General features: G+C 41.9%; 12 protein-coding genes and 2 non-coding genes across 17 annotated transcripts in view; 9 read left to right on the top strand and 5 right to left on the bottom strand.

The window, feature by feature from the left end:
* The window catches only part of LOC139298886 (CUGBP Elav-like family member 3), an 18,084-nt gene extending 3,465 nt beyond the window's left edge, over positions 1 to 14,619 (bottom strand). For 2 of the 3 annotated variants that reach the window (XM_070921697.1, XM_070921699.1), the window contains exons 1-6: positions 14,537 to 14,619; positions 4,935 to 4,983; positions 3,333 to 3,461; positions 2,106 to 2,185; positions 1,389 to 1,532; positions 145 to 289 (exon numbers count right to left, since the gene is read on the bottom strand). In XM_070921697.1, the coding sequence (XP_070777798.1) occupies positions 145 to 289; positions 1,389 to 1,532; positions 2,106 to 2,185; positions 3,333 to 3,461; positions 4,935 to 4,983 (547 nt within the window). In that variant the 5' untranslated portion in view covers positions 14,537 to 14,619. Of the gene's footprint in view, positions 1 to 144; positions 290 to 1,388; positions 1,533 to 2,105; positions 2,186 to 3,332; positions 3,462 to 4,934; positions 4,984 to 14,536 lie in introns of those variants that run through there. The other variant, XM_070921698.1, reaches the window with a different exon arrangement.
* Positions 14,620 to 23,273: 8,654 nt separating this feature from the next.
* On the bottom strand, positions 23,274 to 34,525 carry rprd2a (regulation of nuclear pre-mRNA domain containing 2a). Its single transcript, XM_070922163.1, has 10 exons — positions 34,418 to 34,525; positions 30,252 to 30,381; positions 29,828 to 29,979; positions 29,508 to 29,560; positions 29,219 to 29,345; positions 28,902 to 29,077; positions 27,934 to 28,276; positions 26,820 to 27,020; positions 26,186 to 26,371; positions 23,274 to 26,036 (listed from the first exon to the last, which is right to left on the bottom strand). Exons 1-10 carry the CDS (start codon positions 34,509 to 34,511, stop codon positions 24,307 to 24,309), a joined length of 3,192 nt encoding a protein of 1,063 aa, XP_070778264.1. The 5' UTR covers positions 34,512 to 34,525; the 3' UTR covers positions 23,274 to 24,306.
* A 1,452-nt stretch (positions 34,526 to 35,977) lies between these two features.
* ciarta (circadian associated repressor of transcription a) lies at positions 35,978 to 41,146 on the bottom strand. The gene is made up of 7 exons (XM_070921684.1): positions 41,114 to 41,146; positions 40,959 to 40,991; positions 39,324 to 39,674; positions 39,162 to 39,237; positions 38,962 to 39,040; positions 38,693 to 38,846; positions 35,978 to 38,305 (listed from the first exon to the last, which is right to left on the bottom strand). The coding sequence occupies exons 3-7, from the start codon at positions 39,672 to 39,674 to the stop codon at positions 37,928 to 37,930; spliced, it is 1,038 nt and encodes a 345-aa protein (XP_070777785.1). The 5' UTR covers positions 40,959 to 40,991; positions 41,114 to 41,146; the 3' UTR covers positions 35,978 to 37,927.
* A 3,223-nt stretch (positions 41,147 to 44,369) lies between these two features.
* On the bottom strand, positions 44,370 to 45,614 carry mrps21 (mitochondrial ribosomal protein S21). Its single transcript, XM_070921951.1, has 2 exons — positions 45,507 to 45,614; positions 44,370 to 44,857 (listed from the first exon to the last, which is right to left on the bottom strand). Exons 1-2 carry the CDS (start codon positions 45,587 to 45,589, stop codon positions 44,677 to 44,679), a joined length of 264 nt encoding a protein of 87 aa, XP_070778052.1. The 5' UTR covers positions 45,590 to 45,614; the 3' UTR covers positions 44,370 to 44,676.
* Positions 45,615 to 48,197: 2,583 nt separating this feature from the next.
* On the top strand, positions 48,198 to 50,948 carry crabp2b (cellular retinoic acid binding protein 2, b). Its single transcript, XM_070921763.1, has 4 exons — positions 48,198 to 48,279; positions 49,914 to 50,092; positions 50,456 to 50,572; positions 50,736 to 50,948. The coding sequence occupies exons 1-4, from the start codon at positions 48,198 to 48,200 to the stop codon at positions 50,784 to 50,786; spliced, it is 429 nt and encodes a 142-aa protein (XP_070777864.1). The 3' UTR covers positions 50,787 to 50,948.
* Positions 50,949 to 56,319: 5,371 nt separating this feature from the next.
* scamp3 (secretory carrier membrane protein 3) lies at positions 56,320 to 64,322 on the top strand. Of its 2 annotated transcripts, none has more exons than XM_070921446.1 (9): positions 56,320 to 56,763; positions 57,073 to 57,153; positions 58,307 to 58,420; positions 58,990 to 59,110; positions 59,197 to 59,325; positions 60,492 to 60,651; positions 61,105 to 61,206; positions 61,874 to 61,991; positions 63,373 to 64,322. In XM_070921446.1, exons 1-9 carry the CDS (start codon positions 56,710 to 56,712, stop codon positions 63,532 to 63,534), a joined length of 1,041 nt encoding a protein of 346 aa, XP_070777547.1. In that variant the 5' UTR covers positions 56,320 to 56,709; the 3' UTR covers positions 63,535 to 64,322. The 2 variants fall into 2 exon arrangements, with proteins under 2 accessions (XP_070777547.1, XP_070777546.1); XM_070921445.1 differs by having other exon boundaries at positions 57,073 to 57,177.
* Positions 64,323 to 64,896: 574 nt separating this feature from the next.
* rnf115b (ring finger protein 115b) lies at positions 64,897 to 69,933 on the top strand. Its single transcript, XM_070922013.1, has 9 exons — positions 64,897 to 65,019; positions 66,332 to 66,390; positions 66,587 to 66,644; positions 66,735 to 66,952; positions 67,490 to 67,558; positions 67,690 to 67,768; positions 68,087 to 68,180; positions 68,995 to 69,110; positions 69,322 to 69,933. The coding sequence occupies exons 1-9, from the start codon at positions 64,942 to 64,944 to the stop codon at positions 69,442 to 69,444; spliced, it is 894 nt and encodes a 297-aa protein (XP_070778114.1). The 5' UTR covers positions 64,897 to 64,941; the 3' UTR covers positions 69,445 to 69,933.
* Positions 69,934 to 75,507: 5,574 nt separating this feature from the next.
* On the top strand, positions 75,508 to 99,324 carry ash1l (ash1 (absent, small, or homeotic)-like (Drosophila)). The gene is made up of 25 exons (XM_070921311.1): positions 75,508 to 76,116; positions 76,920 to 81,333; positions 83,577 to 84,243; positions 84,428 to 84,601; positions 84,751 to 84,845; positions 85,314 to 85,387; positions 85,545 to 85,590; positions 85,763 to 85,871; positions 86,095 to 86,301; positions 86,452 to 86,598; positions 89,695 to 89,803; positions 89,963 to 90,112; positions 90,714 to 90,781; positions 91,248 to 91,414; positions 91,668 to 91,820; positions 92,042 to 92,096; positions 92,531 to 92,663; positions 93,891 to 94,154; positions 94,532 to 94,618; positions 94,759 to 94,849; positions 95,087 to 95,225; positions 95,385 to 95,557; positions 95,881 to 96,047; positions 96,620 to 97,076; positions 98,414 to 99,324. Exons 1-25 carry the CDS (start codon positions 75,508 to 75,510, stop codon positions 98,503 to 98,505), a joined length of 8,847 nt encoding a protein of 2,948 aa, XP_070777412.1. The 3' UTR covers positions 98,506 to 99,324.
* A 2,594-nt stretch (positions 99,325 to 101,918) lies between these two features.
* lrrc71 (leucine rich repeat containing 71) lies at positions 101,919 to 106,437 on the top strand. The gene is made up of 17 exons (XM_070922161.1): positions 101,919 to 101,994; positions 102,521 to 102,559; positions 102,637 to 102,771; positions 103,026 to 103,133; positions 103,313 to 103,388; positions 103,485 to 103,559; positions 103,778 to 103,846; positions 103,969 to 104,128; positions 104,208 to 104,291; positions 104,419 to 104,493; positions 104,702 to 104,797; positions 104,919 to 104,982; positions 105,080 to 105,153; positions 105,248 to 105,274; positions 105,373 to 105,481; positions 105,942 to 106,033; positions 106,327 to 106,437. The coding sequence occupies exons 1-17, from the start codon at positions 101,919 to 101,921 to the stop codon at positions 106,435 to 106,437; spliced, it is 1,470 nt and encodes a 489-aa protein (XP_070778262.1).
* An 814-nt stretch (positions 106,438 to 107,251) lies between these two features.
* rps27.1 (ribosomal protein S27, isoform 1) lies at positions 107,252 to 110,317 on the top strand. The gene is made up of 4 exons (XM_070921246.1): positions 107,252 to 107,285; positions 107,966 to 108,074; positions 108,712 to 108,822; positions 110,067 to 110,317. Exons 1-4 carry the CDS (start codon positions 107,280 to 107,282, stop codon positions 110,093 to 110,095), a joined length of 255 nt encoding a protein of 84 aa, XP_070777347.1. The 5' UTR covers positions 107,252 to 107,279; the 3' UTR covers positions 110,096 to 110,317.
* Positions 108,363 to 108,492, top strand: LOC139299497 (small nucleolar RNA SNORA35). Its single transcript, XR_011598785.1, has one exon. It is a non-coding gene; the product is annotated as a small nucleolar RNA SNORA35 (small nucleolar RNA).
* Positions 109,604 to 109,733, top strand: LOC139299498 (small nucleolar RNA SNORA35). Its single transcript, XR_011598786.1, has one exon. It is a non-coding gene; the product is annotated as a small nucleolar RNA SNORA35 (small nucleolar RNA).
* Positions 110,318 to 111,176: 859 nt separating the features above from the next.
* LOC139298504 (small conductance calcium-activated potassium channel protein 1-like) lies at positions 111,177 to 117,700 on the bottom strand. The gene is made up of 9 exons (XM_070921143.1): positions 116,870 to 117,700; positions 116,245 to 116,340; positions 114,828 to 115,127; positions 114,037 to 114,158; positions 113,493 to 113,634; positions 113,284 to 113,394; positions 112,908 to 113,035; positions 111,540 to 111,618; positions 111,177 to 111,404 (listed from the first exon to the last, which is right to left on the bottom strand). Exons 1-9 carry the CDS (start codon positions 117,698 to 117,700, stop codon positions 111,177 to 111,179), a joined length of 2,037 nt encoding a protein of 678 aa, XP_070777244.1.
* A 5,796-nt stretch (positions 117,701 to 123,496) lies between these two features.
* chrna11 (cholinergic receptor, nicotinic, alpha 11) lies at positions 123,497 to 135,283 on the top strand. Its single transcript, XM_070921144.1, has 10 exons — positions 123,497 to 123,548; positions 125,560 to 125,699; positions 126,103 to 126,147; positions 126,417 to 126,526; positions 126,620 to 126,699; positions 128,902 to 129,069; positions 129,163 to 129,357; positions 131,321 to 131,407; positions 132,895 to 133,004; positions 134,555 to 135,283. Exons 1-10 carry the CDS (start codon positions 123,497 to 123,499, stop codon positions 135,281 to 135,283), a joined length of 1,716 nt encoding a protein of 571 aa, XP_070777245.1.
* Positions 135,284 to 140,367: the final 5,084 nt, after the last annotated feature.

The raw sequence follows: 140,367 nt of genomic DNA, 5'->3' as shown, positions 1-140,367 counted from the left end.
CAGACTGAAGAAGAAGAAAACTGGAAAATATATGTTTGTTATTTTGTCGTCTTAGGTCCAACTCTCCTTGTCTATCTGTCCTCATATTTCAAGCAGAAATCTAATCAAGGCCGGCCGGGGCCAGACATCTCTGCCTCTCATTACCTGAGGAGGGGGTGATGGATGCGATTGGCGTGGCAATGATGCTGCTGGGGTTGAGGGCGGCGAGCTGCTGCATCTGAACCGCCGCCACCGTGGCAACAGGAGAGAGGTAGGCCGACTGCGCCACCAGGGCCTGCTGCTGCATCAACTGGAGGACGGAGAGAGAGAGAGAGAGGGGTTGTGATTGAGAGGAGGGGAGTCAGGAGTATGGAGTATGTTTCTGTGTGCAGAGTGTGTAATCTCAAGCTTGTAAAGTAGAGAAGACTTTAAAGATACAAACAAATAGTGAAAAGGGTCAACATCAGACATTTAGTGAGCCTGGTTCAGATTTCCATTATTAACTAGCTCAAATAACAGGATCCAGTCATAAAAATCGAGCATGTTTAATATCATTGCAATGGCTCCAGTCTGACCCTCAATCAGGAGTCAATATATTTGAAGGCCATATGTCTGCACGCTGCAACATAAACAGACCAGCTGTCCTTGGTGACTGGCTCTGTTTTTGCGGACCTGTCCAGACGCTTCATGATCTTCATAATCAGTCATTTTTGGCCTAATCAGTTTATAATTGGTCCTAACATCATGTCGTGTGCTCTGTGTCTGAGCTGTAAGGGCGAAGTGATGATATCAAATCCTGCTTTTGAGTAGTTTTAAATCCATCTGCACTTTTTGAAAATTCCCCTTTGAGTAAGAAGGTTTTAGTTTAACTTTTTACTGAAGCATAGAGCGCCGCTATAAATCAACACATCCATTACGAGCAAAAACCCTGTCAGGCCTCCTTAAGCATCACAAATTGAACAACTGTAAATGAGCCAAATCTGAAACCATTTGCAGTAAACGGTCAATTAGCAATGACGAGAGACGCTTTGCTCTACATTGTAAACTGCAATTTTTCCAGTTAAAATCATCTAGTATGACATTAAAACTCTTCTATTGCAATCGCATCACATTGAATAAGGTTTACTTAGCATAAAGTTAATTCTGTATTTTGTCTTTATATTTTGACTCAAATATTTTTTACTGCAGCACTTTTACTTCAGCTTAAGGAAAGTGTCAGTTAATTCAGGGCTATGTCGGACCAACCTCCAATCGTGTGATTTGTCTCCACAGTCCATCAGCAGGCAGACACGTGACCTTATTTGCTCTGTATTTCGTTGTGGATATTTACTAAATTAGAAAAATAGATATAAACCCTACAGTGTATGTTTGTTAAGATATGTGTGTGTGTGTGTGGGGGGGGTCCTCACGGCCTGCGTGTAGGCGTTGTAAGCCCCGAGGTGCAGGGTCATGGGACTGATGACACCCAGCTGAGAGGCCACCTGCTGCATCCGCCGGAGCCCTCGCTCCTTCTCCGAATCAGCAAACTTCACCACCAGGCTGGACGAGGCGCCCTGTGGAGGAAATGGGAAAAATCATAACTCATAACTCCATCCTCTGACACTTTACGTTACCAGACCAAAAAGTCATAATTTGATAAAATTCAAATATATATGTATATATTTATATAAAGTGTCCCAAAAACTGAATTAAATATGTTTAAAAAAAGTTAGTTGTTCTTTTAATTTAGTCAACCTGCACCAAACAGTACAAATCACCTACAGTAGAAAAGATGAGCACATTTTACAAAAACACTGTCCTTTATTGTGTGTGTGTTTGCGTGTGTGTGTGTGTGTGTGTGTGTTTGCGTGTGTGTGTGTGTGTGTGCGTGTGTGCGTGTGTGCGTGCGTGTGTGTGTGTGTGCGTGCGTGCGTGCGTGCGTGTGCGTGTGTGTGGAGGAGGGGGACAGAAAAGAGAAGTGGTGACTATTAACTGAGTCACCATGTTGAGTGTCTAAATGACTGGATTTGGAGGATCTAAATGCGTGTATATTTGAGTATGTGTGTGACCATGTGTTTCTCTGCATGTTTGTTTGATTGTGTGTGTGTGTGTGTGTGTGTGTGTGTGTGTGTGTAAGGGGGACTCACTGGTAAGGTACGACTCCCATGCAGCGCGTTGATGGCGGCCTGGGCCTCTGCGTTGCTCTGGTACTTTACAAATGCACACCCTACATGAAATGACACACCATTAAACATGGCCTCTCTCACACACACACACACTCTCACACACACAGTATACAGAAATTACTTCCCTTTAAAAATACATTAGCAGCCGTCTTAAATCTAGTGCTTCATCAGTTACCGTGGCATCATTAAACATGGTCCACAAGACATTCATTGCTTCATCAATCACAGTCCGTAAACCACCAAACGCATCATTAGCCATGACCCATAAAACCTATTGCACCATTAGTCATGCCTCATGCAACAAACGCAGAAAAATCTAGCATCTGTGTTTGAACTGTCGCCGGACTTTGATTTACATGGCAAATATCATTAGCATTGTTGTTAGTGACAACAGCAATTTACATTCACGTGACGGTTAATGTGCTGGAGGCTTAATTCTCAGGGCTGGCTAAAAATACAAACAGTTAAACAAAGTCAATGTCACTTTTACGGTCATCATCTGGACACAACAAGTTCATGCTACAGTGCTTTAAAAAGCTAAAGGAAACCTGAGTCAAGGCTGTTGCAGATAACGGAGGATAAAGCCATTTAAATCTTATTGCATCCATTTCAGCGTAGGACATTTTAAATCACTAAACGTTGTGTAAAAGGGTTCAGTATTTAGCAGCAAGTCCTGTGCATAAATGCATAAATGTCCAGGCACCAGACTATTTACAGGTGTTTGAAGTCACTACAGGCCAGCATGGGTATAATAATAAGCATAGTCAGAATTCATAGATCAGGCTCTTTTGGATCTAAATCCTTTTAAACGTGTGGGCCTAAAATTCAGTACAGCCTCCCAGATGATGCACTCAGAATATATTACAGCTTATAAAAACAGGTGTTTTTATTCAAGGAAATGGAAAGAGGGGAGATGGCTGAATGTACTTAGTATTTTAGCAAAAATCTAAAATTTGCATAATGAGTAATATTGTATCTACTATGATTAAATCTGCATGCAGGTCTGTAATGTAACAGAGGCACAGCAGTCTTTGCGGTTATCATGACTTTGGTGCAGGCCAGGACCACTTTAAATAAATGATTTTAACTTTTAGTGTCATGCTTCAATTATACACGTAAGGATGTCTTTTCTGCATGTCCATGTTCCATGTTGGATTGAACCCATTTTGTTGTTTGATTTGACCTTACCTTTGCTGGTGCCGTCGGGCCCACGGAGCACCGTGCACTCCTCTATGCTGCCGAACGGCTCAAACATCTTTCTCACATCAGTGTCCGTCTGCTGTTTCCCCAGCATACCCACAAACAGCTTCCTGTCTTCTAAGGGGAAGGAGAACGGCAAGATGGGAGAAAGAAAACAGGATAATGCGTGGGTAATGTGAGTGAGATTACAGAGGAGAAATAGTGGGAGTAAATGTTTTAAGGGGGGAGGTGATACAAGGCAGTGAAAAGAGGGGGGGGGGGCAAAGGGGAGAAGTGCCATGTCACCGTACATGCATGAATACCAGAGAACAACAACAGTGTGATAATGGATAACAAATCATGGACATCAGCCTGCAATGCTTCAGAGCGCCAGCAGAGTGCAGTAATGTGAACATCACAACAAACAAACAGCATCTGGCGGTGACTCAAATGTTTGTCACCCTCTGTGTTGTCAGAGAAGCTGCTCCGTCTGTCCCCGTCTGTGAAGGATCAGACCAGCGTTTCTGCATGTTTTAGCCCATTCACTACAAATCACATGCACGTTGCACTCCTGCACGCTGTTCTCCAAAAGCATACAGCAGATTGTTACCTGTATTTTTCCTCACATTAGGGCTTCCATTTCTTTCCCATTCATTTTAGTATGGTATGAAAATCAACTGCCAAGAGACTTAAAGCTTGAGATACAGAATAAATCACAGTGAACGTGTCATTGTCTTTTTTCTTTTTTGTTTTGTTCCATTCATGCAATTGTTCGATGATATTGCGGTTGAAAATGTGGTTTGATTAGAAAAGTCTGCCTGTTTGGTGTGTTAATGTGTTGGATTTGAGAGCTGGCTGCCGAATAGCATTGAATTCACAAGCTGTGGTTTCAAAAAATCAAAGAGGACCTATTAATAAAAACTAATAAAAACCTCTCGAGCAAGTTTTCAAATTGATTGTTATACCTTACTGGAACCAACATTTGCTGTAAAACTAGGGTACGCTTTGGGAAATGGGCAACAATAAAGTATAGTCTATATGAATTTTAGTAAATGAGCAAAAACATACAAAAACATGACGCTTGAAGTCGTTCGAAACAGCTTACATTTACAATTGTGTGCTCACAGACGTTGAGAAGTGGGTGAAAATGAACTGATTAGGTGACTGATTAGATGTTCGGGCAGAAGGCCCTTCAGTGCAAATCCAGCAGTGAAGCACACTTGTGGTAGTTGAAGCATGCAGCTTTGAAGCTGTTGAGGCTGTGAACAGTGTGTGACAGGTAATTGAATCTAATACTGGATCTTGAATTGTAGTTTTGTTAAAACAAGAATCTGCTGGAGGGATTCTAAAAATCTTGCAGATTTTCTGTGCAAAATGTTGCAGTTGATTGTTTGTAGAAATGTCTTTAATCAGCACCTGATATTGTCTTGATTCTGGTGCTTTCATGTCAAAAACTTAAAAATGTCACTTGTTGCAAGGAAAAAAACACGTGTTTCAGTGTGGATGCAAGACTAAACGACTTGTTAAGATGGACATTTTGGGTCGTGTACACTGTGAAGGTGTTGTTTGAACAGGTGCTGTGGTTCTTGGGTGGGGACAGGTGTCTCTTACCCCCTCTGCTCTCGCTGTCCGCCGGCTTCACCTGGATTGGACGGTTCATCTGGAAAGACAAGAGGCCACGTGATGAGTCACAGAGGACAGGGGTGGTGATCATTAACACAAGAAAAACAGCAAAAATGAATCATAATGTTGCCACCGCTGTCTTATAAATTGCATGTATGGATGTTAGTGAATTTGGCCTGTGCTCCAGCCTCCTACGATCCTCCTCTAATTTCTCTCCTTTCTGTTTATTTGCCAACTCTACTCCAGCAGACCACGGCTGACACCGATATGTGTGATATTACATTCGCAGTCGTACAGTCTCTCTCTCTCTCTCTCCGAGTCTCTCTCAGAATCTGCTCTAATCCTGCCGTCTATCGTTCCTTCTCCCCCTATCACACAAAACCAGGAAAAGCACACACCCACGCGGGATTGGGGAAGTGATAAGATTAAGCACACTCGCCGGCTAATCTGGATTACAGGAGCACGCAGCATCAGAAAAGCGAGATATTCTGAGCCTGACAGAGAGACAGAGACGGGGGTATACAGGGTTAGACAGGAAGGAATAATATCTGGAAAAAACAAAGAATAAAAGAATGACAAAGAGAAAGGAGAGCACACACGACACAGAAAAGGATTAGGTGACCTTTTCATAATTCATCAAAAGACAAGCTGCTGAAATGCCTTCTTTTTTTTTCCTTTCTTCTCCACAATCCTCCCCACTATTTAACAAAACCCCCATATGAAACCGTGCATACGTCAGTGCCTCAGTGCCTCGTCTTTCAAATGTATAGAGCACGAAAACGGTGAAAAGAGGCATTGAATGAAATAAAGAAAAGAACAAACAAGAGAGGGCAAATGGGAGAAGGGTGGGATTGAGAGGGATTGAGGGGAAGGAAAGGAGCATATGGAGGAAAGGATGGAGGTGGGGGATGTGTATGTGTGAAGGGGAGGAGGAGGAGGAGGGGGGGGTGATGTTGGTGAGGAGTCGAGGTGAGAGCAACAGAGTGACACTCTGTTAACTGTGGCTTAATGAAGGTCTTAATTATGGAGCTGGTGACATTTCAGCCAGTCACTGATCCTGTGTCACTGATTGATCCGCTGTGATCGGTCACCAGGAGACACTATTGATCGGTGCCGCGGTCGCGGTCCGCCGCCAGGACCCGCATACACAAACGTGGCCGCCTCCACGCACCTGAACCACCAGCTGAAATACCACCAACACCTGCTGCAGAGGGCCCCTGTGTCTCCTCATCCAGAGCGTCCAATTGATTGCGCCAATTAATAGGATGATAGAGTAGATGGAAGGGCAAAGTCTCAAAACCATCTTCCAATCAGTCAAGCAAATGTGGGCGTCTGCTCCTGCAGTCAGTGAATAGTAATTATTGTTTAAACTGTAGTTACGGGTTTTGCATAAAATTAGATTGCAGTGAAGACAACATCGTCCTGACTGGGCCCCACATGTTAAAACTCGTACTCGAGATAAAAGCACTCGACAAATATCACTTCATGTTATTATAGAAGGGTCCATTCATTGTCTCTTGTCCACTGTTTGCCACTATACCAATCACTTCTTCTGCTATTTGCACTTGTGCACCTACAGTACCGAGTGCAACGACTATAATGTGGCAACCTGTGCAGAATGCAATATTATTTATTTACTCTATACCTTATATATTCTGCACAATCTACTGCTGCCCACATTTGTACTCCTATTCTGTAGACTTACTGCAAATGAAGTGTTTTAAATATCAAACTACACTTTGCTTTTATCTAATTGTGTCGGTCCGTAGACAGGATTTTAGAAACACTGAGTCCCCCATTCTGTCTTTATGCTTTTTTAAGTTGGTTTTCATTGAAAAAGAATGAACTAGTAGACCTGTGCTTGCTGTCTTTTAACTCATTTGTCTCTCTTTGTCACATTTATATAAAATCAAAATGCTCACCAGCTTTTTTTGTTCACTTGATTTGAAGATTCATTTCATATTTTATGAAGAAAAAAAAAAGGGTTGAGCTGAAAGTATTTTGGAGAATATAAATGCTTCAAAAATGTGTGTACACCGAGGCAAATAGGGCAGTTCTAAACAGATAAAATCACAGCTGATGGATACATGATTATTTTTCTTTTACTGATCAGATGTGGCGATTGGGACAGTTTTTTTTAACCACACCGAAAAATACATCAGAATAAGAAGCTTCCTCTGAGGTTGCTACGGCCCTGTGTACATGCTATACACTGAGAGCAATATATAAAGACAAATTATTTCTGAAATAATACTGACCATGTACAATAAATCCAGACTCACCAGCTACTATAGATACTACAGAAACAAGATCATTCCAAGTGAAATATCTTCACTAATCTTAAGAGCTGAGTCAAGGGATCAAAGCTGATGCTACAACCTCACGGCAGTAGATTAATGTGACATCTTGGATTGTTAACATGTTTAAATGATGCCTGTAAAAAATCCCATGGCCCATATTTCAGTGCAGGAAGACAAACAGCGAAGGCCGTGGTGGTGGTGACAAGGAGAAGCGCAGCAGATGGCTCAGGAGATTGGAATTAGAACATACAAGAGGGAAAACAGTGAGAAGTGGAGGCCATCAAGGCTGTGCCACTTCATATCGGCACGGCAACCGGCCCCGCCGCTCTGACGGAGACCGCGCTTCGCATTGCCATCGTCATGGCAACCCCGGTGATGAGAGCCCCTCATCAGGTAAACAAGGTTGCCCTGAACGACGTGCGGAAGAGACGGGTGAAAAACAAATGAGGAGGACAAAGGGTGCTTCTAGGTCGAGAGATAGAGGGATTAGATGCGTGAGGGAGGAGGGGGGAGACGGAGAAGGAGAAGGAGAGGAAAATTGAAAGACACCGAACAAAAAAAAAAAAAAGGGGATGATGGAGGGAGCGTTCGTGCCTGTTGAATGTTGGCGCTGCCTCGAGAGCAGATGCAGAAGCAGGGAGAAAAATATCTCCCTCTAAGCCTAAACCACTAACGTACACACTTTACAGTAATTTGCTCTCTCCCCTCCTCCTCCTGTTGCTCCCCTCCCCTCCCCTTTCTCTCTTAGGCTTGTTTACAAAAACAGCCCCATACTGTGCACAGACAACACACAGGCAGAACCTGCCCGATCAACAGCCCATTTCACCAGTGTGTTTTAGCTATTTCATTTTTTTTTGTCTCCCCTTGCGCTCCATCTACAAACACACAGCGCAGATATTACATACAATCATCCTCCGACTAAACACACATTCATTGTTCCCACACACACACACACACACACACACGCGCGCTGTCTGCCCCTGTCGGTCACAGCAACATGAGCACACATACTTAATCTTTTCGCTCTGTGATGCTGCGGGGGATTTCGCTGGGATTATGAGATATTAAATCCATAGATTATCCAATCAAATCACAGCTCGACCCCTTTTGCCATAATACATGACCCCCCGTAAACATCAACGCCCCTACGCACCGAGGAGTGGCACTCGCTCCCATGTAAATGCATTTTCATCTACAACAGCAAGTGTGTTAGACAGAGGATGGTTTACAGTCAGAGGGAGTAAAGCATATCGATGATGATATATTTCTCTCCTTTCTATTACGACCCGCAGAGCAGATGATAATCTCTATACTGTCCGCAGTGTTGTTAAGTCTATATAGCAGCCTGCTGCTGTGTGAGGGTGACACATTTCTGTCGCCTGTTTTCTCTCCAATTTCAATCCATTCGGCTCGTCTGCCCTGAAAAGCAGCCACTCTGAATGGTAAATATATCAGCAGAGACCATCTCCCCTGCTCTTTCAAGAACATTTACAGCAGGGAGGCAGAGTTGTGTGTGTGTGTGTGGGGGGGGGGGGGGGGGGGGGGGGGGGGGGGGGGTAGGTGGGTGGGGCGGGAGGGGGTGCACAAAGACAATTTTCCGTCTTCGCCTCCCCTCCGCTCCATCACACAGCGCTGGTCATTGCATCTTGCCGGTCGCCTAGCAACCTGGCATCCCTGGTCCCCGCCGTCTCCAGGCAACGAGACCTGCGACCGTAATCAACCTGCCACCTCCCTCCTCCCCCTCCCCTCCCTGTTCTGTTCTGTTCTGTTCTGTTCCTCTCCCGTCTCTGCTGCTTTTGCTCCCTCGCTTCTCCATCCACCTCCTCGTCGGGAATGCACGAACGCTGAGACGCACTTGTGAATTCACCCGGGGGAAAAGAACAAGCACAGGTGGAAATTGGTATATTCACAGGCGTAAAAAAAAAAAGAAAAAGAAAAAAAAGAAAAGAAAAGGAGATTAATAGACGCAGATGATTGTGAGCTCGCACAAAGAGTTGGAACAAAGCGACTGAGGCAGGGACAAAACAGCAGAGATGCAGAAGTACGGTCAATGTTAATGTTTCCACACGTGGATGCACACACAGATGCGCACACACATGGGCGGGCAGGCACACAAAGCAGAGAGAAAGTCTACCTTCTCCTGAATTCATCCAATCCCTAAATCAATCACACACAAAGAGACTGACAGCACAACGCGCGTACAGTTCAATAATATTTAATCAATGATCCAGTCCTCAGTGTCAAAACTGCTTCCCAGTGTTGTCTCCCACTTCTACAGGGTTCACTAGTCTGTCCGGTATCAACACGAAACTGACAGCTCTCGAAGCTGACATTCAGCCTTTTTGTCAGACAGCCAACGAAAATCCTTCAAAGTGGAGAAACTGAATATCAAAGAGTAAATTTCTAACAACACTCAAGTTGACTCTCAATTGTTTTGTCTCTTCTGTTAAATATTCATGTCAAGTGTTGTTTGACTCGACTCAGTGGAGCAGAAGGGGGAAAGAACTGAATCATGGACAGATTTCTGTATGTGTGTGTGTGTGCGTGTGTCAGTGTGTACAGATAGGGTCCATGTCCTACTTTACTTTTTTTGTAGTTTTTTTTAATTCGGGCATGGTTTACACGCTTTAACTCCACCGTAGTCCAATGTACAGCACATGTAGTTCAAAGAGCCTAATGAGTTTTGTGACAACAGCCTCTTCCCACTTTTGTGTGTGTTTGCCTACCACATACACACACACACACTCCCCTACCCCCCAAAACACACTATTTCTCAGTAACAGATGTCTGTATTTAAGCTGATAAACACACTGCCTCAATGCACCTCCAACCCCCTCCACCCTTACTGCCACCCACTGTTCATTATGTCAAACTTTCATTCATCTCTTCTCCCCTTCCCCCACCCTCCCTTATTGCCCCCCCCCCTTCCTTAATTTATCCAATTTCTCTCTAGTTCACACCCATTTACCACCTCTATAAATCCAATCTGCATTCATCATCACAGTCGCCCCAGAGTGACGTACAGAGGACGGGTCCTTTCTGTTGTCAGTCAGTGCCGCCTGTCCTGCATCGTCCCTGTCGCTTTATTGATATGCATGCATATGTAAATGAATGGACGCATGAATGCACACTTAGCTCCGCGTAGATTCATCAAGTGAACATATTCGCTCTGAGGCTCGCTAATTGCTATCATCATCATCATCCGCACAACTCACTGACATCAAGACATGGCCACATATGGAGGTACTGCTTTATCTGCTTATTGTCAGATACATTAAATAACATGTTGAGCAGGTTACATGCTCATGTTCAACATGTTTTAGAGCCTCAGTGAACCAAATCTGAGCATCCACTTTGTGTTTTTGTCATATTTCATGCCTTGTTGCACATTAAATGTCGGTTTCTACCTTTTTTTCTGTGTTTACTATAAAAAACAGACTAAAATGCAAAGATTGAATAAGCCTACAGTGCTAACAGGTATATAAGAGACTGTTAACATCACCCTGCAACTGTTTATGGTCCATCTGTTTCTACAGCAGAACGTTTGCTCAGACATTAAGGGCACAACATTGTGGCACTACAACTTCCTATCTCATATCCTGCGTAAAAAGCCTGGGCTATATTTAGCATATGCATTTATTTCAGACTATTGATAAAACCCCCCTGTCTGCTCCCTCTGAGTCCTTATGGCTGAGTAAATGTCAGGCTTAGTCAGATGTTCCACTCAAAGAGGGCTCTTTCCTCTCGTATGGGCAGCTTAAACACAGAAGGCCTCGCAGCTCAGATCTTACTCTCACACACACGGCAGATAGTGAATGAAGAAACCTGAGAGGAGCCTACAATAAACCCGACAACTTCCATCCATCCATCCACCCATCCATATCTTTGGATGTGTACTCTCCACGGAAACACATGCACACAAAAGCAAACAAGACATTTCACACACTGCCGTGCGCACACGCACACAAAAGCACACACACACACCCTTCATTAAACGGTGTTAGTGCGAACACCTGCCCTCACTTCCCCCACTGCACATGCAAATATACACCAAACACACAGCTACTTTCTCACTTGGGCACGGTCGCAATATTAAATACTTATTGCATTTAAAATTACCGGTGAGACATCGTTGCAAATATTAATTCAGGTAAGCGAGTGTTGATGAGGGGCGACATATTGTGTTTATACTGAAGCAGATATGAGTTTTAGGGCTGAAACTTACAATTTTCTTCCTTCTCGATCCAAAGAAAAGTTCGACATTTTGGGAAATACGCTCATGTGCTTTCTTTCCGAGAGTTACATGAGGAGATTGATACCGCTCTCATGTTTGTACGCTAATGATACAGTATATAATGTCTGTTAGCTTAGCTTAGATTTTGTTACTGCTGGACAGAACCAGACTAGCTGTTTCCATCTGTTTCCAGTCTTTATGCTACGCTAAGTTAGCCGGCTGCAGCTTCATATTTAGCGTACTAACATGAGAGTGGTGTTGATCTTTCCATCTAACTCTCGGCAGGAAAGCAAATTTCACAAAAGGCCAAACATTTCCTTTAACCTACGGATTATTTTCTCAATTAATCGATTGATCGCTTGGCCTCTAGAATGCCAGAGAAATGCAGACCACGTCTTAAAATGTCCAACAGTCCAAAACCCAAATGTGTTCAGTGTACTATCATGGAAGACTAAGAAAACATTTAGTTCTAAAAAACTGAAACCAGGGAATTTGTGCCATTTTTTTCTTGAACGCTTAATGGCTTATGAAAATAGTTGCTGATACATTTTTGGTCGATTATGTCAAATAATTTCAGCTTTAATGACCTTTAATGGCAAATAACAACATGATTTGATCATTCTGCTGTTATTTATTTTATGTCATTGAAATATAGATTTGGTTTTGGAGGTTGCTGTGTAAAATGTTTTCCTTTAATGTGGCATAACTGGATGTGATTGCCTCTATGAGCCTAACAACAGCTGACTTGGCCAGACACACTGGCCTCAGACAGTGCAGAGATAAAGCGATAAGAACAGAGGGGTCAAGAGTACAAGATGTCCAAGCAGGATTGAATGCGAGTGCAGCTCAGGAGTGAATCTTTCCTCTTCCCAACCTCCATTTCCACACTTTCTCTCACAGTGAATCTGGTTTATTGCTCCTGCCTTTTTTTCCCCTCTCCTCTTCCTAACGCCACAATTCACTCACTTTCTTTCCTCGCTTTCAGCTGAATGTGCTTTTGACACTCTTCCTCCCCCTCTCACTTAGAGACGGACTCTCTCACCTGAAATGAAACACAAGGCCAGGTGCCACTCTGAAACAACCATCTGTTCGCCCCTGCCTGACTTCTTTCTTTCTTTCTTCTTTTCTATTGTTAGCAGAGAGAAAAAAAATCTGTAAAATAGCAAGGAGAAAAAAAAAAAGACAGACTCTTTGCAGAGGGGAGAAACGCTAAAAAAAAAAAAAAAGCAGCACTAGGTGTTAATGACATCCTTCAGCTTTTTCTACATTCAGGTGTGCCTTCATTCAAGCTCTCTCCCCTCAGTCCTATAATTGCTTTCATGTTATTTCTTTTGTATCGCCCCAACCATGAGATGCCAAAGTTAATTATTCTTTGGCAGTGCAGGTGCAATTAGATGACAATTACACCACAGCTGGTAGCAGGGGTGGGAAGCAGTTCTTGTCCGTGTGGGCGTGTATGGAGCTAATAAGATGGTTTTCGTCTTTTTTTTTCTTTTGGCAAGGGAAGGGGGGGGGGGCAGGGGAGGATTGCGGGAACACAGGAGGGTTTAGCTTGTTCCACTCGGCTTAGAGGTAAGAGGTTGTGAGGAGGAGAGCCGCTGGAGTAGAAACACAGGGGGGAGAGGGCTTTAGCCATGGGGCATTGGGCCCTGCTGATCCCCTACGAGAGGTCAGGAAGGTCACGCTACTGTCATGCTAACAATGGGATTTCTTTTGTTGCCACCCTAATACCAGCCTGCTCCTACAAACTGTCTCTATGTCCCCCAATAACCCCCTGCCTGCCATTACAACAATGTTCTACAGCTGAAACAATCAATACGTCAATCTCCAACTATATTCAAATAATTGCTGGCTCAAACTAACGATTATTTTCATTAATCGACTCATTGTGTTGTCTGTCAAATGTGTGAAAATAGTGAAAAATGCCCATCATGAGTCCAAGGTGACGTCATCAAATGTCTTTTTTGTCCTGCCAACAGCCTAAAAACTCAAAGATATTCAGTTTATTATCACACAAGACAAAGAAAAGCAGCAAATCCTCACATTTGAAAAGCTGGAACCAGAGAATGTTTTTAATGTTTGCTTTTCCAGTGTGAATATTAGCTGGTTTTCTTTGTCTTCTATGATATTAAATTGAATATCTTTGGGTTTGGGACTGTTTGTAGTGGGTGTTGAGAACTTGTTTTGTGCCTTTGTTTTGCTATTGTCAGACTAAACAGTTAAAAAGATTGACAGATACATCGATACTGAAAATAATCATTAGGTGCAGCCCTACACTGTCCACGTGCCTCTTCACTCTTCCCTCAAAAACTATGGTCATGAGCTGCCATTCAGCAGGGGGGAAAAAAAGAAGTGAATGATGTAGATTTCAACAAAAATAACCAAAAGGAAACAGGGGTGAAGCCTTGTTAGTAAAAGAGGAAGCAGCAGCAAGTCTGGGAGCACACTCTGTCTCAGTAATTCCTTGCCTTGTCGCCTTGTCTCTCATATAGTCGGTTATTATAGAGACGCGGCTGTCATGTCATATTTAGCTCTGGAAATGTCATTTGGCAGCACACCTGCTGCCTGGCTATGCTAATAAAGCTAGGTTTAACTTTGATTAGAATTCAGAGGGAGAGATGGATAGAAAGAGAGGAGGGGAGGGGAGGGAGAGAGAGAGAGAAAGACGGAGACACAGAAAGGAAGAGAAACATCAGAGAGAATAAGAACTGGCAAAGTCACTCCAGCAGCGAGCCTCATAGCTGTCTCTTTCGACCCGTGACATGTTGCGAGATGACTCATGCCTTGACTGGATGGATATGTCTGGATGCATCACATATGAAACATAAGAGGGAGAGCAGCCTCTGACCTTTATTGGAACATATCAGCTAAAGGGGGAAGTCAGGCCTGCACGTCAAACTCATTTAATTTTCCTGTGTCACTGTGTGTCCACGTGTCTGCGTGGTGCGTTCAGATAGCCTAGCATGCCAGTTATTCTGCTCCATCTATATTTATATATATATATATATATATATACATGTTAGCTGTTGAGGATCTCCAAAAGACGACACACTCACCCCTGGTAGTGTCTTCTGCTCGTGCAATGCATTCTGGGCTTTGAGGGCGGACTCACGTGCACAATATGTCAGGAAGGCACATCCTGGAGACAAAGACAAGCGGTGGAAGATCAGCGAACCATAAGTATTTTTCAGATTCATATGCTATATATAATGCCAGAGTTGGCAGTGCCATGTTATTGTAACTTAATCTTAATTGGCCATTTGCCCTGAAGGCCTGCAGGCAGAAACATGCTGATGGAGATGATTGTCCTATTATGAATATGCCATTTGATGTATGTGCTTTGGTGTTATTCATCAACAGTTCTGGGTCAGCATGTGTTTAAAATTTCTATAAATGCCTCCTGCCTTTAATCAGGCCACCACCATTATTAATATGTATATAAAGCTGCCTGAAACAGAGACAAAAAAAAATAAAATACAAACTGTGAACAACTGTAATTTTGTTGAGTAGCTCTCCCAGTAGCACTGGAGATGTATGGGATTATTAAATCATAATACCTGGAGACTATTCAGACACAAGCAGTCTGAATGGGTATTTAATACCACGCTGGTCAAGCTAAATGTATGCAGTCCCACATAATAGAGAAAGGCCTTCATTAACCTTTAGGGCTCCCACAAATCATGAATATGTAAATGTATGCAGAATAGGTGTTATAGGTGTTAGAGGACTGATGGCACCTGGCCTATACGTCTCCCAAATGACTGATGGTTTATGGGGATTTACAAAAGCCTTTGTTTTCCTGCGCTCAGATTTGCATTAGAAATGACAGTCTGGATCGTTGTTTAGCTTAGATCACTTTAACCAGCTTTAGTCCGTCCGTCAAACAGGATTTCGAATGTGTCGAGACTTTACTTTCAAAATGTGAGAAGGCCTGTTCACCATTTGACGTACAGTAGTAGTCGTGGGTGACACTTACACTCTTACAAATTGACTGATATCGCCACATGAAACCAATTATGGGCTGACAAAATACTGTTTTTGTGAGATTGATCTTAGACAACTACCTTTCTGGTGATGACAATGCGATGAGTTTGTGATTCTAGGTGTACTAATTCATTTAATTCCAACAATTTAAAATGACTAATTTCTTCTTGAAGTCGGCAATTGTAGCATCCAGAGGTGGGCGTGAAGGGAAACTTCCCAGCATGCACCAGGGGGTCTCTGGAACATGATTGTCATGTTTCATTTGTGTTTTACAACAACAACGTTTTTACTGTTTCCACATTTCAGTTGTTGTTATAGTGTTAGTTAGTTAGTAATCTAAGAGGTGGTGGCAGAAAACTGTGGCTCCTCTCTGTGTCCTCAGTCGGGACACTGAACTTCAAATTGCCCTTGACGAGCTTGCAAAGCATGGCAGTCTGAAAATACAATACTGCACTCTTACATGAGGTCATATCTACAATAAAAAAGGAAATTATCACTACAATTTAAATGAATAGTTTACCCAATTCAGCCTCGACTTAAAAACTTCAGTTTCAGTGAGGTGAATGGGATTATGTGAATCATTAGCTCATTAAAAAAAAAAAATTGAGTCAAGGTTGATTCAGAACGTGAGGATACAACTTTTCACCAACTGCGAGTCAGATTGCGTTTTTTTACATCAATGGTGCTAAACATGAGGTTTTGGGCCTCACATGGCTCCTTAAAGAGGCTCCAGAGGGACAACAGCTAAAATGAGAATGAAATCCTAACTGGAGGACATAGAAGAGCAACTATTGTAATGACCACCACTATCTTCCCACATAATGAATACTAAATTAACAATATTTTCCCCCATATGAACTCCCTGAGACTAAATCTTATCAAACAGGAGTTCTTGGTCCTTTATCCCGACGCCTGCCTTACCTTTGTGCATCCCTGTGTATTTGTCCTTTATCACTGTCAACTCATAGATCTTGCCAAACTGCTCGAAGATGGGCTTCAGGTCCTTCTCCTCCAGGTTTCGGGGTATCTGCCCGATGAAGAGCTTGATTGCGTCAGGCTCCTTCATTGAGAAGTCTGGGGAGGAATAATAACGCACACACACACAGAGAGTGGAGGAGGCGGTCAGGAGGAGCAGACAGGAGCCTGCGGGCTTAAATTCACACTGCACAGGAGGTGCAAACAGGAGGCCAGGGATGGAGGTGCAGATGGGAGCGTTCAGTGAGAATGGGAGGCTGAAATAATAGTTTCTACAGCCTTGGAGACATGGTAGACCTAATCTGGTGGTAGATTTTAGGAGTTTTAAACACAGATATCACAATAAAACACATAAATAACACTTAGATTTCAATATATATTAATGTACTAATATATTAGTGGGTATAAATTCTTACTAAGTAACCTGAGGCCAGTATAAGCTACAGATACATCGTAAAAGCTATAAATACTAGAAAATCTATAGGAATAGTGATGTAATTAGTATTTTAGAGGGGATTGTATATAATAACACATATTTTATTTTACATAATTTCCACAGTTGAAACCACTATTTTGTGTTTTACTTGCATAAAACACAAAATAAAATCATATTAATTACAAAAAATGAAATTACAATCACATAACTTTCATATTCTTGACAGTACATGACCATTAGGGATCAATAATCATGATACATAGGTACAGAGCTAAGAGATATTCTCTTTGCCTGACATAAAAACATGATTTAAAACATACATGTGATGTTGTAGTAAATAATAGTACACACAATCCTCCCATGCACTGGACTCGGTCTAGGCCGCCTATATATTCAAGCCCCTACAGAAACATGACAGTGTGTCTGTCAACACAGCTGGAGACCTGCGCTCTCTTTGTCAAGACACGGGTGTCAACAACAATGACCTGAGCATGATTTTACACATTTGACCAAAAGCACAAAACAACAAAGAGTTCTCAAAAAAAATCATACCTGTGGTGCTGTTCGTGGCAAAGAATCGGCGTAATCAGTGGATGATCTTCTTCCCCCCGCTGTTTTTTTAGTTATTGAATCTCAATTATTCAGTTCATTTGTCTGTAACAGCGTCTCTGAATCCTGTAACAAGTTAGGCCTGTACCCCCCCTATAACAACACAAGTAACATCCAGCGACGGTCCTTTATTCGGCATGAGCGTGTTTTTCTAGATCTGCTTGTTGTTTTTTCCCCCCTCCTCTTTCCTGACAGATGCTCCGTAAATTTTTTCTCTCTTAAAATAAATGTGATATAAAAATAAACAAATCTCCCTCTAGCTTTGCTGAATGGAGAGTGTTGTGATAGCTGAATTTAGGCTTCCTTCGGGAGACCGTGGGGAATTGGCAGTCTGGTTGGTTGTCCTCTCCTCTCCCTCTCCCTGTGTGTGTGTGTCTGTACTCCTTTGACGTCGTAAGCCGGTGTCTCCCTCCCTGTCCATCTCAGCTCCATCCCTCCTCCCCTGGGCTGTACGAGCCGTGATGTCTGCCGCCGGGGACCGTCGCTAAACTACCAGCTCTGTGACAGCCGGGCAGGAGGAGGAGGAAATGAAAAGACATGAACATAAAACACACAGTCATGGCTGCAAAATGTGATGCGTTTTTAACTTTTCTTATCTGTCTTCGAAATGTGTGTCTATCTTTTGATGCCTCAATATCCAGAACAAATGTACTTGCAGGGCCAATCATTTTTATATTATCTTGCAATTCTACCCTGTTGCATGACATGTGTATTACATACATGGCTAATCGCAGCATCCATTTCATTTGGATTAATCGATTAATTGCATATGAAATGTCAGAAAATAGAGAAAATTGACAATCTGATCTCATTTTCCACAGCCAAGGTTGTTCAACTGATGGGCCAAAACACAAAGATATTCTATTGAATATGATAGAAGACATAAAAAACTAGCAAATATTCACATTTGAGGAGCTTTTTCCATTCTTTCATAAAAAAAAAATCAACGATAAACAACTAATCATCTATTAAAATAGTTGCAGATACTAATCGCTTCAGTTTATCAGACTTGGGGATTATGCACCGTTTCTCTATCTTTTCATACAGCGATACCAAAGACAAACTTTTATTTCATCATTCATTCGTTTTTCCCACTTCTACTCCATCAATGTATGTTTTTGTAACTTTAAACACAGTTGACATCAACATAAAATCTCATTCACAGTTCACCTTTCCTCCAGTTGTCAGGTCATCAGTCTATCCACATAATGTACATTTTCTATAGTCAGACAACCATTTACACGCAAAGTCACCCCTAAAGGCAATGTAGGGTCACCAATTCATCTGAGAATGGATCCACTGCTAGGGTTTTTACATATCTATCAACTGCCAACACACAAACACACACACTAAAATCATGCTGAAATGCACTTTGGATGAAGCCGTACCGCATGTTAGGTAATGTTAGACATGAATCAAATGTTAAAGGGGCCTATTTCCTCAACAGCAAAAGACAGAGACAAGATATGGCTGTAAAGAGGGCAAGAGGCGTTTGCTCGGAGGCTTTTATCATATTTTTCGTTTTTCATGTGGACGGTTACACAGCAGACGGTCCCTGACATCAAGCGATGCAAATCCGCCTTTTGTTCTCACCGTGGAGCTGGCCATGGTGCTGAAACATTATCATGGCTACAATCTCCCCTCTCCGAGTGCAAAAAAACCCCCACATTATTTGTAAGTGTGTTCGTCAATTTAGGCACCGTAATTTCTCTCACACACACACACACGCCCTCTCTGAAATCTCGACAGCATGTAAACAATGAGCCCACATGACAGCAGGCTGCACACACCCGACCTGCGCACACGGAGACACTTCAAAGGAGTCACGATGTGGACCTGCTCGGCTTCAACAACTCCAGCAGCATTATAGTGTTTATTCAAGAACACACAGCAAACCTCTGGGCACAGATCTCTCTGCGGCTCCACCGTTAATTCCTTTATTTCCAACAGCAGAACATCTCCTCGGCTTGTGTCTAATGTTAAGACTGCCATCTGCCACCAGCCACTAAATCCTATCCGCCTTCCGCCCTTCAACCCCGGTATAAGCCCACAGTGCAGGCGAGGCAAAGACTCAAGAGTTCATCTGGCTGTGGTCAGGTAGAAAATGAAAGATACGTGAGCTTCGGAAACGTGATTTGTGTCACTTTCATAATGGATGGCATTTTATTCTTTTTTATATTTCAGACAGTAACCAACGACGACATCTGGTGACGAGCTGCAAATACAAACGATGCCAGTGGTGGTGGCCATGTTGCTGCTGTGCTTCACGTATATGACTTTATCTGGGGACTTTAAACGGTGGTGGAAGAAGTATTCAGATCATTTACTTAAGTAGAAGTAATAATACAACGATGTATACATACTCCATTACAAGTAAAGTCCTGCAGTAAAAAACTTACTTACGCAAAGAAGCATTTTCAGCAACATTTTGTATCAAAAGTATCACAATTATCGAAAGTAGATGTACTGTAGTGTTATGTAAAGATTATTATCATTGATGTATTTGTAGCATTTCACTGTTGTAGCTGGTTGAGGTGCAGCTGTACTTTATACAGGCTACTGCTCAATCTCTACCAGTGCATTTCTGGCTTTAATTGGGTTATAAAAACTGGATTTTCTATAGTATTTCAACCTGTATCTTGAAACAATAAAGTATAAGGCGCATCACTGTAGTAGAATTATGAAAAATGAAACTTGATTTTGGAAAATATTTTGAAAAAACTACATTTATTTGCACTGGTAGACTATCTAATGCTAAAAACAGTTCTGGTCTAACATGGCTTCACTATAAGGAATGTGTGCATCACAATTTAAAAGGCGGTCATATGTTTCTTAATTAGTGAAGTACCAAGTAACTACAGCTGTTAAATAACTGTAGTGGAGTAAAAAAGTGCAACATTTCCCTCAGAAATGTAGTGGAGTAGAATTAAAAAGTAAAGTAGCATACGTAGTGGTATGGAAATACTCAAGTAAAGTACCTCAAAACTGTGCTTAAGTACAGTACTTGAGTAAATGTAGTCCACCACTGGCTTTAAATTAAAGACAGAGAGTTTGCTGGAGCAGAGAAATACTCCACAAACAGTCAGACTCATAACTCAGAAAGAGGTCAGGACGGGTCTTCGATTCATCTTCTGCAGTGAAAACAATGATATGATCTCCAAATTTAGTGAGCTAAATTACAGCTAACATTTTGGAAATACATGGTTTTGACAGTTGATGCACGTGACTAGCTGTACGATAAATAAACACACAACACAACCTTGTTTTATTTTGATATGACCAATAATTCTTTATTTCAGAAAAAGTGCACTTAATGGATATGTTTTACACAGTGGAGGTGTGTGTATATACCTGGGTTTGTTGAAAGCTATGTGAGGTAATTGTGTGTATGAGTGAGAGAATATAATATTTAAAAAGTATTTAATAATCCTGGCTGTACTTACTCACATGGGCCTCTCTGTCCAGCCTCCCTGCTCTCCTGTGAACACAGAGAAAGGGAGAGAAACAATTTCATCATTTTTATTTTCTCCCACCCTGTATCGATTGTTTTGATTTCCTGCTGGTGCCACTAAGATTCTGATGTATTAAACTGGAGGCTTACTCAGCTGCTGTGGTGCACAGCATTCACGTCAGACCATGAAGAGCCATCACTGGGAGCCACGCAGGATTCAAAGAGGAGAACCACCGCAGCATCAAAAAACCCCCTTTGCCATCAGTTAACATGTGGAAAAGGTTCCCATCACATCAGACACATCAAAGTGTGGCTCCGGGTCCCTGAGGAGGAAAACAGCAGGAGGGAGGGGATGAAACAGGAAATAGGTTAAAAATCAAGGGAAAGTAGGTTGGTGCAACATTATTTCTCAGGCAGGATGAATGACAAAAATATTGATTCTTATGGCGCAATTCAGTACTTTTAGCGCAATAAACGACATCAAGAGCAACCCTGACAAAACGTCCAGACCCTGAAGGTGGACTATGGCTGCTCCTCGTCTCACAAAGCAGACTAATAAAGTGAAAGTGATCCTGGAAAGATCTACTGACATCTGGCGACGGCTGGCTCACCGGAGCTCACTGCACTATTTATTTCAGGAACGTTTATTATCCGTCTGATGCCTCCTGCCTCGTAATAATAAATTCCGCCCTAATTTGTTTCGCATAAAAACGTCGAGTAAAATAAAGATGTATTGGATCAACGTTTAGCTTCACTTTTTCTTCTTGCAAAGATTTTGCAAAGTCGCACGAGGGTTGCCTTGTTAAAATCGATACACATTTCCCTCAACAAAGGCTGTGATGAATCGGCCTTAATTATGGCCAATCTCACCCGAAGGATGAATCAGTTAGAATCTGATCCAGATGCAGATTTCTTCTACAGCAATCAAAGCTGAAATGTGGATGGAAAACATCCATTTCTGCGTCTGGTTTAAGGCTACTAGAGGGTTTACTATTTGCTTCTTCACTACTGTAACAAAATACAGATCAATTAAAGGTTCACTTAGTATAACTGCGTTAATGTGATTCTTTAATTAGACTTATAATCCAACAAAGTAGCAAACAGTCCAAAGGTCTAATTAACGACATATGATTTTTTACAAATATATTAAGTAGGGCTTTTAATACTTGCTTTATAACTGCATAATCAATCTTACTGATTAGCACTTCGTCTGCAAGTGTCCCTCATATTCCCCTCTTCCATTAAAGAGGCAGGGATATTTGAGGAGAGCTTTCTACTGTGCCATGAGGGAAACAAACATCTGTTTTCCAAAGGGAAACAATTAACCCTCAACTGGAAATGTGTTCATCACACCAGCAGCACAGCAGAAAACAGTGAAGTGGATGTGGGGAGGGACTTTAAATGGAACCAAAGGGACAGCTTTAACGCTCAGCATTTACAGAGGCAGTAAAGTCTCATGTACATACATTTGGTAGACTTTTAAATGCTTCAGTAACGTGTTGTAATCAGTGGAGAATAAGTTACATTACAGTTAACATAATGGACTCCACTGAAAAAAGAGTCAATCGCATGTACACATTCATTCTTGTTTCCAGGCCAATTTGAAACCTATGTCCAACTGTTAGATTGTGCTACTAACAGCAAACCAAACAGAAGAAATACTAAGATTACGAAACGAGTCCATTGTCTTCTATAGTTGACTACAATAAGTAACCTATACAGACATTTAGGGTCAGTTCAGTTAACTGAACACAGATATTAAACAACAGGAACGTCCACACAGGTTGAAGGATGCAACCTTGGGCTATAGTTTAAATTACCAAAAAAATTGACTATTTATCTAGAGCAGACAATTTCTTTTTTATGTGACCTGTCAAAACAGATACTTTTCTTTACAAATGGCTGCATCTTCTTTGCAGTAACAGCAAGTACCTACATGGTACAAAAACATAATGCATTTTATTCTACTAATTAATATTTAAATACAGTAAAGGTACCTAAGTCAGGCCTATTTTTATTCTTGGAGAGCAACATTATTTTTACCTCTCTGAAATAATGTTACATGGAAACAGCAATCTATTTTAGACCTAACAGGAAACTGACACTTTGGTGGATCAAACCCTTCCCTGTTACTTTTTGAGTATTAAAATAGTGATTAAATATTGCCCTCAAATAGCAAAGCACAATGTAACCTGTATTCACTTACATGAACTTCATAGAGACGTAGGTATGCTAATTTCTCTGCTAATGCTTTAGTTCAGGAACACTCAAATGTCGTGTATAGATAATAGTTTAGGGCAGTGGTGCAACAGTCAGAGGAAAGAAAAATAACAACACATTTTTTCAAACTCATATTTTTATTGGTCAGTACAAGTAAAACGAAACTGAAGACGAGTATCTTCATCCTCTCCAAAAATGCACTTCTTCTGCGTCGGTGTTGGAGGCTGAAAAAAATTACTCTCACACCTCTTTCTCCCTTTAAATAGACTTGTGCCGCTCTCCTTCAGGGAACTTAACGAGACGTAAAACTATCGCCGAGGGGATATCACGCACTAGTGGAGAAAGCATCGCTTCACAAATATAACATTCGGAGTTGGAACAATGAAAAATCATTTCCCCAAATATGCTAACGAGATTTGTAGAAGGAACATAAATTCTATAACATACACTCTTCTTGTTTTTCATACCCAAAGTGAAATTTAAATTGATGTTTTTACCAAAAGCTACTGGGATACTGCTGATATGGAAGAGAAGAAGGCAAAACTGCTCAATGAAAAACTGAATAACAGCAGAAACATTGCATCAACTACATTCTTTTGTTTCTCTCTTAGCAAAAATAACTATCTTCAACTTCTGTGACTAGTTGACTTACACTTGACCGCATGCACACACACATACCATGCACACACTCTGACCTATATCAAACTGATGCTAAATTACATATCTAATGCAATGCTTCATACTGGAGCAAATAACACAAAAAGTGAATTGTATATATCCACCTCTTATTTTCTTTCATCTTCTGTCTTCATTCTTCAGCCCAGCAGCCCTCTCAGAGCCTCCGATTTCTTTTACATCTCCTGGTGTTGTCTCTTGTTCTCCTCAACCTTCTGAACATCCTTTATTCTTTCGCCATTTACATTTTTCTTCTGGTAGCTTGCTGAATTAATTCGTCTCCAGTATAACCTTGTCTCCTGATGCCCACCCTCAGTGTCTGTACTTTTATCCTTCCACATTTTCCATTTCAGATTTTCAGAGGCTTCTTGTGGCACAGTGTGGACCTCTACAAGTTACTGAACAGTCTTAAAAGTCCTGCCTCTGCCTTCATGACATCCACAGTGATTTAAAGAGCTCAAAAGCTACATGTCCAGTCAGTACCGAGGGGGTGGGAAAGGTCTTTTCGGGGGGAACATTGGACCAGCATTTCCCCCTCCTCTTGGACCTGGACGTTTGCCTCTTAACCTTGGGTCAGGGCCGTGAAACCGAGGAAATGGTACACGTGGGGGTCCTCTGGGGCGTGGGTGGTGTGCTGGGTGTGGAGGCCGATGTGGAGGCTGTAGACCAGGATGACGGATTTCAAGATGAGGTGGTGGTCTCCTTGGAGTGTAGTGCAGAGGATGGGGGCTGTGCCACTGGTAGTCGTGGGCGTAGAAAGGGTCCTCTGAGGGTGAGAGAGGGGGAGTAAGGCGCCCTCGAACTCTGGGGTAGTGGTGTGGAGGGCTGCCTGGCCTGTAATATGGATCATCTGGGTGGCGGTAAGGGTCTTCTTGAAAGAAAAGGGCATCACGATGGCGGAGCTCATCGTGGTAATGCTCGGGGTCCTCATGGTAACGCAGGTCGTCTGGGTGAGGGTGTAAATCCTCAGGGTGAGAGGGGCGAGTTCGATCAAGGTCATACAGCGGATCATCTGGATGAAACATGGATTTGTGTTGATGGTCGTGGACCACCATCCCACTGATGACACTGTCGACTCTGGGCCCAATCGCCTCCCCTCTGTCTGCATGGTGGACTGGCTGATGCTCTGGAGGAATCATCGTACTGCTGGTCACGGAAGGAGGTGCGTCAAAGCTACGAGGAGGGGGAGGGAACTCTGGGATGGGGGGGAGGTGGCTTCTGAAGAAACCAGGGGATGTGGTGGCGCCCTGCTCAGAGGCCAACTCCTGAGGTTTCTGAGTTTGCTCTGCTTGGTATGGATAAAGTCCTGACATATTGTTTTCTCCAGCCCCTCCAGGCGCTGTCACATTGTAGCCTCTGGGTTGCTGAGAGTTCCCCTCTGGGTAAGTGACACCATACCAACCCCTTTCATTCACCCCCTGAAAGCTGTCTACTGTCTGTGTGCTACTGGCACTGCCTGGGGCTCTTTCTCCAGACACTGGCCCTCCTGTTGGTGCAGAAATCTGCTGGTAATGGGCAACAGGTGCAGTAATCCCATGCTCTGACATCTCGTGTTTGCCATATGGGTACGGCTGGTAGACCTTCCCATTCTGAGCCACACCTGGCTGCAGGTGAGGTTGCTGTTGGGGATTGTTGAGGTTCTGCTGACTCCTGTTCTGGTATGCAATAGGAATCGTTTCTTCAATAGATGACTGATTTGTGTTGGAAGTGAACGAAGCCACAACAGGCTTGTCCATGATCTCATCTTGAGTTGGGGTGCCTCCGCCCTCATCCCGCACTGGAGTCCCACCCTGGTTGTCCGTTCCAGCTACTGGACTGAGGTTATCCCCTCCCAGCACTGGGTTTCTGGAAAAGCCCAGGTCAAATGAACTGAAAGCAGAGTTCCCCTGCAGGAAGCGGTGGATTTTAGACTCTAAACTCTTAGAAGACATGGACGGTTCTGGCTCTGTTATCAAATCCATGTCTCTATGGAGAGCCTGGACCAGGGCAGAGGCTGGGTTGGTAGTCTGAGGAGGGGCTTGGGAGCTTGTGCTCTGCATTACAGTGGAGCTGGGTGAAGAAGGCACAGGGGCAACAGAGGAGAGAGACAGGCTCTGAGAGGGTACTGCTGATGCAGATGTGGATGAGGGAGAGGGAGGAATCTTGCCTGTACTGGAAGAGTCTGAGGAGACATTTGCAGCTGGATTTCCCAGAAGAGAAGTAATGCCTAAGTGAAGAAAGAAAGAATAAAGAAATCATATTATAAAATATTGTATTTTAAGCAAGCTTGCTGCTTTTAATGTACGGTATAAAATAGACGCATGATATAAAACAAAGTTTTTATCTTCAACTACGCAAAGGACTCCTTATTCTCACCCTCAAGGCTTCCTTGGCCATGGACTTTGGAGAGAGCACCAAGGAGGTCTTCAGGACTCATGTCCACTTTGGAAAGGAGATTTACCAGTGAACTGGCATCCTGAGAGGCCACAGGGGCGGCGGCGGGTGTGGTCTTCAAACGGGAGCCAGCAGGGGCAGCTGCAGAAGGACTCTCCACTAATGGTCCTGTGAGACAGAGAGGGACACTCATTTTAATTGTAAATTATCATAACCTATCATTTAAATTACAGGAGAATGCTAGGAATTAAATCATATTTATAGTCAAGAAAAATAATTTTTTATGTGGGATAACAAACATTTGAATTCAGACTTATTCAGTTCTGTGTTGCAGAGATATTAGGGTTCCAACCACACATTACATTTGCAAAGTTAGTTCTTTCACAGCAAAGATCAAGAGACACCATTCAATCATCAACGCTGAGATTTATCTTTTTCTTGGAACATGGCACAATAAATACTCTCCATTATATTCTTACACCTTTTTACAATTTATTTTATTTTGAAAGAGACTGACATAAGAAGTCCATCATAGAGGCACTGTGTGTATAGGATGTCAGGGATGGCTGTGAGGTACATGAGAACCGTTCAGTTTCATTTTGCCACTAGCACTCACCTGTGTTCTTTATGACTGAGCTTAAACTGTTGAGGATGGAGCCAATTTTACCCAGGTCAACGCTTTCCACAGCTGTTGCAGGAGCAGCTACAGGGGGTGTGACCTGTGTGACAGGCTGCTGTGTTGCCACTGATGGCTTCATTTTTGCGGGGACTGGAGTGGACACCTCTGGGTGGGTGGGGCGTTCAATCTGCTCCTCAACTGAGAGGAAAAATATGGCCGTGAGAGAGAGTTTGCATGCTACCACATATGCACTCAATTTGTTAATAGGTAACACAATTCATTTAATCATTTTAATAAATAAATGAATGGAGGCGAATATGCTGGCAAAAACACTGAAAATTTGTCTCCAGCTTTCTGTGAAAAACTAAATCATAACACAAAGGTCAGCCATCTTTTTTTATTGCAACCTTTAAAAGACAAGTTTAAATACAAAATGCTGACATTATAATGACAAATAATCTTATAATGGCTATAAAATATTGTGCTTGATGTTGACATAATGTAATCTCTATAATGTTAACAGTATGAGCAGAGCATCGGAAGCTAAACAACTTGTCTCTTGGTAAATCATGCACAAAAAACAGTATAACAATATAAATCATCTTTACATATGGCTAATGGCTAAACAAATTAAACTGCATGTAAATGCTGGTAAAAGGTCACAGTTTAACCCATCAGAGTGTGGTAGTTAACACAGATCATATAAGGCAAGTTGCAGGTGTTGTAGCCAGTAAGAAAATCAAATGGACATGAAAGTAAGCAGATAGATGGCTGTCTGTAGTTAAATATATTTAGTTTTAATTAATTGGCTCTATGAGTGGGGAAAAGTGTTCCTGTGAAATTGGCTGGAACACAGATCGGAAGAAATGCTTGGATGGTCTTTGTTGACATGTGACGGCTGTGATAGGAGTTTTGTGTGATTTTCTGTATGAGTCAGTGACTTCACTTGACTATTTTCGGTGGTGCTTCTCATTTTTATTATTTTAACACATTTTCTGCATAATGCTGCCACAGTAGGAATACTCACAAACAGCGTTTATAAATATTGCATTTAAAAAGCCCTCACTGTGCTGTCAGTCATTAAGTCCCTAATCACCAGCCCACTCCTCACCTATAATGCCACCGCTGTCCATTTCTTCCTCCGAGAGCTCCATGTCTTCCACTTCACGATTGTCATTCTCCCCGAGAGTCTCTGCGTTTTTAGGGGATCTTCCAGGTGAGGACAGAGGGCTCGGGGCCGGTGGCTCTGCCTCATCATCCATAGCAGATCCATCAAGATCTGGATCGGGGTGGGCCAATTCCAGACCATGAAAAGGAGACTCTGAGCCCGTCGGAGATGGTGCGTCTGCAGAGGGTGAGGGAATGGGTGATTCGTCCAGATCCGGCAAGGTGGCCTTAAGGGTGTCCAGCTTACGCTTCAGGTGGGACACCCGGTTAGCAAACGTCTGGTAGGCCTTGAGAGGAGAGGTAATGGAGTATCAGTAAATGAAAAATAAAACAAAACACAGTCTACCAACAGCTTTTATAGCCAGCTTACAATTCAACCCACAACACATTTTCATTTTTTCTGTGTGTTTCTTCTTTTCTGTGTACTTTCCTGTCATTTCACAGTTAATAAGAAGTTTAATCTATTGTACGCATTGTGTGTCTACTGTATGTATATGATAGCCTTTATGCATTAACATATGTGCCTTCCATGTTATCTTAAATTAAATGTATGCTCATACTGCCATAAAACAGAAGGAATTATGTTGAACACACATCATTTTGTTCTTCATATACACTGATCTAACGTGGTTCTCTACATGTAATGGGCGAGCAAAGAGACTAACAAATTAAGAGCCTCAACAGAATAACTCCTGGTCGGGCTAACAAACAAAGTTTACTTGAATCCATGTTCATAAATTACGAGGATGTAACATTGTCGACAAACTTATAGTTGCAAAAGTGTGAAGCGAGGGCTGTGAGGATGTGATCCTGTATTCATAGTGGAGCTGCAAAAACCTACAGATAACTTCTTATGATTGAGAATTAAAACATAGACAATACAACAAATATATGAAGACATCCGTCACTCACATTAGCAACAATCTTGACCTCATTGTATTGCGTCTCATAGAAGATATCTGCGTTGTTGAGGGCCTCCATGACAGGAGGCCCTGTTTTGCTTTGTTTGTCAAGGAATTTGACAAACTCCTGTAGTTGCGCACTTCCTTCCTCAAAGTCCTTGGAGAACTTCTTTCCCCCGGCTTTATCTGTAAGAATCAAGCATGTAAGCGTGATTTTTGAGGCAATGTAAGAAAGAGAAAAAGCATTGCTGGTCTTCAAGCCGAGACCCTTCTGTCTGTTGCAGTAGGACAGACGGTGCAACAGTAGAAGACGACTAAAGCAGGCACCTTTGAGTTTCTTGAGGGCTTCGGAACTGCAGATGTCAACCCTCATAGCTGCCAGCTGCTTTTCTCTCAGGTCAACCTCCTCCACAGATCTCTTGTACTTCATCAGTTCGTCTATTAGTGCCTGGGGCTAAAGCAGAGGGAGCAGTCAGCCTCAATGTCAGACCAACACAATATTTTAGTAAAGGAGAAAAAGAGGACAACGACAAGCATAATTACTTTTATTAGCTTAGTTTGTAAAATAACAATGCCGCAGTTTAGTTGAGCTTAAAACTTTTAATTTCATGCTTACCACAAATTCAGCAACAACCTTGGACCGTATATCTGCTTTAGACTCAACTGGAGCTTTAAGTAAATATGAATAAAAGTTAGAGATCACATCAAACAGATGATCCTAACCCCAACCCGCACAGGTATGCAACATTCAGTATTTGGAGATCAAAATACAATAAAATAGGGTTACATAGAATAAAGCTATTGAAGCTAATAGAACAAGAACAGAAGTTGTTCAAACTTAAAGTAAAATCAAAACTCTGCAAGGTTGGCGTAAAGATGATGTATTAATAACAACATCAAAAGAAAGGGAGAAAAAAAATAAGCCAACACACTTACTTTTTTGCTCGACGGGCGTCTCAGGGGGGGACTCCTCTTTGACTAAGCTACTCCTCAGCTCAGTAATGAGTGTCCCTGAATACACACCCCTGTCCTCCCAGATGGACAGTATCCTCTCCACCGATTTAATTACCTTAGGGTCGCCTTCAAAGCTGGAGAAAGGAGAGGGGATGACAGAATAACAACAAGGGAGACAAGAGATTAATGGTTTTTGACATCAGTTTTATTTATGTGTGAGGAATTTCTTGGAATGAATAAAACAAAGGCTAGGACAGAGGAGACAGAGAAAGTGAGAAGCAAAAGACAAAGGCTGAGGTCGAAAGAAAGGAGAGGAAAAATAGGGCCCAACACAAATAACACAAACATTACCACTACATCTAATATACTGTACATTATACTATCAAACTAACTATTAACTACTTACTTGACCAGCAAGAGGGCGTCACGAAGCACCTCAGCGAACGCCGTACGGTAAACAATAGCATTTTTCCTTTTACAGTTCTGAATGACATCGTTGGCCAGGTAAAAAAGGTTGAGCCTCTGTGGGGCATCAGCTGTTGGAGGAAAGAGAGACGCTAACGTTAGTTTGACTGGGAAGGCAGATGATCTGCTGAGGGAACAGATGACTCCAAATAACCTGAAAAGCGGCTTATGTCTTTCGTTCAAATATTTGTAGGCATCAGTAGTCCTGCAATGTATTGATTATTTTTACAACTAACCGATTAATTATCTACTCTGTAAACTGTCAAAATAACAAGCACCCATCACTTATACAGGTACTTTGCTTGAGTATTTCCAACTAATAAATGATGATGTATTATTATGAATCAAGCTACCCGGCAGTATATAAAGTAGTTGAAATTAGCCCCACCTTTGCCTGCAACAGTAAAGTGATGTGCACATTAATGCATCAATTATTAGAATTCAATAATATAATAAACATTATCCTGAAATGAGCCATTCTGCATGAAGAGCACTTTTACTTTTGGTACTTTAAGTATACTTTGATGCTAATATTTCTGCACTTTTACCTAATATTTTGAATGCAGGACTCTTACTTTACACTGTAGAGTGTACTTATATTTCTACTTTTACTTAAATAAAACATTTGAGTACTTCTTCCACCACTACACATTAAAAATTAGTCTGACCAGCAGCAAAACACAAAAACATGTTAATTTACATTTACATTAAATGAGAAAAGCAAACAAATCTTAGTATTTGTTGAGCTGTAAATCTAAAATGTGTGGTATTTTTACTTAATAAATGACAATAGCAATTAGTGAATCATTCTGATTAACTTAAAGACAGATACATACATGACAATATGTTTTATTAGAGATCAAAGATGAAGGCCAAGAGAGAGCCTGTAGTTTTTGTAATGACGAGCGAGAGCTTTCAAGAGAGTGAAATAACAGCCTACTGAGTTTTCACACGCGTAGGACTGAATAAAATGTGACATTCATTAATAAGGGTGTCAACATGATACCCAAGTTCTGGTCCTGACACCAAATCAGCACTTTGATTTTAACTTTTCAGACCGGGTACACCTTTTCCCATTAAATCCTTTCTTTAATTCACAAAAATAACCATAATAATATTGTTATAATATAATATAATGGTGCAATTATCTCATCAGAGAATATGTGAGCAAAACTAAGAATCAGACTCACCAAGCATCCTATGCCAAGTTATGTGACTTTACTCATATCTTCAATAACAACTGGATTCAACTCACAGCCAATACATTTACACTAAAAGGCAAACCGCTGCAAAATTTCCATTGACTTGCTTAAATCCTCCAGGTGATAGAAAAAGCCACATTTCTTACTGAAAGCAGAAGCTTCAGGACAAACATGAAGCTGCCATTTTACCATTTTTAAACAACAATCTCGACTGGATCAGCCATTAGTTCACTTTCAAGCTATTGCAAAGACAAACTGAGTTAGATTTATGTAGATAGTTAAAAAGTGGTGCTCTATCCAGCAGAACAATAACAATAAAAATTGTAACCCATACAAAGACTTACATTAAACTGTTGAAATGCAATTTACAACAAACAGCAAGCTAAGAGAAAGACATACAATAGTGCGCCAAGGCCACCTCTTCAACACACTTCTCCACTTTTATGGAGTATGAGAGTAAAACCAAAGTCTGCCAGCCAAAGTTGACATACAAGTCCATAAGTCCAAAGTTCTCCAGCCATGGCGGATGTGAAAAACACAGAAATGTTTTTTGGAAAATCAAAAACAACAAAATCAGTTTAACATACAAAAGAAATTCCTGCAATAATTGCAATAAATGCAAGTGTTCAGAATGTAAAGGCAGAAATGTAATTACTCTAATAATGAGTTAATCAGTTATTTTCTTTCATTTAAAACCAACACCTGTTTCTATAACAGAAACCAGACAAAACTCCATTATTCAAAAACAAGGACCTCTTCAGGTTAACAGAAAGGCACACGTGACAACCCTTCCTAAACAAAACTGAATGCAGCTACAGGTTAAATAAAAAAAGATCACTACTGGGACCATGAGCTGACAGTCTTTTCCCTGTTGATTCATCCATATGAACTTTCCATCAAATGGCAGACAGGAAATGAAACAACAGCATAGAAAATTGTTAAAGCTGAAGGTTATCACCAAAATGTTATCGAACCCTAAAATGATTCTTGTGGTTATATTGTATACTCAGATGCAACTAACGATTATGTTCCTTATCGATTTATCTGTCAATTGTTTAGTTTAAAAATATCAAAATATTGTGCAAAATGGCTGTCACAATTTCCCAGAGACAAAGGTGATGTTTTTAAACGTGTTTTGGCTGATCAACCCAACGATACAAAACAAGAGAGAAAAGCAGCATTGCCTCATATTTTGAGCAGCAGGAAACAACAAATACAGCATTTTCCCTTAATAAGTAATCTAAACAATGAATCACCAGCTATGAAATATGAATATTCATCATATTTTTTGTTTTGTCTACTTTTGTTCTTAAAATAAAAACTGAGGTTAAACACCATTGTAATGGACTTTATAACACAGAAAACTTAGGTTTACATGTCACATATTGTCAGATCTTGTAGCAAAGGTTCATGCAATACATTTTTTGAATAAAGAAATGTACTTAGTGAGAGAACAGGCCTTGCTGTCCCGCTCTACAAAAGACCAGAGACAAACTTTATGATCAGTCTTTAGGATCGTCTCTTGCTCTTTGCTCACACTAAGACGCACACAAAGCTGCAGTTACACAAAGCCAAACCTAAAAACAGAAGCAGAGACGAAGATGATAATTGCTTTCAAGACCTCAACTCAAACAGAGACAGCAACGTGTCACACAAGGTACCTGGGAACAGCAGTATTTTGGTACTCTGTTATGAAACATACGTGGGATTCAGGTTGTAATGGCTCTCTATAGCATAAGTGTTGTCATTTGTTGCTGTTAAATGATTAATTACAGCATGTTTTTTGTACAATTTTACAAACTTATTAGAAAAAACAGCATTTGGTAGGTAACCTGTGAATTTAAACTGGCAACTTCGGCTGCTCAAGTGATACTGCAAATTCCTACATTTACATACTGAAAATATTAAAAAGCAATGCTCTAGTTTACATCACAGATATACCATCATTCTTACACACCTGTAAAAGAAACTTGCAAATATTTATAACTTTGCAACTAACTTTTTGATGAATTTATCAGTCCATAATAGACTACAAAGCAAACACTTTTTCAAAAGATTATTTTTAAAACATGACAGCCATTTTTATGAGTAGGCTGAAAACACTAAAGCACCGAATAGAGTAGCATCATGGCTGGATCAACCTGAGGGTTTGAGGGCTCTGGGAAACAAATGTGTGGTTGCCTCCAAGTTTCCATCAAGTACAGTGCACAGATCACACTACAGATGGCAGCTTATTTTGCACAGAGACCCAGAACCCAACTAGTATTGTTATACCGCGTGGCCTCAGGTTTTCCATATGTCAGTGAGTTTGCAGTTGTTTGATGAAACATGACTTTATAAATCAAAATGCACCATGGATGCAGAATCTAACCTACAATAATGAAGGTGTTAATTAGATTTGGACACACAAGATATTGCCACAAGATAATTTAATAATGCAGTTGATGCTCAAATTACCTGGACTACCTGGGACTATTTGGGCCGCTGGACGTTTTTTCCAGCTATGAACAGCACTTAACAACTGCAGTAAACACCACGCAAAATTAAACTTCCCCCTTAACGAGAACATTTTAGTAGCTGCCGTAAGTTTGTCTTGTCAGCAAATTAGGCAGTATTAGTTAGCATTAAACAATGTAATAATAATCCTACTTGAAAGCAAGCAACTGACAGCATGTCGCAACTTAGTGACGCTTCTCGACTAACAACCCAGTGTGCTGGCTGGCTAAATTAAGAGGAGCGCACGTTTTAAACTCGAACTAGGACGAAGCTGTTGGTTAGTGAGTCAAAAACAGCAAAAATATAGTTACTTTAGACATTAGGAGGACTGCGATCGATGTGCCCAAAGGAGGTCGCCCCAACAGCTGAAGCAGCAACTGTCAGTTTAACAGGTAGTAAAGCTACTTACATTTCTTCAAACACTTTATCCAGTGTCGCACAATCAGGCTGTGGTACTTCTTGTTCTCGATGCACCACGTTGACAGTCCTTGAATTGAATCCATCGTGTTTGTGACACTTTGAAACTTCCTGTCTAAAGTAGACTCTAGAGAGCCACCAGAAGCGGTCCCTGTTCCCGCTGCCATGTCCGGGGGAGCTCGCGCTGCGCTTTACCATTCCAAAAACCAACTGAAGTTAGCCGTGGCTAGCACTTAGCTTAGCATGCTAGCGTAACGTAGCACAGACATAATCGCATTCAGCAGCCTCCCAGCTTAAATGTTCGGTATGCTGTTTCCAATCACTTTCTGCGTCTAGAAATTATCCACCGTGAGTTTCTGTATCACAGCTAATAGTTTATATCATTTAATATTTAAGGCTAAAACTTAGCGCCTTGCGACATCCAGGAGGTCTGTTTACTGGTTGCTGGCGGAGTGATGATGAAGGACACTTCCGCAAACACGACGTGATTATGGCGCCACCAAGTGCCACGGAAGCTAATATTTGTTAGCGCCTCCTGCTGCGTGTTATTGGTAACGTAGGAAAGCTATTTATTGTGTAGCACACACAGTAAGTGGAACAGTGGCGGAAGAAGTATTCAGATCTCAAGAGTAAAAGTAGCAGAACAACAGTGTTAAAATACTCAAACGCAAATAAAGATGTTGCTTTACCCAGGTAAAAGCACAGCAAAAAATCCATAAATTATCAAAAGTAAAAGTACTTATCATGCAGTAAGTGTTATATATCATTATACATCAGTACCTTTTGTTTATCAATACTGATGCATGAATGTGGAGCCAATTTTAACTATTTAAATACTATAGAGTAGTATTGCATCATAATTTATGAGACAATAATTAGTTTTGTATGTGAAATCTTTATTTGCAAACTAGTAACTATATAAGTCAAATAAATGTAGAGTAAAACGTATAATATTTCCCTCTGGCATGTGATGGAGTGGAAGTAGAAAGTAGCATAAAATGGATAGTCTACATTTTTCAAAACTTACTTATCTTTACTTATCTGTCTTATGCAGCCTTGAGTGTTACACTTAAGTACTTTTAATGGTTGATTATAATAAATCAATTAACTGATACAATTTAGAAAAAAGCTACTATAAAGTGATTGATTAAATTTGCATTTAAATAATGCATTATAAAAAATATATGATAATTAAAAATCTAACTCCTGCCAACGCATGACAGCTTGCCAATAAGAGCTCCGGCTGCTGCTCTGTGGGTGGGATTTCATTGAATTTTCTTATGTGGTAAACCAACACATCTATGAATGAAAGAAAATGAAAAATGGAAACTTCAAATGTTAAAGCAGACCAACTTCAGACTAGCTTGGACTTTGTGTTTCATTCCACAAACCAACAAACATACTGCATGATTTGATGAACCACGTCAATCATTTAATATATAAAAATATGTGCATTTATCAATCACCAATAATGACAGTTTCATTATAAGAATCAAAGAAATAGCCTAAAACAAAGAAAACTAAAAATAAGAAAAAATTAAAGACATACAACTGGAAAATAAGGATTTTTACTCCACTTTCAGTTTTTCTGTCACAAATGAAAGATGTGTAACCCAGCACAGGAAAACCTGCACGGTAGGATGCTATATTTTATATACCAAAACAACACTACACTACACTACACTATTGTTCTCCACCACATCGTTACAGTTTACATTTTAAATAACAGAACTCAGGGCCAATGAAAATTACTAATACTGAAGCCTGAGGAACATCTACACAACAGCACATTTGGTTTGCAATGACATATGTGGTGAGATGATGATTTTACCATCGTTGGTTAAATATTACACCTTTTGTATGATTTATGATGTCATTTCAGGCTACCATATATGTAAGGCTGACTGGTGACAAACCACCAGAGATGAAACACCATTCAACGTGAATGATATCTGATTTTTTTTTAAAATGGTGGTACAATGTGCAAATGCCATCAAAAACAACTGATGTCTCCAGGAATGGAAATTGTTTAGTTTCTCATATCTCCATGATATTCCTTATTACATAATCAATAGTAAAGCACTTTGAGTGATTCAAATTTTTTATCAGTAAGTCAGTGATACAAATCCATTTGAAATGGGACACAAAAGCTGTTCTTTGCCCTCACAATGAAACGTTGTATTTTGTGTGAACAATAAGCCTAGCTAAGCTAAATGTACTTTTTATGCCTTCCAACTACATCCACCCACAGTGCCAAAATTATAAGATTTCAAATAAATCACAATGATACCTAAAGTACCTAAAGCGCCCATATTGGCTCCACCAGTCTGTCGACGGAATCAGGGTTTTCAAGTACTGATCCTCTTAAACACATCTTTAATAAATAATATCACAACTCTTTAATGTTAACGAGTGTGTAACATTTCCTCATTGTCATCCAAAGTACAGTCACATCTGTTCCAATGTCACAGAATCAAATATATTATGCATTCAACAACGTATAAAAAAAAAAAAAAACTTATCTGTGTAATAAAACGTTTTTTTAAACTCTTTCTACAAAAAACAAGTTCACTCATTGGCAAGCTAAAGGAGTAACTGAAATATTAGCATCCAGCCAAGCATCTCATATGCTCTCAACTACCTCAATAATGATTGATCAGTCAGGTTGTGGTATTTCCTGTGCAGCATTTTGTTCCTTTAACATAAGTGCAACTACATCTATTCTGATTTACATAGAAACAAAGGTGTTGCGTGTGTGTTAAATGCTAATAAATTAAGAAGTTGAGACTGTGATGTAAGATGCATATATGACAACACATTGTTTTTGTTTGGCATGTTGGCAGCGGCTATGCGCTTTCGGTCAACCATGTTACAATCAATCATCTGCCAAAGTACAATTTAAACCTTCCAAAATGCTATTTTTAATAATCTGAGATATTTTTTGTAACTGTACCAGGACTGCAACTAACAAATTATTCTCACTACAAATGAAGCTGCCAATAATTTTCCCAATTCATTGTTTAATTGTTTGGTCTATAAAATGTAAGAAAATTGTGAAAAATGTCTGTTGTTTATGTTTTTCACCAATGGCATGAAATCCTATACTGTTATTGTTAAGCTGCATTCCATGATATGAAAAATACAAAACAGAGCACAGACTGCTTTAACACATAACACATGTAAATTATTTCCAACATCTTTTAACTTAGTAAAAGTCAATGTATACAAAAGTGAGACTCTTACAGAGAAATAATATCAGTCTTGGTAATATAGTGCAACTCTGGTGTAATCAAAAACCACACTAGATACTTAGGGGTTAATGAGTGTCTCCCTGCATTTCTCCTCCTCCTCCTCCTCCTCTTCTGGTTTTACATGCCTTGCAGTCATAACAGACAGGCTCTGTGCCTAACTTTATGCTTATGTAATCAGGTCCGCCCTCTGCCTTCACTCTGGCTGGCATGCTGTGGCACCTCCATGTGGTAGCAAGGTCAGCTAAGGCCAGCTAAGGTGAGTCAGTTGTAGTAATGGTATCACTTGAGGACACAGAGCTGTCCTGTGCAGCTGGGCTGCCACAAGAGGAGGGCAGAGACATCTCAGGCTGCTTCCGATTCTCATTTTCTCTCTTGCTACATAAATATGACGGCCTGCTTAAAGTGCCAGTGCTGTCTGTAAAGTCGTGTCCAGCTGTACACCTGCCCTGAGCTGGTTCACCTGCTACTTCCTCAGTTTTCTGTTTTTTAGGTGATCCAGGTAGACGTGTGGAAACGGTGTCAAGTGAAGCCGCAGCCTGGCAGCTCCCATGTTTTCCATGTTGATGGTGCTTATACTTGGGTGGGACTTTGCCAGAGTGGTCAGTGTCTGACCAGCTCAATTTTCTCTTCTGGAATGGGAAAGAAAAAACAAAAATAACAACCATGACCATAAAGGAAAAGTACAGTTCATTACAACTTGAGTTGAGTTGAGTTGAGTTGAGCATCTTATCAGCTATCAAAGACAAGCCTACACAGAGAGTATCATCTACTGAATTATATCTTTAAATCTATTACAAAGATTATATAGTTCATCCGAATCTTTACTTTATGTCTTTCCTTTCTCTTTTCATCTTTTTATCTTGTTGTGCTTTCTGTACTGTCTGTAACTGTATTAATATATTAGTCGTTAGAAAAAGATGGTGTTTTAATTTGTCTTGTTATTTTAACATCTCTGGGTCACGAGGCCCACGATTTGATTATTTGGTAACACAGGTAACATCCAGTGTGAAGCTCACCTTAACTGGCATGTGGAGCTGATTTTGGCGCCAGTGTGGTGGGAGTCTGGGAGTGGTGGTCTGACTTGGTGCATCTGTGGACTTAAATGCCACCTGAGGGAACCACATTTTGAGCAACATCTCTATCTGCAGCAGGTTATGGAGGTACTTCTCACTGCAGAAAAAAATAGTTAAGGAACAAGCATTAATGACAAAGCTGGGTGTGGATGACAATATCCCAATTTTCACTACTGTCATAATATTAGGCTTGCTACTTGTGATGGTCTTACCCCATTTCAGGCCTTTGTAGTATTCCAAGAATCCTATGCAATCTGTCTATGGCAACACTCTGCTGGAAGCTGGATAAACCTGCCACAAGTAAAATATAACATCCAAATGTCAGGGTAAATTGACACTTTTAATTACAGGACAGGATGCACTAAAACTTAGAAGAGATGATAATCATGTTTAATATTGCTCAAACACATACCTTTGTCAAATCGCCCAGTCTTAAGTCCCTGAAGAAGCTCAAGCAAAGGACGGATAAACCTGCACAAATCTGTACACTGAGAAAATAAGGAGAAAGATTAGTTTTACTACTACGATTGATTTGCTATTTGGCTGACAAAGGAATCAGTTCAAGGGTGCTCACTTTCTGAGCGAAGGCTAGGTCCCCTGGTGTCGCTGAAGAGGAGTTTAATGTGGCAGCTCCAGGAGAAGAGGCTGAGTCAGGATACTTAGTTTCACCAGGGCAGTGTTCACGCTGGTCTCTCTTAGACCTCAAGTGCAGCTGATCTGAATGAGCTGGGAAATCAAGGTAATTTCTAGAAGGTGTGATTCCTTCATCAACTGAGAGGGGATTTCTTGTTCCACTGTCCCCCTCTCCCTCTGAGAAGATGTCTGCTTCATCCTCCGTCTGCTCACTCTCACTGAGGAGAAAGCTCGAGGTGGAGGGTAGTGAGTCATAAGATGGCCATTTGGAAGAACTGCCCAATGAATTCATCTGTGGAGACAGGGAGATAATAATGTCCAAACAGAACTTAAATGAGTACAACTTTTGACACACGGAAAAATCAAACAGGTAGGGTTGCAGTATTCAAAGAGTTGCACATACAGCACATTATCAGTATGCTGCATACTAAAGGAAATCTTTTGGAGTCTTCCAATGGCACATATAAAAGCATTTATATGTAATTCCCTCCCCAAGGTGACTTTTTCTATAAAACATTTAGTACATTTAAGACCATGTGATACTGGCTAAATGAAAGGTCACAATAATTATGAGCAAATATTTCAGTATAGGTGCTTTTTAGAAGATATTGACACATAAAAAAAAATAGTAAAAATCATTAGTAATATTGATATGAAACAAGTAGAGACACTAATTTTTCATGTTACTCAGTGTTACTCAAGTGTCTATTAAATTGTGTAATGCATCACTACAAAAACACCTATTTTATCAATTCCCATACACTATCACAATATTTGCATTACATCAATATGTCAATCAACCCACACTACACAGTAAAGGGTGTATATGAAAAGAAGTTATTCACATAACAAGCACAATATTCAGCAAAGGAACGCAAACACAATCCTTTGGTCAGTATCATGCAATACAAATTAGAAGTGTACTTGTTGCCAAGAGCTGTGACTAATGTATTCACCAAGTCTCAGCAAGTACAATATAATCGAAAGAGGACGAGGCAAACGATCAACGTTGATACATTATCACATAGCAAGATAGCACACATAGGACATGCTCTTCCTTGATGACTATACAAGCCAACTCAAGCAGTGCCAGAAAGTACGTGTGTGTGTGTGTGTGTGTGTGTGTGTGTACGTGCGCTGTGCTCCAGTAAAAACTAGTCTGAGGACAGATGTGTGCATCCACTGTTGACTATTGCCTTGTGTAACTTCAACATCAATAATAAACCTTCAACCTGCTATATGAATCGAGTTTAAGTCTTGTTTTCAGCTTCAGCGTGTCATAACTGCTGCAATTTCTACAGCCACGGCTACATTTTAAACATGTATTAAGGGAAGATAACATTAACCTGCTAGTTAAATATTTTGTGAAAAACAAACATCCACAACAACAGTATGGATTGCGGTTAATTCTGTAGTGATACCTGAATCGACTAGTCAGAAAATTAATATTAGAAGTTATAACCAAACATGGCTACGTATTCTATTTAACGTAAAACAATTTATATTTACAAGTCGAGTCCCAAAAACAGCCGACTTTCCCTGAAAAACAAAAAAAGTCAGAGAAGAGAGCTCTTACCTTCTAGTCGGAGCAGAATTGGATTCACAAAAACTGTAAAACAAAACAACAACGCTTGACAAGGCACGTTACGCTACTTTACACACGTTGAACAATTTCAAATCGTAACTTCGACAAACATAACTATATCTATCTTTGTCGGCACAGATGCGTACACATCGCGGTTACGCTTGTTATCCAGTTCACGCTCAGTCCCACCCTGCCTCTTCAATCCCTGCTCGTGTTTCGTTTACTTGGTCTGACGTACAACCTGTTCAAAAAGTACCCACAGAGCGCAACGGACGCTACACGTGCAGGACAGGTTCGGAGCCGCGATTGGCTGAAGAGATATTCGATGTTTTCTCATTGGCTCAGAGGCTTGGCCAATCAGCAGCATTCGCAGCGCCGGTTGGCTGGTAAATGCGTAGATCCCACCTAACCTGCCACGGCAGCACGTGCTGGTGGTGTGGCTGGAGAACGAGAAGAACAGCACGCGGCAGTTTGCATGTGCCTAAAATGTTGGTATGCAAATTAGGTTACATTGCTTTAATAGACAATACCTTTGAGGGAAATAACAGCGTAATAACAGGTCAGACTGCGGGTATTTCGTTTCCCAATCCTATTTTTCTGTGTAGTTATGTTTTCCTGGCTTCCTTGTTTATGTTTACCTTTATATAACGTTGTCCTCTAGTTCTCTGAAAAGACACACAGGGAGAGACAGACTAGATATCTGACAGATACATGTGCATAAAAGATTAACGGGAACCAGATTTAGGTTTTACAGTTGTTGTGGTATAAAATATCACACGTTTATCTGTACCATTTATCAATACTTAAAGATGTATAGCAAACCACCATTTATAGCAAGTACAATTTCCCCCCGGGGATCAATAAAGTATTTCTGATTTAACATACAGCCATCCTTCTATTCCACATTCTCCCAAATGATCATAAAAGTCATGTTATTTTGATAAAGTTCTATGCTTAAATGCCATAGGCCCAGCAGAAAATCAAGGCATGAAATAGGCTGCACTTTTATGGAATAGTGTGCACCTTCAGCCAATTGAGCTAAATGGGACTTTGGTTTTTGTTTAAGCTCAAGAAGCTCCAGGTTCTCCATTGTTCATGTTGAAGTGAATGCAGATACGACAGACAAGATTATGAGATAGGGCATCATAGGCCTATTAGAGCAGAGAGACAGAGAGCTTTGAACACAGTCTTACATACCAGCAGTTACATAATAAGATTGCTATATGCTGAGTAGTGAATCACTGCTTTTGTTGCATGCAAAAATAGGATGCTGTCAGATGCAGAAGGATGTGGCAACTACTTGATTAGCTGAAAAGGCTGCTTACAACCAAAAAGCAGATGTTTATGATGATTATCATAATGATAATTATTGGTTAATTTAGGGAACAAGTAAGGTCTTGGAGGTTTGGCAGAATGAATAGAAAAGAGGATGTGTTAATGAATGAACAACTTAGGTGCTGGAGGAGAGAGTCAGTTTCAGTCTGACTCTCAGCCAGGTGGTTAAATATCTTTGGAGACAGGTATGAAACTTAATTATAGTTCAAACAATAGAGATGAATTGCCATTGTCACAAAATGACTTAATTAAGTTAAGAGCTCCCAAGGGCCTGTTGAGTAGCCAGGCAGTCTGTACTGGGTCCCCATGCAAATCAGCAGATCAGAAATGTTCTTTTCATGGAAGATTGTTTATGCCATTCTTGTCAGAGGCTCCATAGTACTTATGAAAAGAGGCTTGATGTGTACTCCTGAAGTCTGCATAGCGACATTTGGTTCCAGATTTTTTGATTGCAACATAGATACCATCACCATGCAAACAACATCGGCCAATACTGTCAGCTGACAGAGAAACCATGCAAACCTGAGTGGCCAATACCAATACCTCTGTATGTAAAACTGTGAACACAGACACAGCTGAAGGCCAGTTCTACCATGCAATTAAAAAGATGCAGATGCTCAACCTGCATGTGTCGTCTACTGTGAAATAGCTTTTGTAGTGGGATAATATTTCTAAGAAAATAAACAGGATTCTAAGCTAATTATTGAGCCCTGGAGAGTTCGGTGTATATATCCATTTACTTTTTGCAGTGATCAAAGTAAAATGTTTAGGGAAAAAAGAAAAACCTAAAAGTATACTGAAATATGGAGTCTAAATTTGCCCTTTGCACATTCTGAGCATAAGTAAGGCACATTTTTAGAGTGTAAATTGTTGCTATCATCCAAATTAGAAGTCATGATGTGACAATACAGCATACAGTATAGGCTGCTGCAGATGTTATACTGTTTCAGGAGTTAAAGCTGATGGATATGTATAGGGAGTTTGTTAGAGGAACCAGGTGTGACCAGGTTTTTGATACTACAGGTTGCCCAATAAATTAATATCTAAGCAGTGACATATTTGTAATTTTGCGCATCCTGTGGTTGATATTTGTCAGTGATAAGGAAGCAGCAGTGGAGCCACAAAAACATTTGCACATTTTACAATCATGTTATTGCACACTGACGCTGACTGCACAACCTATTTTGTCTCTGCCACCACAAAAGGTGAAGGCAGGAAAATTCAGTTGGGGCGCTCACAGCATGGAAGAATTACATCTCTGTTACGTTGAATAATTCACAAAACAGTCAACAGTTTTCATGGGGACTATTTCTTCATCAAAAAGTAGTTCCAATGAAAACTGCTCACAGTGAGGTCTGTGGATTATAACAGTAACAAACACACTTTTTCTGGAGAGACACATTACTGTTGAAGTTTTTAAAGGTAATTCTTCAATGCTGTCAGCATGAATGACGTACTATCCATCCATCTATTGTATTTGGGGTGTAGGCAGAAAACTCAGAGAAGTTTGAAACAAAGAAAACCAAAAATGTTAGCCTTTCAGTGTAAAATATAGGTAATCTATCTGCTCCCTTCAGTCCTTACTATCCCACCCACTGACTGAAGCAACAGGACAGGGTATCAACGTGACCTGGTAACCTCTCAGACAAGTGAGCCTGGTGCCAATGTTTAATTTTCCCTGTGTGAGGGGGGCGAGGGCGAGTGCACACTTTAAAGCCCCCTGTGGCGAAAGCCTGGGGTCTGACAGATGTGCATGGCTGAAGTGTCTCGCTTTTGCGGGAGGTAGTCGACATCATCAGTGGACATTAACATCACACTGTGAAGTAGTGACCTTGAATTAATTAACAGTCAGCTGCTGCTGAGCTGAAACCCCATTTCCACAAAAACATCCCCTGCGTTGTCTGAATTTCCACCAGAAAATGAGGTCACATCCAACTACTTCCGAAGCTTTTATGTGGGCAAAATATCACTTTATGCCGTACACTATACACGTCTGTGTGTACAGTAGATACCAGTCTGTCTTTGTTGAAATAGAAGTATAAATATGATAAATACGTGTTCACCAACTTAAGATTTCCAGAAAATGGCACACATTTATTAGGTTTTCATTAGCAAGACTGTGTGGGAAGATTCAAAACACAAAATGTCATCAACCATTAACCTGAACCTGACCGGAGTACAAAATATTTTCATGCCAAATTTTGTGGAGAAAATGGAAAAAATGTGACAACATGAAAGCCACTTTTCTCAGTATTTTTTCAGTCCATTTAGATGTGACAGTGACATTGTGTTGTTCTTGATTGCTTCTTCCACTTTGCTGGCCCCGCCTCAACCAGTCCATTCACAACGTCCTGTTTAATCACACTCGATTTCACTAGCAGCCAATCCAGGGGTCCTCTCTGTTTGTCCTGGAGATGAATGCAATTTTTCTAGCCATTTCCGTGTGGTAGATCCGCCTGCAGTTCTCAAAGTTCTTCCGTTGTCGCTCTCGGCAGGGCTTCTCGAAGTAGCGCTTGCGCTTCACTGTTTCAATAATCCCATCCTGAGTCAGGAGGCTGGAGTATGTAGAGAAAACGTGTGAATAGCTAGGACTTGGGTTGCATACAAGACACTTCTTCACTTTGATGCTGATATGCTCACAAGCTGGCCTAGCTAAGTAGCATGAGCAGCCTTGTTAAGCGAAGTCTTAAAAGCTAAACAGGTTAGGTGACCGTGTCTGTGTTTATTTACAGCAGCAGTGTCTAGTTGGTTAATTCACAATAACATTGACATTGTTGTTGCTGTAGCTAACAGAGGTATGTGATTGGCTGAAAGGTGAGAAGGCGGTGACAACACCAAACGTGATATTATGAAATAAAATGCATTTTGTTTATGATTATTTATTACATAATGTCTTTTTTGTTAATTTAACATTGACTATTTTGGGGTTCCATACACATTAGGCTGCATTACAAACAGTGCTCGTTGTAGACGTTATTTTATCTACCTCTGTACGTAGCTATCAAACGGAATCCCTAAAACCATCGACACATCAAAATTAACGTTAGCTCCCAGCTAGCTCATATATACAAGCAGTGACGCCACTGCGCAGCCGCAGCTCTGTGACATTGAGCGGAAGGCAAACGTTACGTTAGCTAACGTTTATTATCTACTGGAAAACAACAAATTGTGTCTAATATTCGATCTTAAATACACAAGTTTGACCTGTTTAAAGTCGTGTGCGCTGCGTCAACGTTGCCGCCTTTAACCATCACTGTCCGCGCGATGAAGCGAAGGTGCCTCGACATGATGAGACCGGTGTTTGCTCAACCGTCAACCGGCTGGAAACACCTAACTATAAAAGGTTCCGGATACAAGAAAAACTATAAATCAACGCTAGGTGACGCTTTCACTCAACCATTCTCGTGAATGACTGTTCACATTTGTTGGAGTTGGCCCTACGTTGTTTGAAGATGTCTCCAGATGTATTCGTTGTAACATATATGTTCATTTTTCAGTACCACTTAAAAATGTGGTGTTTTTTAAACATCAACATTTTAGCAATCTTGGCAACATTTGATATTTCTCACTGTCAGTACAGGCCTACATAAAAGTTGATTTTATGACAGAAAATATACATTCATTTTTTTTAGATTGATTATAAAATTGCATTCAAACCATTTAGCACTCCAGAAACTTTGAAAACTCTTAACACAAGTACATTATAACGTACTTTCTAATCTTGAATGGGAGCACCGGTACTGTACAATTTCCCCCCGGGGATCAATAGAGAATTTCTGATTCTGATTCTGATTCTGATGCAATCCTCTGAACCTTTTTGTTTCGTGTTATTTATTTATTCTTATTTTTCTGCTGCTCCTATGTGTTATTGATATATCCTCTGCATAGGCTATTAGGCCTATCATATAACAATTTTTATTTTGTTAAATCAGGGGTGGACATGAAGTAAATTATGGACCTCAAACATTGTGAACTCTCTTTTCTACATGCTTGATGTGGCCTGTACCTATTGGCCCCTAAATGAATGAATGTATGAATATGTGAATAAACAGGAAGACAAACAAACATCCAAATCTCCACAGCACAGGGAACCAAACAGCAATTATTATAGTATATATAAAGGGAAATAGCTTTCAGGGCAACCACAGATGTATGAAACTACATATGTTGTCATAGCAACAAGGACAGCAGTGTCCAGTGTTATCCTTTCATCAGGGCCATTCTCCTCTTCTTTTCATCCCGAGCTGCTGTTCTCCTCTGTGTGTCTCAGTCTGAGGTCAGCCAGCGGTGACTGCTGGCCTGGATGGTATGTAGAATTTGCAATCAAAAGTGCTTTTAAAGTTGCTTTCTCTGTTTAAAGTACCCAATGAGGTTAATTCCCATGTTTCTGTAACTCTATGGGGTACAGTAGCTGCACGGTGCCACGGGGTGGAATGCTGAGACAACCTGCACAGATAACATCATGACTCCTTTTGTTGGGTGAATGCACTGCATCATGTTTCCAGAGGCATCCCTTCTGATCAAGACCTGATGAAATATTCTTGGCAGTGTTTGAGCGTGTGTGTGAGAGAGAAAGAGTGGGAGAAACGAAGAACAGAAGGATAGTCTATAACCTAAAGAAAACTAAGTTTGCACTGAGAGACTCTGCCAATAAGTTTTATTCCACTTGGGGTGCTTATCAAATACATCCCCCTGGCAGTACTTAGGGGGAATTTTTAAAAAATGTATTATTGTAATGTATTATGCTAACCTTTTTTTTTTATTTCAAATCTATTTATTTAGATTCTCTCTTTCAGACTAGCTGATTTGACAGCTATGCTATATGCTATATTTTCTGTTTTCTTGTTTCTTTTAATTCATTTAACATATGTCCTGAATGTCCACCCTGCTTTGACATTTACAATGTCAGACCAATTTGTATTAAATTCAACCAAATTCAGATTGACTTTGTATAGTAACAGTGCAAAAACATGTTGGTCATTTCTTACATGTAAAGCAATTGTAAAATCTTTTTTTGTAATCACATTACTGGTGCTACAGTATATACCACAATATAAATTCAGGCATGTCAGAATTGAAGGAGTGTCTTATGTCTCTGTTTATAAAAAATAACATGTCTCTAAAGCCATGTAACCTGCCACTGTCCAAATCAGATAAAGACAGGATGAAATGGCACCATGAGTCGATGTTGGCTAAATGAAACTGATACTACAGTATATGTACTATTCAATCATAATGAATAAATTAGACTATGTGTCTCCTCTCTCTTAAATGTATAAATTGTAGAGTGAAAATGCTGATGGCACTTGCCTCCAGCTGTATCTGTAGCCCTTTCATTACCAGCTTTACAACCCCCACACTGTGGAGATGATCACATTAACTCTGATATCTGATTTCACATTTCACATCTTGGTAAACGTAACACGTTTCTTCAGGTTTGATAAAAAGTTTCATCCATTTTTAATTCCATTGCTTATTTATGTACCTATCACTTATTTTGTGGGCTTCTTGTCACATAATTGGGACCAACATGACACCAACCTAATAAAACAATTAACACTTTTACTTAAAATCCGGCTGCTCGTCAACATCAAAGGACTTACTGGAAGTGCATTTTCCAGCTCGTATCCAAATCTTTCACCATGCTGACAGAGGTGGAGGGCACAGTTAGAATCAGGGGGGAAAGTCCCTCCCTGCCATCAGCCTCTGTATTGGCTGGACCAGCATCAAATCCAAGCGAGCTGTCAGCCAATCAATGCAGGCGCAGATGCAAGCCGAGGAGACGGCTTTACATACCGGTTAACGGAGGGGAGCAGACAGACAGGAACCGGAGAGTCGGCAGTCTGAATCGGCTTCTAATCTGCAAAAATCAGCTCTGCAACTGCTTGCATCAAAATGGAGAAGAAAATCACAGATTTCTCAGGAAAATGGACAATGAAGTCTTCGGAAAATTTCGAGGAACTTTTGAAAGCGCTGGGTGAGTAATGCACTTAGAGCATTTAATGTACAAGCATAGATTATCTATTATTTATTTGCTTACTGAAAAGTGCTCAGATAAAGCTGTTTGTCTGTGCCAAAAAGTTTTCCAACACAAGACAGACCTCCCGTTTTTTTTCAAGCTTTACAACAAAATGCTTTAAATGCAAAAACGATTCAAACTTTGATGCCAGTTTAGAGTCTAGCAGCATATTGTTATCTAGTTTATCATCAACCATTCACCTCTTTTGTTAAAATGCAAAAAAGAAGAAAGGAAGGGAAAGGGAAGCATCTTCTGCACAAAGACCAGTCAATCACGTTGTCAGTGGCATTATCAACTGGAAATCCACTTGGCTTAGAGGTCAACTGGAGAACCAAAGTGGTTTGAAGTGGCTCACTGTGGTTAAATTGGTTTGCCCCAGCCCCGCTTACCCATGTTCCTGGGAATATTGGTCTTGTTAAACTATATGAGGCTATATGGACTCCAGATATAAGAGAGAGCAGGAGACGGAGAGACAGAGGTAAGGCGAGGGTCAGCCAGTGGCATCCATTAAAAATCTGAAGACAAATAGCCTGTGGAGGAATGTTAGATTAGACTCATCTGAAGCAGGGTTCTCCTCATGCGGTTGTAATTAGAGCCAGTGTAAACGGAACTAAGCCTTGACATGGGCCCCAGCAGCCAGTCCGCTCTGAGACTGACTTTCCTTCACTTCCCTGGGCCTCTCTGACCCAATCTAGGACTCTGTGTGTGTGTGTGTGTGTGTGTGTGTGTGTGTGTGTGTGTGTGTGTGTGTATACGTGTGTTTTACCTCCGTTTGTACTACTCCATGAGCAAATATGGTCTGAAGTGAATCGGATTTGTGGGGTAGTCTTGATCTTTCTGAAGTCAGTCCAGCTCACTTGACTAATGGCAAAAGCTAAAGGGTCAACAGGCAGTTTACATTTGTTCTTTATTAAACATCACATCACATCTCTACTGACCCAGCACATAGATGTTGATATAAGCTGTGTATTCTGAATTTCAACCTACAGTTGTACTTCATGAACAAGGCATAAATCCATGGATGAATTATAGAATGGGCCAACCAGGCACAGGTACATGGGCCCAAGGGTTCAGGGGGCCCCAGGGCCAATCAAACACAGACAAAATGATGCAAAACAACTACAAAGAGACACAAAACAACCACAAAGAGATGCAAAGAGACATAAAGCTACTAAAAAGAAATTCAAAACTAATATAAAGAGAGACAAATCCACCACAAAGAGATGTAAAACTCAAAGAGACACAAAACAACTACAAAGAGACAGACACACAAATCACAAAACCATTGCAAAGAGACATAACAAATCACAAAGACGCAAAACTCAAAACAACTTCAATGAGACGCAAAACAACACATCGACATAATCCATCCATGCATAGTTTCACAAACACAATATCTCTGCACACTGATTTTCATGCTGTACAGAATTAACCCAAACCAACGAGTAAAAATGTTAAATATGCTCTAAATAAAGTTTGGGTATTTGGGCTATAAACATCCAAAACCACCGGTATGCTCCTTTAGTTGCAACTGTGATTATATTCTTTCCACCCATCACAAACCAACACTAGTTGTGTTTGTGTGTCGACAGGTGTGAACATGTTCCTGAGGAAAATCGCTGTGGCGGCAGCCTCCAGCCCAGCAGTGGAAATCACCCAGCAAGGAGAGAGTCTGTCCATCAAGACATCCACCAGCGTCCGCACCACCCATGTCTCCTTCACTGTGGGTCAGTCCTTCAATGAGACCACAGTGGATGGACGTCCCTGCACGGTACACATCCCTTAACTTCCCATCTAACATTCCTGTATAATATCAATACATGCATATCAGCATTTGGCCAAGGACAGTAGAACTAGCCAGAGTTCTGCACAGAAGAAACATATGGAAATAATTTCAGTGCAACTCCAGAGTCAGTCCTGGAGATAATACATGGATCTGTTCTTCATTTCTTCACACTGAGTGAGCGGTGATGGACATAGTTCCTGACAGGCTATAAAAATGTTCTGACATGCAGTGCTTGACACACTGAGCTCCAGTTATGACCAAACCCAAACTTTGTTGAAACTTCACAGTGTCCAAAGCACTTAAATTATGTCAGTTATTAATATTATGTAATCATATGAATCCCTGCAGAGCGTTCCTAAGTGGGAAACAGACAGCAAGATCAGCTGTGAACAGACTTTACAGAAAGGCGATGGGCCCAAGACAGCGTGGACCCGAGAGCTGACCAACGATGGAGAACTGATACTGGTAATTACTTTGTGTGCAGCACCAATACACAAATGTATAAAGCACAAGTAAATTATTTCATAAATGGCAATAAAGACATTAGTTACAACGTATAAACCCTTTTAATGGGTGCCCTATTAGGAAGTGGTTTAAACTCTGTCCTTTTGTTGCTGTTTTCTTTCAGACAATGACTGCCGGGGATGTTGTCTGCACCAGGGTTTATGAGAGAGAATGAGGATTTATTTTTTCAGGACTGACATACAATACTCCTGTTTTGTGCCTCATGCATGGTTTACATTTACTCGCCTCGTTTTCTTCTTCGTCCTCCTCCCAGCCAGTCAGATGTTGCTCAGACAGTGCACTGTGTAGAAAAGGCTTCTGTTTACATGAATGTATGTTGGCACCATATTGCTTTTATAACACAAAAGCTGAACTTACTCTTTACGTATCATATATAAATGTCACACAATCCTTTTTCAAAATGTTAATAAACTGTTTTATATGAATTTACTGTTTGATGGTTCCTTTTCAGTCTTTACGTTGCCTCCGTCCTGCACCTCCCATTCCCTTGTCGTCCGTCTGCATATCACTTTACATCACTGTCTGCCATTCATACTCTCCTGATTATTCCACACCCTTTCCCCCTCCATCTTTCCATTTTGCGGTCCAGTACCCTGTCCTCTGTGTGCTCTTTGTCAGCATAGCTCACTACAATATGTAGTCAATTAGTTTAAAAACTCCCAAAGACAATTCCTATTTTCTAAACTCCCCTTTGAGAGACATTTGGCAAAGACAAGAGGGAGTGGAGAGAAAAATGAGTGAGGGGAATTATTTCATAGCATCAGGAGAGGTTACACCTCATATGCTCCCCTTTCCAGCTGTACCTACTTACAGAATGAGCTCAATAAAAATTCCCCCACCCCTTTTGCTCTGGCTTTGCACTCAGGTACAAAGTGTTTCGTGGCTTCCTCTTAGACTGTGCAGGGAGATTTCCAGCTGTTGCCTCTCAAAACCCACTTTTCAACATAATGGATGCAAAACAAAATATACAAACAGACTTGAAATATGAAGATCGAGTACCATTAGCTGTAAATGATAGATTCAACAGTATATTCAGAGTCCCTAAAGTCTATCTTTGACTCCACTGAAACTCAACTGCGTGGTTCAGTCCGAGGCGGACTTCACCTTGCTGTGAAAAATGGAGCTTCAGGGTCTCTCAGGCACTTCCTGAGACGACCACTGCTACGGTTCACAGGCAGTGATGGTTTTTCCAGGTTTTCAAACAGTGTGCAGACAAGCGCCCCTCTGAAGTGCTTCCCAGTTTATACACACAGTGCTGAGCAAGCAGAGGGAGGACTGGGCCTCCAGGATGAATTTTCTCAGTGGGTAAGTGTGTGTGTGTGTGTGTGTGTGTGTGTGTGTGTGTGTGTGTGTGTGTGTGTGTGTGTGTGTGTGTGTGTAAAAGTACCAATACCACAATCCTGCATTCAACATTTTACCTAAGTAAAGGTACAGAAGTATTATCAGCTAAATGCATGTGTGTCTAGAAGTCTAGAAACACTTGTTCTGACTGGCTGGTTTAAACCACTTTACATACTGTATTTAATCCAGTGATTCCCAACCTAGGGGTCGGGCCCCCCTATAGGATCACAGGATAAATCTGAGGGGTCATGAGATGATTGATGAAGGCAGGAAAGAGGGAAAAAAAGTTCTGCTACACAAAATTGTTTGAATATTTTGGACTTTTCTCTATTATTTGCTGTTTTGTGAAATATTGGGTGATTTGAACAGTTATTTAAATGAAAGCATGTAAAAAAGTTTAGTGGGGAAATGTCTCTTTGGCGGAACTGCAACAAGAACTCATAAACTAAAAAATAAAATAAAATCTAAATGTGACAATGAGCCCGAACCAGACTTTTGTGGGAGAGGTCACAAGCCAAAAAGGTTTAACTGTTAACATACGCTCATTGTATGTTTTTTTAATGTAAAATCTTAATCTGTAAAGTAACTAGTAACAACGGCTGTCAAATAACTGTAATGCAGTGAAAAGTAATCTGCCTCTGACATTTTGTGGAATAGAAGTATAAAGAAGCATTACCTCAAGACAAAGTATAGTATTTAGTTAAATGTATCTATGACTTTCCACTGCTGAGTAAAAAGATCATGTGGGACCAAGTATGCATGGTTTACACAACTTCACTCATTATGTGTGTGCTTTTATGGCCCACAGACAGAAGGTATGTTTTCAATGGCCTCAGTGAAACCCATGTTATTGTGTAAGCACTCAACAAAACCGCAGCGCTTTAACTGCACTCAGTAGGGGATGGAAAGCTCCCTGCTATTTGCTCAATAAGAAAATTGGCATTGCACACACACACATCCAAATACATGGGATGCCTGATTCTGTCTAAATGACCCCTTTGACTGATGGTTGTTAGCCTCATAGGAGCAGCCTAAACCAAACCCAGTCCCTCCTTGTTAGCCGGGTCACTTTCCACACACAACTGTTATGCCAGTTCATTCCTCAGGCAGTGATGTCATGGAGCATTGCATTGCTCCATTGGCTGAGGAATGCTGTGGTTTTAGGACCGGGAAGCACCCAAGTCCAGCGTTTGAATCAGGGCCATCTGGAGCAATCATGACGGGGCAATTGGAGGAAATGATGAGTCGCAGGAGTCAGCTGACAAACACAGATGCTGCGGGAAGAGGGCGTCAAGACAAACAAAGTGATGCCTGTGAGCAGCTTGAGGCAGACAACACAAGAGGTGATACACGCTCGTTCAGTTACAGTTAACAGCTAAAGAATCTTTCATCACTAATCTATATAGGCTATAAAAATGGCCGCTCATTCTTTCACATCCATTTCCACTCGAGAATCTACACATGAGCTCTGTTTCTCCATCATATTACATTAATCTCAATGGTTGCATTGATCTATAAATTACACTTCAGTGGCAGTAATATGAAACAGTCTTAACTCCAAAACAGAAGTTCCACTTTGACCTCCAATTACCAATCAGGCCTGGTTTATGGACATTAACTAGGGCTGAGACTTTGTTTCACTTTGTGTCACTTGGTGACGTCTTCAGACTGCTTGTTTTGTGTGACCAACAGTCCAAAACCACAACATTTTCAATTTACAATAGTATAAATCAGAGAAAAGCAGAAAAGAGTTTGGAATGGCATTGAGGAATGACTCAAACGATTTATCAATTATCAAGATAATTGCAGATTAATTTTCTGTCAATATACTTTTTGTTTTCCCATACCCCCCATAGAAAAACCAAAAAAAACAACTCACATATATGAGTGGTTCTCAACCTTTTTGACTTGTGATCTTAAAAACAAACCTTCATCATCTTTGGAGTTTAACACAAAAGAAGATGTTTCCTTTTTAGATTATTTCAGATGCCTGAAAATGTAGTTGACGTTAATTTTATGTAGCATAAACATATTGAATCATTTAGTGTCACTGTCCCACTTGCAGACAGTCAGTACAAACTCATGCTCTGCAGTCAAACACTGCTCAAACTCACAGAGCTCTATTTTAAATTCTAGAGGAGAGGGATTTCCAGAGATACCAAATATATCAGGCTGGATTTTGGAGAAATGCATTTAAAAGTATGCAGAAGACATCTAAAACATTTCCACTTGATGAAATGGTGCAGCCATAAAAGAAAAACATGGAGCCCTGGGTTTGAATATTTCATTCAGTGTAAACATCATACAGCTTTAATGAAGAGCTGGAACAAGCTGAACATAAATGTGATGCTGTCAGACAGTATGGAGATAATTATTCCAGCTACTTAAAGGGGAATTTAAAGAACACCTGGTGCTAAGCTGTTATCTTGTGACCCCTAACTGATATACAGACATCTTACAGTTGACCGTTGATATGTGTGAAGATCTGTTCATAAATAACAAGGGGGTCCAGTAACAGGGAATGTACAGTATGTGTATGAACAGGACTGTGTGTGCACTGTATGTGTGCGTGAGAGACAGTCTGACCTATGTGTTTGTGATGAAGTCATATGACTGCCCTCACCCATGTGACCCCATGTGACTTGTAGGGAGAAGATAATGAAAAGAGGCCATGCTGGGTTCTAAAAGGGCCATGAAATGTGCATAAACTAAAGGTGTAATCCTTCTTGCGGCTGCACGGTCATGTATGAGAAGTGGAAGGAAAAAGCATGCAGCCAGGACCAAACAGACAGATAAGAGCAGTGCTCATCACCGTGCCACAATATTAACTCACATCTAACAACTCTTATGGGTTAATTTTGTGTATCCAGTGTTATGAAGTGTTTCTTTTGCATTACCTGAGTTGCAGCACCGTAACAGTTACCTGAGGTTCAAATGCCACATTCATCCTGAGAATCACACTCAGCTGAAACCAGAGAAGTGTGTTGGTGGGGGGGGATTATTCCTTCAAGGCACAAGAGTGACATCTACTGGAAGACGAGGAAAGTATCTTTAAACAGCAGAAAACAGATGAAAATTAACCAACAGGTACATAAACACCAGGCACAGACTGAGATCAGAATTGCTTTGGTTTTGTTTTCTTTGACAATTTAGAATTAGGTACCCAAATTAGGATTTAAAGTATTAAACTAAATTAGGTTTATTATTCACAGAGCATGTATTTAGTTGCCATTGCATGCTTAAAACAAACAATTTCCCCAAGAGTCAATGACAAGTCTGTGCACATCTTGTAAATTAATCAAATTCAAGATATATATCTAATATAAACTAATACTTTTTAATTTAGCAATACAATGCAATGGGTAACGTAAGGGTCCACTTGCTATGTGTTTAACGGAAAAAAATCTAAATAGATTTTACAAGATATATCCAGCACAATATCTAGTCTATCTGAACATGAGTCACAGATTCTGTTTTGTGGACCATATCTCTGATCACCTCTAAGCTAAAATAAAGTCCCTGTGTTACATCTCATTTGTGTTCGGGAAAGAATTACTAAGTAATAATGATTATAACCTGGATTAACCTCATTGATGTGGGTCTTCTTGAAACCTGAAAAAAATTAAAATAGGAGCCAAAATGTACTTTCTGTTCTTTTCATTGGTCCATTGATAAACTGCGATTATGTTGGCTAATGATTAAATCTTTATTATCAGTCCTGACTACTGATTGGTTGAGACAGAGGGCAGTTAAATGTCTACTAAAGACACACCTGCTACCACCTGTCAAGTAATCCTTTACAAAGCATGCTTATTTATTCATTTATTCAAATCTATGTTTACCATATATAATTAGCCAATAATTAACAAGTTGCAAAGCAATTATTAGCCAGAATCACACTTGTAACAAACATTTGCATTCTTTTTCTTTCTTTTCTTGGTATTAAGCAACTTGAGCATGTCAAGCTTTCCATCTGGAACAGTGTGAACAGTATTGTCTAAACTCTTTGTTTTTTATGATGTCTGAAGTGCAGAATAGAAACAGCATTATAACATAAATCTTTGTTGTCATGTTAGCAAAATTTCACATCCACAAAAGTAAATTTTGTAACAGAAAACCTCTATTTAAACATATAATATTAATAAATATGCTATATACTATTAGTATTTTCTTATGCTTTTATTTTTTATTATTATTAGATAATTATATTATTATTACTATTAATTATAAATATTATGTTATTTTTACACATGTTCGGCCACGCCCCCTCGTCTTCTCACGTGCTTCTCTGCCGCAGCAGCAGTCACATGACCGAGTCTTCGGCTGGTTACTTCCTGTACCACGGTTGTTTTTCCTGCGGGAGAAAATAACGGATCCGCTTTGCTTCTCCGGCGACACAGCGCAGCTGTAATTCAGATCTTGACAGTCAGGACTGGAGGGGGAGAACACCGGGGAACACGACCATCGACCCGTGCGAAACGGTACATCGTGTTCACCTGTTAGCTATCTAAACTGCGGAGGGATGATCATCGGAGGGGCGGGTAGCTAGTGGACTGGATAAACCGACTACACCGCCCGCCCTTTCGATTTAGAAAATAAAACAAACGCAGCATTTTATCTGCGAGAAGAAGGCCTGCTGCTGCTTTTTTCTCCCCGTGACTAACGCTAACAGCAGCAGCAAGTGGTGGCTACTTGACGTTAGCTAGCTCTCTTTTCCCAAACAACCAGCCATCGATATGTCAAAATACACGAGCTTCCCAGAGCCGATGGACGACCACAACCCTTTCCAGGTGTGTGATATGAAATATTAGGCTAATATTAGCCTGTGCCAGTGCAGTCTGTCGGGGTGTGTTTGATGGATGAAAGTCATTGATGTTGGCTCTGTGTAATAGCAGGCGTGTTGTTCCTCATGTGACGTGTGTGGCCTCTTCTGGGTCAGTCTAGCCCCCCCCCCCCACTGTTAGCCCACTTGTAGCTCTTATCAACAATAAATACATTAATAAAGCCACTAATTTCTGTTAGATGATCATTAATGTTCCAGCAGACAAAGTCAAACATATTACTGTGCTACATAAATGACCCTTTGTTTTGTCTGCTAGGACCCTGCAGTGACTCAACACAGCAGCAACACAGGATATGCCACACTGGACCTTTACAACCCATTTGATAACACGACGGGGGTGAGCAATATTTCTTCCTTACCTGTGAGATAATAGGGGACATATTGACGACAATGCGCTGTACAGATAATGTAAAACACAAAGTGTCATGCTTTCTTTTGCAAGAGACAGAGTAGGGGCCCCTGGGGTAAAAATCTGCTGCATTGCCAATATTAACCATCCGTTCCCCTCACTGTGTATTTTGTACATTTCTTCTAAGACGCCATAGCACCTTGCTTGGTTTATTGTGTGGTAATAACTAAAATGATTGAATTAATACACATTAATTTAAAATTATTCAACATGTAAGCACAAGGCAGAATGGTAGCCAGATAATCAGACTGAATTGCCGTTTAGTTGAATGTTTAATCCAATAGGTTTGGAGCTTTTCTGTTCTATTCAGCTGTCTAATGTGTCTATCATTGTGCTTGCTTTCAGAAATGGCTGCAAGCTAAGGGAGATTATCTGTTGTAGAAAACTGATAAATAAACACATGCCTTTTAAAAGTGGTTTAAAACATTTAAAACAAATGATGTTATAAAAAGTGAAATAGAAATAAACTAGAGATTGGTGTGTTTAGTTGTAGTTTTTCAGATAATGGAAGCATTTAACTTTTTCGTCTGCTATTTTGCCATATCAAAAGAGCTGAAATATACACATTGATATTGATATACACCTTATATGTATGTTATTGAGTTTTTTGTTGCTAGGAAACGGCTTGGGTCTAAGTTATGGATCGTCTCATTGGAGTTTTGTTGCTAGGAAACAGCTAGGCGCCATGTGTACTTCCTGTCAGCTGTTGATATTGGCAAATACTGCAGCAACAGGAACTAAACTTGGGGTTGTTTTAGGGTGTTTGAAACTGAACAAGTCTCTGTAGATCTCTGTCGTTGTGAAACTGAGTGCATGAGCATACACCTCAAGCCCACTCCCACAATGATTTACAGTTAATTGTGGGACACGCCTGTGTGTAACCCTATTTTGACGTAAAGCAGACTCACTCTGGTCTTGGTCTGGCACTGTCCTTTAATAGCTACAGTATCATGCTTTTCATGTGAACATACTTATACTGTCAAAGGATTTAAAAAGATGAAAACCAGTTTCAGTGTGGAAAGTGGTGCCTTATGAGGTCAAACTGATATATGATGTCTGTTTTTTACTAAATATGTTCCAGCCTCCACCACCGTATGAAGCCACCTCTCCCTCCGCTCCATCTGTACCTGCTCAGACCCCACCCAGCAGGACAACACCCACTGAGCCTCGCAACTATGGCTCCTATAACTCCCAGGTACACATGCTGCAATGTAATGACACTTTTTGCTGCACTTGTCACTAGACTTGGGCTCACCATCTGATCTTAATATTAGCACATTCGGTTGAAGTTGGATGCACAATAATGGGTTTGTACTCATGCTGTTATTGGATCTTGACAATTTGAAACGTGTGCAGAGCTTACAAATTATTTCCTCCAGTGTCATGGAAAGTGTTTTTATGGATATTAGAACAAATCAACCCACTCAGTTTCACTGTGTATAGCCGGGTGCTGAATCTTCAAAAACAAATCACCAACAAGACAGCATGCCATTTGAATGATATATTAATGCAAGCACTCAGACTTAACTCACTCAAACCAAACCTAAACTTAACCATTGTTCCTACATTCTGACCTATATCTACTATAGAAAGCAGTTGATATTTGTACACTTGTCAATGCTGACACATAAATTCTCACCTTGAAAGCATCTCCTCTGTGAATCTCGTATGATACCAGGTCTTTTACATAATCCTTTTCATTATTTATGACACAAACACAACCGATCTCTGATGCATCATTTAACGTGCGTCTTACTGTGTTAGACTGCAGTGAATGCTACCACAGCCGAGCTCCTGAAGAAGCAGGAGGAGCTGGAGAAGAAAGCCCGGGAGTTGGAGAGGAGAGAGAGGGAGCTGGAGTCACATGGCCTGGGACCTGGAGCTTGTAAGAGAGGGAGGATTAGAGGGGAGGGAGGAAGTAGATACCTAAATCTATTATTTATTTAATGTTACTGACATTTTCCCACTCAGCCCGTCAGAATAACTGGCCTCCGCTGCCTTCGTTCTGCCCTGTGGGCCCCTGCTTCTACCAGGACATCAATGTGGAGATCACTCAGCGCTTCCAGCGCACCGTCACCATCATGTACTACTTCTGGATGTGTGAGTTCCTGTAACTCTTACTACTGTAGGTGCTGTTGTGTGAATTCCCAGCAACATCTGTGTCATACTGTAGCATAATTAATAAAGGGGTTTGGCTGGTGTGGTGGCAGAGGGCGATGATACTGTGATTGGAGTGAAACTACACTGACTCGAAAATCTCCACCTGTTGAGATTTAAGATTTATCAGTGGAAGGCAGCGGTATTGTAACTTAGAGAATCACTTAAGAAATTGAACCTCAAGCCTGTGTGACTTCTGCTGTGCTGTCTGGAGGACGAGCTGCAGTGTTTGTACAGAGTCTCTGACACTTTGCTGCTAGATGGAGAACTTTGGCAGGAAGGAACCAACAGAAACTAGTTGAAGGTTCAACTGTCTCCACCTGGGGCGTATACACAAGAGCCAATTCAAATTGTTGAAAATATACAAGTTGTTCTTATAGGTCCACCGAAAGTACGCACACTGGAAAAAAAAAGTTAAAGAGAATCACAAATGTGTTTGTTTTCATGTTCAGGTGCATGTTCATAGATGTAAGTTTGAGCTCTGTTATGATTTAAAGTGAGAGAGATGGGAAGAGAAAGAGAAAGTGAGGCGGAGAGAAATAAGAGAAGAGAGGGCGCGCATAATAGATGAAACTAAACAGAAATCAAAACACAATTTTCTTTGCTCTGTATTTTACTTTATATTGTATTTTTATTTCTGAATGCTTGAAGACAGAGATGATGGACGGGTTACCTATCATACTAATGACCCACTTAGATAATTACTGTAGAAACAGCCTATGTAGTCCTATAAAGTCATATAGAATACTTTTTAAACAACATTGAGTTTATCAGCAAAATCAAAACAAGAGACCAACATGAGATCAAGAAAATATAATAGCAGGGGTAGAACTATTTAAAACTGACAAAAGAAGCAGCTTAGAAATGCTTCAAACGGTGATGATGATTGTTGTAGCTTAAGTTCCTAAAACCTTGGCCTTCTTGAGTCTTGACGGAGGGACAACCAAAAGGGCCACCTCTAAATCAATCAATCAATCCTGACAAGTTGGCTTTTGGGTGGGGAAGGGTTGGTTGTATTTGTGTTCTAGAGTTGATCCCTGTTCACTCTTGTTCAACCACTCCCATTCATCCTCTGTGTCTCCTTTTTATCCTGTCTTATCAACGTCCAGTCTGCACTTGCACGCTGCTCTTCAACCTCATCTCCTCCCTGGCCATGTTCTGCATGGACCCCTCCGGTGGTGTTGGCCTGGGTCTCGCCATCCTCTGGGCCCTCCTCTTCACCCCCTGCTCCTTCGTCTGCTGGTACCGGCCCGTGTACAAAGCCTTCAGGTGTGTGATGAAAAAAGTCCTCGGACCAAAAACGCGTACACTAAAATTTGTAACTTTTATCCTTCGCTTGCTGTTTGAAAGTTTGAGACAAGCCAAGTTAGTGTTATATGTCACTCTGTAAGGTCCACCTCGGGCACAGCATTTGGTCCACTTCCTTAAAACAGTAGAAGTCTTTAAAGCAAGTAGAAATGTGGAGATGGCAGAGAATCAATGACCTAGAATAGTGAGAGTATTAAGGGGGACTTGATGTGTGTTCTTCACTTGATAAATGGCTGATAGGAGCCAATAGGAGTTACATCGGAGAGAGGAAGCAAAGACAAATTGCTTTATATAAAACACCTGTGTCGGTATGCTGGGCCTTTAAAGATGTCATATATATTTGCAATGATAACGCATAAATGGAAATGAGTTGTTGCTTCATTTTGTAACAATATGTTTTTCTCTTCTCTCTAGGAGTGACAGCTCCTTCAATTTCTTTGCCTTCTTCTTTGTTTTCTTTGCCCAAGTGGCCGTCTACGTCATCATGACTATTGGTATCCCTGGATGGGGTTTCAGGTATGACTAATAACCAAACCCTCTGTGTGGTAGACAGATACATAATGCTTTCCAGGTCATGTTTTTCATGTCAAAACCTGCGTTAAAAAAAACTTGTAACTGTTTGTCTGAGCTCTTGAAAAGTTGACTTCATAGAGTTTCTCACAGGACAGCAACTCCACAATTGTATGATGAGAATGTAGAATATCATGCATTGCTGTAGATTAAACTACCCAGCAGTGTATAAAGTCGTTAAAATTAGGTCAACCTTAAACATCTACAACATACACATTAATGCAGCAGTAATATCAATACACAGACATCATATATGATAGTAAAACACTGACAGGGAGCATTTTACTTTTGATACTTTACTTTAAATGCCGTCAGTACAACTTGCTTACTTTCTTCAGAAAGTTGAATATGGCAGTGGAACTTCTTCTTTTGTCAGACGGCTAATTTTGTTTACTCTGCTTAACTAAGTGTGCAGTGTCTTTATTTGAGCCCTGTGCTGACAGAACAAAGATAATGAGTGCATAATTAATACCAGGTGTAAATGTCATTGTCTGGATAACACATTCACACACAGATTGCTTTTTAATTCCTGGTGCAAATGAGGATATTAATTGGCTTTTTTTCCCTTTGCGTTTTAAATCTCTGGGTTTTTTTGTGTGTCTCTTTGCCTCAGTGGGTGGATCGTGAGCCTGGCTGCTCTGAAGACCAGCGTCCCCGTTGGTGCGATCATGATGATGAATGCCGTCCTCTTTACTGCCCAAACCGCCATGGGGGTTGTCATGCTGAAGAAGGTGAAAACTGAATAAATTTGTTCACATGCAGGGAAAATTCACAGGTAGTGACTCAAAGTAAGGTTGTATTTTTTTTAGAAGGTGTCAGTCACAGTATCCCTGTATGGACCAATTAATAGGATACTCTGAGTAGCACCAGAAAAACAGAAACTCCATGGAGCATAAACACAAGCAAGTGGGACATTGTGGCTGTGATTGTGTTATTGAGTGCGTTCATATGCTCGTTAGTTTTGATCTAATTCAGAGTATGGGATTGTCATGGAACAAGAGAAGCCTGGTTATTCCTTCATCCCCATAAACATGATCATAACAGTATCCAGGTTTCTGATCATCTGGCAGCAGGTGTGTCTGAAATCCTGAATCTCAGACACTCATTTCCGAGGATACAGTTTGCTTTCTGGCTGTTTGAACTGTGCTGCGTTGACAGCTCTGCAGGATTCATCCGATTAAAGTCAGACCTTTCTTTTATTTCAGCGTATTGATCATCATGAATTACTAACTTATTATTATTGATTACGCACCTTTGCACAAGACACAGAATGATCAGAAACCTGGATAAGGTGTCCTGGATTCTATTGCGTGTCATGTACTCATACTCGTGTTCACTGTGCGGTGGTAAAGAGGAACTGACAGGGAGGAACCTTTTGGGAGAACACTGTGTTTCAGTCAGGCAGATGGATTGTAGCTCTGGTTAAGCCTGAATACTAACCTGACCAAGCTAGTCTGGAGGGATAAGTTTCCATGGTAACTTAGGTCAGACTTCCTTTATGAAACAGAATATCCTGTAAATAAGCCTGGTTTAACTGGTGATCTGGTTTCTGAGACAAGAATATGATATAATGACATAGTTTAATAGCAGTTAATAGCAAAATTTAGGATAGAATGGAAATTGAATTTACCAAATGTAGTATCTGAAATGCAGGAAATTGCACAAAAAGGCAGATATTTGTAATTGTTGGTCCATATAGTACTACAGTAATAAGTGAAGGGCTAGTAGGTCTAAGTCAAATAATACTTGAATATTAATGTGCACTGTGCTTGTAAGTGCTTCCAATAAGGCTAAGAATGAATGGTAGACAATTAGGAGATACTGTGACATGATCTAGTAGGTCATATTTCCTGAAACAAGTCAAAGGAAGAGAGTAGAATCAAAACTGTCAAGCTGCATTTGCACTTTCTACCTGGTCTGTGCAAGCACTCGCACCTGTTTGTGCCCAGGTGGTCCACCTGCCGTGAAGCAGTCAGCAGATAACAAACAGTCGGAAGAATAGCCGCGATATCAGGTTCTGCGTATCGTTTTCACCCTCACAATGTGCGTGATATGATGATGAATTGCTGCATGTATCTGGTGTCAGTGCACTCTGCTCTTCCCCCTCTTCAGGTCCACAGTCTGTACAGGCAGACCGATGCCAGCTTTCAGAAGGCCCAGGCTGAGTTCGCCACCGGAGTCATGTCCAATCAGGCCGTACGCCAGGCCGCCACCAGTGCTGCCACCAGTGCTGCCACCAGCGCTGCCCAGGGGGCCTTCACAGCACCTCGATAGAGAGGGACGAGAGGGGTTGGGAGGGTAAGAAGTGAAGGAGGAGGAGGGTCCTTTCAGCTTGATAGAGGATCAGTTTGGTATTTATTTCCCCACAGGTGATTAGAATTTGATGGGGGGTTGAAACTGAGTCTATATAATTACCCCGGGGCAACTAAACTTCAGGGCACGTGCATGAGACAGAGGTGGGGTTGTCTAATTTCTAAAGGTGTACAGGACACGTTAGCTACATTGCCAAACCAAGAGTCAACGAGCACTAAGTGTTGAATCAAGTAACAGAAACATGGTGTGAGAAGTGAAAACAGTAAGATGCTGAAACTGTATCAAATTTAGCGCAGTGGTACCAAGTGTTAGTAAATGCAGGGAAAGGAGCTTTTTTTTGTATGAAAGGACAAGCTGTGTGCCAAGCTGGGCAGTTCTAGCCTCGATATTTCCCATTTTTACTTGGATGTACGTTGTGTTTATGAGGAGCCATGTTTAAGACAAGAGTAGGAGCTGAACACTGAAATGTTGCCATTCTAACATTTGATCCATAACTGAGTGGCTCAACTTTGGCCAGCGCTATTTTTTTTGTTGTTGCTTAAGTGTAAACTAACAAGTTGTTTTGTTATTGTTTTCCAATGAGAATGCCTATTTACCTTATTGCCAAAACCTCTCATACTGTAAAGGTTATGAACATGTGTTGTTTGGGTTACACTATATCTGTCACTGTTCTGTTGGTGTTGCTTGTGGTTCTTCTGATTATTACAGGTCACTGTCTTGGTTTTAATAAAAATATATTGTCATGCTTACACAGTCTTCTGCAGTTATTGATGCCTTAACTTAGTCAGAATCAGAATCAGAAATACTTTTTGATCTGAGATGAACTCAACTGTATTTTAATATTATATTTAACATGCACAGATTGTTTATTATTGTTTATTGTTAGTAGTTGTTAGGAGACCGCTTGGGTCGAGTTCTGCACTGAAGCTAAAGACGCCCTTAAAATCCAGACAGGGGAGTCGATTTGAACCAAATAAGTGTTTTTCAAAAGAGAAGATCCCCCTTAAACATTTGTTTTATTCTCTGGCGACCCCCAACATACTTGAAGGAAACTGCATCCGTGATGTCATCCTGACAGCTTGTCGCTTTTTCAGTTTTGGGTTTCTTTTTTCAACTTGAGTTTTTTGCAGCAGTGACCGGAAACAAGTCAGATCAAGAATCCGCAGGTTGATATATCTTTTTATAAATGTTACAAATATTTTCCTTTTCAACTTTATTTATAAAGTTTAAAAGTTATAAACTGCTCATTGATGGTTTTAATGTGCTATCTGCAGCCGGTGACAAGTCTCGGGCACCAAACCCTCCGTCGGACAGTGAGACTTTTATGGGCTGCCACACCGACGTCAGGCACTGCGCTTCACCGTGAAGATGGCGGCGGCTGCGGAGACACCACAACACCGGTTTTTCTGTCACTGCTGTAAATGTGAAACTAACCCCAAACTCCCGGTGAGTCACTTTGGAGAGTGTTTTTTTTTAATTCCGCTCGTGCAGGTCTGGGAATCACCCACGCGCTCACGGAGGGAGCGATTAAGACTTTTAGAGCTCTTTCTTTTTTCTTAAGTTAACTGATTGATTTTTAACAGTTTGCTCTAAACGTATAATAACTGGGACAACTGAAGCGCACACATGACGGCCTGTTGGTGGTTGTTTGGTTGCGAACAGCATGAACCAAGATCTTACATTAGAGAGAGAGAGAGGGAGTCAAATCTGGCGATTCACGTTGCCATATTTAGAAGCACCACTGTTGGCGACTTTGTGTCCAGTTGTCTACTGTCAACTGCCTGTGAGAGACGTAGGAGGGGGCTGGCAGGGAGTCACCACATTCACCACATGCACCAGCAGCACGTACAGGGCTTCCAAAACTGACATGCCACAGAGCAGCAAATACGCGCCTTTAACCCCTGCAGCCCCATTTGTTTTGTCACATTTTTGTTTCAGTGAAGTCCAACTGGAAGACATAATTGTTTAACTTTTACTCATTTTTGTTAGAGATTCATCTCTCCTGGTGGTTCAGTTTGGAGCTCACAGTGAAAGACACTGTTAGGGCGCATGTGTTGCGCAGCTGACGCTTTTAATGGCACGATTACGCACTGATATTGTTATGATGGAGAAAAGGCGCACGTGTGTGTGTGATAAAGATAGGGTGAGCGTGTCTGAGTGAGAGAGAGAGAGAGAGACAGAGACAGACTGGATTAATCTGGACAAAATGACCAAAGATATGTGGACGCCCCTGCGCATGTATATTTTTCGGTCGTTTATCTCTATTTTTTTGGTAGTTGAGGTAGAGACAGACGGGAAACATGATGAGAGGGTAAAAGGGATGACGTGTGATCAAACATTGCAATAACAAGCCGAAGGGATGTCCCATTTTTGTGTACTTTTGGTCATGGAGCTGTTTGTGGTTCCGGCTATGTCCCTTACTAATTCTAATTAAGATAAATCATAATGCTACAGCAGCATACAATAATATTTTACACAATAATTGGCTTCCAACTTTGTGGCAACAGTTTGGGAAAGACCCTTTTCTCTTTCAACATGACAGTAACCTGTGGCGTCCTGGTGGTCATACCCCTTTCCTTTCTCTATCTACACTGTCACTTTCTTATAAAAACTACCAAAATTACCAAACAGGCACCAAAATCTTGTGAAGAGCCTCTCTTAGAGGCAGCAGATTAATCCCATAGTTTTGGAACGAGACTAGAAGTTTGAGTGTCCACATGCTTGTGGCCAAGTAGTGTATTTTATTTCTCTCTTCAAGGATTTCGTCTGCTCCAGATGCGACTCTGGCTTCATTGAGGAGGTGACAGAAGACTCCAGGTACAACTCAGCTTTAGTGTTTAAATGTTCTTTATACTGAAAGTTGAGATACTTATATAAATGTTCCTGAGTATTAAAATGCATGATGATAACTGTCGAGGCAAGTCTGAAAAGTTCATTATTTAAAAAGTCAAACACAATGTGTGTTTCATTTTACAGCACTGACATTAAAACAGATCTTTATTTTGCTGTCTAGTCTCCTGCAGGACAGCACATCGGTGGCCAGTGAGGATTCAAACTCGTTATTCTCAGATGTATGTCCTTGCAAATGGCATTTTAATAAGAACACTCCCTCTTTCTCTGAGGCTTTGTTTGACATGCTGCTCCTCTGGTCTCTCTCCAAGTTATGGCAGCTGCTGTTTATGGAGCGCTCTGCTCTGCTGTCGCATCCGCCCTCCTCAGAGTCCGATCAAGATGACAGCGAGCAGGTATCAGCAGGTCCACTACAGAGCCGTCCTTCTCCAGCGTCGCCAGGCGCTGCTGAGGGCAGAGAACCAGAGTCTCCTTCCCAGCCCGAACAAGAGAGGTCATCCAGGCCTGAACAAAGGCCTGCAGTGGAAGGGTGTGTGGACATGGTACACAGAAACATCATCAGGGTGTGCTGAACTCTGAGAGTGTATAAATCCTTTAGTATGCCACTTATTTATACATTTCTTTCTATTCATGTCTTATGATGTACAGTACAAGGAAAGAAAAGGCAGACATATAGAGCATAAACATAAACAACATAAGAACATAAACAGCTGTTTTCGCTCAGAAATAAATTTATAATTTTGTTTCATAGTACCTACAGGATTGTAAGCTTCTACAACTGTTTTTATAATATATAAACTACGTGCAATTATATGGGATTGATTTGCTTCAAAAGCTGATTAAACTTGGTAACGCTTTAGATTACATTACGTCCTGTATATACAGTGTGCTGTATAACACTCCTAATCTAAGTTTATGTCTAGAGATCAGCTGCATGCATCAGTTGATTTACTAACTCCGAGTAAAATCATAAAGGCATGGCATGGATTGAAACTGCTGAACATACAGTAAAGTATGTGTTTTGAAAGCACACTATATCTTTGCTGTCTGTTTCTGCCCTCCCAAGGATCGTGCAGCAGTTCTTGGCCGGCCTGTTTGCCAACAACGGAAACCCCGGTGCTGCACCAGCCACACTGTAAACGCTTTTTAATTTTCGATTTGCATCATTTACTTTTGATTTCATCTAACATTGTGTGACAACCTCCCTCCCTCCCTCGCCCTCCCTCTCTCCCTCTCTCTCTCTCTGGCTTTCTGTTTGCCTCTCAGATCCAGCATGCTACAGTTGTACGCAAACCCTGGAGATTATGCGTGGGGTCAGGGAGGTCTTGACGCTGTCATCACAGAGGTCAGTGATATCAGAGGGAGTGATCTCTCAGCATCATGGCCTCATTATTAGTGTTAGCATGGTTTCCTTCTTCTTCTTCTTCTTCTTCTTCTTCTTCTTCTTCTTCTTCTTCTCTCTCTTATAATGAAACACAAACTGAAAAACTACTTTCATATCTCCTATTCCAGTCTTGACACCCACATTTTTCTTTGTCCTCAAAATGTGTTACCATCAAGTTATAAACTATTAATTTTTTATGCTTCTATCCATTCATTGGGACTCTCTTGTTTTATGGCCTCTGGTTCCCTCTCTGTCTCTCATTTCTCCACCTTCACCTAGTTGTTAGGACAGTTGGAGAACACAGGTCCACCCCCTGCAGAAAAGGAGATGATCTCCTCCCTGCCAACAGTTTGCATCTCTGAAGAACAGACAGGTAGCAGTCCCAGCATGGCAGGCCGCACACTGGATCACATGATCAGTCCAATACGTCTCATATTAGGAGATTGGTTTCAAAAGTTTTGATATTGAGATTTGTAATGGGGTGATGTGTTTCCACTTTACAATAAGGTAAATTAGGTTTTATATATATCTTCTCTTACCTCTTTCTGTTCTTCCTCCTATCTCTCCATCTTTCCTCTTAACTTTCTTTCCAACCACTCAACTTTCCTTTCCTCCTTCTTTCTCTCCTTCCCTCCTCCCATCTTTCCTCTCCTCCTCCTTATTATAACGAGGAGACCACCTAGCCATGAGCATTAGTAAGTTATTAATAACTGTTTTTTTTGGCTTGGATACTTTACTACTGTAAAGTAGTGTCTCACACACTTGATGAAGGTGTTGCTCCTGATTGATAAAGAGTTGCAAAAAGATGAAGTGTTTTACGTTGGCCAAGGATATACATTAGTGAAAGGTATCACTCACAGCATGACTTATTGACCATTTATAAAAATCTGAGGTAAAAGCTTTTAGAATTATGACTCATTGTAAAGTGGTATGAAAGCTGCTAAATCTTTATTCACACATCATTAAACTGGGTTAGCTACATGACAGAGGACGCCATTACAAATGTATCACTGTGTTACAATGTAATGGCCTCTAGACCTGTCTTACACATTTGAGGTGTAATGAATCATCAAATATTTTATGACTGGGTTTTCTGTATCTATGCTACTTCTCTCTCTCTCTCTCTCTCTCTCTCTCTCTCTCACACACACACACTCACACCTTCTGTTTCTGTTTTTCTCTCCCAGGTTGCAGACTGGAGTGTCCAGTTTGTAGGGAGGAGTATTCATTAGGGGAATCTGTCAAGAAGCTACCCTGCCTCCATTACTTCCACCGTGAATGTATAGTGCCTTGGCTGGAGCTGGTAAGGACGAGGAGTGGATGAAGTCAGTGGGCTGAAGGGTTTGACGGTCTGTTAGATTTGTCATGAAGTTTTTAACAGTGTGTCACACATCCTGAGTTGAGGGGCTGTGGCGTAAACCTTTTTTGTTACCGAAAAGTGTACTAATGTTTTCTGCTGTTATACCACTGACTTTTTACCTGCAGCTTACTGTGTTTTTCTCTCCCTCTCACAGCATGATACCTGCCCAGTGTGCCGAAAAAGCCTTGACGGTGTCGACAACAGCCTCCCGCCCACATCAGACCCCCCAGAAGCCCGCTCCATCAGGACAGAGCAACAGGAGAGGCAGGCGATCTGAGAAGCAACTCTACCTCCTTTACTGTTTTCAAGAGCTTCTCACCTCAGACCTTTCCCCCCAACACTGACTGCTTCTAAATAAAATACATGTCATGCATCACAGTCATAATTTGCAGCTTCAACTCTCACTTGATTCACGTATATCTGCTCAGGACCTTTATGTTTTCTACTCCAACATCTTCACCATTTTCAAGCTACACTACACACAAAAAAAGGACCCTGCAGTTTGCTGACAAGATGTGGAGATGATGTGTCCTTCTCGCTACGCTGCCCCCTGAGGTGGATTTCTGAATGACTGACTTTGATGTCATGAACTAATCACCACTGAGCTGTTAGTGGTTGTCAAAATGATGGGAATTCACAGAGTTATGAAGTAACACTTTAAAGCTCTTAGTAAGACAGTTTCTTACTGCAGTATTTGTGGACCTTTTCCCACTCAATCTGATTCAGCGTTGAGCTCCTCTATTTAAAGCCGTTATTAAAGCCTAACCCTGTGATCCTCACCCTCTGCACCTTCTTTCATCTCCGAGACAGATTCTGTGTATTCACAGCCATATTAGACACTCTCTATTGGTCTACCAACCAGTTTGTTTAATAATCAGTTGGGTTAACATGACAGCACCGTTGTAACTGCTTAATAGATGGCACTTTCTTTTGGTCAGATCTTAGACCTCAATAGAGTAGAGTACAGTACTTGAATATGGCAGTATATGTAGAATACAGTAGAACATAGCCTAATCCAATAGAATATAATCTAATAAGAACAGAGCAGTTAAATCGACAGGAATATAAAATACACACCTCTGTTTCAATATAGAGGCATACAGTATGTAACCTATACTGTAGAATATAAATGTTGGCCATATGGAGCAATTTCTGGCATTTTTTAGATTAACCAATTCATCTGAAATAATCAATAAAGAAAATAAGCAGTTGCAGCCCCAACAGAATAGAATAGGTGACTCTACTGTAATAGCTACATCATACATCTAACAAAAGCCAAATGCAACAACAGGCAATAGAAAAGAATAGAATATAATACTGCAACTATGAGTTATTTTCATTGATGATTACTTTTTTGGATTCATCAATTAATCACTTAGATTATAAATTGGCAAAAACAACAACAACAACAGAGAAACAGAAAAGCAGCAAATCCTCACATTTGAGAAGCTGGAACCACTAATGTCTGTGATTTTTTTGATTAGTTAATCGATTATTTTAAAAGAAAATTGCCGATTAATTTAACGCCAATGGGCTGATCGATTAGTCGACTAATCGTTTCAGCTCTAACAGCATAGAAGCGCTAACATCCTTATGGAGAAGAATTATTTATTTATAGGCTGCAGGGCTCCTGTTTCTATAGAGTAACGTTATGTTGACACTCTGTGTAGCAGCTGGGACCAGGCACCACCAGTTTGACAGTTGACTGTTGCATACCAGTAAACACTCCCTCAACCAGCCCAAAAACACAGCTTTCCGCGGCAACCGAAAATAGTGAAATAATGAAACACAGACATTTTTGTCAATGACCAGGGACCGCAGTTACCGCTTACGACCGACATTTGCTCTCCTCTCCTCTCCTTTCCTCCCCTCTCCTCTCCTCCTCTCCCTTCCGCCCTCCTCGGCCCGTCCTCCTCCCCTCCCTCCCTCCCTTTCTGGGACTGAGAATGCCCGTGTTGTACTGACACAGTAGCGATACGGGCTGAGCAGACATGGAGGCCCGATTAACGAGAGAGGCCCGTGCTGACACATCCAGGCCTAGCTAACGGCGTGTCGGACTGGATTTCGGAGCATCTCGGGAGATATTACGGATACCAGCTGCTGTAAGGAAAAAGGATTTTAAGACCGAGAAAGAAGAAATAGAAGGAGATCCATTTCGGGTCTCTGTTGATTCAACGCAGCCGCCATTTTGTTGACAGTTAGTGTTTTTTTAATAACCTACACGGCGCTGCATCTGTTATTTTATACCACTGGAATATAATTCGCCACATTTTTGCGTGTGTATTTCTGTCGATTTAATTGTGCGTCTGTCTTTGAACCAGCGTTGGGAGATTTTTCTGGTTTCGCTGACTTGCTAGTGCATCGTTAGCCGTCGTAGCTGAGATGTAGTAACACGAGTGCCTACGAGAATGTGACGGAGATGTAAGATTATGTACATCACTTGCCCAGGGTTGTGTCACATTCACTCGGTTTACACAAATTGTTTGAAAGCTGTAGGCGTTTGCGACTCATTTGCAGCCTACATACAGTATAAACTAAAGCTGTGCATGGCGAAATTAGCCTAAATTGTCCTCAAACTGCCTGCTGATAGATGGCTAGTTAGCCGCTGCCAGTGCCATTGATACAAAATGTAGCACAGGCTGTCTATTATTGGACGGATGGTAGCTACTAGCTTGTAACAAAATAAACACAAACCTTTCCCAATGCTTGGGTTATGTTAAGCGCCAAGTGGCCAAGCCATTCCCACTTCTTTACCGCCTTGCCTGTTATTATACTAAATATTATGGGAATACATTTTTGGGGGGATGTTTTGCATGCTGGCACTCACACCATCGCAACTTTGTGTTTTGGAGATGGCAAGGTTAACAGTCACATTTTGTAGGCGGTCAAGAGCTGTGTGCTTTGATTTCTGATTGACATTTGTGGCTACGTTCAAGATTATTACCCTGTTATAACCTATTTGACACATCTGAAAACAAGCATTTGTTACGCGATTGTAGCTTGAATACTACGGACAAAAATACTCATGTCAGACTGCCGCTTTAGCTCATGATACATGCCTTAGATTTGTACCTCCAAAACAACATTGATACTGACATGTTTCATGTTTTTGGCAATTCAGCACTTGGAAGATAAAATATGTGGCCAGCACGTTGATACACACGAAGGGAGGACACAGAGCCAAATAATGTGAACACCGTTTCTGGACAATTACAGAGGTGAGTGAAATATATATAGATTTGTTGATTTGTTGTTGCTGTTGACATACCAGTGTAGACTCACTGAATCAGATTGCTCACTGTTACTGCTTAGTCAGTCCCTTCAACCGATTTTAATAGTCCAATGTTTACGCACGAGCAGATGTTTGCAAAATTGTTTCTCGACTGCATGCATTGCAGTGTCAAACTGCAAGAGCATGCCTCTGAGGCCGGATTTCCTTTCGATTGAGACAGTAATTATGAGTATGACTAAACAGGGATGAATTTGCAGAGTTAATATGAGTACTTTCAGTGAAAATTAAGGGCGATGCGTTCGCAGACTCATGAGTTATCCCCATGAGGGGCAGTGTTGACTGTACAGGAAACCGAAAGCATATAACGTTATTTGGTTTGTTCAGCCCTCCGCTGGTCAGCCACGTTTTTGCATAACACGAGGGAAAGTGTAACTTATGCTAATTAACTACAGTTTTATACACACTTTTTATGCACTGTGTTGTAAGCCACAGAATTAACTTCCCTGGGCTGCTAGAGACTGAGGGTGTTTGCATGGTGCTGCTCTGACCGACACCTGTCATTCTGGTCCGATTTATTGCTGCAGCATAAACAGCAATTCCTTTATCTTCGGGGTTTAAACATTTTAGCCGCCTCTTACTTTACGGCCATGGTGTGTTACAATTATATGAGCACTTCCGCTGTTAGCTGATATAAACTAATGGTAGTAGTAAAGGAATTTGGCTGCTTTCCCCCCATGAGCACGGCTCTGCACTAATACGACGGAGTCAAAGCCCTGGAAATGACACGGCGCTCTGAGGGCAGACGCCAGCCCTCATGTGAATGATGTGGGGGGTGGGTGGGTTGGATACTATTGCTATGGCCAAAGGGAAATCAGCAGTTATGAACAACGTGTGCAAAAGTGAGGAGGGAGTGAAAGGAGGGAGGGAGTAAGGGGAAAGAAATGGGAGGGGGCGCGGGAAGTTGTTTACTACGTTCCTGCATGCTCTGCCATTTCTTAGGCTGTAGGCCTGATATTGATTATTGATTTTCTGTTTTTCATTGTCATTTCTGACATTGGTTCTTGTTTTATATACCTGTCTCTCTACTTTAACTTCTAGTTATTGCTGTTAAAGTAAAAGCAAATGAGACAGGCATGACTGATATCTGTCTTCAAAACCAGTAGGGCTGTTATTCTGTCCTTTTGCAGTATGACTGTAAAAAACGAAATGACTGCAGTGTAGTCTTAACTGCTTTCTAAATACAAAAGTACCTTGACGCTAAACTTGAAAATGGTATGCCTTAGTGTTAAGGGTTATCAATCACAAATTAGAAACCGATATGTCCAAGTGTCAGATCATTTACAGGCGAACAATTGCCAGTAAATGACCTGGCGTAGCTTGTTAGAGGTGAGAGGAATGATTTGACTTTCTGGGAGGCTTTTCTCTAGACTTTTGTCAGTAGCCTCTCACAGAGTTAGGTACCACAGAGGCTTATTTTTGGCACAGCTGCTGTCAGGCAGCGGAAACAGCTAGTATCTCTGCGAGCGTTTAGTATAAAAGAATGAGGAGAACATTTGTCACTCTGTGAGAGAAGGACACAGGGAACAGAGTTGGGGGGGATGGTGGGTGAAATGTGTTTTTGATTAAAGTTGGAGCAGTGACTTTAGTTTGTGTGCTGTTACTACTGCTTTCCAAGTTTGCAAAATAGAGTCAGTAAGAGGACGGAAAAGCTTAAAGAAAATGGTGAAAGAACACAGAGATTGATGGAGTGTTAAAGAAAAGAGGGAGGTGTGATTTGAGTGTGGTATGTGTAGCGAGGGGGAGTCTGCAGTTTTGAGGCGAAATGGAGTGAGTAATTGAAGTAAACAGAAAAGAGGGCGTGGGGGAACTACAGGCCAGACTCCAAAAATCGGGCTGCGTTTACTGTGTGGTTCAACAAAAAAATCTCTACTACTGTTTTCCACAGTCATAATCCAAAACAAACATGGTGAAAGACTCTGTGTAGGGTAGATTCCCTTTTTTTCCCCTTGCTGTGACACTAGTGATGTGACGACTTGTATGACTTTCCTGAGGCTCCATTAAGTGGCTCCTTTAGTGCTCTCCACTAATGTAGGGCGCAGAGAAACCGCCGGCACGTTGACGCTCTATCACTCACTCTCAGTTGCTGCTGGCGAAGGCTGGGAAAGGCGGCCGGATCCTCAGTCTAGTCCCAGAGGGCCCAATGTGCTGAGGTCACACTTCTGAATTGCCTCCAAATGACTTCACCCAGAGAAAGCACCTGCTTGAGGGCGAATCCGCATTAAATCACTCAGTGGCCACGGGGAGCTGTAGACAACTTCATTGAATTGCGCTGTCCTCTAAGGAGCACAATTAAGAAACATGCTGCTCTCTGCTGCTGCTGTGCTAATGTAGGGTATGAGCAGTTCGCCACTATCACAGGCACTAGTTTTCACTGCAACTAATGAGGGAACTTGAGGGATTGCTCATTTGGCATTTTATCCTGTAACACCTCTGAAGGATGTGGCAGCACTGTAGGATTAACTCTTGATTCTGGACTTTGTAGGCTTTGTAGTTTTCAGGTGGACAATTCAAAGTCCTTGAGCCTAAGGTCACATTTCTCAGGTAGAAGATCCTTGGCTGTGTAAATGGGTCACAGATTCTTATAGGCTGTGAGGACGAACACACCATATAAAGTGACCCAGACAGGATGAAGGACAGCCTCTAACCAAATAGATGATAAAAACTGTTGCCCTCCGTCTGCTTTCCACCATCATTCATCAAAAGACATTTTTATACTTCTCAGTTGCAGGGCACTATTTAAAATGGTCAATGCTTGGTTGATATTCTGTGTGGTGACTAATGTTGAATTTGTTTTTGCCCCCTCCAACCTTCCTTTCCTTCTGTCTCCCTGCTATACTTGTCTTTACACCTGTAGTTGAAGGACGGAGTAAGAGGGCTGGACAGCTGAGGAAGGGAGAGAAGCCACCTAAAAACAAGGAGAGCTTCGCCCTCACCGTTATCCCCCTCCCCCTTTTTCCCCTTCACCCCCACCCCATCCCCTTACAAAAACTCTTCCTGGTATCCACAACATCCCCTCCATAGCAAACCTGCACACCCCCTAAAATTCTGATGGATCCGAAGATTCAGGGGGGAACTGCAACTCCACCCCCCCTCCTCTCAGGTGCCCCCACAGGGGAGCGAGACAAGGAGGGTGGGGGTGGAAAGAAAGAAGAAGAGGAGGAGAAGAAGAGAGACAGAGAGAAGGAGGGAGCTGCCACTGTTTCTGCTGGTACAGGAGGGGCAGGGGCAAGTGGGCCAGGAGGTGCCAGCGGTGACCAGTCCCATTTCTCCATCAAAGAGAGCAGCCTGTCTGAGGGCAATGTCAAACTTAAGATTGGCCTTCAAGCAAAACGCACCAAGAAGCCCCCTAAGATCTTGGAGAATTACGTGTGCCGACCAGCCTTTAGGGCCACTGTGAGGCATACAGGTCGTGGAGGAGGCAGTGCTCGTGGAAACCGTGCAGGGGCTACAGGTGATGGGCCAAGCAGTCAGACCCAGAGTCCTTCACATGGCAGAGAAAAAGAGAAGGAAAAGAGTCCCAGTGTCAACAGACCGGCCCCATCATCTTCATCAACCCCCTCTGCTAAAGCTCCTACACCACCTCCTCCTGCTGCTCCTCCCGCCAGCACTACCACCCTGTCACCCTCCCAAGTTAATGGGAGTGCTCCAGCAAAAAGGGTAAGGAGGGAGAACATAATACATTTTTGTTCTTTAATTCAGCAATGGATTCACACAAACCAAATGTAAACATTCAGTTTTAACAGCTCACCAATGTATTACTTTTATTTTGTGTACATACTTGTGTACATTTACCTTACTTCCATAAAATGTTATTCGTCAGTCGTCAGCAAGCAGTGGTCCACAACAAAGTTATCCTAGTAATCACCATATTATTGCACAGATAAAGAGCAGAGCATAAATTCTTCTTTAGTTTTCTTTGTGTTCTCTGTTGGCCTGTCTCTATTCACCATGCACCGCCCCCTCCAATCTCCCTCCGTCTGTGTCGTCTGTCCTCTGTCTCTGCATGGTCATGTCCTCTCCACCCCCCTCCCCTGCACGACCCCTCTCTCTAGCTCCCCCTCTCTGTCCCCAATCTGACCCTGATAAGTGTTATTGAGTTGAGTGTAACTCCCCCCATGGGCATGCCCGGGAAGCAGCATTGGACAGAAAATCTCATCAATGAATTGCAGTTTGTAAAGGGGTATAGAAATCTATTTCTGATTGATTGTTTGTACTTTTAGCTCAAGATATCTCTGGCCAGATGTGTTAGGTTCAGTGGCACGAGCACCAGCTGCTCAAATGTTATTGTCATTGGATATCAACGTATGACTTTAGTACACAAATTTTCACAAGTGTTTAGAGACAAAACTGTGTATACATCCCTGTAATTTAGAAATTGGGAGGTGTATTCCTTAAATGTAATAATTATTCCTCAGTTATCACCTATTAGTTCTCACCATCACTTCTTTTTTTTTTTGCAGGGTTCACCAAAGATGGATTGCAAGTCTGATACAAAGCCAGAAACGAAAGCAGTCACCACCACATCTGAGAGGCCCCTTAACCTTCACCGCCCTCCACCAGACAGCAAAACTCATCCCTCTGGGAAGAAAACAGCAACTCCACAACCCAACCCCCGGACATCTTCACCTTCTCCACCACTACCTGCGTCAAAAGAACCCGGCTTCGAAGGAGTTAAGCCTTCTCTATACACCTACAGCACTGAAAGTCAGAGAGATAAGGACAAGGGTGTTCAAAATTGGGGAGCACCCACAGTCACTGAGAAATTAGCTCAACTTATAGCGACTTGCCCACCATCAAAGACCCCTAAGCCAACTAAACCGGCAAAGATTGACCCCGCTCCTCCTATCCCAAGCTCTGGCTTTATGGCCCCCACAGCCAAGCAACGAGACAGGGCTCTGGCCAATAGGAACACATATTCAAGAATGGTACACCTTTCTCCGCCACCTCCTGTATCACGACCACCTGGTCGGCCCTATGGTTCTAGGAACAAAGACAGTGTTATGGAAAATTCACCTACCCTGACATCACTGAGAAAGGAGGACACAGAAGGGGCTGGGAAAGCTAGTAGCAGCAGCGGAAACAATATCAGCAGCAACAGCAACAGCAGCAGTCGCAGCAACAGCCCAGCACTCACCTATGGCAATAACCGCCTGTCAGCCATGTCAAAGGACAGCAACAATGACAACAGCAACAGTAGCATTTCTAAGCCACAGTCACGTCCAGCTCACTGCCAACCCCACACCACATCTTCGCCATGTTGTCCCATTTCATCCTCTTCCACCACCTCAGCTGAGCAGAGGACAGTGAGTGCAGTGAGTCACCTGGGCTCCCCTGCTCCCTCACAAGGACACCATGCACGAGAGAGTCCTGCATTGGCAGAGGAAAGCAGTGCAAGTGAGATGGAGCAGGACAGGGACAGCCCTAGAGACTTAACCAAGTGCCCTCCTCCAACAGGAAACGGAAAGCCAGAAGGGAAAGACAAGGGGGCTAGTAATCAGTCACTGCGAGTTGAGAGGGGGAACAGCTGTAGTCCAAGTAAGCGCAGTCCTATCCGGGATAGTAGCCGACCCGGTCGGACTAGCAGTCCCCCTGAGTCTATAAGACAAAGGGCAACTTCTTCACCAGAGCCAGATGGTGGAGAAAGCCCACAAACGCCTCTGAGAGATGATTCCCCTGATTCATCCCTTGACTCTCCCGCAGAGCAGGACAGCAAACCCCTTAAAAAACGCAGGGGAAGGAAACCCCGCTGGACCCGTGTTATGAACAAGACGCAGAGTCACAGAGCAGGCCAGGACAGTCCCTTCGACCAGAGCAAAACCACCTTGCCTTTATCTTCAAGCTTGGAAATGCCATTGCCGCCAGTTAAAAGACCTGTGGGCAGGCCTCCCAACCCAAATAAGGTCAAACCAAATCCTGTGCCACAAAATCCAGCGTCACAGCTCTTCCCACCCCAGCCTAAGAAAAGGGGAAGGCCGAAGTCTAAAATGCCACGGCTTGATGCCCCGGCCCGTGGGTGCCTTCCTAACAAGCTGGCCCCCTCCAAGGTCTTTTCATCTTTACTGAAATCCAAAGAAGAGCAGGACCCCCCTGTTCTTCACCCAGAGGTGGACCTGAACCCACCTAAACCTATGCCTCGAAAACGTGGACGCCCCAAGCGCCTTCCTCCTACCTTACCCCAGGAGGGTCAACCTCCCACGTTGGCTCCAGAGGCAGGGGACATGGGAGACAAACGGTTCCGCAGCAAAGGAAATGGGCAGCTTATCATGAAAACTATTATTGGCAAGATCAATAAGATGAAAAGTATGAAACGGAAGCGTATTCTGAGTCAAATCTTGTTAGGCCCAAGAACAGAAGACACCCCTAAATGCACCACCAGTGGGGTGGTTGGCCCTGTTGAAGCTGCGACCCAATCATTGTCCTCCTTGGCCGCTTCTTTTGGGGGAAAACTAGGTCCTCAAATTAATGTCAGTAAAAAGGGCACAATATACATGGGTAAGAGGAGAGGCCGTAAACCAAAAGCAGTGACTAATGCTACAACACCACCACCAGAACCCTTCCTGTCCCCAAACACCACTTCCCCTCTCCATCACCATCAATCGCAGTCCCAGCACCAGCTCTCCTCTTCAGAGGTGTTTCCCTCCCCATCCCTCTCACAATCTAGTGGAGGCCACAGTCCCATCAGCGATGCCAGCTTTGTGGAGCCAGGCTCAGTGCACTTCGCAGGTCACTCTCACTATTCTAACCCCCATCATAGCCACAACACTTTCTCCTTTCCTCCCCCAACATTTTCAGCCCCTAATCCTCGCAACCCAGGGCTGGGCCCAATGTCATCATCTATGGTCACAGCAGCTTCCCAGAAAAAGTCATCTTGCCGTGGATATCATCAACACCACCATTACAGGCAGCACTACCATTATCATAAGCTTTCCCCTCCCAGGCCGCTCCATCCCACCTCCCCTGCACCCCTCAGTGAGCTAAAAGAAGCTACTCCGTCACCAGTCAGTGAGTCACACAGCGAGGAGACAGTGCCCAGTGACAGTGGTATAGGAACAGACAATAACAGCACCTCTGACCGTGGGGAGAAAGCTGGAGGGGCAGGTGGCTTGGGTGGAATTGGGATGCCACCCGGGATGGGCAGTGGATTATTAATGCCAGGGGTCATCGGTTCAGCTATGGGTCCAGGGATTGGCCTTAATTCCAGAGGCAGGCGGCGACACTCCACTGTGCTTATGGAACATCCCTCACCCTCTCCATCACCCCATGGGGCAAGGTCATCACCTGATCCCAGAAGATCGCACCCAGCAGCTCCCGCCACCTCCTTAATGGGACACAAGGAGAAACATAAGCACAAGTGTAAACGCCGCAGCCATGGGTGCCCTGGCTATGACAAGCTAAAAAGACAGAAAAGGAAACGCAAGAAGAAGTACTTGCAACTGCGCTCCCGGCGGCATGACCCAGACTTTCTTGCTGAGCTGGATGAGATTGTTGTGAGACTGAGTGAAATACGGATAGCACACCGTACCACAGGGCACCGGCTCGGCAGTGGAATAGGCATAGCAGCGGGAACAAGTAGAGCGCCAGGAGTGGGGAGCAGGGCCAGTGGTGGCATAGGAGGCACAGGTGGCCCTCCTCCACATCATTATGTCCACAGGGACCTCCTGCCTACAATCTTCAGGGTTAACTTTGGCAGCTTCTACTCCCATCCTGCATACTCCTGTGACCCATTGCACTATGTTCGTAAACCAGACATGAAGAAGAAACGGGGACGGCCTCCCAAACTGAGGGAGTCCATGTCTGAGGTTCCCTTTGTACCTGGGCTTGGATTCCCACTCTCCAGTGGAGGTTTCTACCACCCCTCCTACGGTGTTCCCTACTCCTCTGGGCCTCTGGGGTTGGGCTATTACAGAGGCTATCCTCCAGCTAGCGCTCTGTATCCCCACCCACACCACCAGTCACCTCACACAGCCCCATCCCACCACTCTCACCACTCACCATCTTTCCCCCCTCCTCCCCCCACATCTTACATGCATCATCACCACCCTTCACATCTCCTGCTGAACCCCTCCAAATTTCACAAGAAAAAACATAAGCTGCTAAGGCAGGAGTACCTGGGAGGAGGAAGGTCCCCTGTCCTCTACCCACCCATGTCCTCGGAGCTTTCCTTCAACTGGCACCACAAACACAAACACAGACACAAACACAGAGAGCGCTGTGCTGAGGAGGACAGGGAGGAAGCAGCAAGAGGAGGATCAGGGAGTCGGGCTAGTGCAGGGATTTCTGACAGTGGAGCATCAGGGAAAGGAGAGCGAGTTAGCAGTTTAGGAATGGCAGAATCTTTACAACGATGCCGCTTTGGACGAGACACCTCCAGCATCAGCGCCAGCAAGCAAGCTGCTGCCACCTCTGCCAACTCCCCTTCTTCTTCGTCATCGTCATCTGCAGAGAGGTACAAGCGCAAAGAGAGCTCCATGTCCTGTCTAGGCCCTTCCAGGCTTGCACTGGGTAGCAGCTCAAAAGGCCACCACCCAGTAGAGTCCTGGTTTAGGATGGGCAGCTCTAAGGCAGACTACTCTAAGCTTTCACGGAGTCATGTGGCACCTGGCCAGGGTCCCTTCTCAGATGGACGGGCTGAAGACCCTGCAGGCTGTTCGGACAGCGAGGATGAGGAGCCTCTCACCCCTACGGAGGATGTAGAGCCTGGAGCCCATGATTCTCCAAACCTTACAAATTTGTTTGCCTCTGCTCTCACCCGTACTACGCTGAAGGGGGGCAGGAGCAGAAAGACTGAGATAGTCACAGAGAGCTCCAGCTTCTCCCGCATGGACCGGCCGATGAGGAAGGACCGCTCAACATCAGCAGAAAGGAGAGAGTTAGGTAGGAACATCCACTGATATTCAGGTTACAACAGCATCTGCATAGTTCATTTAAAATAAAGAAAAACTGTATAGTAAACAGTAACAATAGCAGCAGAGAGCTATTTACATTTGTTTGGACTTGGACATTCACTGCATTAAATCCCATATCATTCATGTAGCCCTAAAAGCATGTGAGTTTGATGAGCTATTCAGCACAGAAGATATTTTGCCCCAAAATAAATTTGGCATTGTTAAAGGTTATTGGAGTAAATTGTGCACCAAATAAAATTTCCAAAAACAGTTTGGTTGCAGTTTTATCAAGAATCCTGTGTTTGAATATGATTGGCGGATGTCTGATGAGCTTTATGGCTTGGCACAGCGATGGTGATTTTGGCACAGTGTGTAAATCAATTAGATTCAGCACTGATTCCAGTACTATGTATTTGGGCAATAACCCTTTCAGACATTGCCAAATGGCACAGCAAGTGGGCTCTCAAATCTTGCTTGGTCTCTGCTCAGTGAAGCCTGGGTATCTCTTGAAAATCCTTCACAGTGCTGAGAAATCGTGTAGTGGTTACAACTGGAACCATCCATACCTCAGTTGTGGTTAGATCAAACAACACTGGAAAATTATCTGTTCTGACTCTGTAGCCAGCTCATCTCTACCTCCGCTGTCTGTATATAGAAAATACAAAGTAGACTGGGGTGGGCCACTTATTTTGGTGAAAAGGTTCTCCTTAAAAGACACAGTGACATCCCCTGTGTATACCCTGACATTTGGTAGCTCTTACTAGTGGTTACGGGCTTTGCAAAAACAAAATAAAAGCTTTCGTAATGACTCAAATTGGCTGCTCTGTGAGTGTGGATGGCCGCAGTTGGCCATAGTTAATATAGCATTCCTGCCAGAGCTAAAGGGGTGGAGTGTTTTGTTAACATGCTATATTTAGTAGACATTTCCCTCAAAAGCCCACAATGTGATGCCTAGTCCTATCCTTCAGTACACCCAGCACCTGGGCTGAGCTAAAGACACAGTGCCTTAGCAATAGTCTTGCTTCATCAGTGTGACTCCAAATGCCCCCTGACTAATGTGCTTGTGTGTCTGTGCGTGTAAACAGTGGTAGGGTGGTTGTTTGTATGTGAATGTTACTTAATGTTTACGTGCATGTTAGTAAGTGAGATGGGACGCCTTAAGGTCCTTTTTGAGGCAGCATGGTGCAGTTCAAACCACGCCAGGATAATCCTGGATTAGAGCTCAGGACTTGGGGTCAACCAGCGGTCACAGACTGCACCGTGAAGGTAGAGGAGGCCAAGGGTGGGGACTGGGCTGGCACACAAGATAAGTGGGGAATGATGGAGGTAGATGCATACTGACAGAAGAGTATGGGTAGAGAGTGATGTGGGAAAAAAGGACTGCAAGGAAGGTCAAGGATAAGGTGTGGCATAAAAGAGCAGGTGTGAATATGTATGCTTCCATCCAAATGTTAAGATTTTAAGTGAATTTCCAAATCAACATAAGAAAATGCAAATAAATGTTTGTTTTCCGTCACAACCCATCAGCAGGGGTCAGGCAATGGTTACATCTGTTGTTCACTCTGTTAAGGTAGTCCATCGGTTGTCCCACTTTGACCCTGTCTTACCCGGTGACTTGGGTTACATATGTGCGCTCCCTGATCTCACTGTGGCTAGTTACAGTTATCTGTCAATCTGTTACAGTTACCTTTTTCATATCTCCTTTGTATATACCAATTTGTCCCTGTTTAGTATTCTTTTGAATCTGTGGCATTTCTGTCCAAATCAAATTCCATTAAAAATTAAACATTTGCATGGAAACTTTGTTAGAGTGCCACAAAGAGTGAAAGAATGAGGAGTAGGGTTTAAGAATAAGACTTTCTTTGTCAACTAATAGAGGGGCAATCGAGTATGAAGACGTTAAAGGAAAATTTATGTAGAATAAATGGAGTGAAGTGATTTAAGTTTAAAGTTCTGGAGGAAGAGGTGCTCAAGGTTCTTAGAAGCCACTCCTGCAGAGTGTGAGATTAATTAAAATATGTAGAAATATAGAGGGAAGAAGGGTTTTCTAAGGTCAGGCAAGGGGAGGAAGGAGGGAGAGGTTGAGGAAGTCGGGATGATGAGGCACAGGAGAACAATGTTAATGGAAAAAGACGAGGAGAGAGAAAGATTTGTGGAAAGTGAGTCCTGTAATGTCAAAGGACAGGAAGTAGGAAGGAGAAAGTGTTTTTAATTTTCTGTTTCTTTGACTAGGGTCATCAGGTATCCAGACAAGAGGTGTTGCCCTCTCGACCCCTGAAGGGCCCGAAGGATCCCTGCACCACCGGCAGCAGCACCATCAACAGTCTTCTCTGTTTCACTCCCACGGCTCTGCTTCCTCCTCCTGCCTCTCCCCCTCTCAGGACTGTTGCCTGGATGCCTCCCTGCCCCACCACTCCCATCGGGCACAGCCATCCAAACACAGCCTGCATCACGTCAACAAAATCCTGCGTGCCAAGAAACTGCAGAGACAGGCTCGTACTGGAAACAACGTGGTGAAGAAGAGGGGTCCTGGACGTCCCAGGAAACACCCTTTACCATCCCCGCCACCATCTCCACCACCAGTGGTTGAGTTGAATCAGACTCGGCACAGGGACAGAGGCGGAGAACGGCCAGCTGGGGGCAGGGGGTGGGAGGGGGACACTGTGACAGATGCTATTGAATCGGTAGTCCAGGGCCAGCATAGAAAAGGTCAGAAGAGGAAGCACTGGGAGAGAGATGGGGATGAGGAAGAAGAGGAAGAAGAAGAGGACGGGGAGATAGAAGAGACCGAGGAGCGATTGCCAGACAGAGAGGAGAACCTGGGCAACCTAGTGGCAAGGTCCAAAACTGGGACAGGAAGAAGCTGGCTTACCCAGGACGAGCTCCAGCACTTTCGTGGGTAAGCAAATCTTCATCACACTGTTGCATGTTAACCTTTATACCTAAAAGTCTCAGATGTGGGTCACTGACAAAGATTTACAGTGAGAACTGATGTTAGGATTTAATGCTAATGTATAAAGGAACATTTATTTTTATTGTTAAATCCAGTCATCAGTACAAACCAGTCATGGTTCTATTCTTAGCTCAATGGAAAGCAAGCCAGATGGTCACTGCTCCCCAGAACGCCCAGGCGCCGTCACCAGGGAGCAAGCTCCGCCCATGCCCATAACCAGCCAAAGGGAGAAGAGACCAGCCAGACCTCCAAAGAAGAAGTTCCAGAAAGCGGGGCTTTACTCTGATGTGTACAAGACTGAAGAGTGAGTTTCAAATAAATCTTAACCTAAATCTTTTTTTTTTTCTTCTGATGTTCATGTTTATTTTAGATATCAATGCATTATATACTGGTTTCCTTGAGTGCTTGTGAACTGACGTTACATTTTATTATTACTGTTACTATACATTTTAGCCCCCGGAGTCAGCTTCTGCAGCTAAAGAAAGAGAAGTTAGAATACATACCGGGGGAACATGACTATGGATTGTTTCCAGCTCCTATACATGTTGGTGAGTCCCAAATTGGATCTTTTTTGTGCACTACACCTCCTATTTTTAAAACACAGGATTTGTAATTACTACAAAATGACTTCACTCATGTTTCTATGTGCAGAGGTAAAACATGTCCTGTCTCACGAAGTTGGATTCGTCAGTTTTGTAGAGTAAAAGCCACAACCACTCTTTTGACTTCTGTCAGATTTGAAGGGCTTCTCGGTTCTGGGATTACTCATCAAGATTATCCAGATAACTCAGTAAACTTATTTCTAGGAACAGGACCCTTCTTTTAACACAGGCATACATTTTCAGCTATGATAACATGAAAAACACATTTTTCATCAAGAGGTCAAACTTCTCATTTACATACAGTATGTGAATATGATTTTGATTTATGTATATGGTCAAAAATTACTTCCTTCATCTCTCCCGTTTCAATTTTATTTTCTCTCTCTCCAAATTTCCCCTACTTTGTTTTTTCAGGGAAGTACCTGAGACAGAAGCGCATTGATTTCCAGTTGCCTTACGACATCCTATGGCTGTGGAAACACGATCAGGTGATCAATCACGCTAAGCACTTAAGTGTTTTTAGGGTTTTTCCATGCTCACAGTAAATTACTGGCAGGTAGTTTCAAAAGGTACAGCCCCAGTGGTGGCTCACATAAGTATTTGTTTCTGTCTTTTAATGGTTACCATTCTGCTTTTGTCTTTCAGCTTTACAAGAGGCCTGATGTCCCCCTTTATAAAAAGATCAGATCAAGTGAGTATCCGGCTTTGTTCCAGTGATAAATCATGCCTGATCAATTTATGTGCTTGCATTTCTTTGTTTTAGTACTTTGGTTGCCCTAAAAATATTTGATGGTCTCACTGCTGGTCACACTTCATGAGAGTGTCTGTAAATGTAAAACAGTAATCCCCTGTCTGTGTCACAGATGTCTATGTGGATGTGAAGCCTCTCTCTGGTTATGAAACAACTACATGCAACTGTAGACCTCGTGAGGAGTCGACTGAAAAATGCTGCCTGGATGATTGCTTGAATAGGTAAAGACAAATCACAGAATATAATGGCGGCTTTTAACAAGTTTCCCATTGGAGAATACAATCTTATTATATTTCAGTACTCAGGTTTAGTCATATGTTTGTCTAGGAAGTAAGTAATAGTTATTAATGAAACAAACACGAATAGAGCGTATTCATGGTATCAAGACAAAAGAGCAGCAGCCTCAGCCTCATCTTACATTTTTTTAATTGTCCATTTCCCCAGGATGAGTTTTGCTGAGTGCTCTCCCAGCACCTGCCCATGTGGTGATAAGTGTGACAACCAGCACATCCAGAGACATGAGTGGGTCCAGTGTCTGGAGCGATTCCGTGCTGAGGGCAAGGGCTGGGGCATCCGCACCAAGGAGTCTCTTCGCTCTGGACAGTTTATCATCGAGTACCTAGGAGAGGTGGTTAGCGAACAAGAGTTTAGGTGAGACAGTCGGGGTCACGTATTATTCAAGAAATTCTTCTTGGGTGTTTTTCTGCCTGTCCTCAGTTCAGGACTCAATTTATCTTGACGTGGAAATTAATGAAAACCTCTCTTTTAATCTTCCATTCCCTCCCTCTTACCACATTTCAGGAGCCGTATGATGGAGCAGTACTTCTCCCACAGTGGCCAATACTGTCTGAACCTGGATAGCGGCATGGTGATTGACAGCTACCGAATGGGCAATGAGGCGCGCTTCATAAACCACAGCTGTGAACCCAACTGTGAGATGCAGAAGTGGTGGGTGTCATGGCAGCTTTAAACCAGTTCCCTGCTAATGTCCTTGTGGTGCTTTTGGGTTCTCACCAAAGCCAAGATTTGGCTAAGCCTTTTCAGGCACGAGCATGAGCAGTTGCCACAAGTTGTTAAGGACGGGTAATTGAGCCAGACCTGGCATACACTGCATTAATTTGACTGAGAAGACAAAGAAAGCATACTGCGTTCACTCGCATGTAAATGGTAATGTTAACTTCCATTAGGTGTACAATGAGAGTAGGGTTTACCATTTAAAAGGGCCCCTGTGGAGTTTTCTTGTAAACAAACAAAAGTTATGTTTACATTGAATGTTACTCACCAAAATGCACTGTGAATCCATGAGGTCTAACAAACGTGTCAAGTACATTTCCTTTCTCATAAAACATTTGCAATGCCACTAACTGAAATTACATTTAGTCATCCCCTTTTATTGTTAGAAATAATGTGAATGTGGTTTTTAAATGTACTGTTAATAGTTTTGTATTATTAAAAGGAAGAAAAAAGGTGCGCTGTAGGCTACATGTCATGGGCAGACAGTTAGTGGTATTGAAGAGGAAAGACCACACCAGACCGAAATTACATTTGTAGGTGCGTTTAGATGCAGTTAAATATGCTGCAGCTGTGTAGCTAATTAATTAATCTAGCCTGCAAACTGACATTAGCAGTGCACTTGTCCTCGGTGAATGTTTGTTTGGTCGTTCAACAAGCCTTAGGAGCCTTTGGTCGTTCAACAAGCCTTAGGAGCAGGACAATACGTTTTTATGTTTGTAAGTTAGATAAGAATGTAAATTGATGTAGCACACAAATGCAATTTAATTTCAGCTGGACTTTTAAGTCTTTTAAATCCATGTTTATTAGCTTGCAGTCTTCCCTATCTTTGTTGGCACATTGCAGCATATCTTGGTGTGTTACAGCCACCTGTAAATCAGTGGAATAATGTGACAACATTGGTATGACTGTGTATTACGTCACCCGCATGCATGCACGTGCATGTTTGTCCTTGGTACGTGCACGAGACAAACAAAACGGGGGCCCATAGAAAAACAGCTTTATAGCACTACTAGAGGTCTAAAACTCCACAGGGAACCTTTAAGGACTATCGGGTACATCGACAGTCAGTCTGTGAAAGAGGCAGACAGTGTTAAACAAGCGACGCTGAGAATCTTGGTGGATTGTTGTGAGGGGAGAGTGGGAGAATCTGATTGGAAAATGTTCCAGCTTGATAATTCAGTATTTTGTTTTCTAAATGCTTCCGTCATTTATGGTTAACGAACTGGAAAATACTAGCCTATTACCTAAACAATTTCAGTTAATTGCTATCTGTTTGTGTGCCTGATGATTCGTGTGAGCTGGGTAATTTCTTTCTCACTCTGTAAGAGGCAAACTGAGAATAGTGAAAGTACCAGAAAGGAGAGAAAGATATTCAGCATATAAATAATCACTTTGTTACGGTATGATCCAAACAGAGACAAGGCCAGCGAAGCCACAAAAAGCCCAGCTATGGCTATTTTATTCTTGACTCCTCACTCTTTTGTGTTGTGTGGATTTATTACAGCTACACAGTTAAACCCCTTTAACCTAAAGTCGTCACAGTGTATGTTCGGCAATATTGTGTTGCCCTAGTTTGGGCATCTTACACAAGCGCTAAAAGAGACGCGTGTAGCAGGTGCACTTCATTGTAAACGAGAAAGCTCTGCCTCAAAACCCCAACCTAATTAATGTGGTTGTGTGGTGGTAATCTGATGAGATCACCTTAGTCAGTCTCTGCCAGTGTTCAGAGACCTAAATGGCTTAAAGGCCTTGCACCACGCCAAAACAATTCACTGGTTTCCTGAGGGATTGTTCTCACAGCATGGCTAAATCCACTGCAATTGGAGAGACCTGGCTGAGCAGGCCTCCCTGTGCCTGACTTTTATAAGTGAAAAACCTACTTGGATTTTTCTTTTAGTGTGGTTTGCCTGTGTATGGTGAAGCTGCAACATGTGTGAACACAGTTTAACCTTCAGAGGGGTTTATTGTGGACAGCTAATGACCTAAAGAGTGGACTATCAAACTGTACCCTCTGCCCTCCAGTATAGACCAGCTCATAATCTAGGGCACTGGCCGGTGTATGTGTGTGTGTAAGTGCGTGTGTGTGTAATGTAGAGTGGCTGAAATAAAAGACTCCACAAGGATGGAGGATTTTCAGCACAAAGCCTGACGAGTCATCCATCTTGTCACAGAAGAGAGATTACATGCAGCCAGGCCTTAGATACAGCTGTAGTGCCTGAAGACAATGCGCTGAACCAGCTTTTTACCCCTATAGAAGGAATAAATTATCAAGTGGCTGGCAAACAGAATAGTGCGCTTTATTCTTAGAAGAATGGTGAAAAGCTGGAGCACTGCTTCGTTGGGATGACAACGTGTTGAGCGGTTGCCAAATCGAGCAAATGAAAACAGGGACAGTCCTCTTTTTGTCCTGATTTTAAAATACCTTAATTCAATTGTCATTCTAACAGGGCTAGTTTATCATTGTTTTAAGTCAAGACAGAAACTTGACTTCAATCTTGATCAGAGGGTATATCATTACTTATACCCCACTTACACAAAGCTCTCCATCTTGTGTCAGATGTTAGAGTTACACTCTCACCTCAAGCTCAGGGCTGGCACATGGACAACAATAAATTGGCTAACAGGAAAGCTTGACCTGAAAATGTTCATGTCATTACTTTTGTTGGGAGGTGAATTTATAGCATTCTTTAAAGCATTCTGGGGCCTGTTACATAATAAGACCAAGGGATTGTTTGGACTTTATTTTTATTCCCTATCAATATATTTACCACAATATCATATGATCTTGAACATTTGTCTGTAAACTTCAGTCAGGTCAATACACTCCTGAGGCCTTGTGTAGTAAATTAACTCTACTAACATCCTGTAACTTTCCTGTTTTTTAACGTCTATTAGGCATATTTACTATAGTTCATTTCAATGTTATTTAATTATCAATCTTCCTCATGCTTTATAATTATACGTAAAATTCATTATGTGAATGCTGCACACACTCACTCGTCCCTGTTCCCTGTGACTTCTCTGTCTTAGGTCGGTAAACGGGGTGTACAGAATTGGTCTCTTTGCTCTTAAGGAGATCACCAGTGGCACTGAGCTCACCTACGACTACAACTTCCATTCGTTCAACACAGAAGAGCAGGTGATGCACCAGCGACCGGTTTTGAACTCCTCATGGAATGACACTTTGGTTATTTTGTGTTCAGAGCTTTCGTCACAGCTGTTTCTATTTTGGCAAGACCCTTTTCTCACTTACACAACTCATTGCTTTTTTTGCACTTTCTTTTTCTCTACTCTACAGCAAGTGTGTAAGTGTGGCTCCGAGAGCTGCCGGGGCATCATCGGAGGGAAGAGCCAGCGTATTAATGGCCTGCCTCCGAAGACAGGAGGGACTCGGAGGCTGGGTCGACTCAAGGAGAAGAGGAAGTCCAAACACCAGCTCAAGAAACGAGTGAGTGATCAATGTACATAAAAATACCTGTACTTAAGATCAGATAATACTTTCGTTAGGAAAGGCAATCCTTTTATAGCAGAAGAACACTTCAGAAAATACAAAGTGTTGTTGATTGTTTTTTGTCTCAAGACTTCATGTTTACACCTGAATAGATACCATCATAATCTGCTTAAGATTTTCTTTGATTTGAAACTATAGCTGATCGTTTTCTAGCTGAAGCTTTTGCTTGGTTGATAAAAGATTTGTCGAAGTGTGGCAGTGTCTTATTAAATATCAGGTGCAGTGTCTATGTAGGGCATGAATGTGTCTGTGTCTCAGAGGTACTCTTAGTGGGCCACAAGGTGTCTAAAAAAGTAACTCAGAATACCTTAAAGGGTATACTTTTGAGTAGTATGACCTAAAATGTACAGTATATCGTGGTATATTTCAAACATAGGCTTTCAGCAATGTATATCATGGTTTTAAGGACGAGTCTTTAGAAGAAGTTGGCAAATTCTGATAGATTTTGGCAATGAAAAGAGGAGTAGCGCATACATTCATAAGCTGAGGGGTGTTTTCCATTAAGATCATGCTTTAATACAACTTTCTTTATCTTCAGGAGGAAGAGTCGAGTGACAGCAACAAGTTTTACCCTCATCTCATGAAGCCCATGTCCAACAGAGAGAGGTAAACACACACACAAACTGACACACAAGCAATACATAAGAGAAACACAACTCTATCAGACCAATTGATTTTTTTGTCCCTCACTTGTATTGGATGATACAAGATTGCATTTTTAGCAGGTGCAAAAGTTTTCACGCATGCCTTTCTCCAGGGAATTCTGTTCTGTTGCTAATGTTTCAGGTGTGTTAAGTGACAAACTTCTTGACAAAGGGGTTTGACAAACATTTCACTGAGGATGAATAGTATGTTTACACATTTCTGCATCCCTAATGAGAAATGGTAATGCAAAAAATACTTGCTGTTGAAATATTTCAGTATAAAACAGCATTTGGTTAGATTTCCTGTTTAAAAGATCTTCCATCAGAGAGAAAAGTACATTTGACATATGAAGTGTGAGTTGATGTTGGCACATACACAGAGACGCGGTGTTTTCACACTCCCGTCCTCTCTCTCCCTCAATCATCAGGAACTTTGTGCTGAAGCACCGAGTGTTTCTCCTGAGGAACTGGGAGAAGATGAGGGAGAAACAGGAGCTGCTGAAGAGAGAGGGTGAGAGAGAGAGGGATGCCAGCAGTTTGTCCATATATACACGCTGGGGAGGAGTCATCCGTGACGATGGCAACATTAAGTCAGGTGAGTGTTCAAGCTTAGAGGCGTGAAGAGAAAGTGATATAAATTTGGGAACACTTGAGAAGAAAGTTGTGAAATAACCCATTTTAGTGGCTGAGGTTGAAGTGTGTCTTGATAAACATGTTAGCTAAGGCAACACTGGAATGTGATTTATGTGTGTCATGTAATGTAATGTTATTTTTTCAGCTTGCTGAGCATGTAACTGAAGAAAAAATGTGTAAAAACTTGATGCATAATGCTCGCGCCCTGTTTCCAGATGTGTTCCTGACGCAGTTCTCGGCCCTGCAGACGTCGCGGTCGGTACGCACACGGAGACTCGCCGCTGCTGAGGAAAACACAGAAGTCACACGCACTGCTCGCCTCGCACACATCTTCAAGGAGATTTGTGACATGATCACCAGCTACAAGGGTTAGTGTCTATGTTGAGGAATAAACATTATGTGCCCACATTGGTGTGTGTGTGTGGGCACCAGTAGAACATGTAACCTACTATTCTGCTATAGTATATTCTCATTAGTATGACCTCTAGCCTGATCTGTCAGTGCCTCTATGCTAATATCTGATATTCAATATTAAGGCTCTGTGATTGAGAAATGATGACAGGAATGTTATTCTTTTGTCTTTCCTCAGATTCAGCTGGCCAGACACTTGCTGCTCCGCTGGTGAACCTCCCATCCAGGAAGAGGTAAGAGTAAAAGTGAAAACCAGCATATCGTCTGGTTCATTCATAATGTTTTACTGTTTTCCAGACAGCAGTGTTACTGTGTTATCTGGTCTATCAGTGTACAGCACCCACATAGTGTAACAGTTTTATTCTGTGCCACATCTCAGCCGTGACAGCCTGTGCTTTGATTCTTGTCCAGTATTGATAGTAATCAGTTTTTTGTCAAAACAATAACAGCTCGTTATTCTTCTTTGGCTACATGGGACTAGCACTGTCATGGTCAGGGGTGTGGTTTCCACTGGAGCCGCCCTTATAATATATAGACTCGTGGATTTATAAGTTGAAATAAAAAACATAAATATTGGTGATTTTATGGATGCTCAGGCTTATCCAGCTTTAAAATGTTTTCAAACCAGATAAGCAGAGACTAATCCTACTGCTTTGTGTACCATCAGGAACAGCCAGTACTATGAGAAGGTGTCTGACCCTCTGGACCTGAGCACCATCGAGAAGCAAATCCTCACCGGCCACTACAAGACCGTTGAAGCGTTCGACACAGACATGCTCAAAGTGTTCCGCAATGCTGAGGTAGGCAGGTGTCCCATCGGTTGCTAACATTAATGATCCCCTGCTATTTACAGTGAGAACTGCAGAAAGAGCATTTGTGTCCGTTTACATATATGTTACATATATGTATCTATATGTATAGATGTCTTAAATTTAAATTTAGTTCCTTGTTCCTGTTGTCAAAACACAGGTTAAGACCCTGGATTTTTCAAAAGGTTCTTGGTCACCTGGGAAAGTTTCTATGGGGGAAACGCCCTATTAACTGGTGCTGAAGGATAAACTCACTCCCAAGAGAGTCAGATCTGATGTTGAACTTGTGCCAACATCATAGTATTAGTCAAATATCTATCAAACTAACTGCTCAATTGATGCTCTAGATCTTCTCTTCCTGTCAGATTTATGTCAACAATCATTAGAAGGACCAGTATGATGATTAGCATGAAGGCTAAGGCTGCTGCAGCATCCAGTCTTCCTCATTTAATAACACTGATAACAAGAACACGTGTCTCTCACGTTTGGTCCCAGATTCTTAGAGCCCAATCAATATAAAAATGGTCATTTAAGCTTTTACTGTGCAACTCACAGCACAACACATTCTTCCTCCCACTCAGCTCAGTCAGTTATTTTCTTTCTTCCTGTCTCACACTCAAACACCTCCCAAATGGGATATAACTTCATGACTGCTGATCCTCGGCACATGTGTGCAGGCCCTTTTGATTTACATCTGTATAGCTAAGCAGTTTAAACAAGTGGCACTTGAAACCTCTCAGAGGAGCTTACTCTTCCAGTCAAAGAAGTTTGAAGTGGACGTCTGAATTAGATTCACCCTTTGGTCCCAAGACCCCTTTTGCCAGACTGAAAAGGCGTGAGGGGAATGTGGTTTATTGTTAAATTGAGAGCTTTGGGGTGTAGCATTTTCTGTGAAATTTTGGCAGCTGCAAAGACAGTTTTGAACGCATCTTTCTGTGTTAGTGACCTTTGTTCTGTAGGAAATTGCCCGTAGACCTTCAGACAGATCAGGTCAGAGTTTTGTGTGAGTGACTGAATGATGAGGGTATAATTCTGGGGTCAAACGGACATTCGTCTGCCTTTATATTTGATCTCTTTATGCTGTTCGTGAGGTCCTTGTTCTGTGCATCAGAATACACTGTCACTAACAGATTCACTGTGAGATAATTTCCTGTCAATTGTTGTTTTTGGCAAATAAATAAAGCAGCTACATTTACAACAATCTTGTTTTCCCACCAGAAATACTACGGCAGGAAGTCATCAGTAGGCAGGGATGTGTGTCGGCTGCGGAAAGCCTACTACAGCGCTCGTCATGAAGCTGCTGTCCAGATTGATGAGATCGTGGGCGAGACCGCCAGCGAGGCCGACAGCTCGGATTCACTGGAGCGTGACCATGGCCACCACCACGGAGGAGGAGCCCATGACAAGGACGACGACGTCATCCGTTGCATCTGTGGAATGTACAAGGACGAAGGCCTGATGATCCAGTGTGAAAAGTGCATGGTAAGAAGCAAGGTGTCAAACACATACAACTGGAAAAAAGCAGGTAAAAAAATCTGTATTTTTACCACCATAGAAAGAAAGATGCAGGTTTTTTTTGGCTCACTGGCTGATCGGTTACATCTGTTGTAGTAAGCGCTTTCTCCTGAGACTTCACCAAACTAAGGAGTACTTTGTCAAGGAGCTTTTCCAAAGGAGAGAGTGCAGTTATTTATTTTTAGACAAAGAAAACAAGGAGGGTAACAAATATTGATGGAGCTTATGTTCAGAAGCTACCACGGTTGTGAATCAAGGAGATTGTCTTTGCTAGTAATACAGACTCAATTCAACTATCTATTTTCTGCTTTCATTTGATTCAACAATTGTTTTTGTCATTCTAGGTGTGGCAGCACTTTGACTGCATGCGGCTGGAGACCGAGGTGGAGCACTACCTGTGTGAGCAGTGTGACCCTCGGCCCGTAGACAGGGTACGTCCATCCCATCGAAGCAACCATGAGTGCACTGAATGCGTGACCTTAATGTTGTGTCCAAAACCAGTTTTCTTGTTTCTAAATTATCACCAATCTCTTACATCTAATCTCACACATATGTGTTATTGTTTTAACAGGAAGTTCCCATGATACCCCAGCCTAGCTACGCCCAGACTGGCTCTGTCTACTACATCTGCCTCCTTAGAGATGACCTGCTACTACATCAAGGTATAGTAACAATAGAAACCAGCAGTCACAAGCTCACACATGCTTGGAAAGGTCCAAGCAATTTAAAATCTTGTTTTTGCTGACCAGTGGTGCAGTGATGTACAGGTGGACTCTCATAGTCATAGGTGATGTCATAGGTGCTATACTATACCTGTCTTTTGTATTAAGCTGTCAATTTCTTGCAAAAGTTCACCGTTGTCGACAAGTAACCTGTCAGTGTCTGTGTCTTGTGTGCAGGTGACTGTGTGTATCTGATGAGAGACAGCAGACGCACTCCTGAGGGCCAGCCTGTCAGACAGTCTTACCGTCTCTTGTCTCACGTCAACCGAGACAAACTTGACATTTTCCGAATTGAGAAACTCTGGAAGAATGAAAAGTGAGTTAATCAGATGGAGAATTATTTGAACAACTAGCATGATGTATTGTAGATACCTGCCAATGAGAAGAGTTACATGTTAGTAGTATGTTGTAGGAACTGCTGATGGATCATTACATTGTTTAATTTGCCTTTTCTGTATCAACTCAAACTTTAAAGGGGTGAGAGGTTTGCCTTTGGCCACCACTACTTCCGTCCTCATGAGACGCATCATTCTCCATCGCGGCGGTTCTACCAGAACGAGTTGTTCCGCATGCCGCTCTATGAGATCATCCCCCTGGAGGCCGTGGTGGCAACTTGCTGTGTCCTCGATCTCTACACTTACTGCAAGGGTGAGAGGAGACTCACATACACACGGATTTTTTCCCTATTGAGTTAGTAATTCATTCAACAACTACTGCTGAGGTTTCCATGTTCCTTGCTTAAGTGAAACTCAGTGAACTCTAGTAAATGCAAATGTGCTTGTCTGCTGCCAGGTGTGAATGTGACGCAGGACAGTGCTGATAAATGTTAACAATCCCATTACAGCTCAGCTCTGACCTTAGACAAACTTTATCAAAAACCACAAAAGTACAGGCATTTGCTCTTCAAATATTTTGTAACAACATTATTTACAGCAGTTCCTGTTTAATACAAAGTGTGTTCCTTCCTGTAGGACGGCCGAAGAGTGTAAAAGAGCAGGATGTGTACATCTGTGATTACCGCTTGGACAAATCGGCTCACCTGTTTTACAAGATCCATCGTAACCGCTACCCAGTCTGCACCAAGCCATATGCCTTCAACCACTTCCCCAAGCGGCTCGCGCCCAAAAGGGACTTCTCGGTGAGAGTGATGGGGGGTCTTGACAGGGTGGGGCTGCTGCACTGGGATCTATTACTGAATTAAAAACACTGACAGATATTTTAAGAGTGAAGGTAATATTACAACCAAGGGCACCTTTTTCCTCCACACTTTATCTCGCTGACAGTGTTAAGGCGGCATACAACACAATCACAAGTGAAGGTGAGGCTAACCAGAAACAAATGAGAGAAACCGCTTCTTTCTGATCCAAACCACATAGTTTGCAATGAACCACATCCAAGTTTCTGTTTTGTGATTTTGTCACACTGTTAGCATGTTGACAGCTATATATTTGTGTGGCTAATTATACCCAATGTAATTTGTAATGAAAATAAAAACAGACTTGAGGAGAGATGATAGCATCCCGTGCAACTTACTAAATACTTTCTTTTACACTGCAAAATGTAAAGCGAACTAAAAAGTGATTTCCTACTCACTGATTTCATTGTTCATTTGGTAACCCTAACCATCTGAAACCTAAGTCAGCTAAATAAAACCATGCAGAGTATTTGAAAACACTGTTTGACCCGGCTTTGATTATGACTTTTTTGCAGCCTCACTACGTTCCTGACAACTACAAGAGGAACGGGGGCCGTTCGGCCTGGAAGAGCGAGCGACCCAAAGGAGCCGGAGGCTGCGAGGACGACGCCTCTTCCTGCGACCGGGGCGACGACTTCCCACCTGAGGCTGAAGACGGGAGAGGAGTGGAGGACGACATGGACTTGGCTCCAGAGGGTCCTGAACTTCTTTCAGCCAAGCCCAGAAGAGCGGAACAGGAAGGGGAGGGAGACGAGGATGAAGACGAGGAGGAGGATGAAGACGAAGGGCAAGACGCTGAGGAGTGCAAGGAGCTGGAGGAGTGTTCAGAGAGGATAGGAGAGATGCTCGAACTCCCGTCATCCTCAGCCTCCTCGCCGCTACACCACCCAGTGCTGGGCAGGAGGGAGGCCCAGAGGGAACGGCTCAACAAAATCCTGCTGGATCTGCTGCACAGAACTCCCAACAAGAATGGTGAGGGACCGGGAACAAAGCAGGGGGGTAGGTCCACAGACAAATTAGGGTTGAACTTTCAAATCACTTGCTGTGACACATCATTTAAACATGTTGGACGACACATTTTCTTTTACTATTTTTGAATGGCTAAATTCAAAGTTGGGGCAAGAAACTGTCCATTGGAGGGAGTGAGACATGTCATTCATATTTATGTTTAATTCTTTTCAGCATTCATCTAACAGATGTGTTTTCAGATTTCTCCCATGCAGTGTTTCAGTCTGTTGTTTCATTGCTTCCGTCTGCTGACAATATTACCAAAAAGTTCAAATCTGAATCTAGACCAACTTTTAACACTAACATTCAGTGGCTAAAGGATAAGTCTGGTGATGTGCTGTATTTTTCTTTAAGAGAACCAACAATGAATTAATCATGCTAACGAGTGTTGCCTGTGGAGCCAAAGCCTGGTACAGTTTATTCCTCTGTGCCATAGACCTCTTTCCTATTCAACTATTAAAAACACATAAAGGAGCCAGGCTTGCTTTACTATAATAAACAGGCACCATTTATTTCGGGTCAGTCCCACGTACACCGTTCTGCTCCCACAAACTAGAGCACCAGAGTGCATTAATCCACCACTGAAAATAGTCCCCAGCAAATAGACTATACTACCCCTGTTGGACTCATGTTTGCTAAGAACCACAGTGCTTGGCTGTTTAAGGCAATTGCCAAACTTTTAAAGAAAATTAAACAATATTTGTGAGCCATTTTGTTTAAAGATTTACATCTTCAGGAGTAACAAATAGGTTTGGTGCTGAGTGCCACAGATAGGTCGGAAAGTATTGAGAGACAGACTAACACATTGTTGGTTTTGGTCTTTTCACTGGATTTGTTGACAATAATAGAAATGTAGAATATCACCAGCCTTATCCTGCAGCTGCTTCACAGTAAAATCCTTCCAAAGGCACCACCATGCCCCATCTTCAAGCGTAAAGCAGCTGCAGGAAGAGCTGAGGCAGCGTTTGCTGATAAAACAAACTGAGTCTGAATAAAGGAGTATACCACAAATTGGAATGACGTGGAGTCTGTCTTTCAAAGGATAGACTAGAACGACACCTGAACACACCTGTCAAAAGTCTGATAGGTGGTCTCAGAGAGCTACAAACATTTTTGGCTCACTGTTATAAAGGAGGTTGCCAACTCTGTCAGACTTTTGAGCACTTTTCAGCTTAATGCATCAGTAACAGTAGACACCCTTATCTACCTTTACCTTTGCTGTTTCTTTAATATAATACCCTGTGTCAGCTGTTTCTGTCTAAGCTCCTAATTCCCCCTCTCTCTTAATGTCCTTCCAACAGCCATAGATGTCACTTATCTCCTGGAGGAGGGTGCAGGGCGGCGGCTACGGAGACGGACGCTCGGATTTGGTGATTTCGTGGGCAGAAAATAACGTCGCCAGGTGCCTGTCAAGTACACTGCCTTCCACTTTTTGTGAGCAAGGGGCAGAAAATGGAGAGACAGCAAGAAGGGAAATGAGCATTGTTGGTTACCCGACCATTAAGGAACACAATGCATCCCTGGGGGCCTCTTCCAGTTTACCTCTTCCAAGACTGTCATCTCAACTCTGAGAGGGTGGAGGGGGTTTGGAAGCGCTGACTCCATGGCAATTTCAGCTTTTCAAGAGTTCTCAAGGAGCACGAAGAGATAGCTGACCCAGATTTCTTGCTTATTTAAGTAGTATGATGCAAAACTGTTGTTGTTGTTTTTTTTAAATGAACATAGGAGAGATACCCCATGCACTTAAATGCATCGAATATTACAGACATGGGTAGATGAATTCCACTAGCAAGCATCAGAAATGAAACAAGTGGTACTGAATATGGATGGATAGAGGGAGAGACGGTTAGTCCTTTCAGTCAATGGGGATGTGAATGCTGGAGAATTGTTCCCCCTAGTGGGACCTAGCTGCAATGACAAAGTATAACAGATGAGAGAAGATCTGCGCAGGGACCGCGGGGGAAAACGGCATAGGAGAAATGTAAGTTGAGCAGTGTGCTCAGATGCTGCTCATTAGAGAGAGAGAGAGAGCGATTGTGGGTGGTGAACTGCACTTTTGGTACCATGGATATTGTGAAGCTCTGTGTAATGTATCTATAATGAAAACACACTAACACTCTCACAGTATTGGATGATGCAGTCTGAAAAAAAAAAAGCAAGTTTAAAAAGTCTATTATCTCTTTCCTGTTATACTGTAGTAACTCATTTAGGAACAGAAGAGGCTGGGGGTGCGTTTGTTTTTAGAGGGAGGGGAGGGAAGATTGAGTGTGCGCTTTTGTCAGTCAAAGTGTCTTGTTGAGGTTTTAATTTTATTTTATTTTTTTAATTTTCTCGTGAGGCAGTCAGCTTCACCCCTCTTTTTTGAAGTAACATGATTCACCAGCTTAATAAATCAGGCGTGCGGGGGGACAGCGGCTTCAACTGTAACGCCTTACATAGCCGTGCTCTCCGACTGCCTTGTGTGCGAGTGTGTGCGTGCGTACACACTTACTGTGTGTCTGTACTCTGCCAGATTTCTTGAAGATATACCTTTTTAAAAAAAAAATGGAAAAAAAAATTAAGGGCTCGATGGCAATTAACAGTTTTAAGAAAACTATGGAAAACAATACTTAACATGAAATGTATCGTGATGGTCATATTTTCTTATATTCTGTGAGATGGGTGGGGCGGTGTATACTGTATATTGGGAGGGGAAGGGACTTAAGATCTTTTTTTTCTCTTTAGACTATGTTCCTGGTTGCCATGGAGAATGTTTTAAAAAGAAATTGTGATATTTGATGAGATTTCTTTTTTTTCCCCCCAAATGCCTCTGCTAAAAAGGGACAGCCTGCAATGTCCCAGTGCGGTTAACTGACAGAAAAATGATGAGAATGAGACACTGATGGAGGGGGAGGGAGGGAACGGGAAGCTGTACAGTGCCAAGTTATGTAAATATACACACTTTACATCGAGGAGTGTCTGCAAAAGCAATATCTTGAAAAATGGATTTTGTTTATTATTGTACTGTACAGGACTCAGCCCTAAATGTATTATGATTATTATAATAATGATAATATTATAATTTCTTCTGTTTGTATTACTATAATGAAGACACTTAAGCTCGGAGGAAAATGATTTTTTTAATGTCCATAAAATCTCACCTTAAACTGTCCTGATGACATAAAAACTTAAGCTGAGTTTTTCATTGCCTATAAATGAAATTCATCTATGTACTGCATGAGCGAGAAGAATGTCAAACGGACACAGAAGGCATTGGGACATGACAGTGACTCAGCAACGACACCTTTTGTCACTGAATTTTCGTTAATAATATTACTTCTAAGGAGAAATGTACTCCTTGTTTTTTGCTGCAAAGTGTTGAACACTAAAAAAACAAACCAACATAAAAATGTTATGATATTTTTAAATGGCGACAGACGCAAAAGAAAAAGCTGTCAGCTCAATATCATGTTATTATTTTCGTTTTTTCTTTCAAATAGGAAATGGTTCAGTTTTGTGATAGCAGTCATTGTATGATGCTTGTACTTGTATTTGTGTGTTTTGTGTGATTCGTTTAGTTATTTTTAGACAATCACAAAATAAGATGCAAGCATTGTAAATGGCAGACTGGCGGACATTTTGTGATGTGTACAGTTTGTCAAAAAACTTCTTCCACTCGTTAAAAGTTTGTAATTATGATTCTTAAGTCATGAAAAATGCTGTTGGTTTTTACTTTTTTGTTTTATATTTGTTTTTTTGTTTGTTTGTTTTTTTAATAAAAAGCACTACATAATTGTGAATACACTTTATGTTGTCATGCTTTTAAAATTTCTTACATAGCTCACAAAAAATGTCGCTACATGAACAACTTGTGTGTTGGTTGTGATTGTATTTCCAGTAGGTGAAGAGACAAATAGCCTGATAATCATGCTGCATTTTCATATAGTTTTCACTTCGACTGCTATTGCTGAGAAAGTTGGAGACGTGGAAAGTATGTCAGAGAGGTTAATCTATTACAGCAGCTCTGAAGCTCCTAATGTAATGCGCCCAAAATGAATTTCTCTGCATATTATATGTTGCAGCAGAAATACCTTTTCAGACACTTACAATTTATTTGATGATGAATGGATAATTTAGCTGTTAGAGCCTCTGTATCAGTGCCAAATACCAGAAGGAAGATGTTGAAGCAGAGTGAAGTTATCTTTTCATGGTGATTGCTACTGTGTTACTACTCCTCTGAAAGTTCATGGCTGTATTATCAGAAATGAAAACCTAATCTCCACGATGATAAATGAGTAAACCTCCCCCTCCACAATCACCCTGCTCCCTTCACTGCTCCAGTTTGAACATGGAAAAGAAAAACTTAGCTACTTTTCAGATGGCACAAGCAATAGAAATACTTAAATTATCATATTCTCATTCAGACCACAGTCAACAACAAACATGAATTTAAAATACTGATTCAAGTGAGCCATCTCGTTGGCGCCTACGGTCATTAGAAAACTCGCGATATTACGGAGGTTAGATATTAATGAGGTCAATGACATGCAACCATGAATGTTGATCCTCTCAGCACTAATGTAAAGGCCACATACATTACTTTTGCTATTTTCCAACAAATGTTTACTCACGATAGTTTTCGTCAGCGAAAGGAAAAGCTCCAAGCACCTGGCCAGAAGTCTCGCGATGACCCCACGGGTTGGACTGAAAGTTGGTTACCATAGTAACGCCAATGACGCCCAGGGGTTAATTTAGCTAGCAGTGCAGCGGCGTTAGCTCATTTATGTGATGATTTAACTAGCTATATTTCGACTTTAAGACACAACAATGTCTAGAGAAAGAAAGAGACAAAAAGAGAGAACAGACAAGGCAAATGCTGAAGATGAAGCCTCGAAAAATACAGGTTAGATGATTCTTTCATCAGCAGGTCGGAAGTTAGCTAGCCGGCCTCTTGATTGGGACTGTTTACAGCTAGCTTAAGATAACTGTCATTAATGAGACAACTTGCTATTAATCTGTAAATTATAAGACGTAGGCTTTTAATAATAATATAATAGTACAAAAATAGCATTGTATTATTATTTGTATAGCAGCAAAATGTACAGTATCATCTGTATTGGAGTAAAAAGTACAATACTTCCCTTTGAAATGGAGTGATGCAGATTGATAGTAGCATAAAATATCAATTTTACTTAAGTACAAATATTTCAAAATTGTGCTGGGCAGATGTTAGGGAAACATGAACACACTGGATTGTAGCATTTAAAGAATCTTAACAGATGTCAGGAAGGAAATACCGCTTTCAATCACTCTCTATGTTGTCCCAAGTTTGATCTTAAGTATGACATGGTAACTCACTTTTGTACTTTAACTGCCCAAGTGGGGTGAGATGCTCAGTGGGTATAAACTCTGGCCTCTGTTGTTTTTAGGACAGACTCCAAATGACAAACTGGCTGCTCAGTCCTTTGGTAAGTAACATTATCGTGCTGTCTTTGATAACACATCAGAGTTGTATTCTCAATGCTTTAAACCCACTATCCCACAGATGAATATCAGTGCTCAGGCAATGTAGAGATTGACTTCCTTGGGCTCTGTGCTCTTCTGGACATGAAAGATATCCCAGTCGTCAGCACCAAGCAACAAGCCACTTCCACCACTGAAACTGAAGGAGGGCACACAGGTAAACAATCTTAACAGCTTTGCACGGACAAAGGCAGACACATACTAAGATACTGTTGTATCCTATATAAGATACTTGTATACTTGTATATACAGGACCTGTTTGTTGACTGCAGCTGAACTCTTTAACTGATGTAAGAGGACGTTAGTTGAATCAACATTGATATTATTCTGTATTCATTCTAGTTTTGTAAGTATTGTACCTCTGATCTAATTTTTGATTTTCACATATTATTATCATAATTGCACCTTCAGAGGACAGCCAGTCACAGGTAAATACAGCACCTTTCTGGTCTAAGCCATGCCTCCAGGTGGACCTGGAGACTGATGACCCCCTCAGCGCCAAGAACCTGAAGGTTTCTGGTAAAAACAAAACACAGCAGAGAAATATTTACAGCCATATTTGTCTCTGGTTTGAAATTTTCTCTGTTTACATTCTCATTTGACATTCTGCATTAGCTACAACCAACATGTTAATGTCATTCAGTATTTCTGCTGGATGTGGGACAAAACATAATATAGCCTGTCTTAAATATACACAGGGTGGAAGGTAGATGAGCAGATTGCCAGAGTGCTACAGAAGATGCTTCTCTCTTTGAGCAAGCTACAGAGCCTTCAGTGAGTAATGAGCGGATGGAGAGCGGTGCACTCTTGTTGCAGCTGTCACTGTTTTGTTCTCGTTTTGTTTGTGTAATCTTGTCCACTGTGTTGCAGGTTCTGGCAGGCGGGACTGACAGATCGAATGGTAATCTCCCTCATGAACACAATATCGCTGTGCTCTAACCTCAGGTGAATGGATGCTACTGTCATTCACACTTCTTTGCTTTGTAGCTCCCTGCATCACAGTGGGTCTAATTCAATCTGGGCTGAAGAATGGGAAACTAAATTTGAGTTCAAGTAGGAAAATGTTGAAGAGTTGCAGAGAAAATGACACCACAGTATGTTGAACATCATTAGTCAAACACTGAGGGTTACTGATCCCTCCCCTCCTCTTTGCTTTCTGTTAGTGCTGTGACATTGGAGGACAACCCTCTTCCAGAGCAGAGCTACCACCTTCTTCTCTCTGGAGACAGCGCGTGAGTCACCAAGCAGTTGCATAGCTCACATTGTAGTGCAGAACTTGTTCAAATAAACCTTGATTTGCATTCACACACTCCACAAACATGCCTGATTCATGTTGTGTGTTTCTTTGGTCAAGCCTCACTCACTTGTCCCTGCGAAATAACCGGATAGGAGACGAGGACGCTCGTCTAATCGGGTCTGCTCTCTCAACGACCAGATCTGCCAACAAGAACCTCATGTCACTCAACCTGGCATTCAATTCTATTGGTGATGCTGGTGCTACACATATCGCACAGGTATAATGCAGAACTGACTCCATATCCCCCCCTATATGTTTCCCTCATGTCCACTGAGGTGTCCTGTTTTTTCTCTCAGGGCCTGCGGTTGAATCGAGCGTTGCTCTTTCTCTCACTGTCCAACAACCAGATTGGAGACTCAGGAGCTGCTCATCTGGCTGCGGTATCCATTTACATTAAAGGCTTTAACCTGGGAGATAATGCATTTAAATCTGTGGTTAAATTGTTTTAAATTATATTCTGCTGATTGCATTATATTATGGAATCTAATAAGCCACTTCCACTTTCAGATACTTGGTGAGTTTGCTCTAACTCATGAAGAAGTTGTGGAGAGGAGGAAGCTGCTTCTGGAAAGACAGCAGCCTGTAAGTGCAGCAAATGTCTAACATTAATATCCACCTCTTCCTTAAAATTAATCCTAATCCTAAACATCAAAGTGTCCTGTTCAAGAAGTAGTAACGACTGACTAACATTACTGTAACTAAGGTAACTAAGTATAGACGTTCAAGGACATGTATGATTCTAATAAACCCTTTTAAACACATTTTGGATCCTGTCGCTGTATTTCTGCAGCCATCATTCAGGGTTTATTCTGACCAATCGTCTGTTGACCAACTTCCATCAGTGCCCAGCAGCAAAGGGGAGAACAAAGGCACCTCCAAAAAAAAGGTCATGTTCCAAAAGAAATTGCGTAGAATGGACAGCAAAAGTGAAACTATGGTGTTACTGCAATGCCATCTGTGTTTGATAAATCTTGTGGCAAGTAATCTTGAGATCTTTTAAATTACAGGAAGCATCTAAAAAAGACGAGAAACCAGCTGCCAACAAGGAGAACCCAAAGTCTAACAAGAAATGTAATTGCTCCTGTTACAGATAAACACTTGTTCTTTTATCTTCTGACAGCAGGGGGGTGTTTATCTTTTCATTGATGTCTCTTTAAATTTCTCCTAGCTACTGATCTAAAGGTGCCTCAAAGTAAAGGTGGCAAGCCGGGCAGCAAAGAGAAGCAACTATCTGCGCAGGAGGTACCAGAAACATGCTTTTGTATGGATGTAAACATGCATAGTGCAGTATATTTCTTTTAATAATTTAGTTTCTTTGACTTTGTTTTTTCTGTAGGATAAATCAAGTTCTGCCTTGAGTGAGGTTTGTTTTATGCAATTATATGTTGAGCAAAAATTTGATGAATATGATGTGAACATAAAGCTGTCAGGAACTTGTTTATATCTCTCCTCCACCTGCAGGTAGAGGCGGTGGAGATAGTGAACCGCCTGCTGGACCAGTCGGTGCAGCACAGGGACGGTGAGCTTATTATGCCCGGAAACACGACTCTCACCTCCCTCAACCTGGCAGGTCAGTAACTTCATCTCAGCTTGACAGAAAAATCAAATCCGGAGACCTTTCACATTTTCTATTTCCAGCCCAACTAAAGTTAAGTTTGATAGCAGGAATATTTTCAACTGTCACTCATATTGAACATCAATTTTGTTATGAGTTCTTCAGAATCAATGTGCAAAGACCCTTCTGCGGAGATGGGGTTGTTTTTAGGTCACTTGTCATTTGTTTAGGAAAAAAGATACATAAATAAAACATGGGAGGTTTATTATTTACAGGTCACATTAGATTCATGAAATCACTGTTTATTAGTTTTGTTGTGTACAAGCTGATCGCTAATTAGCAGCTACTTCCCCAGGGCTCTGCACAAAATGAAAAATGAAGCCTTATAAGGACTATATAAGGACTAAAATGGTTATGTTGTGTGTGTGTGTGTGTGTGTGTGTGTGTGTGTGTGTGTGTGTTTGTGTTTGTGTAGGAAACAGAATCACGGAGAAGTTGCTGCCTCTTTTCCTGACATTACTAGAGAAGCAGGGCGAGGGAGGAAGCCTGCTGCGTCTCTGTCTGCAGGTGTGCTTCACTCACAGCCAGCCAACACAGCCAACCCGTTAAAGACAGAAACATTATTTACAGCTACGTCCATACATTTGTGCACTTTTAATTGGTTTCACATTTTTGGAAGTCAGTATAACTTGGGCCTTATTTCAAATAGCTTTGGCCATTATTCCTGTTGCTTCTACTACTTTCATTTATTAGTTTAGGCTCTCAGTGTATCAGTGACTTACTATGAATACACCACCTTTTGATTAAATCCAGTATTAACAGTTGCAGAGGAATATGATGATTTCTGATGTCTCTTTCAGAGAAACTGTTTCCCACCAGAGTGTGAGTGCTATGTGAAGATAAAGGAACTGATGACACGGAGAGATCCACTTGAAAAAAACAGCTCTGAGCAGACAGAAGAGGAGGGATAGGGGGCATAGTCTACTTCTATAGACATATACTGTACACTTTTAATTTGGCATACAACAATAAAAACACAAACATATATTTTGTCCACTGTGGTGGGTTTGTAACACATGAGATGAACAAATGGAAACAGTAACAGCCTTGTGGTACATAAAAAAGTAGGAGGACAGCGTGGCACATAAAAAAACAGATCCATCCAGATACAGATCCATTTTACTGCTTTGATTTTCTCACGGTCAGAATTTACACCAAGTACAAAGACTGAGAGCAGCCAAATACCGAGTACTCAATCTAGATGAACCATTGCTATCATATCTCACTGTTGTCAGCTAGTGTGACAGGTAACAGTCACTGATTTATCTACCACAGACTTTACCAGTTTTTGACATTAGTTTTAAGCATGTGTGTGTCAGTTATTTTTTTTCTCATGAAATTCCCTCTTCCTTGCTAAGCTGCAGTGAAGGAATTGTAGCACAAAGAGAGATTTTCATACTAATAAGACCATGACTTGATTTAGGATTGTCATAACAAAATGTGGGAGTGTATTTTAAAATTATAATATTCTATATTCCAAATGTAATTTCTTGCACTTTTCAAGAGAAAGATGTTGCATATTTTTTATTTTTGTCAAAATAGTAATTGTCGTGGTGGATATTTGTAAATTTGTTGATAAAATATATGAAAGTTTGCATGGCGGGGGGAGCAGGGTGGAGTTTGGACCTCACCAATATGGCCGACATGTCGTGTGAAATTCGTCACGTCCGGCTCGTGCCCAAAGGAACAACCGATATGAACCCCTCGCTTCCGGTAATGCCTCCTTTTCGGCAGCGGCTATTTCCTCGCCAACATGCCAGTGAGTATCCAGAGGCCATCAGAAAATGACATTCTTACAATTTAATCGTGTGTCAGAGAGACGCCAAGCGGCTCAATGTTTACGTAAGAAATTAGCGATTCGACTGGTGTCAATTTTAGATGCTTTCGATGAGTTTTGGTCCCAGTTTTACACAAATAATTGTGCACTTTCGAGCGCATTGCCAGCGCATTGTGACACAAGATGGCGGCGCACACACCGCAAACATGGAGCCAGTTTAACGGAGGCTCTTAATGGGCTGATAACCCAGAAAACCTAACAATAACGGCCGCGATTTCCTCTTTATTTATGTTTTTAGGTTGATGATTTGGTTACTTTACCACTGATTCCTAGTTATCTGAAGAATCACCCGCGATTGCTGAAAATGCGTCGCTTGTGTTACCTAATCCAAGACATGTAGGCCAGCCGAGGAGCCTCCGTGTACAAACGTAGCAGTCGTGTAGCAGAACTAAACAATGCAACAGTTAATTGATGTGTTTTTAAATAAAGTATTATATTTAGATGACCACGATCCAACGTGTTATCTTTTCTCATGGATAGCCCGTGCGTTAAGTGTAATTACTTTTAACTGGCCCAACACTGAGATGACATTTTTCTGATTAAGTTAGATTCACTAACCTCATGTTCATTTCCTCCCCCATTTTTTTTTTTTTTTAATGCAGCTCGCAAAAGACTTGTTGCACCCATCCCCTGAGGAGGAGAAGAGGAGGCACAAGAAGAAGCGTCTTGTTCAGAGTCCCAACTCTTACTTTATGGATGTGAAATGTCCAGGTACAGTTTGTCTGTAGTAAATATTAGATCCAATATAATGTTTTGGCAGCAGCAGAAATCAAAAGAACGGGATGAAAATGCAGCATTAAAACATTAAAATTTCAAATGCTACAACTTTGCATGACAGCCAATCAGGGCCCTGTTCAGAGCCACTTTACTGCTTTGTGCTCATGATCAGAGCTTATGCCAGGGACAAACATTGAGAACAGAGAATATAAGACCTGGGGGTGAAAAAAGAGATAATTTGTGCATGAATTGTTTGTATGTGATACATTTTGAAGTTGTTGGCCGCACTGCCAAGTGACTGGACGTTCTCTATCGTGGTCTTCCAATCTCATTCCAGTGCCAGATCGACCTCAGTTTGCAGAAGGGTTGAGCTAGACCACTGGCTCCCCCCTTTCGAAGACTGAGAACAAACATCAACTTGCTGGTGGCATAGCAGTGTTGTGTAGCTTGTTTAATCCCCATGAGTTAGTTTAGCCTGATGTTGCATTAGTGTCACTCCTTTCCTTGCACAATAAATGCAAAGTAAGTTGGTAGTGGGAAGACAGTTTTTCTACATGACAGCTTACCTCATCAGACACACATCACTACTGTCATTTGGCACAATTGGTATTTATTCACCTGTCTTTTCCAGGATGCTACAAGATCACGACAGTGTTCAGCCATGCTCAGACAGTCGTGCTGTGTGTGGGCTGTTCAACAGTCCTGTGTCAGCCCACTGGAGGCAAAGCCCGTCTCACAGAGGGTCAGTATTAATCCACAATATACACATTATCACTTTAACTGTGGTTCCATAACAAGGGTCTCTTATTAACATACAGGGTTGTAGTTAAGTTTATTTCTGCAGCCAAATATCAGTCAGGCCACATGCTTTTTTCATGGTATAAGTTTGATAGGAACCCAAAATTTATATTGACCAATTTGTGCAGTATTAATTGTATTTTAAGTTTTTGGTTTTTCCATACCGGACCAACAATTCTCTGCACTAGACTAAATAATAAATAACTGGTGTTTGAGGACCATCATTGTATTGTACAGAGTACTTTTTCACTGAGCTTTCAAGAATTGGTTGAAAATTGAATGCAGTTTGGTAGTATATTTTTTTTGCCTTATTTAGGCAAATAGGACTGACATTTAAAGCCTGAATTTACTGTTACATGTATTGAGCTGGTTGCTGTGTGAAAACCTTTTCTCTTGCACTAGCCTCACGCTAGCATTGCAGTAAATGGTGACAAATGTTTGATTCAATATACTTTTTTTATAGCAGTGGGAGAAAACAGGATGAATCAGGACCCTGTTCAGAGCCATTTTACTGCTTGGTGCTCATGATCAGAACTCACACCAGGGACAAAGATTGACAACAGAGAATATAAGTCAATTAACCAACAATGTATTTCTTCTCAGCCATTTATCCAACAGCCTGAATGCACCTTATTTTTGGCATTTGGCTGGTGCATCAGACCTGGGGAAAAAAAAGAGAACTTGAGCATGAATTGTTTGTATGCGATACATTTCGAGGTTGCTGGCCGCACTGCCAAGTGACTGGACTTCCTCTATCGTGGTCTTCCAATCTCATTCCAGTGCTAGATCGACCTCAGTTTGCAGAAGGGTTGAGCTAGACCACTGGCTCCCCCCTTTCGAAGGCTGAGAACAAACATCTACTGTGTAGTGCAGCTGTGACTGCTGGTGGCATAGTAGCATTGTGTAGCTTGTTTAATCCCTATAATTTAAATTAGTTAGTTTTGCTGTCAAAGATTCCACTTTTACACCTGGTCTTACATTAGTGTCACTCCTTTCCTTGCACAATAAATGTAAAGTAAGTTGGTATTGAGAAGAGATGTTGACCTAATCAGTCACATGATGGAAAACGATTACTCTTGTATCAGCACTGTGTAGGACAATGGCAGTGTGCACCGCCTGCAGTATTTCTGTACTGTAAGGCTTCTCTTTTGTCAGCATCAGTCTGACTGTTATTGTCTCCTCTGGCAGGGTGCTCATTCAGGAGGAAGCAGCACTAGCTGTTCTCCCCGGAGCTGAAGGGGAGAGGAGGGGATGGACCGGTTGATATCAGCGTCTTCTGCCTCCGAGACGGCGGCAGACCCAGCGGTCTGATCTGAGACAAGACCTGAAGACTGACTGGACAGCTCATGGATTTCCACTGTTCATGTCGACAGATCGGTTGTTGCTGTAACTCCACCCTCCAACCCTGTCTCTCTTAATAAAATATTGTTTTGGCTAAAGGAATGGTTAATGTGTGGTTATTCATATTTTTTAAGGAACTGATTGTGCAAGGATCATATATCAGACATTTAATACAAAGACAGTAGTCTTATAATTTTTTATTAGAAAGCACTACAGGTTATCTTCATAATTATGTAAGGTTACATTTTTATATTACAATACCAAACTATTCAACTGTATGCAGTTATTACATACATAATCATAAAGGGACAGCTACTCACTGACACAGGAGTGATGACAGTTGTCCAAAACTGTCCAGGGTAATTTTTTTTGGGGTGGAGTTAATGTATTAGGTCTAAAGATTTATTATCAATTAATCTGATTATTCATTAATCAGTTGTCAGATTGTCTATAAAACTGAAAATGCCCATCAAAATATCCTAAAGCACAAGCTGTTTTATCTGACCAACAGTTCAAAAGCCCAAAATATTGTATTTACTATAATGTAAGACCTAGAAAATGTTTGGCATTACTGCTTGAAACATTGTTGATAACAACTTATTAATCAAAAAGGTTGCCAATTATTTTGACTCATTGCAGCTCTAGTATTGAGACATGTTCACAGTTTGGAGGTAGGTTGTTCTGTCACTCCAGGAGAGGTACAAAAGGCCTTCATAAGAAGTGAATTCTAACTATTTTCTACATTTTGGTTTTATGATTCTTCTACAGAAGATGGTGCTACATATTAATACAATTTTACATCTGTACAGCCTTCACCTTGTTATTAACTCCCATCTGTCCACCTCCGCGAGAAAAATGTCCCAACATGATCATTTTAGCTGCATTATAGGCAGATGACTCCTCCAGGAGCACCTGAGAAGCCTTTATTTCTTCCCCGTTACCTCCCTCAGCCTCTCTCTACCTGTCTACACTCGCACTAGCAGCCTCTGTCTTCACCTCCCTCTCCCTGAGCAGGTGGCGAATGGAGGAGTTCTGCGTAGACAGGGTGCTGGACAGGAGCGGCATCAGGCTCCTGAAGCCCTCCCTCAGCTCCTCCACGTGCTTCTCCAGGCTGTGGATGTGTGTGTCCAGCTCCCCCCTGCAGCCCTGCACCTCCGACAGCACGTCGTACATCATGCTCTGCATCTGCGTTGTTGGCCGACGTCCACGGTGGAGCGTGTGGGTCCATGTAGAGAATGAAAGAGAAATCATCAGGGAATATTAGACGTTGCTTTGTTGAGGTTCTGACAGGATGTCATATGTAATAATGCATTTACTTGCCTCTCTCACCTTGCAGAGGTCCACAAGTGTGTTGGCCTGGTCTGCAAGTATCCTCTTCTCTATCTTCACTCGCCGCAACCTGGGGACAACATTATTTAGTTATTTAGAAGGTGCTAAAGAAGGTTAGCATGACTTGACCACTTTCACAATTTAAGAAAAGTGATTAGAAGAAAAATTTAAACAGTCGGTTCACCCACATTACCAATACACAAATACCCATAAACACAACACACTGTCGACTTCTTTTATAAGACTTTGTTTAGTCGGAGTTACCAGGATGTTTTTGGAAATACATACTTGATTTATCAATTACTGACAAAGAGACTAATTTCCCATTGTCTACATGGGCATAGTGCTGAATTAAAGCAAGCCTATGTAACTGCTGCTAAGTAGTGGCTACAGGGAACAATTACAGGATATTGGTGAATGCTTAAGTGTAAAATGTAATATTAGCTAAGATCAGCCACCATAAGCTAATGGTCATACCAGACCTACGCAGGGTCCCAAACTGTTCACACTGGAAAAGTGACAAAATAAAGTGTACTCAAACCATTCAGTATGCACACTAAATACAGTCGATTTTTGAGTGTGCTGTTGATGGACACTATTCTCACATAATGCACTATACAAACAAAATGGAGGAGCTACTTCCTGTTAGTATAAAATGGTAAAGTATGTCGATATTTTTGTATAATAACTGCCAAGACAGTGTACTATGATGATTAACATGTAGTACATATTGTACAGTATTGGTATGACGTATGGATTTGGGACACAGCACCATTCAGGTTGTAGCAGCACTGAACACTGAGGGTACTGAACTGAGCAACAACATACGAGTTCAACTTGAGAGGAAGAATGTGTTCTTTCTTCTTTCAGAAGTTACATACACTCACTTTAACTTCCAGAGGCAAATATCTCAAAACCTCAGGACATAAAACAATCTGCGTGGCTACATACTGTGCCACCATAGAGGGGGATACATTTTGTGATTTGGGTGAACAGAACCTATAAAGGTATTTGTCATTCAATTTCATGAATGTATGCCCCTAATTGTCTTTGATTCAGATTATTGTTCAGTTTTTAAAAAACATTATTTACATTTAGTCATTCTCTGTTGAAAATGGGTATTAGGGTGGGTGATAATGTTCAGGACAGATCATTAAAAATCATAAATCAATCAAATATCACTTAGAGGTTGTAAAACTAATGCCATTTAATATGAAAATAAAAGTAGTAATGTTAGGCAATGATAAACAGGTTATTATTATTATAGCATGAACATGTAACACATAAAGTGAGAAAGCTGGTCTTCCTTGCACTGTGACCTGTCCAGAAACAGCTTAATAAAAGGGTTAAGAGTCTTACTGGTGGATGGCCAGAAGCAGTTTCCGCTGGTGCATGCGGACTCTGGTGTGGTGTCTTTCTCTCGACAACTTAGTGTGTTTGTAGATAAGCCAAGTCTCTCTCAGCACATTTGCTGCAGCAATTTTTATCTGTAGAAAGGATATAGAAAGTCACTCAGGAGAGTTATTTCATGTTTATGCGCATAACCTGAAACGCTGTTATTTACTGCACATGCTTAATAACACCAACATAATGTCTCTAACTACAGAACAACAAAACAAAATTACTTGCTGACAACACGTCATAGTCTGTGCAGAATCTCTCTTAATTTTGGGCCTATTTAATTAACATTAATATGTCAAATAAAGCCATGCTGAGGGACATATTGGTAATTTACCCTCTTGGAGATGTGGGAGTCCATCATGAAGTTGTGAACATGTTTCTCTGCTCTGGTCAACTCCAGCTTCCTGGCAACCACCGCCACCACCAGGACTGTGCAGCCTGCTCCCTGTGAGAGGCACAGTTAAGACATTTTTATTAGTCAGAATCTGAACTAATCTGACTTTCATTTGTTATAGAGGAAAACTATCAAACCCTCTGTCACACCATTATCCCAGTAAGGAGGCAGATGCTGCGACCACAGTAGGTGTGAGGCACCACGTCCCCATAACCGATGGACAAGAAGGTGACAGAGACCATCCACAGGGCCTCCATGTAGTTGCTACTCAGGTCCCTGTAGTTGTGGTGTCTGAAGGAACAAAAACGACCCATATTATCTTTTTGTTAGGAATGTATAGCTGGCAGATAAATTAATGTAATATTGATATTTTGTCTTTTTCTTTTTTTTTAAATGCTGACTAATGAATTCAGACTACTGATGCATTTTTTCCTTACCCACTCCTAGTTTACGTTGCATTTTGTATAAAAAACCACAAATATTCATCTAAAAAACTCACATTATTGTCAGTGTCATCGAGCTACTACAGATACAGTGCAAATTGGATGTGGAAAATTGGATTTGTTGCTGCAATAGAAACATTAAAGTAATACTGTACATCTGCCGGTATTTGGATGATAATTAAATATTAAATATAGAGGCATTCAGCACACTATGATAGATTAAGCAGTAGGCCAATATATCATCACATACCTCTCACAAACATGTAAGCCCCACGCTGCCACAATCCACAGGGAGACGCTGAAGATCATCAGCACAGTCCCGGGGTAGGTGGTCATCAGTGTTTTCCCCACAAACCGGGTGTTGAAGTGTATCTAAGAATCACAAATAGGATGCATTTACGCCATAATTTGGACAGTAGGGTCCTACTTAGCCAGACTGTTTAGGATAGCACCTGTCAAATTATGATTACATAATGCAGAGGAGATGAGGGATAAGAAGAACTTGTTCTCAATCTGGCTTGATTCATGGATAGTGGGTTTGGCATTGCAGAGGGGAGAGAAAGGTCATTTTCGTCACTCTTAAATAGCATTTACAAGGAAAGGGATTAGCCAGGTGGATATTATCAACTGTGGAAAAGAAAGCAGACAAGCAATGGAGAGCTAGCGAGGGACATAATCAGCATGTGAAACCACTGGGATTCATAGGGAGCGAAACTGTGATAGTCACACCTCAAGATTCACACCTCTACAGACCCCTCGGCCCACCTAGACATAAGACATAAACAGATGAGTGTGAAATGTTGCTGGAAGCCGAGCCCAAATCACTGTCCAAATATATAGACCTTAATATCCCATGAATCATGTCCCTTAGCAGGCTGCTGCCCACTGCCACAGTTCAAAACACATCAAACTTGACATTGCAAGGCCTCAAATGTCACTCTTCTCTTTAATTTAAAAGGTGTTATGATCTCATCACAGTACTATCCAAGCCAGTTAAGCCCAAAGCCAGATTCTGAAGGGAGCCAGCAGGTGACCTCCCACCTTGTTAAGCGCTCCGATGCTGCGGGATGCGGTGTCAGTGAAGAGGCGGCTGTGCAGCATCATGGCCCGGCCCAGCAGGTAGAGCCGCAGGAACATGGGCAGAGCCAGGACGATCTCCAGCTCCGTCTCTGACAGCGACAGGCGAGCCGGGATGTGCTGGAAGGTCTGCTGGAAGTACGCCATCAGGCCCACCGGATAGGGGTGAATGGCCACCGCTGCCAGCTCCAGGGCGACCAGAGCCAAACGGTCGGTCGTCATGGCAATCCGCCAATCCTCCGCACCAATGTCGTGGACGTAGAGCTACCAGGGAGGTGGGAAGAGCAAATTATAGCGAAAATTAGCATGTAGCCTGGAGATAAAATGATTACATTGGAACTTTTACAGAGCATATTCTGTTTACAGGTGTTGTGGAGTACAAATACATATGTGAAAAGAGTTGTAAAGACTTGTATAAAGGCTCCAGAAGGTGCCGCCAAACTTTGATAAATTGCCTTAAGTGATGTCATTTGAGTCAGCGTCGGTTGGAGATGAAGCCTACAAATTTGAAACAGAAAAATATCTGTGGATGAGGAGTGAAGAAGTGGGTTTATCAGATCTCTGTAGTCCGCTCTTCATCTCTGCTAGAGGCTAGCTAGGCTACATTAGCCGCTACTAGCATAACGCACCAGAAGCTCCGACCCAACTGTCTGTGGTCGAGTTGCATTTTCTTTTTCAACTGCCCGTAACCGGTGGAGCAGCCTACTCTTTTAAACAGTGGTGGAAAGTAACTAAGTACAGTTACTCAAGTACTGTATTTAAATACAAATTTGAGGTACTTTTCAATTAGGTACTCAATTTTATGCTACTTTCTACTCCACTACATTTATTTGAAAGCTAGAGTCACTAGTTACTCTACAGTTTAAGATTTTATCAAACATAATACTGTGCTAGAGATTATACAATCTCCATTCTGCTCAAGAAGTACTTTTGTTTTAATTTTGCTGTTAATACTTTTGTACTTTTTTTTTTTTAAGTACAAAAGTAGTGAAATCTAAGTGAAATCTTGAAGGTAAGACTTTTACTAGTCTTTTTACAGAGTGGTATCGCCACTGAATAAGAGACATGAGTACTTCTTCCACCACTGCTTTTAAAGAACTAAAAAAATAGGTTTCTGTTTGACACAATTTCTTTTTCAAAATGTTCAGAATTTCCTTTCACTTTTCACTCCTTTCTCCTTGTGAAATACTGCACACTTTCATCTCTAAAAATCCTTCAAATGAAACAGCCTGAGAAGAAAGAAATCATTCTTTGGTTGAACTGCTCACACTAATAAATAGGCCACAAGACAAAAAGGTTGGGGAACACTGGTGCAGAAACTTTCTTTCAGTGTTTCAAGAAAACAAAAACCTGATTGCATAATTATGAACAGATAAGTTACCTGCACCTCACAGCAGTGGTAAGCTATGATGAGGCCCAGCAGGATCATCGTAGAGAAACTGATGATGGACTTGAGTGTGAGGGAGTAGATGGAGCTCTGTGGGCACACACACATGAACACACACAAACATGACATCATTGTCAGCTGATGGCTGTTTGTCATTTCAAAGCTCAATCTATGAAATGGCATCAGGGATCCTGTGAAACCTTTTAATCTGACATACATTTAGATAATCCGCTTGATACAATGAACATGATCTTATGGACGTGCTGTGCATTTTCCTGCAGTTGGTGTGAGATCAATTCTCATACTGACCAAACAGATCATGAGCGTGTTTTTGGGGAAAAAAGTAAAACAAAAAACATCTATGGAAGGCAATTAAGGGTTTTCTTTTTTCTGAGAGTTTCACTGACTACCATGAAAGAAAAGTAAGTGGAAGGTGTCCCCTGTAATTACTCAAAATGTGACGGCTCTTCAGAAAAAGATAATAACTGCACTTGTTCAGTGTGATTTCTTTTCTTTAAAAATCTTTTTTTGACTCTTGCAAAACTTTTACAACCCATAATTACATTCACACTTCACAAAGGATTTCTCAGGGTCTCAGTCTGGTTTTCCTGTTTCTGACCTTGCTGTAGACGCTCCAGGAGAGCTCTGTCTCCGTCACCATCATCACCACCCCAAATATCCCCACCGCCAGGGCGCAGTCGTTCAGCCGCTGCCTCCTCAAAAACAGAGCCCTCCTGTGGACCAGCCGCCAGCCGATGTTGTGGGTCTTCCAGTACGGGTCGTTCTTTGCGTCCACCTTGTGTTTTGGGCTGTGGTGGGAACTGGGACTGGGGCTCGGACTGGGACGCTCAGCTCCTGGCAGCATTCCTTTGCCCTGAGACAGGTCCTGGCGATACTGGCACGCCTCATTGTGTGGCTGGAAGTCGTCATCTTTGCTCGTGATGATGATCTCTGGGAGACTCTGGCGGTCGTACATCTCCAAAGAAACGTTGCCTGACTTGCAGTGCCCTCTGCCCTCAACATCCTTAATGTCTAAGTGTGACCTGCTGGGAGACACTGGGATGTCAGTGAAAGAGGTGACTTTCTCCTGGAGTCTGTGAGATGCTGCGTTTCTGGCTTTGCATTGGTGGTTATGCTCTTTGTGTGCTGGATTTCGTCTACTCCCCCCTGACCTTTTCTCACATTTCTTCTCTTTGCCATTGTCTCCCCTCCTGTTGGAGCGTGGGGAAGGTGTCACATAAAGGTGGCCATTGTATAACGGCGTGGTGGCCATGGCTTGGGTTCTGTCTAGCCACACGGTGTGATCAGCTTTTTGGATGTTTTGGTGTATTCCACATTGCGGAGAGCAGGCCTGAGGTGGAAGGACCATCCTCGGTGGGAGGAGTGGGCGGTGGTCCTCCACCTCGTCTCCATCCACCACTGACAAGTTCATAGAGGGGGAGTGCTCCATGGTGAGCGGGTTTATAGGTGATGATTCACTGAATCTAAAAGAGGTTTGAGAGACAGAGGGCAATATTAGATAGTATTGTGAAGGAAAACTATAACTACAGGAAAGTTTCACTCATTAGTAGCTTTGTCATCAGAGACGATTTCCTAAATATTTCCTACCTGTTAAGTTTGCTCATGCTCATTTATATTTCTAATTATATTCTTTTGTATTTGTCTGTCAATGATATGATTTTAAAATGATGGAAAATCAAAAGAACAATGAAATAATCTCACAATAATTTCCCCACTCACAAAAAGGTTTGTTTTAATTTAAAGTAATCAAGGTTAAATCACAAACTTCACAGGAGTGTAAGCACAAAAATGTTAAAATCATTTCTCTGTGGGCTGATTTCCTTACCTTTTCAAACAGGTTTTCCAGTCTACACAGGGAAAAAAAGGCCTTTACTCTTATGACAACAGCTTTATCTGGTAATTTCCCCCACGTATTTTAGTATTCAATCTTCTTATGGTCCTGAAGGTCACATCTGCCTGAATCACAAAGAGATCCTCCGATAAAATCCTGTTGCAACTCAGACTCAAACACACCACTTTTGACATTTGAAATTTACAATAAAAACTAAATCAAGCTACAGCAGCAATGAGCTCTGGTGTGATCCGATCAAAGTATTCCAGACGTCCCTGCTCTGCATGTGTAAACTTTCCTGCAATCCATTAGCAGCTCCAGCATCACGGAGCTCCTCCCATAGATTCAAGCTGAGGTTATGAACTTGTCCTGCATATGACGACATACGATGTAAATACCAGTGGATATCCATTACATATTCAGGCATTTATTCCCTTATTTGGCCGTGTTTCCTGCTTTACGGTTGTCCATCATCAGGGCATCTTCCTTAAAGCTGGAGGGGCTTAATGATTGCAAAGACTTTAAGTTGCAGATGTTGCATGGAGCAAAGGCAAAGAATGAGTCATCTGTCAGAGTTTTTTTTAGCCGGATTGGCAGATTTCCTCCTCCCTATGGGTGTGCATGTGGGGGGGACATCTGCTTATACATGGATGCCCTGGTGTCAAAAATCAGTCTTAAATGATTCTCATAGTCTGATAAGAAATGGTCTTATGTCACTTTTCATTTGTAATTTAATCCATTGGTGTTATTATTGTCATGGGAGAATTCCAAGTGGGATATGCATGTTTTTTTTTTTGTTGATAAATCTAATCTTCAAAAGAGAGTAATGGTCCTCAATATCAAGTCAGCAGATTAGTATTGCAGATTAATCAAGTGAGACAGAGATCTGATACTTATGAGCTTATGAAATATCAAATATGTCACCCCTTAACCGAACAATATGCACAGAGCGGGGTGGAGTATTAAGCATTAAGGGCATAACAATGACATTCAGCATCATTTATTTATCTAAATCCTTGTGACAGATGGGTCTACAGATAATAAAGCTCCCTCCATATGGAAAGACCGAAGAAACAAAGGGTGGGCGGAGTGCATCCGGATAGTAGCAGGCTAAAGGAAGGCATTATCTAATCTGAAGGAAACTTATTTAAAGATAGATAGAGGGAGGTAAGGAGGGTGGTGGGAATGTGACTGCACTTGTGGGAGAGCAAAACCATGGTGGTAATCAGACAGTCTGATTTCAACTTCCTCAGACGTCCCTCCATATGTAATATAGATTAATTATGCTAAAGCTACTCTGTTCTACTCAGAGACTTAGCCAGATGTCTGCTGTCTGGATGTTTTGTTTTGATAGTGTGCAGGCAGGGAGCTCCCAACTGTCTGTGCCTCAGTGTGTGACTGTCAACACCAAACCCTTGCGGATAGTATCTGGTAAATACAGACAGTATCTCACATCCTTGCAGAGAACTAGATCCTAAAATATGACAAATGAATTTAGTTTGCTGAAATAGTCATCAAAACTGGAGCCAGACTCACTCTGCTGTGGTGATAGAGACTGTGTGTGCTCTTAAATTATGTTGTCCTTTTAATAATAAGATGCTGAAAGGATATATGCACAGCTGCAAGGCTTCAAATTACTTCAAGCCTCCAGCCAAGTGCTTGTAAATCCTGCCTGCCGTAGCTGGTAGCTAAGCATGTCAATTCGTCTTCCCTCTGTGGCCGGTAGCCAGCACATCTTCAATTAGTCTCTTCTATTGCAAATCATCCTTTGGCTGCTTAGAAAGTGAAATTAAACTGGGATATTTTGAGTCCACTAATTGCTGTGGCTGGTAAATGGCAAATCCGCTTCATGCCCTGAATCTTTAGTGAGTGCCAGTTCATCTTCTAGTCAGGATATTAATTGCTTCAGTCTGATCTGTAGGGATGCACTGGTCAAAAGATAAAAAAGTCCCATTAGGATGCAAATGGCAGTAAGTAAATTTTGTCTTAAATGTCAAATGTCATGATTAGGGTTAAAGAAATAGTTTGACATTTTGGGAAATATGCTTATTTGCTTTCTTGCCAAGAGTTAGATGAGAAAATTGATACCACTCTCATATCTGTCTGTATCCCCAGGTTGTGCTACTCATGCATTACCATTACATTCGAGTCACAGAGCTAAGCGGAATATTGTATGAAAACACAAAATTATATAAAGTAACATCAATATTGATAATGAATTTGTTAGATTTTGGTTCACGTTGTATAAATGAAGCAAGGACATCTTGCTACATCTACCATCTTTGTTTGGATCAGGAAACAGTTGCAACTTCGGGAACAGGTTAAATTGTTTTAATTGTGCAGTAATTGTGATTCTTTTCATTCATTCATTCAGACTACTTCAGACTACTCAAAACAATCTATTGATATCACTTAGCAAATTTACAAATAAACGTATTTTCAAGTAATATCCATGAACAAAATTTCCAATAGTTCGCAAACAAATCTTGTGAATGGACAACAAATATAATCCAGTAGACTCTACAGAAATGGCTTCATTTGAAGCTACAACCAGGAAATGGTTAGCCTAGCTTAACATAAAGATTGGACACAGGGGTCAACAGCTAGCCTGGCTATGCTTAAAGGTGACAAAATCTGCCTACCAGTACATCTAAAGCTCACTAATTAACACCTTATATCTAGTTTGGAGTCACTGAAAAATCTCAACTTTTGAAATCTTTACACTTTGGCTTTAAAGGTGCTGGTGGGTTTTGAACAGAGCCAGGCTAGCTGTTTCCCCCTGTTTCCAGTCCCTATGCTAAGCTAAGCTAACTGTCTCCTGGTTTTAGCTTCATATTTAGTGTACAGACATGCAAGCTAGCAGTTAACCTACATTAGCTGCTACTAGCTTAACACACCCGAATCTCTGACCGAGCTGTCGGTGGTCGAGTTGCGTTGTGGGCAATTTAAGGAAGAAGAATGTGTGGAATAAAAAAGACGTTTTATCTGCCTCATTGTCCATTGTCTGACAATGTTATTTAAGTGCAACATTAAATCGGTGGGGCACTCTTTTAAGATTTCACACCATAAAAGTTTATTGGATAACTGTCTACTTTTGTCCGACTGCTCCGGGGCCTGCTGGGGCAGGATATTATTATCTATTAGAAGAGAAGAGAACTTCATCTGCTCAACTCCATTCAAGACAAAAAAGGCCACTCTGACAAATCAGACGTCACAGGCGAGTGGATGTATGTGCTGGTTTTGTCGATAACACCCTATTAAGTGGAGGGGACGTGTCAGTGCAGGAGAGGGCCCAATCCAATCAGCAGAGTAATTAAAAACCCACAGCACAGCAGCCCTGCTGGCTGATGGCTGCATTGTCAGGGGTGGCATTCAGCATTTAGCACAGAGAGGGATGAGCTGTAGTCATGCCAGGTCAGAGCGATGGCCACCGCTGCTGCTATGCAATTACAATCACAATCAGGATCAACAAAATGATTACTTAGAGAGAGATCTGTGGCACTATTACAACCATATTATTGTCCACATGATGTTCATAATCCTCATTCTCCTCCTCTAACCATCATCGTTTATATGACTTTAATGCTCAGTGTTTTCACCCATCTGCCTGCATTGTTTCCTAATTAGCCTTCTTTTTATAGCACTGGCTCTTGTCATCTTCTCCTTTCATTTAGCTCAGTTTCTTCCTCATTAATTAACACCATCACCTCATTCCTCCCCTTCCAAAAAAAAAAAATCCTGCCAGTGTTGCTGAGCTCCAGCCAGCATGCAGTTGGAAAACAAACCACCAGATGTCACCCATGCCTCAGTGCCTCCAATTTGTATTTTTATGAAGCGTAATGAATTTTGTTTTTGGCTCTGTGTCACACTGGTGCTTGGTGCATAACAGCACAAGGAGCTTCTTTTTTTTTTTTTAAATCACAAGATGAACTCAAAGTCAATTTTGCACACATTTAAGCAGCAATATTGCAGGGATGCAGCAGCAGCAGCAGCAGCAACAGGATGCTTCTCCTCCTCACATTGTGTGTCCTCGCTCCACGCTTGGTGCAGTTTTGTCTGGTTTAACCGGTGACTTAACCATCCGTCTTTTTGCCTCTGAGGGCCACTCTCCATCCTCTGTGTGCAGCCGAGCATGAATCTGTAGCTCGGGAGCGCTCTGGATGTGTGACAGGCTGCCTAGGAGAGGGGTAATTCCGAAGGGCAGTAGAAGTAATAGGGTAATCTATTATACAGTCCAACTCTTTCTTCCTCCTCTCTTGCTCCCCCCGCACCCCCCCTCACTCTCCCTCTCCCTCAGTCTTACGGTTTCTCGCTGCCTCTGCCCTTGCATCAGCATTTCGTGAGGACAAATGAGAAGTAGAGTTTAACTATGCACATTCCCGTTGCCCTCCTGCAGAGCCCAGCACTTTCTCAATTAAACTGGAGTCCATCTGCCCCTATGATTCAAAGCTCACCCCCCGCTGAGAGGGGGAAGCTCTCTCTCTCTCTCTCTCTCTCTCTCTCACACACACACACACACACGCATACATTCCCAGTTTAGCAGTGCATGACCACAACCGCTGTGGTGTGTTATCATATGTGCCATATATTTCTGACATATGTTGCGCTGCACATGTTAACCAGGCGTAACACTCACAGAGGGAGACATGAAAAGGGAATGAAGGACGGGATAAGTATGAAACGAGCAATGTTTTAAACAGTAATTCATCTTTTACAATTTTTCTTTTTCACAGAAAAAAGGAAGGGAGACATTAAATGAAGAAAAGTGATTTTTAAAAAAAATTATTTTTTTATGTTTTTGTGGAACAAATTGAGCGTATTTAAAGGGTTTCTCTGCACTCCTATGTGCTACTGCTGACCTGACTGAGAAGCCTACTTTTCCACTTTGTCCTGTATGGGTTCCTTTTCTTTTTTGCTTATCACACCTTACCTTTTTCAATCAATTCTCCATTGACATTCATTTAAAATCGTGTGCATCATCTGTTTCCATTGTCTTTGATAAGGTCAACGCGTGGCGATCGACCAATTAAAACCTCTCCCTCCTCCACCTCCTGCTCCATCTTCAAAACCCTTTCACCCCCATCTCTGACATTTCTCTCTCTTGTGCTCTCCATTTTAGTCCCACCTCCCAGAGAGAGAGAGAGGGAGAGAGCTCACAGCCACCACCTCCTCCTCCTCTTCCTCCTCTTGCACTCCCTCTCTCAGCTCCCTCCTCTTCCAGCACACGCTCACTCTCCTTCCCTCTGATGCCGACTGGATGCAGACCGGGGGATTTCCAGCAGCTTCCTGAGTCTGTCCTCCCTCTCCTCCCTCCCCTCCTCCTCCTCCTCCTCCTTCAGCATCCGGAGCTTTTCCTCTTCTGCCTCCTCTTTTCTCCTGCTCCTCACCACCAGGATGTGGCACTCGGTGGCTCTGCTCCTCTCTGGATTCTCTGCTTTGATCCATGGTGAGCCTGCCCGCCTCTCTGTCTGTCTGTCTTTCATTCTGTTTTCAGGAATCAGAATTGCAGCAGCAGCACTTTAGTCTCAAAGTGTGATTTTACAAGAATTCAGGAATTGGAGTCGGTGGTGTTGATGCTTGATCTGTGAAGTATACATGGGTATAAGAATTCAAAGTAGAAAAAAAAAGACTCCAGGAGGAGAAAAGTGAGAATCTGGCTCACCTGTTTGCTTACTTGTTTACATCTCTGGGATTTTTTCCAACTGAGCTTATTTATCTGGATACTGAGTTAAGGGGTTGGATGCCTCTTCATGAGGTGTTTTAACCGGCAGATTGAAATCTAGGCCGTGCAGCGAGGCAGATGACAGAAAGAGTGTGAGGAAGAACATGAGCAGTCACAACATTTCATTGCTTTTCTTTCCTCATTCCATGAGCCTCTTTCTGTCCAAACCTGTGTGCACGTCAGGGGATCTTACCCACAGAGAAAACAGGTCACAGATCAATTGAATTGCACGTATAGATCGGCTCTTCCATCTTGCCTCCCCGTTGTGCCGTGGACGTGTTACTGCAGCCGAGCTGATGGGGCTCCGAGCAGCAGAAGTCGTATCTGAATATAAAGGCTGACAGTGGATGACAGGGCTGAGATGAGAGCGGGTGAACTTTCCCTACAGGCAGAAGTAGTGAAATGTTTTTCTGTTTGTGTTTTCAAGAAGAGGCTATAGAAAAAAAAGCCAGCCAATAAAAGACAGATAAGGAAAAAGTTTCAGACTATATTCAAGGGCTTTTCCATCTGTTTGCTTCGACTGAAACCATCTTACGATACCATGAGTGCATGTACGTTTCTGCCACTCCCACTGCTCCTCTGGGACTACAACCCCTTGAACCCTGATAGATGTTCCCCATAAATTGGCCTCAAAGCCAGAAACAAAACAATTTTTTCCATACTGATTGACAATGTCCCTTATACACTGTATTCTGCATCTGCTTGCATCTTTGTTTAGGTTATATAACACCCGACTGAGTGAAATTTCCAAATCCAAGACCCCATTTTTAATTGCTTGACTATTAAAAAGAAATCCTAGATGTTTTGAGCATAATTTTAATTAAATTCCCTATGCGTCAGCATGGCATAAATAGTAGATTTAGAAACACCTCTGGATCTCAACTAGAATATAAAATAAAATCTATGAGTTTGTTATGATGGGCCCACTGATGGGGGAGGAAACATAGAAGAAGCTACAGTAACACAGTAACATCTTTTACATTTTAAATAGGTCTGTACATTTGTGGTTCACAGTAGTCTGCTTACACTCCCTCTAAATCCATTAAATTAATGCTGTTTTTAAAGCCCAGAAACATCTCTATTCAACATTGTATGTTTATTTTCTCTGAGTATTTCAAACTAACCTAATTATACATTCATTAGTGCCGATTATGCCCTGATAAGCTTTTCCACTATTTCTAATTAGACTACTATTTGTTTACTGAATGTTCTCCAAGCTCGCTCTGAATCTTGCTCCTGTTTGTTGATTTCCGTCTGTATTTTTTTTATATTAATGTTAAATATTTCAATCTGACTGAGGAGCTCGACCTCTCCTCCATATTTAATTTGCAAAGTCTAAACCAGACAAGTCAAGATAAGTGTGACTAATGGTGATAAAAGATCAGTTTTTATTTCTGCTAATTTCATCATTAAATCTCCTGTTTCTCTCCCTTTCCTGTTCTTTTTTAGTCTCGTTCCTCTGGATGTATTTATAGATAAGGAAGTTCAGTTCCTGAAGGCTAAATATTCTGATTTGATCAGCAATATGTTTTTTTTTTCAATTTCAGCATCCGTCCCTGCCTGACTGTACTCACTTGGTTCCCTTGTGAGGTTTTAATTATTACTTAAGAGGAAATTTAGGAATTTAATCTGGGCTTTATAGGTGACCTAAACTTTAACATACAGAGGTTTATTATGGTGTGGAGTGCAGCTTATTTTGTCAGATTTAAATCCTCGTATTTTTCTGCCTCTCCAGTGTCGTTGCAGGGTCCTCACCAGAGGAACCTGTTGAAGAACCTCCTGAAGGACTACAACCGGATGGAGCGGCCGGTGGGGAACGACTCCCACCCTCTCACCGTCGTCTTCTCCCTCAGTTTAATACAGATCATGGATGTGGTAAGTGTCTACAGCCGCTGATATTCTCAACCTCATTGGCTGCCAGTTGGCAAAATATATTTCTAATATTAAAATATGATGTTTTTAATCTGTGTGATGAAGCTTTTTTCTTGGAGAACAATACGCATCTGCAGCCTTTTTTTTTGTTTTGTTAATTAAGAGAAATTAAAATCATTATTCGGTGCCAAGTTAGGCATTTTGTGATATTAATAGTAATAATAATAATGGTGATAACAGCACACGCTTTTAAAAAGCTAAATTGTGGATTTATTTGTGGATTTGGAGGTAAAATGGTAACTTGTCTGACATCTTTAATAAGGACGCAAAATAATATTCCATTCTTTTCAAAGCAAATGATTTCTGAGAAAAGAGATGTGCTGAAAATGTTTTAAATGTTTTGCAGGATGAGAAGAACCAGGTGCTCACCACTAACATATGGCTACGGATGGTAAGGACCTCTGAGAGACTCTGAACGCTTGGGGTGATATTGAATTTGCTCCTATTATGGGTTGAGGTGATTTTTATTTTAACTAGTTTACATGGTCTTCATTTACAACGTGTGACCTAAACTCTGTGAATCCCATGATAACATCTCTAAAATTCAGAGCTTATATGAGTTTTATTAAATCTAAACTGAACAGCCGAGGGGATTGGAGATAAAGCAGCTTGCCTGTAGTCCACTGGCATACAGCCTGTTTCTGTGTCTGTGTGTTAAAGAGCTGGTTCGACCACTATCTCCAGTGGAACCAGAGCGAACATCCCGGAGTGAAAAACCTCCGCTTCACCACAGATCAGGTCTGGACGCCAGACATCCTGCTCTACAACAGGTAAAACACGCATAAACACCTCAACACACACCTCATACACACACTGATTATATTTCAACAAGTGGTATCACTTCCTCCCCTGTCCTTCCTCAGTGCAGATGACGACTTTGACTCCACCTTTAAGACCAATGTTCTGGTGAACTCCAGTGGCTACGCCGAGTATCTCCCTCCAGGTGAGTCTATCTCACTATTGTTTATCTCTTCATCTTCCTTCCTATCACTTCCTCATCTCTCTGCGGTGCAACGGCAGCATCTCATCCTGCAATCTCTGCATGTCTCCCCTGTTTGTACACTTGATATAAATATTTTATTACTATAAAACAGCATCCCTGGTTACTCCCTGGTTACAGTTTCCCAGCACTGTGAGTAACACCTATAAATAGGAGGCTCCCCTGGGTGTCCACAGGTCTTTACTTTGTACTTTCTCAGTCGTTTCTTTATACAACAGATTACAGCAGGCTGAGATTGAATCCCTTGTGTTTGCGAGGGGGGGGGGGGGGGGGGTTGAAATGGCCCTCTGAAGTAAAAGTCGAGCACTGCGAGCTCAGAAAGCCACCCTATCAATTCTATTCAGTGGCCATGTTTATTAATAGGCTGCTGCTGAATGTAAATACAGCTCCTTAATGCTGCGATTTGGATCCGGGCCAATTAGGGGAAGAATAAAAACATAGTGCTGAGGAGAAGGGGCTTTTTTTTAACCTCAAAACATATGAGAAAGAGAGCAGAGAGATGGAAAAATGAAGAAAAAGGGCAGAAAGAGGAAAAGAGGTCTTTTCGGGCTGTTATTGTCAGTAAATAAAAGGCAACGGGTCTGTGGGTGGCAGGCATGGAGCAGGAGCTTGACACACGGTAAATAATTCAAAGGCGGAGGATCGCAGGTGTCGGCTGCACACCGTCATTTGAATACGTCTCGTAGCTGCAGAGGTAAAAGTGTTGTTATGTTTGGGTTTAATGGTAAAACAGGAGATAAGGTGTAACAGGTTTTAGCTCATATCTTGATTGGGTGACATTTGCAAACAGGGAATCTTGTCTCTGGGCCTTGTAATGCCTTCCTGGGAAGTGATTTTCAGAATGATGGAGTTTTATTTTGGGAGCTATGCTGAGAGAGAGAGAGAGAGATTGTTCCAAACTGCAAAACAATCCGGGTGTCTTGTTTGCGAGTGTTGCTTCAAGGTTACCGGATATCTGTGAGAGGCAGTTGACAAAAATATGCTGTACATTAAGGTGCACAGATCAGTAGACTGCAAAAGCAGACTGAACTACTTTTACCTAATCAGTGTAATTTAATGGGAGTAATTATAAAGACATCATCCCCATGAAGCAAAGGCAGCCACTTGCGAGAACTTGGTGTCAGTAACTTCATTCCAGAGACCAGGGAGCGTATAAAAAGAAAATTTATACCTTCTACTTAATTTGATGTCATTTTTGTGATCAACCTCTGCTTTGAAACCAGCGCTCCACCTGCTAACCTCCTCACTCTTCTCCAAACTCTGCTTTCATGCCACTCTGAAGGCTGATTAGCATGTCGGCAGCCTCATAATGAATGTCTTTGAGGGCTGTAAGGCTTCATTGGCATTTTGGTTCTGTATGCATCTGAACGTTGTTTTATTTTAGTAATTGCTTTAAGGGCTGGAGTTTGCCAGCGATCACTGTGAGGATCATTGGGATTCTTCATTTGGGGGTGGATACCAGCGTGCAAAGTGTGTCTCCATGATTTGGTGCTTGCGTGTGCCTATGCATGCGTGTGGGTGCTTTTATTTTGCATAATAAAAGTGGTAATCTGATTAGGGCTACTGTGCACAATCTCATTTTTCAGTGTCACAGTTGATGTTTCCTTCCATCGCCGACGCTTAGCTAACAGCTGTGCATGCAGGCAGTGTGCAGAAGCAGCGTTTGTTTGCAGAGCAGAATATCTGAAACCTGTGAGTGACAATACTGCTGCCAGGTTTTTTTTTTTAATAGACATTCCTTTGATGGGAGGTTGTTCCTAATCTAGTTTTTGCTTTCACTTCTCCAGCCTCCAAATTCAATTTCAAAACAGTAAACCCTCTGTAGACTTGCACAATGTTAATAAAAATCCTATTTCAGAGTGCACTCTTGGTTGTGATGTAGCATTTTCCACACCATTTCTGTATAAGAAATGTAAGGTGGCTGAGTTAAGAACTCTGGCTGGATATGAAATGAATGAATCATTTTTTCTGACAAGCAGCTTGATATTCAGGACAGGTTTTCTGCACAACTCAAGTGGTCCTCCGATACATCTTTCCCTCGTCATCTCCGTGCAGGAAACTGCAGGGGTCAAAGTTGTCATTTGGTCAACTGATTGTGGAGCGTTAACTCTCTGTCTCCTGTTCTTTTTTCTTCTTTTATCTCAGGAATCTTTATGAGCACATGCAACGTGGACGTTCGCTGGTTCCCTTTTGACATCCAGAAGTGTGAGCTGAAGTTCGGCTCTTGGACGTACGACGGCTGGCTGCTGGACCTCCAGATGAACGAAGCAGACATCTCAGGCTACATGCCCAATGGAGAGTGGGACTTAGTTGGTGAGTAAGGTGAAACCTCTGCATTGTATTCTCATCAGAAACATCCAGTCACAGAGCAATAGAGTCAATTTCTCTCTGTCCCTGGTCTTCCAGGAGTTCCCGGCACCAGAAGTGAGGCCTACTATGATTGTTGTAAGGAGCCTTACCCGGATGTGACGTTTGTTGTGACAATACGGCGGCGGACGCTCTACTATGCCCTGAACCTGCTCATCCCCTGTGTGTTGCTGTCTTCGATGACCCTGCTCATCTTTGTGCTACCAGCTGACTCTGGGGAGAAGATCTCACTGGGTGAGTGGATCAAAAATGATGGAGGAAATAGATGGACAAGAGGCTGTTGCAGTGGGGGCAAAAAAACACAATAAGTGGGAAAAGAGGGCTTGCTAGTTTTGCGTCTCGGTTTTTAGCTTGGGGAACGTGCACACAACGAGGTGCAGACCAGGAGGAGAAGAGTTGTGCGATGTGTTTTCATTTTGATAGATTTACATCACTGTAAAATCTAGGGTGAAAAGGCAACCACACTCCCTTCCCTCAACATCTAACCCACCCATTAAGTGCCCATGCCAAAATCAAATCTCCAACTTGGGTGCTCTCATGCTCCAAGGCACAACAAGAAAATCTCCCTAGAATAAAGGCAAATGAAGGAGTGTGACTGAAGACGATGGGGCGGGATGAAAGAGGCAAAGACGGAAGGTGTGGAGCTGCGAGAGGAGGAGAGGGATTACAGGATGAAATAGAAAGATGAGAAATGCGAGGAGGAGGAACAGAGATGGATGGGTGTGGGAAGGGTAAAGAAAAGGGAACGCAGACAGGAGAAGAATTTGAAAAGGATAGGAGAGGACAGCACAAAAGAAAGAGAGGGAGGACTGATGAGGAGGAAGAGGTGGGAGACGACCAGATTGTGCTATAATAGGCTGGAAGAGGAAGAGAGAGAGAGAGAGAGAGAGAGAGAGAGAGAGAGAGAGAGAGAGAGAGAGAGGATGCTGTGATGCGATCAAACAGCAGCTGCAAATACATTTGAATATCTGTTTCAACTTGTTTAGAGCACAAGATGGATGATCATCAAGACACCAGACAACACATATCTGACCTTTCTGACTAGAGCTGAAATGATAAGCCGATAAATAGTTGATCGATAACTGGCAACTGTTTTGATAATCGATTATTTGTTTCAGTCATCTTCTCAAATGCGAAGATTTAATTTAATTTAATTTTTAGGTCATTGTAAAAAGAATATCTTTGGGCTTTAGACTGTTGATCAAACAAAAATTTTCTGACGTTTTATAGATAAAAACTATTGATTGATTAATAGAGAAAATAGTCAGCAGGTTAATCGAATAAATATAATCATTATTTGCAGCCATATTTCTGACATTACCGTATTGCGTTGTCTTTGTACCAGTCTGATTAAGACAAATGCTTAAGCCTGTTTTGTAAATACTATTTCACTCACGTCTGAGTCCAAGGGAACTCAGAGGGAAGCCGCGACAGCATCGTCAAAGCATATCCTTAACCTCAATACAGGATGCATTATGCAGCATTTCTCTACAGCAAAAAATGCCAAGCTTTACACACACGGCCAATTAACCTATTGATGTAATTAAGGCTAGTGAATTGATTAGGGGGAGAGAGCTTACACACTGCCTTCCAGGAAAAGACTCTGTCACTCGGCTTGATGGAGGAGACATGGGGACCAAGTGGCCAGGCCTTTAGGGTTAGAGGAGCACCATTTTAAAAAGAATGTGTCATTTCTTAGAGAAAAAAAAAACAACATCAAAGAAGCATTTTTAATTTTCTTAATATCCTTAAAGGGCATTCATATTTTATCTCTGGGCCGAGGAGTTTAATTGAATGCTCCCGAATGGGGACAGTTATGCCAGCAAAGCACTCCTTAAATTCTCTCTGTTGGAGACGTGAGACAGATAGTGTGGAGGTGGATAAATGAAGATGGAGACGAGATTCAGTGCAGTGAGTGTATGTGGTGTGCGTTCACGTGCATGCAGGCGGAGTTTGGACAACTTAAAAAATATGGCTATTTGCTGTGCGGAAGAGCTACAGAATGTCAAAAAGTAATTCACTGTATGAGCACTAGCTGGTCATTTACATAAATCGAACCTGGTCTCATCCTGAGTGTGACCATTTATCAAAATACCAAAGTACCGCTACTCAGGGGAGGAGACCAAACCACAATGTTGATTGCTTAAGAAAATGTAGTTCCAGCATGACGTTCTCATATCTATCTATCTATCTACAGGTATCACTGTCTTGCTGTCTCTCACTGTTTTCATGTTGCTGGTCGCAGAGATCATGCCAGCCACATCTGACTCCGTCCCTCTTATAGGTAAGTGAGAGAGACAGTGTTTGTGTGTGTGTGTGTGTGTTTTCACAAGGGGTTCACATGGCCCTTAATGAGAAAGTCGTTTAACTGGACTCATTACCTTTTTACAGATGAATTCAAGATGTTTTACCCGTTACGAGATGCTGCATAAAGTTTCCATCAGACAGTGACAATCAATATTTTGTCACTGGTGTTGATTTTTTTTCACTAGTAATTCCTAGTGGTGTACAGTAGGAACTAGCTTCTGGTTGAGTCCTGGTGGTTTAAAGTCAAGTCAGGTTTATTTATCACCAAGACGAAGAGGCCAGCGGCTCTGTGAGGCTGTGGTGCTTTGAGCTAAATGCTAATGTCAGCATGCTAACATGCGCTCTGCAACAATTCTGGCAAGCTGAATTTTTACCATGTTTGACACTCTAGTTGAGTGTGTTAGCATGCTAACATGTGCTAATCAGCACTAAACATAAAGTACAGCTGAGGCTGACTTCCATTAGTTTTGCAGGTATTTATTCATGAACCAAAATACTGGATGAGCTGAGACTTTGACCTGATGAAGGGTTTTAAAAGTTCCAAAGTTATACAATTCATCATGAGGGGAACATGAATGTCTGTACAAAATGTCATGGCAATCCATCCAATAGTTAATAGTTGAGATATTTCAGTCTAAACCAAAGTGGTGGACCACGGCCGACCATGGCTAAAAATCCCAGGTTTGTCCAAGAGGTCTTTACAGTCCAGGATATCATACCCTCTATTCTCTCAAATTGGATGGGTAAAAACTACAGAAAATAAATTAAAAAACAAATCACCACACAGTGGTAGAGCTACAAAATGTCTAAAAACCCCAGAACAACAGAATTTATTTTACCCATCTGCTCGCCTTAAAACATAATTGGCTAAATTGATTGCGGGCACGCTGCAGGAAATTATGTTTAGTGAGCTAAGATTGCAGCCAGAGACAGATGCACGGCCATTTTTGCCTGAAGACACAAATCCAGGTCATTAAAAACCTTGGAAAAAAAATGTAGTCATAATCACCAGAGCGCTGCCTTCAGCATAATTCTTTATTAAAGATAACTGCCCTGATGCAGTCTTAATCTCTTGGTTGATTTTACAAACACAACGTGGCTACCAGCAGGCAGTACTGTGAGTAGCAGGTCCCGTGTTGGCATGACGATATTTAACAAAGGATGTGTTCCTTTTGAAGCAGAGAAGAAACAGACAGAATATGATCCTTACAAATTCATGTTATTCTTCAGTATTTGTTTGTGAAATAACCAAAGGAGCTTCTGTCACTGCCCTCGCAGTGCTAGAAACAGAAATAAAGTGTTTTCCTACATATACTACATGTTAGGATACTAGTGAATAACATGAAAGTGTGTTTTTATGGTAATATTGTGGGAAATAGTATGGAGCAGTAGTAGGAAATTACAGAGTGAGTGAAATGACTTGAAAATGAAATATAACACCGCTCCATACTCTACTCCTCCCAGGTCAGTACTTTGCCAGTATAATGATCATCGTTGGGATGTCAGTCATCGCCACAGTGGTGGTTCTGCAGTATCATCACCACGATCCAAATGGAGGAAACATGCCCAAATGGGTGAGGCTGAGCTCAAACTCTTCATCATGACCTCAAGTGCATTATCAGTTACATACATCATGCTTTCTGGCTTGTTAAATTGTAAATGGTTGGTCTCCCTGTTTCAGATGTGCTATATTGCTTTTATTAGTTTCTATTTCAGCATCAGTATCACTCTCCTGCTCTGCCGTTCTCAGTAACATGTCATCCATCTGTTAGTGCTATACCTGTGCTCCTCTGCCAGTTTCCTTTCTCTTTTTATTCTCCGACTTCCTCGGCTGTGACTCATCCGGTAGTGTCAGTCTGCCTGAGCGTGTTCATGAAATGCCTCGCCTCAGACTTCAACAGGAGTGCGTTTCAAAGTGCTCTGGATATGTGGGTGGATTCGATTTTGACTCATTCCCTCTTCTCATTTTTCTTGCCTTTTGTTTAATGCTATAAAATGCATCAAGTGCTTTTTACAAAAGTTTTGTTCTTATGTGAATGTATAAAAAATGTCATGTGGGAAAAAAAGACATTAAAACTTTAAAATGATATGCAGTTGGTTAAAAGACTGACTGGTCCTGCCAAACAGGAACATTTTCTCCTTATTTCTGTAATATTAATCAACAAGTGAAATACAGAATGGCAAAAAAGGCCTACGTTTATCAATATGTGTACAAATAGCTTGGCTGCATGAGAGTGCAGATGCTGTATATATGTCGATACATTGCAAGGACGTTCTGTTGATGAATGGCCTGTTCGGACAGTCCGATGGCCAATTAACAAGTTAATTGATGTGGTTCAGACGAGTGCATCGAACCAGCGCAGTTCATAATTGCAGCCCGGACAAAAACAACATCAACAGCAGCAACAACAGGGGCTGTTACCTGGCCGGCAAACACACTCGGTGGAGACTAATTGAGCAGTCATCTGGACATTAGCTTCTCATTAGATGCCAGAGACCCATCTGGATGCCGTTGGGCCAATATGCCCTTTCAGGGGACATGTAGTCTTTTTCCAAGGGAGTTTTGTTTTGATGTTGTGGAAGAGGAGAGGAGACAAGGAGAGCAGAGGGGGGGAAATAAAGTAGAATAGAACAAGGTTTAAATTTGCACCAACTTGCGAGCAGCCAATCTTCTCTTTATCTTAATGCTGCCATTTACTGAAACATCATTGCCAGTTCATTACACAGTAATCTGACGGTCAGTCCCACAGTTTAAGTGTAATGCTGTCTTTGTAAGTATCTTCTCTGCTCGGAATACATCTGAAGCTAAAAATCTCCTCTGCCTCAGGCGCTTTAACTGGGCGTCCCTGAAGAGGATCTCATACTTCTGCTTATACAAGTGCAGCTGCATTTTTAACAAGAAGCAAGGTTGGGAACAGCACCAACGTCAGTCCGCGATAAATGAGGCTATCCGCTCAGCTGAACTGGTGTTATGTGAAGGTCAAGATGTGGGTGGTTTTCAAGGCTTCACAGCTTTCTTATACTTTCTTATACTTTCTTTTGCTTCCTCGTATGCTTATATGCTCTTTCGCTCTGCCCTGTCCTCCACTCTCATTTTTACATTTCTCTGTTTTTCTCTCCACAGGTGCAGCTCGTCTTACTGCAGTGGGTAGCATGGTTCTTGCGTATGAAGCGGCCAGGAGAAAATGACGACCCGGAGCGGCCCCCGTGTGCCCCCCACTTGCGGCGCTGCTCCTCGGGCTCCCAGAGCGGGAGCATCCCAAACCCTCCGGACCCCACCCTCCATCCGCTGCACCCACAGAACCTGGCTCCTCTCCAAACAGGGTCCTTCCACGCGGGGCACCCCCACCTGCACACCCAGTCCAGTGCAAATAACAACGGAAACCTTCTTTACATGGGCTTCCAGAGCATGGAGGACCCTTCAATGCTTTCAGAGCCGCTCCAGAGGAATAACATCTCAACAGGGCCTCCACGAGTGGCAGGAAGCCCGCCTCCGCACCTGCCATCTCAGTTCTGCAGCTCCCCAACACCTCCTACCCCAAATATGGATACTGTAGGCTGCCCCAGCATTGTCTCCAGTGGTGGGGGCTTTGGAGGTGGACCCGGAGGGTGCTCGGCTGCAGGCATAGGAGACCCCCAGCTACAGGCTATCTTGGAGGAGGTGCGTTACATGGCAGACCATTTCCGGGAGCAGGACGAGGCCGAGAGCGTGGCCGACCAGTGGAAATTTGCAGGCGCTGTAATCGACCGTCTGTGTCTGGTGGCGTTCAGCGTTTTCAACATCATATGCACCATCTCTATCCTCATGTCTGCTCCCAACTTTGTGGAGGCTATTTCAAAGGACTTCGTTTGAAAGCAGAGAGGGAAAAAAAGGGGGAGAAGCGTGAAGGAAAGGATGAGGGGAATTAAATATAGGATGAAGGATGCGGTGGGCCGAGATCCAAAGAAACACAATTTCCAGCGGACTGTAGGCTCTGTGATTTGTGATTGCGAGGAACTGGGAAATAGAAAAAAAACAAATGGTTTTCTTTGCAATACATTCTGTTTTGTAACTGAAATATAAGAAGAAAACTGATGAGGAAGGGGATACAGAGTGAACTTAAAATGAGATTAGGGTGAGCAGGGTGCTTTATCAGAGTCTTGACAAGGTGAAATGGATTGTTCTGGTTAATTCAAAGACTTTCCCCCAAAATTAGGAGATGGAGGGGAACCAAGGGAGAGATCGAGAGCGTAAGAGGGTAAAAGAGACAGGCATTAGATAGGGACAGTTGAATAAGACAGGAGGGAAGACAGTCCTTCACTCCCACATGTTGAGAAAGGGCTGCATCATTTAAAGTGATGTGAGGAGGAGAGGGCAGGGAGAAGAGAAAGAGACTTTACATGGACGGACAACAAAGAGTGGTCGTGAAGGAAGGAACTTCATCCCTGGTGACATTGGCAGAGTTCGGCCGAGTAAGCAGCTTGATGCTCGGATAAACAACAGTGGACCGAAGATCGGGAACACTGCAGCAGAGAGGAACAGAAGAGGATCTCATCTATTATTCAATCACATCCATCTAATGACCGTCAAATTGAAAGACCTTGGATAATCTTTAAGACTAATAAGCTTTTAAAAGATGAAGTCCCCTCTCTGCTCGCAAACCACTTTAAATTTCCAAGGCCTTATCTCTTTGAGCCGATTGCCAATCTGCAACAATCAGCAGAGATCAGAAGCTCCTCAGCAGTCGGCACAGTGAGCAGCGCTTATCACGACCGGGAAACTGAATTAACCGGTCATCAAGAACGCAGTGGCCAGTAGCTGCAGCACAGTGGAGGCTTGAACCAATAATAACTCATGAAGCAGTTACCTAACTGTATCTGGCAGGTCCTAATAGGCCGACGGATCTCATTGGATTTCATAAATGGTAGGTCAGGTATTTAAAAGAACACGGGAGGCACAAAAAAGGGAAAAGATCATTCAAATGTATATGGAGAATTTCTGTCAGATCCCTTCAGGGGTTAACAGCTTCATCTATCTAAAATGAGAGATGAGATTTTAATACAGCTGTATTTCCATGAAATTGACTCCAGTTAATAAAGTGGTGATTTAAAAGGTTTGAATTAGTTTGGCTTTGAGAAGAATTGAACTTTTCCCTTCAACTCACAGAGTCAGATAACCATAAATGACTTTCTTGTGTGTCTGCTAACAGTTTGATTATATGCTGAATGCATGGTTAGCCTAGCTTAGCTCAATTCATGGATGATAATGGGTTTAAATGTTACATTTTTCCAAGGATGGCTGTCTGACCCGACCAGAGTACAAGTCTTATTATGCATAAGCAATTTACAATTAACAGAGAAATGATATTATATCAAACTTCCACTCTACTTCTTTTGTACTTAATATGGCTGTGTCCAAAGTCATTCCTGTTTTACTATATAATGCAGAGCTTCTGAAATCTGTGTGAAATGTGTGCAATATATAATGCCCTCAGATATCCACACAGTGGAATGTGCACGGCATGTAACATTTCTGCAAACAATCACAATGCAATATGTCATGTGAAAATTACTTACACAATAACACATAATAACAGCGATGCCGCAAAATGATGATGATTCATAAGTGTCTGAAATCTCAATTTATTGCTCACTATAGTGTAAACTATTGAGTGTATATTATAAAGGGCCCAAGATTATAAGAGATGGATGAGTCATTCAAAACAGCTACAAGCAACAGAAATCCAGTTGCAAGTGTACCTTTAACGACTCTGTACAGTTAAGCACAGGTAATTGTTGAGTCCACCAGTGCTTCACTGATTCTAAGATGGTGTCACATTCACTTCAATATTAGTTTCCATATGGATGCAGCTATGGTGCACAGCCTCTGATAATAAATATAGAAATGTCAGGAAAAATAGTTCCAACTATAGGATTTTTCTGTTTGTGAAAAAACAGAAGTAGTAGCGTAAATAGTTGTTTATTGTGTAAGCTGAGCTCACTATTCAACCACACATACAAACTGTAAGCAGAGACATAAAGAAGTCATCCATCAGCTTGTCTGACTGTGGTAGGAGAAATTCCTCACAAACCAAACAACCCTTTAAGGCTAAAGCTGGGGTTACTCTATATTTTTTATATTGTCAACAAATCCCATGAAAAAGCCTAAACCTACAATACGTTACATCTGACTCTCAGTACTTTCCTACACTGTCTGTGGCACACGGCCCCATGCCCATTTGTCCCTAATGAAGACGTAATCCTTAAAAACACCTCCTGAAACAGCTGGGCACTGTAGTTTTTTAGCAAACATTAGTCAAACAGGAGTAAATAATGCATTTGTTGGGGACTATTTTCAGTTGTGGATTGATACACTCGAGGGAGTATTTACGGCAGCAGGGTGGTGTGTGTAGGATTGACTCTAAATAAACTGCAGTGAATGAACATTTCACTATGGAGGTCTATGAATAAGCTACATCAGGCTTTGGCAACACTTGTTAGTAGGATAAATGTGTTGTTAGTTTTGGTATTTTCATTGGATTTTGGTGACAACAAGAAACACAGACAGAATATCGTCAGCCTTCTCCTTTAAGAAATTAACGTCAACGCATTTAGCTTTAACACAAAGATCCAATAGGACAAATGTGTTTCCTACATTCCTGACCTACACTGTCTCTTGTGGCTGTACACATGCGTTCTCTCACTGTGAAGTGCTACATAAAGTGTAGAGACAGTTTGTACAAATACTTCATCTCTATACCTCTCTTCATCTTCTGTCTCCTCTCTCTTCCTCTCTAAAGAAAAGTCTCCTAGCAGGCGGAAAGTAAACTTCCTGCCGGGGGGGTGGAGGGGTTTACAGAAAGATGTTCTCCTTCCAGCACATACTGACAACTAAACACTCACATCTGTACAGAGCATTTCTCATCCTGAAAATAAAGAATACTGTCTTTCTTTTCCTACCACCTTTGGTCTGCTCCCTATCTCTCTGCGCTGACAGTGGCTGGCCCGACACCCAAAAAGAAGAGAAAAATGACAGCACGAGGGGATACGAGGAGGAGAGAAAGTGCTGACGCGCAGTGAGGGCTGGACAGGGCCTTAATTGATCACTTCTTCAGGAAGGAGAGAAGTGGGGGGGGGGGTAGGAGGGGAGGGTTAATGGAGGAAAGAGGGGGGCATACTGGGTAATTCATCGGATTTATGAGGGACAGAGGCAGGGGAGATGGGTGCTCAGACAAGCATAACTCAGTCACAGGCATCAAATGAAAGGCCACTGCAGTATATCACACCACAGGGGAAAATATACAGAAATAAACAGAAATTAGAGACATATTTTCATGCAACTATATGTCCATCACGCGTGGAGAATGTGCGTGGCTGGTCTGTGGCCTTCACTGTGTCACTCAGTCAGTGTGTCAGACTGAGTAAAAGAGTCAAGGGTGTATTTATAGTAGTGTGCTGGTCCTTATTCAGCCCAGGCAAGGCTCCCTGTTCTCTCTGAGCTTGAAAAATGTGCAGCGCTTGCAATCTAGCGGCACTTAGATTTACTGTGTTCACTCAGATGGAATAAAAGAAGAGAGGGAACGTGCGTGAAGACTGTGTGTGTGTGTCCATGGGGAAGATGAGCCCCAGGGTTTGCGTATGCATAGAATCAATCAGTTGTTGTTGTTGTTTTTTTCTCCCCCAATTCTCATTTAATAAGAGTGCGACTACCTAAGGCTTTCTCCCAGGCCCTCAGATATTTGACCAGATGGGTAATTCAACTGAACCTCACTCAGAGGCACATTCGGCCACCCAGCTCTATGACTGTGTTAATGGGGAAGTGATATGTAAGCTAAAAAGATGCAATCACTGCAAAACAAACAAATGAACCAGAAAGCCTACAAGTTAACCTAAAAAAAGAAAAGAGTTATTACACAAGGCAAACCCACAATGCATGTAAACACATGAATTCATAATGACATTAAACATTTACACAGCAGACTAATTACATACATGTTGAAAGACACATTCAGATGCACACACCCATGTGCATATACACCTGTTCTCTGTAAGGGTCCCAGTGTGCTCTACTGCATGATCGCATCCCAACATCTTGCGGCTGAGGCCGATCAATGGCTTTTAATTACCAAGGGCCCAAAGCGCTGGTCGATACAGCTGACGAGAAGCAGAGAGAGAGGGAGAGAGAGTGAGGGAGCAAGAGAGAGAGAGAGGGAGACGCTCCAGACGGTGATTGATGCTCACTCCTCTCAGCGAGCCTACCTACAGATGTGTCGTTAGGCTTGATTAATCCTGCCAAGCCACATTCAGTCACTTTACAGACCGCTGTTTAACCAGCCCGGGCCGCCGCGGTCGCAAGGTTAAGTGGACACAAGGTGTCTGCCCTGAGGAACAAAGGCCTCTTAACCGATAAGTCAATGGTTGTACTGGCTATTTCACTGTTATACACTGATTCTCAGTTGTTCTTACTTGTTTGGTAGAAAATATTAAGATAAAATGCACCCAACATGCCAAGACAAGCTACAAACAGCTTCATTCATCCTTTCAACAAATTTCTTCCCAGGGACCTACAAAGCATTGGCAAAGGCGTAAATTGTAATTCAAAGTCACCAAGAAATTTGACTCATTTTCCAAACCGAGGAAATCAATGGAGTTTTATCTATGTCAATTGCACAGCGAATAATGAACTTAAACTCATCTGTTCATCGATTTTTTAAAGGGGTACTCCAGCGACTAATATTTCACTTTCATAAAATTGGAAGACTCACAAAAAACAAATTAAAAACAGAATGATCAAAACTTAAAGCAGCAGAGGCCGATGTATCCTGACTTTTAGTCTCTAGTATGGGTCAAGCTCCAATAACACTACAAGATCCTATTTTTTCCATAATGCAACGATATCCTCTTTTATTAGACCCCACGCCTCCTGAACACACACCTCACACATCTCCAATTTGTAAT

This window comes from Enoplosus armatus, chromosome 16, assembly GCF_043641665.1.
Source record: "Enoplosus armatus isolate fEnoArm2 chromosome 16, fEnoArm2.hap1, whole genome shotgun sequence".
In the NCBI taxonomy this organism is placed as follows: Eukaryota; Metazoa; Chordata; class Actinopteri; order Centrarchiformes; family Enoplosidae; genus Enoplosus; species Enoplosus armatus.
Note: the sequence above shows the minus strand (reverse complement) of the source record. Positions and strands in the feature narration are given on the sequence as shown.

Coding starts and splice junctions, on each gene's coding strand:
- rnf115b (XM_070922013.1), top strand. CDS start 64,942: ATGGCGGCGGCTGCGGAGACACCACAACACCGGTTTTTCTGTCACTGC. Junction 67,559..67,689: donor GGTGCTGCACCAGCCACACT/GTAAACGCTTTT, acceptor TTTGCCTCTCAG/ATCCAGCATGCTACAGTTGT. Junction 67,769..68,086: donor TTGACGCTGTCATCACAGAG/GTCAGTGATATC, acceptor ACCTTCACCTAG/TTGTTAGGACAGTTGGAGAA.
- rprd2a (XM_070922163.1), bottom strand. CDS start 34,511: ATGGATTCAATTCAAGGACTGTCAACGTGGTGCATCGAGAACAAGAAG. Junction 29,561..29,827: donor GACGCCCGTCGAGCAAAAAA/GTAAGTGTGTTG, acceptor ATTTACTTAAAG/CTCCAGTTGAGTCTAAAGCA. Junction 26,037..26,185: donor TGGCCAAGGAAGCCTTGAGG/GTGAGAATAAGG, acceptor TTCTTCACTTAG/GCATTACTTCTCTTCTGGGA.
- rps27.1 (XM_070921246.1), top strand. Junction 108,075..108,711: donor TATGGATGTGAAATGTCCAG/GTACAGTTTGTC, acceptor TGTCTTTTCCAG/GATGCTACAAGATCACGACA. Junction 108,823..110,066: donor CAAAGCCCGTCTCACAGAGG/GTCAGTATTAAT, acceptor CTCCTCTGGCAG/GGTGCTCATTCAGGAGGAAG.
- mrps21 (XM_070921951.1), bottom strand. CDS start 45,589: ATGTCGAGGCACCTTCGCTTCATCGCGCGGACAGTGATGGTTAAAGGC. Junction 44,858..45,506: donor GCGCACACGACTTTAAACAG/GTCAAACTTGTG, acceptor TACATACTCCAG/CCTCCTGACTCAGGATGGGA.
- crabp2b (XM_070921763.1), top strand. CDS start 48,198: ATGGAGAAGAAAATCACAGATTTCTCAGGAAAATGGACAATGAAGTCT. Junction 48,280..49,913: donor GGAACTTTTGAAAGCGCTGG/GTGAGTAATGCA, acceptor GTGTGTCGACAG/GTGTGAACATGTTCCTGAGG. Junction 50,093..50,455: donor TGGATGGACGTCCCTGCACG/GTACACATCCCT, acceptor GAATCCCTGCAG/AGCGTTCCTAAGTGGGAAAC.
- chrna11 (XM_070921144.1), top strand. CDS start 123,497: ATGTGGCACTCGGTGGCTCTGCTCCTCTCTGGATTCTCTGCTTTGATC. Junction 123,549..125,559: donor ATTCTCTGCTTTGATCCATG/GTGAGCCTGCCC, acceptor CTGCCTCTCCAG/TGTCGTTGCAGGGTCCTCAC. Junction 126,527..126,619: donor GACATCCTGCTCTACAACAG/GTAAAACACGCA, acceptor GTCCTTCCTCAG/TGCAGATGACGACTTTGACT.
- ash1l (XM_070921311.1), top strand. CDS start 75,508: ATGGATCCGAAGATTCAGGGGGGAACTGCAACTCCACCCCCCCTCCTC. Junction 94,155..94,531: donor TCCAGTGTGAAAAGTGCATG/GTAAGAAGCAAG, acceptor TTGTCATTCTAG/GTGTGGCAGCACTTTGACTG. Junction 95,558..95,880: donor TCTCTACACTTACTGCAAGG/GTGAGAGGAGAC, acceptor TCCTTCCTGTAG/GACGGCCGAAGAGTGTAAAA.
- LOC139298504 (XM_070921143.1), bottom strand. CDS start 117,700: ATGGAGCACTCCCCCTCTATGAACTTGTCAGTGGTGGATGGAGACGAG. Junction 114,159..114,827: donor GCATCGGAGCGCTTAACAAG/GTGGGAGGTCAC, acceptor TGTGATTCTTAG/ATACACTTCAACACCCGGTT. Junction 111,405..111,539: donor ACCTCTGCAAGGTGAGAGAG/GCAAGTAAATGC, acceptor CCAACAACGCAG/ATGCAGAGCATGATGTACGA.
- lrrc71 (XM_070922161.1), top strand. CDS start 101,919: ATGTCTAGAGAAAGAAAGAGACAAAAAGAGAGAACAGACAAGGCAAAT. Junction 103,389..103,484: donor AGCAAGCTACAGAGCCTTCA/GTGAGTAATGAG, acceptor ACTGTGTTGCAG/GTTCTGGCAGGCGGGACTGA. Junction 104,983..105,079: donor CCCAAAGTCTAACAAGAAAT/GTAATTGCTCCT, acceptor AATTTCTCCTAG/CTACTGATCTAAAGGTGCCT.
- ciarta (XM_070921684.1), bottom strand. CDS start 39,674: ATGAATTCATTGGGCAGTTCTTCCAAATGGCCATCTTATGACTCACTA. Junction 39,238..39,323: donor ACCTAGCCTTCGCTCAGAAA/GTGAGCACCCTT, acceptor TTATTTTCTCAG/TGTACAGATTTGTGCAGGTT. Junction 39,041..39,161: donor GACTGGGCGATTTGACAAAG/GTATGTGTTTGA, acceptor TACTTGTGGCAG/GTTTATCCAGCTTCCAGCAG.
- scamp3 (XM_070921445.1), top strand. CDS start 56,710: ATGTCAAAATACACGAGCTTCCCAGAGCCGATGGACGACCACAACCCT. Junction 57,178..58,306: donor GCAATATTTCTTCCTTACCT/GTGAGATAATAG, acceptor AATATGTTCCAG/CCTCCACCACCGTATGAAGC. Junction 59,111..59,196: donor TGGCCTGGGACCTGGAGCTT/GTAAGAGAGGGA, acceptor TTTCCCACTCAG/CCCGTCAGAATAACTGGCCT.